General features: G+C 40.2%; 3 protein-coding genes across 6 annotated transcripts in view; 2 read left to right on the forward strand and 1 right to left on the reverse strand.

Moving 5' to 3' along the window:
- Positions 1-9,170, forward strand: part of PPP1R17 (protein phosphatase 1 regulatory subunit 17) — a 21,247-nt gene extending 12,077 nt beyond the window's left edge. Inside the window, exon 5 of the mRNA XM_009203144.4 lies at positions 7,943-9,170. Within this exon, the coding sequence (XP_009201408.1) occupies positions 7,943-8,022 (80 nt within the window). The 3' untranslated portion in view covers positions 8,023-9,170. The remainder of the gene's footprint in view (positions 1-7,942) is intronic.
- Positions 9,171-53,996: 44,826 nt separating this feature from the next.
- On the reverse strand, positions 53,997-113,228 carry LOC116274526 (calcium/calmodulin-dependent 3',5'-cyclic nucleotide phosphodiesterase 1C-like). Of its 3 annotated transcripts, none has more exons than XM_031665348.1 (3): positions 111,122-113,228; positions 78,764-78,832; positions 53,997-54,707 (listed from the first exon to the last, which is right to left on the reverse strand). In XM_031665348.1, exons 1-3 carry the CDS (start codon positions 111,258-111,260, stop codon positions 54,538-54,540), a joined length of 378 nt encoding a protein of 125 aa, XP_031521208.1. In that variant the 5' UTR covers positions 111,261-113,228; the 3' UTR covers positions 53,997-54,537. The 3 variants fall into 3 exon arrangements, 1 of the variants encoding a protein (XP_031521208.1); XR_004183246.1 differs by lacking the exon at positions 53,997-54,707 and adding an exon at positions 68,005-68,216; XR_004183245.1 differs by lacking the exons at positions 53,997-54,707; positions 78,764-78,832 and adding an exon at positions 86,428-93,183.
- Positions 113,229-122,202: 8,974 nt separating this feature from the next.
- Positions 122,203-140,431, forward strand: LOC116274525 (calcium/calmodulin-dependent 3',5'-cyclic nucleotide phosphodiesterase 1C-like). Of its 2 annotated transcripts, XR_004183244.1 has the most exons (5): positions 122,203-124,071; positions 127,376-127,496; positions 129,135-129,310; positions 131,748-131,861; positions 138,821-139,052. XR_004183244.1 is itself a non-coding variant. In XM_031665347.1 (4 exons), the coding sequence occupies exons 1-4, from the start codon at positions 124,050-124,052 to the stop codon at positions 139,054-139,056; spliced, it is 555 nt and encodes a 184-aa protein (XP_031521207.1). In that variant the 5' UTR covers positions 122,213-124,049; the 3' UTR covers positions 139,057-140,431. The 2 variants fall into 2 exon arrangements, 1 of the variants encoding a protein (XP_031521207.1); XM_031665347.1 differs by lacking the exon at positions 131,748-131,861 and having other exon boundaries at positions 122,213-124,071; positions 138,821-140,431.
- The last annotated feature ends 6 nt before the right edge of the window (positions 140,432-140,437 follow it).

Here is a 140,437-nt window from a genome sequence, read left to right on the forward strand (position 1 = left end):
TCAACACTGAGTCAACTGTGATGGCCCATCACAGCTCTCTTACCTCACTGGGACATGAAGGATAAAGCTGTTCCTGTTTTCTAACAGAGAGGGGAGCAAGCCAGCACGGTTTCCCAGTGAAAGGGCCTTCACAGATGATTTTTTGGCAGTATTCTGTCTTCTTTCAGAGCAGTTTTAATATGGGTCAAGGGGTCCAGAGATCTTGGAATAACTGATTTAAGAATAATACACAACAGTCACAGTTTGTTAAGTCTGACTGTTTCCCAAGGGGAGAAGGAATTGTTACAGGGTGATATTTCCATACTAGAGGTTTGCAGTGTTAATTAAATATAGGCCTACCTCATTCCATTTTTCTTCACTTTTTTGTGCTTTTCAGATTTTGATTTTTTTTTTTTTAACAAAATTGGATGTTTGTGGTAACCCTGTATCTAGCAGGTCTATTTTTCCAGCAGCAAGCACCATTTTTTCAATAGCACATGTTAACTTCATGTCTCTGTATTGCATTTTAGTAATTCTTGCACTGTTTAGAATTTTATTATTATTATTATTATTATTATTATATCTTTTAAGTTGATCTGTGATCAGTGATGCTTGATGTTACTATTGTAATTGTTCTGGGGTGCCACAAACCTTGCCTATATAAGACTGTGAACTTAATCTATAAGTGGTGTATGTATTCTGTCTGCTCCACTGACAAACCATTCCCCCATATCTCTCCCTCTCCCCTGGCTTCCCTATTCCATGAGACACAAAGATATTGAAATAAGGCAAATCAATAACCCTACAGGGGCCCTTAAGTGTTCAACTGAAAGGAAGAGTTGCACGTCTCTCACTTTAAATCAAAAGCTAGAAATGATTAAGCTTAGTGAGAAAGGCGTGTTGAAAGCCAAGGCAGGCTGAAAATTAGGTCTCCTGTACCAACCAGTTAGCCAAGAGCCAAGTTGTAAATGCAAAGGAAAAGTTCTTGAAGGAAATTAAAAGTTCTACTCCAGTGAACACAGGAACGATAAGAAAGTGAAACATCCTTATTGCTGATATGGGGAAAGTTTCAGTGGTTTGGATAGATCACACCAGCCACAACCCTTCCTTAAGCCAAAGCCTAATCCAGAACAAGGTCCTAACTCTCTTTAATTATATGAAGGTTGAGAGAGGGGAGGAAGCTAACAGAGAAGAAAAGTTGGAAAGTAGCAGAATTTGATTCGATATTTAAGGGAAGAAGCCATCTCCCATAAAAGTGCAAAGTGAAGCAACAAATGCTGATGTAGAAACTGCAGGAAGTGATACAGAAAATCTAGCTAAGATAATTGGTGAGAGTGGCTACACTAAACAATAGTTTCTTAATGTAGATGAAATAGCCTTCTATTGGAACAAGATGCCATCTAGGCCATTCTTAGCTGGAAAGGAGATGTCAATGCCTGGCTTCAAAGCTTCAAAGGACAGGCCAACTCTCTTGTTAGGGGATAATGCCCTGGTGACTTTAAGTTGCAGCCAATGCTCATTTACTATTCTGAAAATCCTAGGGCCCTTATGAATTATGTTAAATTGAGTCTGCCTGTGTTCTGTAAATGGAACTACAAAGCCTGGATAAAGGCATACATGTTTACAGCATAATTTACTGAATAATTTAAGCCTACTGTTGAGACCTACTGCTCCAAAAAAAGACCCCTTTCAAATTATTACTGCTCATTAACAATGTACGTCATCACCCAAGAGCTCTGATGGAGGCACACAAGGAGATTAATGTTGTTTTCATGCCTGCTAATGTAGCATCTATACTGGAGCCGTTGGATCGAGGAGTTACTTCAACTTGCAAGTCTTGTTATTTAAGAAACACATGTTTTGCAAATGTAGAGCTGCTATAGATAGTGATCCTTCTGATGGATCTGGACAAAGTAAATTGAAAACCTTCTGGAGACAATTTGGTATTCTAGATGCCATTAAGAACATTTGTGACTCAAGGGAGGAGGTCAAAATATCAAAATTATCAGGAATTTGGAAGAAGTTGATTTCAACCTTTATGAATGAGTTTGAGAGGTTCAAGACTTCAGTGGAGGAAGTAACTGCAAAAGAAATAGCAAGAGAATTAGAATTAGAAGTGGGGCCTGAAGATATGACTGAATTGCTGCAATCTAATGATAAAACTTGAATGGATGAGGAGTTGCTTCTGAGAGATGAGTAAAGAAAGTGGTTTCTTGAGATGAAATCTACTACTGGTGAAGATGCTATGAACATTGTTGAAATGACAACAAAGGGTTTAGAATATTATATAAACTTAGTTTATAAAGTAGCAGCAGGGTTTGAAAGGATTGACTCGATTTTGAAAAAAGTTCTGCTGTGAGTAAAATGCTCTCAAGCAGCATCACATACTAGAGCAGAATCTACTTTGAAAGGAAGAGTCCATCAATGCAGAAAACTTCACTGTCATCTTAAGAGATTGCCACAGCCACCTAACCTTCAGCAACCACCTCTCTGATCAGTCAGCAGCCGTCAACATTGAGGCAAGCCTCTCTAAGACTCAGTGAAGACTCAGATAATCATTAGCATTTTTTAGCAAAAAAGTATTTTTAAATTAAGCTACGTTCATTATTTTTAAAGACATAATGCTATTTCACAGTTAGTAGGCTACAGTATAGTGTAAGCCTAACTTTTATGTGCACTGGGAAACCAAAAAATTTGTATGGCTCTCTTTATTGTGATATTTGCTTCATTGCAGTGATCTGGAAGAACCTGCAACATCTCTGAGGTATGCCTGTAATAAAATTTTTTAGAAGTCCTGCAAAAGGAATCACTTTGACTTTGTATAACCCAGATCTGATCTATTTTTCATAGAACTTGTTTTGGTACTACCTATTAGTTTTACTAGTCTAGTCATTCCATAGATTATGCTATGATATGGGAAATTCTGCCTTAGAATTGTGATATGGCTTAAATCAACTTTTCACCTTTTTTTTTTTTTTGTCTCTACCAATAGATTGTTGTTTCCAAATAAGATGAGAAGAAAATAGAAGCATAGGCAGGGTCACATGTTTTCAGACTTGCTAGGAAGGAGCAGAGCTAGGCAGGGTGGTACAGAGCATGAGTAATGGAGAAATGGCCCAAGGACCAGGGGAAGCTCTGAACCTCCCTCATCTGTGTTTCTCATAGGTTAAGTGCATTCCTACCTAGGTGAATCCTCTAATCCATCACATGTTTTCCCTCAGGCTCTGCCTCTGTCCAGGTCCCAACTACCTTTCAATAGTCATCCAGCTCAAAGCCTCTGCTATCAGACTCCTTCAGGTCCAAAATGACTGTTTTCTATTCTTAACTAACTCTGTATTAGTCACGGCATGCAAATACACAAAACTTTGTCATCTCGTTTAGTATTGTCTTTATTCTTCTTGTTGCCTGTATTGTCGCTGCTGCTTAAATTGACTTACATCAACAATTTGCATGATGAATTCATGAGGACTGGCTGTGACTGCCTTATGTTTCTGGTATTGATCTTCATATCTAGTCCAATCACTTCTACATAGCAATACTCACTACATATATGCTGGTTTGATATTTTATCTGGTAATCACAATTTTGCAATACCTAATGGAGACTGATTATTTTCTGTTCATGCTTGTATCTGTTTTTATTGAAGACCTTCTAGGAGAAGACTTGGTAGAGAAACAAAAATATTTACGGGCAGGGAGTCATCCTAGTATACAAAATTGAACATGGGCTTTGGATTCACAAAGGTCTAGGTTTCATCCCTGGTTCTACTCCATACTAGCTTTGTGACCCTGGACAATTAACATAAACTGTAAAACTTTCTTCATTTTGCCCATAAATCTAAAAGGGGACCATAAATATGTCTCCCAGCATTGTTAACACAATTAAATAAAGTACATAAACCACTTGGCAGAGTTCTTGGCTATCAAAAACTCTCAACAAATGTTAGTTCCTTCCACTCTCTATTCAATCTTATATTCTGTGAGATAAATCAAACCATTTCTGAAGGTGAGAATTGTCTAAGCCACAGCATTTTACTTCTCTGTATAAACCTGCTGATTCAAGGAACTTCCTAATGGGTTGAGCTCATTTACCTGACATGAGAGCTGCCTACATCCCAATATCTACATCCTAAGAGAGTAGCTTCTCTATTGAATCAAAAATGTTTATCAAACAACACAGAGTAAACAAGAGTTGGGGGTGGGGACGGGGAGAGGCTGTATAGCCATAGCCTCTGTACACATTATGGAATTCCTTGAATCAGCAAATCTCTATATCATAAGTAAGTGCAATTACAGATATTGTGTGATTCTATATTTCATTAGCATATTAGCTGAAGTACTTTATTTTTGAAGCGCCTTTTAGTAGCTAAAGATTTGGCAGTAATCGAAATGGTAGTTAAGCTGATAAGGATAGAGCCTTCGGCAGATGTTCAGAAGGACTCACATTGGTTCTAATAAGGGTGTTGAGAGAAACTCACAGACAAATACACTCTGGAGACATCTCTCATTAGCCCTTGGCAAGTGAAAACTGGACAAGGATCCAGTCTCTCTTCTAAATCTCTTGCTAACTACCTTCACTCCCCTTAGTTAATGAGCTTACTTGACAGGTTCCAACTGCAAGCACAGCCCTTCAAAGGGGTCATCTCAAGCTTCTCTGCCAGACTCAGGCTTGCTCCCAGCTTGGCCTATGGTTGCCAGGGGCCCTCATCTCAGTGACTGCATGGCAGAGAGCATTGGTTCTGACTAGTCAGATCTGGGTAACCAAGGCCTGCTTCAGAGCGACAGAAGTGTTATTAGAGGTTTGTCGCAAATGGAACCATGAAAAAGGCATAATGAGGCTGGAAGCATTGAAGAGAATCCTCCTAGAAAATTGTCATGAGCTGTGGACATTTGGGCAGTTTGGGACATCAAAGATCAAAATCCTGCACTTCTACACGAGAAAGGGACCAGGATGTCCATTGAAAGTGATACGTCTTCTGTCTTGCTGGGAATAGAACATTCTGTCTAGTGTGACTTATCAGAGGAGATGGTGTCCTAGCCCTGGCTCCCTGAGACCATAATGTAATGTGCATGAACTATTTTAGCTGGTGCTCTGGGTGGGATTGTGCTCTAAAACAGCTTGCTGCAAAGCTGATTGGCCCTTGGAGACTTCGGACTGGCAGCCTTGGTCTTAAAACCCACTAAGCTCTTACAAGCAGCCAAGTTCCCTAAACTCTTCTGTATAGAGAGAGGATGAAGGGAAGGAAATGACATTTGCTAAATCCCTACTGTATTTTAAGTCTTGTGCCAGATGTTAGCATATCCTTAGAGAATCTCATGGTTCAATAGGGGAGAAGGATGTATTGTCCAGTGATTCCTACAATGTGAAATATGCTGTAACAGAGGTTCATGTATGATGTGACTACAGCCACAATGTGGGCCTAAGTCTATCTGGGGACATCACACATTGTGGAATATACAAATTACTTGTTCTCCAATTTTATGGGTGAATAAACTGAGGCTCAGATAGGTTAAGTGAGTGCTCAAGGCTTAATGATCACCAAAGGCAAAGCTTTCTGGTTTCAGGATCTGCATATTCCTTTAATGGTGCACCTCTGCTTCCCCTGAAAGCATGAGGGTCAGAAGGAGGTTAAACCAGACCAGTGCTTCCCAAACCCAGTCCATCTTCATGTCACCAAAGCATCAAGAACAAGAACGCAGTGGTGACATGTAGATACTCCTGATTTAAGGCTCATCCTAAGCAATGATATCTAAGAAATCAAGATTTCTATGAGCTACCATATATTTTTTCATTATAAGACATTAAAATTAATTCTTAACTATATTAATATAAAATGCTGGTTCACCCTCTACTTGAAATTATCTCCTGTGCTCCTGTGGACAGCCCAGCCTACTTTGGGAAGGGCTGGCTGTGATGATTTAACAGGCTTTTCTTATTCCTGAAATAGCAGGAACTTTTGGGGGAGTCAGCGAGGAGCAGATTCTCGTATGATTAAGTTTCCAGGGTACCAAAAGTAACCAAAAAGTTGATCTGCATTTGGGAACTTAAAGGCTCTTGCCCACTTTGAATCAACTCGATTTTGGCTTAATGTGAAGAGATATCAAAGAAGGAAGGATGGAAAAATTTGGGGCTCGGCATAGCTAACTCTATGTTCTCCTGCCATGCTAGCCTTAATTCCAAACAGAAATCCAAATCTCTGTGCAGCTGGTGTACGAGAAATATCTCCCACTGTGTTTCATAAGTGATTTATGCAAAAGCTGTGGTTTCAGCCAGACTCTTGAAATTGTTTTTCTCCTCCAATAAATACCAGCTAATTGGTAAAGAACCCATGTGAACAAACTAGGAACTGAAACAAATGAATAGTCATTAAGATCAACACATAGTTTTCATTAATTTGCTGCTGTTGAATGGAGTCCAGTGTGGTAGAAAGGCCTCTTGTGGTGCACAGCTTCTCCTTCTCAAGTGTAGATCTTTATAAAATGCTTCATGAACTGGAAGGCCTCTCATTATGAAAAGAAGGAAGGAGGCAGTGCGAGGCAGTGGTGGGGAAGCTGGCTGGAGTGGGATGATGGGGACCATGGAGGACTGGCCTTCCATCACAGCTTTTTGACCTTTCATTAAATGACCTTACTTTCTACTTCACAGGATGAGCAGAACCATGTGACCCTTATTGGCTGGTCCTTTCTGGGGTGATCAGTCCAGAAAATTGTGCTCAGACTTCCGAATTTCAGAGACCAGTAATTTTTTTTTTTTTTTTTTTTTTTTGAGACGGAGTCTTGCCCTGTTGCCCAGGCTAGAGTACAGTGGGTATAAGCTTGGCACACTGCAATCTCTGTCTCTGGGTTCAAGGGATTCTTCTGCCTCAGCCTCATGAGTAGCTGGGATTACAGGCACCCGCCACCATGCCTGGCTAATTTTTGTGTTTTTCCTAGAGATGGGGTTTCACCATGTTGACCAGGCTGCTGTCTAACTCCTGACCTCAGGTGATCCACCCACCTCGGCCTCTCAAAGTGCTGGGATTATAGGCATGAGCCACCATGCCTGGCCCAGTACATTTTTTAAACAAAATACTGTGGAGCCCAACATAGGAACAGCAACTTTTTATTTTGCTTTATAAGGCTGCATTTTAAAAACCTTCTAACATCTCTAAAATTTCATAAAACAAAGGATATTTTAATCCCCAAAAGAAGAAAAAATAATCTCAAAATAAAGAACAGCTTTTAAAAGTGTAGGCATACAGCCATATGAAAAGCTCAGTACACTTTCCTTATTTTCTCATTTTGCTCCAAACCATGTGAACATCATCACCTCCTGGTACAGTACTGACATTTGGAAATGGCATGTCCAGAGCCTGAGCTCAATATTTCCCTGGATGTAAAATGCTTTTAAGTTTGACTTCTTGAGGCTTACCAGTTCTTTTCGAAAGGTAAATAAACGAGCAAATATTAAAGGGAAAGGAAAAGCCGACATTTAGTTGCTCTATAAGATATTGTTTAGTCGCACAATAAGATATTGTGACATATATCTTATTTAATTGTCACAATAATCCTTTATAATAATTGTTACTGTCCTCATTTTATATTGAGAAGACTTAGATGTGAATGTGTTTTCTGGCCCGACACAGATTAAGTGAGTGATAGAACTGTGAGTGCAAAGCAATTGGTTACTTTCCATCCCTCCACGCTGCAAGCTTAGGAGCAGAACTTAGAGAAGAAGATGAAGGCTGCCTCTGACTTCCAGGTGGTGCATCCCTTTGTAACCAGAATAGTGTCCTCATTGAGCACCTCTGGGAAGGCCAGATAAAGCCACCCCGCTCCCTCTCTGGGTTGGCACTTTTAGCAGCTAGCCTTGTAGACACTAAGGTTTCTGGGTTGCCATGCTCCTTTGTACTGTGTCTATCAGCAAGGTTGCCTAATGTTTTAATTAGAGACACTTAATTGCAGGTCTGTGCTTTGTTTTGCAGGTGTGACATTGCTCAGGGACGAGAGACCCAAAGCAATCGTGGAAGATGATGAAAAGGATGGTGACAAGATAGCTATTTAAAGATAGTTCCCCTGAGACCACTTGTAAATAGGTTAGATTGGTTCCCTATGGTGACCTAGAGAAAAAATAGACTTGTTTCTGCTCTCGTTTTTGTCATCGTCTGACTTTAAGATTCAGACACCTTCTCCCAAGGAGATGTATGCCATCAAATTGCCAGTCACCTCTTTGTCTCTGTCTTCTTTCTGAGTATGGTTTCTATTCTGTGTTTTGAATTTTTATTTTCTAATGCAATGGAAAAGAAACAGATCATCCTAAATGAGGAGGTAACAGGGAAAGCACTGGGGTTCAGTTTCTGCATCTTCTGGATCAATTCACGGAGGAAAGATTGTGGATTACGTGGGCTCCTTCTTGGTTTTTGCTACTGAGCAGGACTTGACCAGTCCTGTGGGGTTCCCTGTTGCCAGTTAGATGAAAATGTTTGGACTCTAACTCACTGATTGCTTTGGAGAAAAAGCTCTTTTATTTCTCCTGTCCTATCTTAAGGGTCCAAATGTCTCTGGTGAAGTTCCTAAGACCCTTGTCCCAGATACTCTAAATATGACTGTATGAGCTGGGGGGGTCAACCCAGCCCACCATGCCTTGGCTGATGATCCCAGAGGCAGAGAGTGCTGGTCTGTCTGGGAAGCTTAGCAATGCATCTTCAAATTTATTTTTGTTTTTAAAAATATTTCTTAAACATGCTGTCCCAACATTTGTGAGTTGTGTCACAAGTAAGTAATTATCAATGGTAGATAAAATATCAATGATTGTGATGAATTTAGTTAAAAAAAATAAAGTCAGTAAAAGCCATTGTGTTATTTTTAGCATTCTCACTTATTTAGACTTCAATACACTTTCCTGGACGAGAGGGGAGAGTGTGGTGTTAGCTAGTGAGCGGAGGTCTGTATACTGTCCTTGCCCCAGCGTGCGATCTGTGGATGCCCACAGGAAGGCATACAGGTCTCATCCACCAGGCAATAGACAGGAGAGAGGTGAGAACTATTCTTAGAAGGAGGAAAAGTAGATACGCAAATTGTCACAACTAAGAGTGATAATTTGGTAGCTCTGTATGTATGCTGGTTCCAGCTGTTTAATCCCTTCCGTCTTTCTGTTCTCACAAAGATGGAAAAGATGCAGGAGCTTGCAGGAAATAAAGCTACATCTATCCACATCTCTGTCCTGGTGCATTTCTCCTAAAAATACCCAGTTTACTCACAGTTATAAAGAGCAGAGGTTGCAAAAGAGACTCACAAAGTTTTGCTTTTTTTTTTTTGGTCTGCAGCGATTTTAAAATGTTTGTATTTGCTGTTAATATTTAACGATCCAGTCAGGAAAAGTGATGCAAAATTCTGGATTTCCAGATTCTCTTGGAAAAATATCTCAAGACCTGTCAATTTTGGGCCTGATTAGAATCATGGCAGCATCAGTTGGAACTGATTACTGGATGCCAATTTTAGAAGGAGCGTGCATTCTTGTTTGCCATATGCCCCACCTGGAGTATATCATTCATTGACTCCAGTTTGGAGTCCCCTTAGTGAAGACGCATATTGTGATCCTAATGATCTCACCTTTTTTATTCCAGCACTCTATGCTTCACTCCCACTTCTGATGCCCCAACCCCAGCTTTGGGTAGAGGGGAATAAAATTGTGGCTGGGGTGTTGGTTGAAGCATAATTGGTGAAGGAGGGCACCATAAAGTGTTTACAAAACCAAAAGCAATTACAGGTCTATGGATAAGAGGATAGTATAATCACCAGCAGCAATGTTTACAAAGGGATCTTTACTCAGAAAACACAGTCTCACCTCATCCTTTCAGATTTGCTGTATGAACACAGTGTACATCTGTAGCCATGTCTACAGAGATGCTCGATAACCTCTGAGGCTACTCTGAAAATCTTCATCATTACTGACTCCCTGGGTTAAGGTGGAAGGTGGATCAGCTGTTGTGGAAATAAAAGCCTTGGGTCTAGCTTCAACTATGTGATGCCAAGCAAGCCCCTGGAACTGAGTCTGGTTCTTTATCTTGAAAGTGAGGATAATAATTCTTACTTTGCCTAGTTCATAATTTGAGAATTAAATAAGATAATGGATGGCAAAGAGCTCCATAAGTTAAAATGCCCTATCCAACTGTAACATACGATAATTTAAAGACACCTCCACAGTTTGCACAGTGTTTTTTCTATTGCCAAATCCCTATTGCCCGAGTATTGAATGGGCAGCAATTATGAGACTCAACTCACAGCATCTGAAAGACTTCAAGTAGGGGGATCCCATCGATTATATGGCCTTAACTGAAAGACCAGACTTTGTAATAGAGTCCCAATCTTAAAAGAGCATATACAGAATGGTGAGAGGCAAAGCCAGTCAAACCATAACCAACCCTGGATATCACTGGGTGACTTGGGTGGAAGCCAAACCTCCCTCACTTCCTTTGTCCCCTGAGGACTTTTTCTGGCCAGGTAAAGTAGAAGTTTCATGATTAGCATTATATTCCAATTAAAATACTTCTCAGAGCATTATGAACAACTTCCCTCCAAATGAATAATAGTTACATTAAGAAATTAAGGGAGCCAGGTGCAGTGGCTCATGCCTGTAATTCCAACACTTTGGAAAGTCGAGGGGGAGGATCACTTGAACCCAGGAGTTCCAGATCAGCCTGGGCAACACAGGGAGACCCTATCTCTACAAAAAAATTAAAAATAAGCTGGGCATGGTGGCGTGCACTGTGGTCTCAGCTACTCAGGAGGCTGAAGTCGGAGGATTTCATGATCCCAGGAGGTTGAGGCTGCAGTGAGCTATGATTGTGTCACTGAATTCCAGCCTGGGCGAAAGAGTAAGACTCTATTTCAAGGAAGAAGAAATAAAAGAAAAGAAATTAGAAGCGTTACAGGGTAGCCCATTCAGAAAGAAGGCTCAAACTAAAAAAGGCTTCTTTAGCAAAGCAGTTGGCCATTTGTTCATTCTGAAGGCATCTACCAGGAACCCAGGCTGGTATGAGGAGGCCCTAGATGTGCAAGACTTAGCGCTCTTTCAAAAGCTTCACACAAAGGCTTTCTTTAAATCCTGACACCCTTTAAAAGCAGTTGGCTGAGATCACACAGCCAACTTCTAATGCCTAATTATCACTTGGAAAGGCAGAGGCTGGTGCGGAAGGGTTGGGGAAGAACCATAAAGGACTCAAGCAGTGTTTCCTTTTAAATGCAATTAAGTGAATTTTCCCTGTGCTGTCCAGGTTGTTATCTTAAAACAAGGATAGACTGAGATCCCATGTGGTTGTGAAAATAAGTCAGTAAAGCAATTATTTTTGCTAGCTGAGAATAAGAGGCTGGTTACATGATGGATTTTGTAGAATCTCTGTCATCCTGTGTAAATGAGGCTCCCTTGCCACTTGTAATTTGTAAGTGTGAAAGTGTTACTCAAAAATCTCCCCAAGGCAGGGAGTGAATGCGCAGGAGATAGATGAACTGAGAATATGCTCTGCCAGTTTTCCTGGACATGCAATTGCCTTTGAACTTGCTATAATATATAATGTCTGCAGAGTTTCAGAACATTATAATGGCCTTCATTCTTGACCCAAAAATCAGGGCCGAAGACTCTCTACAAGTAAATGTATTTATGGGGAAAACAATGTGTTATTTGAAATCAGCTCTGCCTTGGACACTCCAAGCTATCAGCTTACTTTCCTGAAGAAGAAAAGGATAGGTGTATCCTTACCTTCAGTAGCAGTTCCTTCCAGCAAGACGAGACTCCTCCAAGGAAACCGCAGAAGACTTCCTGAGAAGGAAAAACAGAAAATAGAAGACAATTTTGCTTATCCTGGAAAATGTGGCTCTTTAATCGGATGTCAAATATGTATTTTGAGCGTGGAACAAAGAGTATAATACAGATCCTTGTGTTCTTATAATTACGTGTTAGGGTTTCGGAAGAACAATATATACTTTAATATCCATCAATCAAATCATATGTATTTTATTTAAAGGCACGACTTAAATAATGCCTTTCAGAAAAGGAAGACTGTGCTCTGAGCCCTTGCATTTGCTCAGTCTTTTTCCCATTTCATCTCATTTGATCCTCAAATTCAATCATGAAAAAACTAAGTACCCAGGGGAGCTGAGATGGAGAGGAAGCCAGGAAGAAACTCAGGTCTCTGAACTCTTAGCCCAGTGCTCTTTATATAGTGTGGAACTATTCTGAAAATAGGGTCCAAAATACACAGGAGATTAAAGAAGGAGATCATTCCATGATCCAGAAAAGAGTAAATTATACAAGTGCTTTCTGACGGTTTTCTCCAACCTCTCTCTCAGTTTTTGAATAAGTATATTAATAAATGTGTTCAGCTTTCCAGTACTCAAAATTTAATCCTTATTCTCAACCCTACGTTTTAAGGAGGTGATAAGGTTATTTTTTTCTCCCACCCGTCCCGCTCCATCCTCCGTATTATCCATTCTCTACATTGCAATTCAAGTTACCCTTTTCAAACAAATCTGAGCAGGTGGGAGCCCTCCTTAAGATCTTCTCCTTGCTTAGAATAAAGGTAGAGATCTCAAGCCTGGGCCCTGTTTCCCCCCACTCTCCTTTGGATTCCAGTGACATTGGCTTCTGTCATGGCTGGGGACCCTCCTCTCCCTTCTCTCCTACCCATCCCCTACCCTTTGCCCCTCACCACCCTGTGAAGATCTGCTCATCCTCTAAACCTCAGCAAAGTGCCACTTTCTCGAGGAGAAACTCTTCCTTGCCTTCTTAATCAGATCAGGAGAAACCTGATCACAAGTCACCCTATTCTTTTTCTCCATAGTTCTTACCTCTTCCTGTGAGCATCCATTTGTATAACTGGTTAATGTTTGTCTCCTCACTGTTGTATAAGGGCCATAAACACAGAGATTTCAACTGGATTTCTACCACTTGTTCTTTGTACCTGGCATAGTGTTTACCATGATATAGATGATTAAAAAAATCTACAGTGAGTGGGTGAGTGAATGAATGAATGAATGAATGAATGAATGAATAAAAAGACTTTGTAAGAAGCCAGGCCTAACAGCCTAAGGTTACCCTACCATTTGCCTAATTCCAGGAACACAAGGTTACTTACTCCTATAATAGACTAGATAGTCACTATGGAGTTGAACACAAATGTCAGCCACAGGAAGGTGGTCTGCTTCCTAGACCCCTTGTCTCCTCTGTGGCACGAGGGGTCCTCCCAATATGCAGCCCATCTCCCTAAAAACAGTTTCCTGTCCATCAAATCCTCCTACTCTCAGGAATCAGTAGAGGCAGAGAGAGCAGGGGTCAGCTGCTTGCCCACCTGAGGGCTCTGGTGTCATGGCTTCAGAATGCCATGGCCAACTGTGTTAGTCCCTTTTCATGCTGCTAATGAAGACATACCCAAGACTGGGGAGAAAAAAGAGGTTTAATGGACTTATAGTTCCACATGGCTGGGGAGGCCTCACAATCATTGTGGAAGGGGGAACAAGTCGCATTTTACATGGATGGCAGCAGGCAAAGAGAGAGAATTTGTGCAGGGGAGCTCCTCTTTTTAAAACCATCAGATCTCGTGAGACTTATTTGCTATCATGAGAACAGCACAGGAAAGACCTGTCCCCATGATTCAATTACCTCCCACCAAGTCCTTCCCACAAGATGTGGGAATTTGAGATGAGATTTGGGTGGGGACACAGCCAAATCATATCATTCCACCCAGACCCCTCCCAAATCTCATGTCCTTACATTTCAAAACCAATCATGTCTCTTCAACAGTCCACCAAAGTCTTAGCTCATTTCTGCATTAACTCAAAAGTCCACAGTCCAAAGTCTCATCTGAGACAAGACAAGTCCCTTCTGACTATGAGCCTTTAAACTCAAAAGCAAGCTAGTTACTTCCTGGATACAATGGGGGTACAGGTATTGGGTAAATACAGCCACTTCGAATGGGAGAAATTGGCCAAAACAAAGGTGCTACAGGGCCCGTGCAAGTCCCAAATCCAGCAGAGCAGTCAAATCTTAAAGCTCCAAAATAATCTCCTTTGACTCCATGTCTCACATTCAGGTCACGTTGATGCAAGAGGTGGGTTCCCACAGACTTGGGAAGCTCTGCCCTGTGACTTTGCAGGGTATAGTCCCCCATGGCTGCTTTCACAGGCTGGCATTGAGTGTCTGTGGCTTTTCCAGGTGGATGGTGGAAGCTGTCAGTGGATCTACCATTCTGGGGTCTGGAGGACAGTGACCCTCTTCCCACAACTCTACTAGGTGGTGCCCCAGTAGGGACTCTGTGTGGGGGCTCCAACCCCACATTTCCCTAGTGCACCACCCTAGCAGGGGTTCTCCATGAGGACTCCACCCCTGCCGCAACCTTCTGCCTGGGTATCCAGGCATTTCCATGTATCCTCTGAAATCTAGGTGGAGGTTCCCAAACCCCAATTCTTGACTTCTGTGCACTTGTAGGCTCAACACCATGTGGAAGCTGCCAAGGCTTGGGGCTTGCACCCTCTGAAGCCACAGCCTGAGCTGCACCTTGGCCCTTTTTAGTCATGGCTGGAGAGGCTGGGATGCAGAGCACCAAGTCCCTAGACTGCACACAGCAGAGGGACCCTGGGCCTTGCCCACAAAACCATCTTTTCTTCCTATGTCTCCAGACCTTTGAGATGAGGGGTGCTGCAAAGGTCTCTGACATGCCCTGGAGACATTTTCCCCATTGTTTTGGTGATTAACATTTGATTCCTCATTACTTGTGCAAATTTCTGCAGCCGGCTTGAATTTCTCCTCAGAAAATGGGATTTTCTATTGTCAGGCTGCAAATTTTCCAAACTTTTATGCTGTTTCGTTTTTAAAACTGAATGGTTTTAACAGCACCCAAGTCACCCCTTGAATGCTTTGCTGCTTAGAAATTTCTTCTGCCAGATACTGTAAATCATCTCTCTCAAGTTCAAGGTTTCACAAATCTCCAGGGCAGGGGTAAAATCCCACCAGTCTCTTTGCTAAAACATAAAAAGAGTCACCTTTCCTCCAGTTCTCAACTATTTCCTCATCTCCATTTCAGACCACCTCAGACTGGATTTCATTGTCCACATAATTATCAGCATTTTGTTCAGAGCCATTCAAAAGTCTCTAGGAAGTTCCAAACTTTCCCACATTTTCCTGTCTTCCTCTGAGCCCTCCAAACTGTTCCAACCCCTGCCTGTTACCTAGTTCCAAAGTCGCTTCCACGCTTTTGGGTATCTTTTCGGCAGCGCCCCACTCTACTGGTACCAATTTACTGTATTAGTCTGTTTTCATGCTACTGATAAAGACATACTCAAGACTGGGAAGAAAAATAAGTTTAATGGACTTGCAGTTCCACATGGCTGGGGAGGCCTCGCAATCATGGCAGAAGGCAAAGAGGAACAAGCCATGTCTTACATGGATGGCGGCAGGCAAAGAGAGTTTCTGCAGGGAAACTCCTCTTTATAAAACTATCAGACCTCATGAGACTTGTTCATGATCATGAGAACAGCATGGGAAAGACCTGCCCGCATGATTCAATTACCTCCCACCAGGTCCCTCCCACAACACGTTGGAATTCAGGATGAGATTTGGGTGGGGGCACAGCCAAACCATATCACTAGCCAAGATGAGGACCTCACAGATGCTGAAGTTGGGGAGTTTCACTATAAGACATATGGGTCAGGGAGTGCTGTCCTTTGGCATCTAAGGCATCTGCTTTATAAGATGCTGGATTATCACCATGTGTTCTCACCCAGTTGGTTATGTAGCATGAGGGAAAAAATGCCAATCATCACTGATATTTGAGAACTAACCTAATGACAAAGAAAAACTAATTTTGGGTTTGATCATGTAAAAATATTTCAACAATTATAGTCATTTGTGTAACTATTTATTAACAATATGCATTATTATTATTATTGCAGTAGCAATTAGGTTCCTCACTAACTATATGTAAAGCCCTTTTTTTTTTTTTTTTGAGAAAAAGTCTTGCTCTTTCACCCAGAGCAGAGTGCAGTAGCACACTCTCAGCTCACTGCAACCTCTGCCTCCCAGGTTCAAGCGATTCTCCTGCCTCAGCCTCCTGAGTAGCTGGAATTACAGGTGCCCAGTGCCATGCTTGACTAATTTTTGTATTTTTAGTAGAGATGGGGTTTCACCATATTGACCACGCTGGTCTCAAACTCCTGACCTCAAGAGATCTGCCTGCCTTGGCCTCCCAAAGTGCTGGGATTACAGGTGTGAGCCATGGCACCCAGCCTGTAAAGGCATCTTTGTCCAATTTCTTTTCTGATCATAGAATAACCCTCTCTGTATTTTGAGTCGGTCTTCTCCATGTGTTGACATTATAGCCCAGATGCTGACAACTTACGCTGGGCCGCCTTGAACTAGTAGATACAACTTTCATTCTTCTTGAGCTTGGGCCTACAGAGTTTTATTCCATCCCATTGGCTACAGCCCAAAGTCCTGTGCATCTTAGAGTTCTGAGAATAAGTGTCCCCTTGTGCACTAAATACCTTAACAAACTGAGATAAACAGGTCTGAGACTCATCAGTACCTAAATCATCCCTACTGTTCCATAGGATTTCTAAGAGAGTCTGGTGGTAGTGTGGCATTAAGGACTCTGTGAGCCCATGCCTACTTGTGCATAGGTCTTAGAAGAATTTGTATTTGCCATGAGTTTTGCTGGGACCTCCTGTTACAAAGATCCCTGATCGTTTGATGGTTTTGCTGGACAGCTAAGGACAAACTGCCTGCCTCAGTGCTGTTACCCTGGCAACCATCCTTTGTTCTTTGGTGTCTTTGTGGCTGGATCCAGGGCTGATTAAGGTGAGGCAAGAGAGGTACCTATGGTGCAAAGTGGAAGGAGGTGCTCACGTTCAGGGGCATGTAAGAGCTAGCCTTGTCTGACTCACATCTTCCTCTCTCCTAAAATTTTAGTATCTTCCTAGTCATCACCTTCCACAGCCTTATTTTTGTTCAGTTGCCCAAGTTATTACCTGCGGGGCCAGATCCTACCCACTATGAGTTCTCCAGGTAGAGAATACTGAGTTCTCACATTGCACAGTTCTAATATGCTCAAATATGCAGACAGAGGGAGGGTCAGCTATTACCATGATTTAGTTAAATAACACTAGACCCACAATCATATGGTTCATATTTCAGATACTATAGTATCTAATACTGACATACTGATAGTATATTAACTGTAATTACATAAAATATGAATTTTACTGATAGCTCTTCAGTCCATAAATTATTGTGCAATAATAGATGTGAACCATGATCATTGACCACATGTCACTTCTTCCAAAGTCTGAGGGTGAGTGGTCACTATGCATCTGTTATGTAGCTCCTGCACAGACAGCAAAGCAAGTAGTTATGTTACTATCTTGTCTCCTAGTGTTAAACCCATATGGCATTTTATAAATAATTAAAACAAGGGATTGGCCACAAAAAGGAAAGCCCAGGAAAGAAACAAGAAGTGATAATGCTGAAAGTGAAACTGAAGTAGAAGGTAATGGAATTATAGAAGACATGGCCACCTGTGGGCATGTTGACATTGCCACCATAGGAGAGACCCTCGCTGCAGAGCCAGAGGAACTTAATGAAGACCAACCTACCAAGATCAATGAGACTGAAAAAAATGAATTTGTCCAGAAGAAGCGACACCAACCAAAATTTCACATAAAAGAACTCTTGAAGATATTTCATGATGCTGAAAGAGCAAAGGATGAAATGTTGGAAGCTGATCCAAACTTGGAAACCTGACAATTTGCCAAGACACAGGAAAGATACTTGCTCTGTATTGTAAGTTATATGGCAAGAATAAGGTCAATGATGTTCAGGTTACTCTTGATTAGTTTTTGCAAAGAAATAAAACACTTTAATTCTCAATACCTCTAAAATTTTAAATTACAAGTTACAATGTACTAAATATAATTTTTACTATTTTGAATTTCTTTATACATTTATTTAAAAAGTTAATGAATGTTTAACATTTTCACAAAACTTTTTAAGGTCACAGAACAATGGTAATTTTTCCAACGGATTATTAAGATCACTTTGCACAGTTTCAGCTTGAACTGCCCTATTTAACAGTCCCAAATTACCATGCAAAGCAAAGGTTGCCTGCCTTTAGCCTTGGGAGCCAAGCCAGAGTACGTGAATGTTTGCCCTTGGGGTGGGGTGGCGGGGGGAGAAGGGAAGGTAGGCACAGATTGCATCTCATCAGTGGACAGAGAATCCAGAAAGTAGGAAGAAGTATTGATTAGAATCCAGAGAACAGTGCCCCAAGTTGGAAGCTAGGAAGTTAACTGATCAGGCTAGAGGACAAGGTAGAAAAACAAAAGAGAAAATAAATAAATACTAGTAACAAAAAGACCAAAAATTAATCAGGTTCTCAATGCATTAGCTATACCAGTTCTGGAGCTAGATATGCCTAAGGCTCTGCTTTTATTCACAGTAAGGAATACTTCTCTGCTACACAGACAGGCCCTTAAAGGATCTAGGGGTCTTTAGGAATGTATTTCTACATTTTATATCCCTTAATACAGAAGGAGAGAAGGTGATTTCTGCCCTGGGCCAGTGATCTAGGACCTGAAATGGACGTCAGAGTCTTCAAAACTGGCTGGTATCTACAGTGGACAGAGCAAATGGAGAAGCAAAGAGAAGAAATGTCACAACCAAATTGCTTTCAAAAATGATGATTTAATACAAGGATATGAGAGTAGGTGAAATAGCAGGTAGCATAGTCTTCTTACCTTTGTGGCTCCCTGAGGTTCCAGGACTTGGCTCCTCTAGAATATTAATGCAGTCCTGGACTGAAAGCATACTCTCACTGTGTGGGAGCTTGGTCCCAGAGCACCAGGTAGACTAAGGGTCATGGGCATGGTGGGACCAAAGGATTCCTTCCCCACCCAGCACCTAGCTCCACAAGCTGCATCTTTTTCTGGAACCTCTGGCAACAGGCAGAGGGATAGATAGCCCAGGGTTAAGACTGGGAGGAAGGCTTGGAAAATGGGCCCACCAGGAGATTAATGGGAGAGACAGAGAACCTCAGGATGCATGGAGAGCACATTGAGAACACTTGGCTCCTCTCTGCTACTCACAGGTCTGAAGACAGGAATGGAAACCACCACAGTGAATACAAAACCTGGCCCTCTCAGGACATAAAAATTAATTTTGTGACTCCCAGCTAAGTGAAAAACTAGGAAGGCTCCCATCACTGTCTTCCTGGAGTGTGGGGGTAACGGCTCAACTACATCCAAAGGGAAAGGAGGTCAGAGTCTCCAGGCTGCCGATGGTTTCTCTTTGGGGATATAAGGATCAGCACCAGAGTGCTGGGGCCTGGGCACATGGGGCCCCCATTCATATGTCCCTGTTGCAGGCAAGCACTGTGAAATGAAGAGGGGGAATCCCTGTGTAACAACCACCTCCCCATAGGAACTGGGAGCCAGAAGGTGGGAACTCATGGCACAGACCTGGCAGCTGGCCATGGGTGAATTATTATCATGCATGAGCCTCTGCAGCCCTGGCTGCTGCAGGCACCCAGAGTTGTTCCTGTGCTCGTCATAGGTCCTGGGATCACCTCGGGGGTAAGTGTCTGAAACACCCTCCAAAGTAAGTAGAGCCAAGGTTGCCTCTTCCCACATTCCGGAACCAGGATGTAAATACCAACCAGACCCTCAGTTACCAGCATGGGACTGCCATACTGCAGCAGTGATGCAGGCGAAGGCAGGCTGAGAGACAGCCAGGCAGTTTAAAAGAAGTATCTGAAGATGGAAAAATAGAAGGTAGGATAGAGGTAGGGGTTGGGCCCAGTGTTACATCCAGGTTCTGTAATCTTGATCGTTGAGATCCCTCCCAATATTTCTTTAACAACCTACCAGAAATGTTTTGACAAGGATGCTTCCTGAAGGTAGCCTGGCTTTCTCTCCTCTCTGGACACTCTATGGCTCCCAGCCATCCCTAGTACTCGAGAAGGACCACGCAAGTGAGGACTCCTTAAGTCCTGAAACTTAAGCTTCATTAACTTCCAGGAAAATCTGCCCCTAGCTGGGCCCAAGAGACAGGCAGTGGCCTGTCCCGTGAGGTGAAAGGGGCTGCTATGAACCTGAGCAAGTCGACACCTGTTTCCTTCGCTGTTTCGGGAAATTCAAAAAAGGAATTTTTCCACAGTTTTGCAGCAGTCTATGTTGTCCTTCAACACTGAGCAATTGAGTACAACTCTCATTACCCTGGTGTATGCTATTATAATTTCTTGGTGCAACGTTTTCACAAGTTCCAGGACACAAAGATCTTTCCTTGACATAATCCTTCCATGCTCTCCCCAGCCACATGATTCTCTCCCTATCTCCTTGCAATGCATGGTCACGTGGCTCTACATTTTGTCCAACAGACAGTAGCTGGAATAAAAATAAAATCCACACATTAATTTAAATGAGCCCATTAAGTAGACAAAGTACTTGGGCATACTGGTCAATATTCATTGCCTAAAGCTTCTACTCTGAAAGAAACCAGCATCATGGCCAACGCTGCTCTACCCCAGGCTCTTCTATCCCATAGGAAAGCATCTTCTTTCTATTGTCAAATGTTCAGGGGATTCTTTGTTCAAAGGAAATCATACTTAGAAGTCTAATGTGTAGAACACATAAAAGCAGAGGTGCAAAATTGGAATAGGGGAGGTAGCCCCAAGTCTGTACCCACCTTACTGGCCCCCTCAACCACTGCCTTCATCTAATGGCCTTTAAGGAAAGCCCTAGGGCCCTTCAGGGCAGGGTCAGAAAGCACCTCTCTAGGTACGTAGGCAGCTCTGAGCTTCCCTTCCACTGCCTACATCGTAAGTGTCTCGGCTCACACTCAGCCCCAAGCTGCCTGTGTCAAGTGGGATGAGGGTTTTCATTGTGTAGGTAATGTATGGGTTTTAATATACAAGTTTGCAGTCTCTGTCTTTGATACACCCTGTGCATTTCTGAATAGGAACAACGTCCCTGGCGACTCCTCACTCTGAGCAGCAGCCAAATCTGCAGCCGGTCTCCTATAGAGCAATGCAAAAAGCCAGCAATAAAAAAACTCAATAGCAAATCAACAGGGTGTCGTTCTTGAACAAATGCACATTCATAATTTGTAACTGTGTAGTTATAAATCCCCTCCTAGAGCTTTGCTCTAACGACCCAAAACAGAGAAAGCTTTTATTTTTTTCTCCATTTGGGTATTTGGTGAAGGAGCAATGTACATTTGCCAACAGTGCAAATATTGATACTTTTTAGTACCTTAACGCCTTGCCTCAGATGTTGTGGAGTTCCAAGGAATCAGTGCCTTGTTTTACCAAACACTACCTCTGAAATAAAGTTCTTCTTGGCCGCAGATACAATTTCAGAGAGAAAAAAAAAGAGTATGTTTGATTTGCCACAAGAGGTTTAAAGACATATGCCCCATCACCAAATCCTCAGTGGCATGATTGTATGTGTATATGACTGTATGCATGTAAATCTCAGTCCAAAATGTTCTTTCTAATCAATGTTAACTACATAATGCTTGGCAAAAGGGAGAACATTCCAGGGTCCATTGTATCTGAAGCTCAGCCCTTATTGAAAGTGGTAAGGGAAGAAGTCAGCAGGAAGAGAATTCTAGAACAGAGATTATGTTCACCATTCAAAAATGATTGACTCTCAGCAACAGAGCTCCCGTTATCTTAGTGCTTAAGTTAGCAAATGACATTCAATTATTTAGAGAAGCACTGATCAATAGAATTCCCTGCAATGACAGAAATGTTCTATATCTGTGTTGTCCAAGACGGTAGACAGTAGCTACCACATGGCTAATTGAGCACTTGAAATGTGGCTAGTGAGACCAAGGAACTCAAGGTTTAATTTTATTAATTTTAATTAATTTAACTAGCCACATATGGGTACTGGCTACTGTATTGGGCAGCACAGATTTGAAACATTAAGACACTAATTTGGGAGGCTGTGGTTGGATATAGAATCAACCATACAGGCAGTCAGTCTGACTGAGTATATAGAAACCAGAGATTTTAAGTTGCAAGATACCTTAGCATTCTCATGTATCAGAGACAGAAGGGTTTAGGAACTTCATGTTAAATGCTAATTACCATAATGGAATTTGATAGGAGTAACAGCAATACTTGGAAACACAGCTGTCAGGAAGCTCCAACCCATGTACAATCACCTGCCAAGATGATTTTGTCCCTGAAAGAGTCAGGCTAAATGTCCAGCCACTTCTGTGGTTGCCCAAAGAAGGCTGAACCGAGAGAGGCTGGAAGAAAAATAATATTCCCTGAATATCTACCCTGTACCCGGTGCTTTCACCAAGGGACTCTCATTTTATCTTCACAACAATCCCACTCCCAGAGAGCAGGAAGGAGAAAAAGTCTCAGAAAAGCAAATGCTCAAGACTTAAACAGAGATTACATATAACTCCCATGGCTCAAACTCTGGTCATATTTGCACCAGAACTCCTCAGAAGGCATTGTGTCTCTCTTTTGATAAGGGCTTTCTCCAGGGGACCAATTCCATGTTAGACTCTCTTCTCTCTCTTACTTTCTCCCTTCCATTTCACATTTCCTCCCAGATGTTCTTCTATCTCACCCCCTGGTGAGCTTAGCTACCCACCAGGTTCTCTCCAGCCCTCCTATAAGCTCCGGGCCCCCAATCTTTAGTTGCTATTGGAAGTACCTTGCTCCCACTTCATGCTCAAACGTGTTAGTTCTGTCAACCTGTTTTCATGGTCTTTAACTAAAAGTTCTATGTTCTCCTGATATACAATGTAATAGCAACATTTATTCAACAAATACTTATTGAACACTGGGCTAGACACAAAACAGACAAAGTGGTAAAAATGTAGACAAGGACCTTGCCTGCAGAGCTCACAGTTTACCTTTGGACAGCTGTCAAGAAGGAAAGAATTCAATTATGTCTTTATACACAATTATACTGGCTATACTGGGGCTCTGGGAGCTTTTAACAAGGGAACCTGACCTATCTGAGGGTGGATGGGGCTGTTAGGAAGATGTGCCTCCAAGGAATGATGTTCCACCTGAGATCTGAAGAATGCATGGGAGCTGAGCAGGTGAAGAAGCAGGAAGGTGGGAGGGGAGAGCTGTTCCAGGTGAGGGAAGGGCTGGTGTTAACCCCCTAGGAAGGAACAAGGCTTCTTAGAGGAACTCAGAGTAAGCCAGCATGATTGGAGTGCAGGAAGCAGGGGGATGGTGTGAGATGAGGCGGAGAGTCCTTTAAATTAGGAAAATTCTCAGTCTTTCCTGTTTATCCCTCCAGTTCGTTTTTAGTCTTTCCAGGGCTCCTATCACAGAGATGCTGACAGTTGTTCTCTCCTGTTTATCTTTCAGTGTGTCATATGTTTTCTCATATCTTCATCCTTTTCTTGTGTCTTCTGGAAAGGATTTCTGGGAGAATTTCTCCACTTGATCTTTTACTTAACTCATTTATTCTTTGCCTTTATTCATTCTGCCCTTCAACTCATCTGTGGAATTCTTCATGTCAACTATTCTATTTTTCTCACCCAATCCTTGTAATAACTGCTCGTTCCTGCTTCGTGCCACCAACATCCTCAATTTCCTTTCTATGATGCTTATGATCATTAAAGGAAGCATAGGATGATTCTTTTAAAATTGTGTTCTGCCAGGTCCATTAGATGCACTTCCTCTCTGTAAGTTTTGCTGCCTGAGATCTCTTGGTTGGTTGGTTTGTCCTCCTCAGGTACCTTCCACTTTTCCTGTATATGAGCTCATATTCCCTGGTGTGCAAGAGCTACCACAGCTGAGAATTTGTACCTAGGGAACAACTTTGGCCTAAGTCAGGATTGGTCCCCTCCTGATGTTTCAGGGAGTGGGTGGGGCCTGCCTGGTCCTCTGGCATCAACTCAGAGGCGCTGAGTTCCATGTGCTGGAACTCCCCAAGCCACTTCGTGCCTGTGAAAGTCCCTCTATTGCCAGCAGTGTTTTCCCCTGTCCTGTTTGTAATGAGCTGCTCTCAGGATGTATGGACACACCTGGGAGAGGAGGAGAAGTCAGGGTAGGCAGGTCCTTCCATACCTGTTGTCATCTGGGCCCCACTCCAGTCAGCCCTGCTCACAGCCTTCACACTTCCCCACCATGCCAGCGGATGCTGTTTTTATTCTGCTACAAAATGGTTATGAAGTAAAAAATTATCTACATCAGATAATAGGGCTGGGAGAAAAAGGAACATAAAACTTAAGAAGCTTTTCTTTAGTTAATTCTCATCTACAGCATCCTGGCCTCTCTGGCTGCTCCTTTCCACTCCTGACTCCCAAATACATACACGCAAATCCACATATGAAGCAAGCTCCTACCACCCTCAGTCTTTGTGAGCATTTCTCACTGTCTTTGCATTATTTTATCAGATTCTTCCCTCTTTCTTACTTCTATATCATCTTCAGGGTCAGGGTCAGGAAAAGAAGCTAAAACCCCATGCTAGCTTGCGATCTCACTATTTATTTTTTGTGCCTGAACTCAATGGTACAGATAGAAACAACTTTATATCTGCCCTACCTCTGCTTTCAAATATATTCTGCCTCAGTGCTGTTATCCTGGCAACCATCCTTTGTTCTTTGGTGTCTTTGCGGCTGAATGCAGGACTGATTAAGGTAAGGCAAATGAGGAGTCTACAGTGCAAAATGGAAGGAGGTGCTCATGCTCAGGGGCATGGAAGTGCCAGCCTTGTCTGACTCCCACCTTCCTTTCTCCTGAAATTTTAGCGTCTTCCTACCCATCACCTTCCACAACCTTTTGCCCTATGTCCCCTCACCTCTTGATGACAACTTGGAAAGATGCTGTGGCTCTCCAAGCACTTCTACTTACAAGAAGAGTCTCAATGTGGTCATTAAGACTGACTTTCAGGCACTAAAATATTTATCCAATATCATCCAAAATTCTGATCTGACAGCCAATCCAAAGCATCTCCCACCTGCTGTCAATCTTATGGGGGAAGAGCATTGATCATTCTTTCCCGATTCTTGCTTGTTCTTTCCTTAGCCCAGTGCCCCACAGCCCAGGCTCTGATTCTTCATAGAAATTATAATTGGAAGTTTCTAGTAGGAAAGACTGAGAAACCTGCTAAAGTGTCTTATGACAGGAAATAGCAGCTCTAAACATCTGTCACATCCAGAGAGCACAATATCCTCTTCAAAATCTTTTTCTTTTCCCAACAGCTTTCTCCAAAAAACTCTTCCTCTTGGCCTCTGGACTTCACCCTTTGATAGATCTATAAGGTGGGCTGTGTGCTAAGGGTTGCAAAACTGTTTTGGGACTGTCCTTTCTGAAAGTCTTATATCAGTGAATTAGCACTCTGGAATGCAAGGGTATGTGCCAAGTATTGTTTTTGCTTTCTTTGTGGAGCCTCAGCCCATACAGGGGCAGGAAAATACCATTTAAAAATCCTATGCCATGCATGGGCTGCTATATATAAAACACAGGGCATATGGTAGGCATTTAAGGGTTCCCTTCATTCCTTTGGACCTAGCACAGACTTGTCTGGGAAGAGTGCAAGCCTTACCACCCTCACTGCATCTCCCACTTGTGTTGCAGAGCATCCATCTCTCCAGGACCGCAGGGGTCTCTGTGGCCATCACAAAGATGACCCAGTCTCCTGGCCATCAGGAGGTATTGGTAGCTATGAAGGGAGTTCACTCTACATTGCTGCTTTCATCAGCCACAATACATGCAAACATCAGTGGCCTTGGCCCTACAAATGAGTCCTCACAACATGATTTATTGCAATTTCTGGTAAAAGTCCATCAAAAGGATGAGACCCAACCAACCTTTTTGGCATGAAAAACTTGTGGCATCTAAATGGGGCATTTCTCACCAAAAGGAGAGCTACAACTGAGAACTTCCTGAGCTCACCCCAAACATAGATCCTGGGATAGTGATGTCTATCTACCAAATTATGAAATGCCAGCAGATGAGTTTGTCCACTTGGTTCTAAGGACTGTCCATCAGGAGTGAGGGAACACTTGTCAACAGCCTTTGAATGTTGAAGTAAAAAGGGACTGGATTATTATCAATGCCAGGTCCCTAGTGTGATAAGGTACTACAGTTATGCAAGATGTTACCACTGGGGAAAACTGAGTGAAGGGTATATGGGATTTTCTCATATTACTTCTTACAGCTGCTTGTGTATCCACAATTATCTCAAAATTAAAAATTTTAAAAAGGAGGGGAGATAATCATGTGTAATGCCTTCTATTTATTGGTTTGTTTATTCTTACTGGATGTAGAGTTATATCTAACTACCCTTTACAGGTTACTTTTTCTTACAGAAGCAAAGTCTGATTTTAAAAAGACAGGGAAATATCCTGAAAAATAGGAAGAAAAACAAAGGTAAAACAAATTAGGTTTATTTCCACTTGATGAATTTGATGATGGTATACACTATGGTGAATTTCTTTTCACATGATTTTTACAGAGTTAAAAACAATGCTCTTTTTGTTTGTCTTTTATAGAAATAGGGTCTTACTCCATTGCCTTGGCTGGCTTCCACTGGAATGATCATAGCTGACTGGAGCCTCAAACTCTTGGGCCTAAGCGTGTCTCCCACTTCAATCTCCCAAGAAGGTAGGGCTGCAGGTGTGCACCGCCATGATCAGTTTATTTTGTTTTTGTTTTTTTGTTTTTTTTTTGTAATTTTGTAGAGATGGGGACTCAGTACATTACCCAAGCTTGTCTTGAACTCAAGAGATCATCCCACCTTGGCCTCCCAAAGTGCTGGGATTATAGGCGGGAGCCACCGCACCTAGCAAAATAATACTCTTAATATTGTACTTTGTATATTTAATTTTGTATTACGTTTTTAAAATGAACAATTGATAAAGAAAACAGCAGCCTCTTATATCAGGGAGCCGGCCAGGCATTCACAAGCAGGCCTTGGCATTCTCCTGCTGAACAGGAACAATTTCACAGAAAACCACCGTCAGACAAGGCCACTCTGTGACCATGATATGGACCTAAACAGAAGCAAGACCACTCGTAGTCATGTCTGATCACAGACAAAACACAATCATTCTCCAAACCACAAAATAACCAAAGAAAATATCCCTCATCTTGGCCAATATGAGTAACTGTTGCTCCTCTATCAATTACGGCTTTAGCTTCAGTCTAGTCTTCCCTCCTAGGTAAGATTTATTAAGATGCGGCTGGGCGCGGTGGCTCATGCCTATAATCCCTGCACTTTGGCAGGCCGAGACGGGTGGATCACCTGAGGTCAGGAGTTCGAGACCAAACGGGCCAACATGACGAAACCCTGTCTCTACTAAAAATACAGGAAATTAGCTGGGTGTGGTGGCAAGCACCTGTAATTCCAGCTACTCAGGAGGCCTGAGGCAGGAGAATCGCTTGAACCCGGGAGGTGGAGGTAGCAGTAAGCCAAGATCGTGCCATTGCACTCCAGACTGGGCAACAAGAGCAAAACTCTGTCTCAAAAAAGAAAAAAAAAAGATGCTCAGTCTTAGAATTCCCCTTATTTTCTGGCAGCATCCAATTCAGAACAAAGCCATAGTCCTCAAAGCCCTCTCCAAATAATTCATCAAAAGCCCAAATTCTGTAGGTCCTTTCTAACATCTTACTGAGACACCCCACAGTTCTCTGTGGTGCCCATTCTCCCTTGCTGCAATGAGCAATAAACTAAGCTTGTTCAACTACAGGTGTGTTTCTAGTGGCCTTTTGCTGGAGGCCATCGAAACAAGATTATAAACATTCAACTGAGCACATGCATCTTCATTCTCCTTTTTAATAGTTGCATTTCCTTCCATTCAACGAATGGACTATAGTTCATTTGACTCTAATGATAGATCTTCAGTTGTCCTTCAGGTTCTCCATTTTGTAAATACCACTGTGACATGCACCTTCTTACATAAATATTTCTGGTGATTTCCTCAGGTAAAATTAATGGAATTTCCAAGACAAATAGTTGGATATTTTTAAGGCCTTTGGTGCATATTCTCTCTCTCTTCATTTTACAGAGGAGGAAACTGAAGAACAGAGATGGAAAATGACTAGTCCAAAATCAATAACTATCTAATATCAGATTCAAGGCAAAGATTTCCTGACTCTAACACAGCTTTCTTTAAGTTTTTTAGACTACAATGGGAGATGTGTGCATATAAATCAATAAATTAAGAGTTTCAGCTGGGCACAGTGGCTCATGCCTATAATCACAGCACTTTGGGAGGCCGAGGCAGGAGGATCACTTGAGGTCAGGACTTCAAGACCAGCCTGGACAACATAGTGAAACTTTATCTCTACTAAAAATATAAAAAATTAGGCGGGTGTGGTGGCACGCACCTATAATCCCCATTACTCGGGAGGCTGAGGCAGGAGAATCGCTTGAACCTGGGAAGTAGAGGTTGCAGTGAGCTGAGATCGCACCACTCCACTCCAGCCTTCATGACAGAGCAAGACTCCTTCTCCAAACAAATAAATAAAAGTTTTATGTGATATCCATTTAAGGTTGATTTATGGTCACTGAGATTATAGGGACCCAACATGGGGCAAAGCTTTTGAGCAGTTCTCAGCCACGCTGAGGTTCTCTGAAACCATCTCACACTCAAGTCTCTCAGACCCCTGTGGACAAGGATCTTTTCTAAGTGCTTCGGGTGCGTAGGTCCTGTAGGTACTAATCCTAGAACCTGTGGGCCCAAGGGAGCCTAGAGCTGCCATTTGTCCTCTGAGAAAGAAAACAAGCCAGCATTTCTCTCTTGGGTGAAGACAACCAGGCCCCTAAGGTACAATCCATCAGTCCCAGGGAGACATGAACCTGTTTCTCCCACCGGCTAACAAGAGTCATTTCAGGCCAACCAAATCCCCAAAGTAAGATAAATGCAACATTTGTTTTATCCACCTCTGTTTTTACCTATGTTGTTTTGGAAACTATTTCATAGTATTTATAGCCAGTTTTCTATTCCTACGTTCTAGAACTTATATTCATTCATGTGTTTATTCCCTCATTCCTCAGGTGCTTGTGAATTGTTTTCTGATTACTGAGGGTGCAGAGATAAAATAAGACATGATTCCAGCCTTCCCTGAGTTCACACCATCCTGGAGGAGGCTGTCATGCAAATATTGATGGCCCACTCTGCCCAGAGTTAAATATATGTCAGTCCTGGAACCCCAAAAGCAGTGCTGCCAGGGGGGTCTTAGAGAAAATCACAGAGAAGGTGACATTTGAGCTTGGTTTTAATAACTTAGCAAAGAAAGAGAGGATGAAAAGAAGAAAGAGAACATTTTAGAGCTAAGGCTAACAGAGTAAGTGCAAAGAGGGGTGGAAGTGAAAAAATATATCTTGCACCCAGTGGGGCTAAATCTTTCCAGTCTAGAGCCTCGACTTCTTGCCTTGTAATCAGGTAGCCCTGGTTCAATTTCTGGCTCCCTAGTGCAGATGATATGGGACCTTAGGCAGCTGTCTTTACCTCTCTGGATCCTTGCCTCCCCATCAGAAAAATATAGGTGATAAATACAGACTGTGTTAGGTTATTGTCAGGACCAAATGTAAAAACAAATGTGTAAGTTTTTAGCACCAGGCCTGGCATTTTAAAAAGCATGAAATAAACAATAAAAGCTTTTCAGTAAAAGTTTTGTTTCTTCGTTCTTCCACATGGGCCTTTCTGGGAATACCCTGCTCAGAGAACCACAGTGAAGAGCCTTGTCTGAGGTTAGCTTAGCTGACATGAATTCCATCTGCTCTTTATCGAAGGCTCTGCTCTGGAAGTAATCACAAATCTCACAAAAACTCAACTGTTAGTACAACACAAGCCTGAAGAGGGGGCACTTACTGAGGACCCAGGGAGAGGAAAAAAGCAAAACGTCTTGCATTGTTTTAAACCTAGTTTCCCAGTTGCATTGCATTTTACCTTTTTAAATTTAACCATAGCAGTAAATTTAACTTCAGCATTACCTGCTGACTCTGAATCTAAAGTACCTAGTAGGTGACTCACCTGTTTCTCTCAAGGAAGAGCCACTCACATCAAGTGTACTGGAGAAAGGCAGGGCTACAACCTACCTGATTCATAGTGAAAACGTTGACTGAAGACCAGGCCCAAATTGTAAGCTTAGTCCAGTAAGGAATCAGGGTCAGGTAATGAAGTGGGCTTGGGGTTGCTGTAGAATCTTGAGAGATCTTCTCCCTTTAACCCATTATCTGTAACTACTCCGGGCAAGTTTTTCTGATTGAGTCCATTTGGGGAAGCAAAGCATTTTAAACCATTCTCAGGAGCCTTCTATAGACAAACCATGAAGACATAATTTGAGAAGCCAAATAAAATTCCAGGAAGGACACGAGGTATAACAGGGAACTTTGGAATGAGACTTATGGGGTACACGTATCAGCCCAGTCACTCACTAGCTATGCCTTCTGTGGCAAGTTACTCCACCTCTCTTAGTATCCATGTCTCCATCTATACAAGGATTTGATGCACCTTCCTCACCTGGTTGATCTGACGAGTAAGTGAGATTATACATTTAAAGCCTCTGGTTCCCCTAGACGTTAATTCAGTCTTAGTTTACCATCCTTTCCCATCATATTCTTCTTGGTAGCTGCAAACTTGTTTACACTAATCAGGTAGTTCACCCATAGATACTGTGTTGCACAAACCTACACAGCACAGACACACACATTCACATACACAGATGTCAGCCTTTCAGCTCAAAAGACATGTTTCAGGAATGCTGACCTCCATCTCAGTTCTCAGGTTCGCTTTCTGCTCTCTTCCCTCTGCCGTCTCCTCATTCCTGCACCAGACTTCCAGGGTCACCTCAGGGGCACTCGTGCTCTGCAGTGTCATCCTAGCCACCCTTCCACCCCGTCTCAGCCTCTCCAACCTCCTCACTGGAAACTAACCAGGGTGTTTGTCTCAGTCTGATCTGATTGCATCCATCTGGGAATTGCCCCTGTGCAGTATGGAAAAGAAAAGCGGGCCTCCAGGTTAACTCAGTTAAATAAATATTTACTAAATGCCTTTTTATTTTTCCAGTTGGAAAGTGAATCCTGCTCTGTGCCAAGTACTTTATTAGGTACTGCGGATATAGAGGTTGAGTCGTTTCTGTCCTTGATGAGCCAGGGAAGACAGTCATATCAATAAATAAGCACAAGCCTCTGTAATAAACACAACCGTGGCTATGCATCGGAGGAACAGAAGTCACACATGAGATAGTCGGGTTTCTTCTGCTTGGAATGAAGCAAGTGGATGGAAGAAATGTAAAGATAAGATGACAAGTCTGAAAAAAGGTTTGGAAGGATGAACAAAAGAGGAAAGCACACTGCAAAGGAAGCAACACAAAAATGGACCTAAAATATCCCAATAGGTCAGAAAAATCTAACTACTGGATCAGAAGACACAAGGAGAAAAGGGGAATCGAACTAGAAAATTACAGAAAGGCAAATCATGGCCGGGGGGGCCAGTGTTCCCAAACTACCTGCAGGGGGAAGCGACCTTCCTCGCCCCATCAAGAAGAACCTTTGAATGTATCATGAGAAGGAATGACGCTGCCTGACTTCTGTTGCAGAAGCTCACGGGAGCTGGAGGTGGGGGTGGCATGTTGGGATCAAGCCCTGAGGGAGGCGGGCAGGGAAAATAGGAAGAACACCTCACCAAGCTCACAGGAACCCACAGGACCCATGTATGTGCCAAAGCCGGGCTGAGGATCAACTGGCCCGTTCATTTAGCTCTTCAGGAGCCCCCGCCAATCACTGGCTAGGAACCACCTCCTAATATCACTAAGTACAACACTGGGGGTGAGAGACAGGGAATTGGCACTTTTTTTTTTTTTGAAACAAAGTCTCTCTCTGTCACCCAGACTGGAGTGCAGGGGCATGATCTCAGCTCACTGCAAACTCCGTCTCCTGGATTCAAGTGATTCTTCTGCCTCAGCCCCCTGAGTAGCTGGGATTACAAACACCTAATCCTAGCCCGGCTAATTTTTGTACTTTTAGTAGAAATGGAATTTCACCATGTTGGTCAGGCTGGTGTCAAACTCCTGAACTCGTGATCCACCTGCCTCGTCCTCCCAAAGTGCTGAGATTACAGGCGTGAGCCACCGCGACTGGTCAGAATTGGCATTTTTCAATCAGCAGGCAGATATTTCCAGAAGTTCCTTTTCACTTGCACCCAGGTCTGGTGCCAACCTTCCCCCAGGCTAACCTCTTGCCATCAGGCCAGTGTGGCCCATATTCTGGCAGAGGGAGGGGACAGAGCTGAGGAGCGAAGGTATTTCTTTCCCAGAGTCCTTGGGTGACCACTTCTGCATTGTTTACCTTTCCAGAGAGCTCCAGCACCTCCTCCAGTTCTGACCCTAATAAAGTGGGATGTTACGCAGCAGGACTTGCCCTGTTGGATGAGGAAATGCTGATGAGAAGGGTGTATCAACCCAGATGGATTGCTTCCCAGGGGACGCCTGCACGCAGATGCTCCCACACCCACTCAGATATTCCTGCTGGTTGTGCGGGGCTGCACAGCCCAGATGCGAGGTGTGGAAGGAGGGGCTTTAGTACTTCATTTTCCTGAGACATTCCCTGGGAAAGCTCTTCCTTCTTCCAATCTTTTCTGCCATTCGTTTGTACTCTTCTTATGGTGGTACCAGCTGAATCATGGTAAATAACTCATTTTAGGCTACTTTTGAGGGCTTCAGTCATTATTGGAACACCAACTGGACATCAATGTCCAGTCATTGTATGGGTCACTTTGGTTAGAATACAGTACCCAGTCGTTGGACTAGTCTAGGTGTTGCCGTGAAGACATTTTTTTTTTTTTAGAAATGAGTGATACTAAAATCAGTAGACACTGAGTAAAGCACAATGTGGGTGGACCTCATCCAATTAGTTGAAGGTCTTAAGAGTGAAGACTGAGGTTTCCTGAAGAAATTTGACCTCAAGACTGCAGCATAGAAACCTTGGCTGCATTTCCAGCATACTTGGCCTACCCTTTGGATTTCAGACTAGCCAGATTTTACAATCACGTAGGCCAATTCCTTAAAATCGTTCTCTCTCTCTCTCTCTCTCTCTCTCTCTGTGTGTGTGTGTGTGTGTGTGTGTGTGTGTGTGTGTGTGTGTGTGTGATTGGTCTGCTTCTCTGAAGAACCCTTACTAATACCCCAAGACACTTAAAGCTCTTAATTGCCACAATGTGTGTTTGGTCTGCTTTACATTTAACCGTTAATGTGAGGAAAATCAATAATAGTAAACTGTAACGCAAGGGGGACCTCGGGGATTTCTTGACAGATGTTCTTGGATCTAATTCTTCAAAAGATAGGGTTGGTAAAGCCCTGAGGCTCATCAGTTTGGGAGGGTAGGACTGACTGATGAATTAGGTGAATGAAAAAAGTGATTCATCTCCACATTAAGGTGGGATTGGAAGGTGGTCCTATCATTTTAGGGGGAAATGTCAGGCTGTGAGCTTAGAATTTCCTTTCCTAAGAGAAAGCCATTCCATAAGGTTGTACCAAGGAAAGAAAAATAGTAAGCATTCTTCCAATGTCTGTTTTCTTTTGTTTCCTGGACCAGGGTTAAAGGTTTTTCCCCCAAGGGCACATACACATTTATGAGCTAAATTGACTTACGGTGCCTAGGTTGTTACTTCTCCAATGGATAGAGACTGAGCATCTCCTTGCCTTCACCTAATAGCTCCTTTCCAATCACCTGGATAACATCTGCGCCCCGTGATTGAGATGGTGGCATTGGGCAGGGATCTCTACTCTTTGATTATGGCTTTGGGAGGCCAATGTCATTGCTGAGCATATTGCACAATCAACTTGTAGAGGGGATGGTGAGAAGACCAGGGTGGTGGGGTGGTGGTAATTGGGCTTCCTAACTCACAAAGCATTTTCACATTCAGTATTCTTCTGATGCTCCTAATTATCTCATAGGCAGAGAACAGCCACTACGGCTCCCATTAAGCAGATAACGAAGCTGACATGCAGAGAATCAGGTGACTTGCCCAAGTTCTCAGAGGCAGCAAGCAGTTATCCTGTCATCGGAATCCAGGCTTTTGCATCTCAATCCTCTCACATTGCCATTTATATTCCTCCTGCCTGGAATGCAGTGACACTACATACCCATACATACATACTCCATTACATGCCCTCATCTCTTATTAAAGTTATTACTAAAACACTGGCCATTAAAAATGCTTCTTTTGGCTGGGCATAGTGACTTATGCCTATAATGTCAGCACTCTGGGAGGCTGAGGACGGTGGGTCAACCTGAGGTCAGGAGTTCAACACCAGCCTGGCCAACATGGCGAAACCCTGTCTCTACTGAAAAAAAAAAAAAAAATACAAAAACATTAGCCAGGTGTGGTGGCAGGTGCCTGTAATCCCAGGTACTCGTGAGGTTGAGGCAAAAAAATTGCTTGAACCTGGGAGGCGGAGGTTGCAGTGAGCCAAGATCATGCCACCGCAATATAGCCTGGGCAACAGAGTGAGACTCTGTCTCAAAGAAAAAAAAAAAATGCTTCTTTCATGCATAAAAATGTTTTGGATATTAAAGTAATAAAACTACCCCTCTCCCACCACTGAAACGTTATTCATATGTTTTCAGACGGCATTTGTTCCACAGCTCTTTACTGAGCACCTGGTATGAGGAAGGCACCGTGTGGTGTGATGCCAAGTAACACACAGCCCCTGCCCTGGAAGAGCTGAATCTCACAGGGGAGCTGAGATGTGTGCATGGAATATTAGAACCACAGATTTTATATCTGAATGGTCCTAAAGGTTAAAGCAGCTCCAAGGTCCCCCTCTTTCATCAGAAAAGGGGCCCCAGGGCTTGGCAACCTGCAAAAGCTACATAGAATTCTAGCAAGAGTCTCTTGACTCCTCAGTCCACTTCTCTGCACTGCTGTTGGTTAATACAAGTGACAGTACATGAAAGCCTCTGCACCAAGGAGTCCTGGGGCACCACAGGATATTTTAAATTTATAAGGGAAATACAGCAGAGATTTCTGAGGGATATTTGTCAGACTCCATGTGAACTAGTAGTTCCAGTTAGCTTTCCATTTCAACATGCACAAAGTTCCTTTTGATGATGTCATGTCAAGCTGCGTCTTAAAGCTGTTTTGTGCCCAAGAGCAATTATCAAAAAAAATCAAAATGGAACAGGATATAAGGGCAGTGTTGTCCCATCTCATTTCAAGGCTTGAGAAGTTGTGAGGCCCTGGAGCACATGTATCCCATTAGTAAGTAATTGTGGTGATCTCACAAAAAACAATTATTTCTTATTTATATATGAATAAGTTTTTCAAATGGCTGCCAAGTTGTTAGAACATAAAGACTTTAGTTGTTTGTACCTAACAACTTAAAAGGTAGACTTGGAATATCTTTTGGCTTAGAGTTGCTGAGACAATTTTAAAAGTTTAGGGACCTCTGCAAATTGAAGCCTTGCTACTCTAAGTATGGTCCCCCAATCAGCATCTTTTGATGTCACCTGGGAACTCATTACAAATGCAGAACCTCCTGCCCCACCCAAATCAGAATTTCATTTTTACATGAGCCATAGGTGATTTGTAAGCACTTGATAAATGTTTGAAACGGATTGCATAGGCTGGGCGCAGTGGCTCATGCCTGTAATCCCAGCACTTTGGGAAGCTGACATGGGCGGATCACCTGAGGTTGGGAGTTCAGGACCAGCCTGACCAACATGGAGAAACCCCGTCTCTACTAAAAATACAAAATTAGCCGGGCGTGGTGGTGCATGCCTGTAATCCCAGCTACTTGGGAGGCTGAGGCAGGAGAATATCACTTGAACCTGGAAGGCGGAGGTTGCGGTGAGTCGAGATCATGCCATTGCACTCCAGCCTGGGCAACAAGAGTGAAACTCTGTCTAAAAAAAAAAAAAAAAAAGAAAAGAAAAGAAAAAGGAAAAGAAAAAAGCACTGCATTTAAGTGTCATGAGGGCAGTGTAAGCAAATGTCCCAGGCCTGCTATTGCCTCATCAAACCACACAGAAGGCATCTATCTGCTGGGGTCAGACTTCAGATCCTGCCCTGGACACTTAGTAGCTGTGGATCTTGGGTGACATTGTGAACTTTGAATTTCAGTTTCCTCATCTGTCAGGTGAGAATAATGGCTGCTTCTGTCACCTTGGGGTAGTCATAAATATTAAATGAAATAATGCTTACAAAATAGAATGTCTGCTCCAGAGTGGAAGGTGAAAAAGCAATCGTTTCTTTTTCCTTTTGGGTCTGTGGCTCTAGGGCAGGTTGGTTGTCTCCTTCTGTGCCTTTAATAGATTGTAATTGCAGAAGTGGCGAAATTGTATATACAGTCATCCCTCCGTATCTGTGGCAGATCGGTTTCAGGACCTCCTCCCCATACCCAAATCCAAGGATACTCAAGTCTGTTATATAAAATGGCGTAGTATTTGCACATCCTCCCATATACGTTACATCATCTCTAGAATACTTACAATACTTAATACAATGCCTACACATTCATGTGGATTCAATAGTGCTTTGGTGTGTGGCAAATTCAAATTCTGATTTTTGGAAATTTGTGGATGTTTTTCCCCCAAATATTCTCAATCTACAGTTGGGTGAATCCAAGGCTTTAGTACCCACAAATACAAAGGGCTGATTGATTGTAGAGTCAGTGGGGAGATGAATGCCCATGAGAACAGCCAAGCACATGCAAACATGCACTCTCGTTCCAGGTCTTGTACCAACAGGTACTCCCTGGAAATGTGAGCAGGCTTGCCTTAGGGATTTCTTTGTCCCTACAATGAGGCCTGTAGACAGAGAAAAACTGACTGTGGGCTTGATTTTTACGTTTTCCAAGGGCAGCCTGAATAATCCTGCCTAATAGACAAGGACACATTCTTCCCTAAGACTGTGAGTTCCCCAAACTGGAGACCCAGGCTCACTCCTACTGGATCCACCCCACACCTAAGGCAGTGCCTGGAGACTAGAACGGCTCAATATGTGTTTGCTGGCTTGAGTGGAATGTGCCAAGCCAGCCTCCATTCTCCTTTATCCTGGGGAACCTTGGTCCAACAGTGTAGCTTTTTCCCCTACACACCACCGCCACCTGCAGGACAAATTGTCACACTGCAGTTGCTTACTAATGCTAGAGCCTTTAATATTTGGGAAACACTGATTTGTTATCTGCATGTTCAATGTGTTATGATACTTCATGCAAGGTTGAGGTTTATTTCTGCCTGGCAAAATTTTTTTTCTCACAGATAAAAATGTTATAGAGTTAACATTATGGGTGCACAAAAAAAGAGACGTGATATTCCAAATTATGAGAATCCCTTGTGTGAAGGGAGGCTCAGGGTGACAGCGGTGTGACATGAGGTGGGGAGGCCGAATCAGGTTTCCTTCAGGCATCTGCAAAGTTAGCCACTTAATGCGGATGATGTTCTAATTACAAACTAGTTGTTCATTATAACAACTCTTCTAATTCTTTTCTTCCCCCTTAAAAAACAAACAAACAAACAAAAAACAAAAAAACAAGGGTCTCCCTCTGTTGCCCAGGCTGGAGTGCAGTGGTGCGACCATGGCTCACTGCAGCCTTGACTCCTGTGCTCAGGTGATTCTCCTGCCTCAGTGTCCCAAATAGCTGGGACTACAGGCATGCACCACCATGCTGGGCTAATTTTATTTTATCACTTTTTTTTTTTTGTAGAGATGGTATCTCACTTTGTTGAGCAAGCTGACCTTGAACTCCTGGCCTCAAACAATCCTCCCACCTCAGCTTCCCAAAGTGCTTGCATTACAGGTGTGAGCCACCATGCCCTGCCAATTCTTCTAATTCTTTTTTTTTTTTTTTTTGAGACAGAGTCTCGCTCTGTCACCCAAACTGGAGTGCAGTGGCTTGATCTCAGCTCACTGCAAGCTCCGCCTCCCGGGTTCATGCCATTCTCCTGCCTCAGCCTCCCGAGTAGCTGGGACTACAGGCGCCCACCACCTCGCCCGGCTAGTTTTTGTTTTTGTATTTTTTAGTAGAGACGGGATTTCACCGTGTTAGCCAGGATGGTCTCGATCTCCTGACCTCATGATCTGCCCGTCTCGGCCTCCCAAAGTGCTGGGATTACAGGCTTGAGCCACCGCGCCCGGCCCAACTCTTCTAATTCTAACCATAGCTATAGAAAAAAATATATAGATAAATGAATACCACCACCATTAACCTAGTTTGGTCTCTTTGCTTCATGTAAAATAAAACTGTTTCTCTTGAAACCTAGAATCAAAAATGTAGCTTTTCAGTAGTTCAGACTGACATGCCAACATAAGTCTGAATTCACTCTCAAATATAAAACATCGTCTCTACTCCAAGATATTGTAGTGTAGAAAAGCAAGGCCAGGCTGGGCACAGTGGCTCATGCCTGTAATGCCAGCACTTTGGGAAGCTGAGGTGGGCAGATCACCTGAGGTCAGGAGTTCGAGACCAGCCTGGCAAACATGGTGAAACCCCATCTCTACTAAAAATACAAAAATTAGCTGGGTGTGGTGGTGGAGGCCTGTAATCCCAGCTACTCAGGAGGCCCAGGCAGGAGAACTGCTTGAATCAGGAGGCAGAGGTTGCAGTGAGCCAAGATCGCACCATGGCACTCCAGCCTGGGCGACAGAGTGACACTCCATCTCAAAAAACAAAACAAAACAAAAACAAAACAACAACAACAAAAAACCAAACCAAAACAAAACAAAAACACAAGAAGTCCATTTCTTCTGCAATAACCATTCAAAAACACTCTGGTTTTGATCATCATAAATAAGGAGAGGAAAGAACCAGAGATTTAAACCCTGTTTGCCTCAAAGGACTGTTATATAGGTTAAATGACAGCATAGAAAACCTGAAAAATGGCCGGGCGTGGTGGCTCAAGCCTGTAATCCCAGGGGGAGGCCGAGACGGGCGGATCACGAGGTCAGGAGATCGAGACCATCCTGGCTAACACGGTGAAACCCCGTCTCTACTAAAAAATACAAAAAATCTAGCCGGGCGAGGTGGCGGGCACCTGTAGTCCCAACTACTCGGGAGGCTGAGGCAGGAGAATGGCGTGAACCAGGGAGGCGGAGCTTGCAGTGAGCCGAGATCGTGCCACTGCACTCCAGCCTGGGCGACAGAGCAGGACTCTGTCTCAAAAAAAAAAAAAAAAAAAAAAGAAAAGAAAAGAAAACCTGAAAAACCCTAGTAGATATTCACTGGGATTTGTCTCCTTCCCCTTTGGGCTGGAGTTCCTTTACCTATCCGTGCCCACCTTTCCGCCGCTATCACCCAGTCCTCTCCAGTGCCCCAGTGCTGGCGTCAGCTTTGGAGGATGCTCAGTGCACACCTCCCTCCAGCCAGGCAGTCTAGCAGGCCAGTGCGAGACCCAGGAAGAGTCGAGGGTGAGGTGAGAAGGGCTAAAGAGAGGATGCATGAGCCCAATCTCAATGGAATCAGGTTGTATTAGTCTGTTCTCACGCTGCTAATAAAGATATACCTGAGACTGGGTAATTATAAAGGAAAGAGGTTTAATGGACTCACAGTTCCGCATGGGTGGGGAGGCCTCACAATCATGGTGGCAGGTGATTGAGGAGCCAGTCACATCTTCATGGCGGCAGGCAAGAGAGCTTGTGCAGGGGAACTCCCACTTATAAACCATTAGATCTCCTGAGACTTATTCACTACCATAAGAACAGTATAGAGGAAACTGCCCCCAGGATTCAGTTATCTCCACCTGGTCCTGCCCTTGACAGGTGGGGATTATTACAATTCAAGGTGAGATTTGGGTAAGGACACCGCCAAACCATATCACAGGTGCTGCCTATAAAGCAGCCCAGCTAGGAGAGGCATTTCTGCAAGGCCATCCCAGGGAGAATAATTCCCATGGCACCAAGTACTTCAAAAAGAGGCCGCCATGGGCCAGGAGGGCAGCAAGCCCAGGGACTTCTTGGAGGTGGTGGCCAGCTGGTGAGGAAAAAGCAAAACTTGGGACTCCAGAAGACCTGGGGTGGAACAGAAGCATCCCCAGATGCCACCTGCATCACCTGAAGCAGGGCACAGAGCACTCTCAGCCTGCATGTTCTCCCGGGTAGACCAGGATGGTAATGGCTGCCTCAGGATATGGTGAGTATGTGATGAACTAGCACAGGAAGGCTTGTGCCATGGAGACCTTCTCACACGAAATGCTCAGTACAGGTTTGTTCTCTTTGGAGAATACCGGTTCCCCTCCTGACCTCATTTCCCTTCCCCCACACCTCTGCCCCCAACATATACATATACATGTACCTTATCCTATACCCCACCTGCCTGTTTCCATCCTCAAATCCCTGACTTCCTTCTGCTCATGCTGTCTGATTACCTATTGAGTTCTTCTTGCAGAACTCTGGAAGATTTCCTGTTCACTAAGACGTCAGTGATTGACGTCAGCAGTAACTTTTAGACACACACACACACACACATACACACACACGCCAGCTTTTCTCGAGCAAATTTTAGTGATGATCTCATCTTTAAATGAGTGGAATAAAGCCTCACTCAGGCATCAGCCAGTTCAAGGAAAATTTATAGAAAGGGTAGGGGGCAAGAGAGCCTTCCTGGGGCCCCTAGAACTCTACGCCATGGGTAAGAGAGAATGCGCTTGTTTTATGAAGGCTCCTGGAAGCATGGTGATCTTGATGGGAAAAATAATAATAATTCACTGAGCACTGACTATGTGTCAGGCACTGTGTTATGAGCTTTAGTGCATTTTCTAATGTAATCATTCCGGCTGCTAGGATGTGCACTTAATCCAAAGAAAGTGATTACTTGAAGGATTGGATCATTTGTCCAAGGTCACACAGCTAGCAAGCCCTGGAGCTATGGAATAAGTTCAATAATGGAGGTGTGCTCAGAAGCCCTGGGCAAGAGGGGAGGTCCTCCTTATGGGCACATAAGAGCACACTCTCAGGGCAGGAAAGGGTGAACACTCCGTCAACGTCACCCTCTCCCCCAGCTAAACAAAAATGTAAAACCCTAGAATTAGTGTCCTCACCCAAGGAGAACCAATCAGGCACCCAAAATGGTAGTCTCAAACAGCAGTCTGCAGTTGGAATTTGCCCACCAAGTGGATCATGAACTTCCTGAGGGCCACATTGACGTAGAATACTTTAAATAATTTAGTTTCCTAATTTTTGACTTTACTCTCTCTCTCTCTCTCTCCTAAAACCAATCTGCCTGAGAACTGGCCTACATCTTCACTCAGCCTATCATTTCCTATCTTACCTTGTCCCACTCTACAAAACGAAGGCCTGCCATGAAATACTGGCTGTGTAAGCCTCTCTAGCACTTGTCTCCCTGTGTCTTGCACCTTTTGCTCTGAAGGGCTAGAATGTGGCATTTCTGCTCTCTTTGAGTTGCCCTCATGGGATTCCTTTGGGTGGCAATGGGCTCTTTGCTGCTATTTAGGGAATTCTGCAAACAAAGTCACCCACTATCCCACCCTCCAACATGCCACAAGAAAAATAATAATATCGACAAAGGTGTGTTATAATTAATGTTTCTTTTTTTCCAAGCACTGAATGACTGACATACATATGCTATGTATACACATGCAGACAGGCATATATAGATATATAATTTATAATCATTTGATGAGTCTAGGTAAGATTTTTAGTGCACTTAAAAAAATTGAGAATGTACATGATTCAAACGCCTGAGTTATAAATCCTTCTCCAACTCAAGTAGTTTCCAATTCTTCACTTACAACAAAATTGAAATAGGATCTATTTAAGCTGTCAGAATGCTAGATTACCATGTGCTTATTTTTGACACATTACCCAAAGAGAGTTCAAAGATTTAAGGAACATTACTATAATAAAACTTCATCCATTTCCATATCCTTATTTATGTGAACTAGTTTTCTCAATGCTAAAAATGAAACATCATATCATTCTAGCAATAAATAATATATGGCAATGGATTCTTGAACTAATTGAGGAAAAATGCCTCACTATCTCATCAAGGATTGCATTTCCAGGCCAGGCACAGTGACTCACAGCTGTAATCTCAGTACTTTGGGAGGCTGAGGAAGAAGGATCATTTTAAGTCAGTAGTTTGAGACCAGCCTGGGAAATGTAGAAAGATCCTGTCTCTACAAAAAACTGAAAAATTAGCCAGGAGTGGTGGTACATGCCTGTAGTCCCAGCTATTCAGGAGGCTGAAGTGGGAGGACCTCTTGAGTCTAGGAGTTTGAGGCTGCAGTGATCATGCCACTGTACTCCAGCCTGGGCAATAGACCAAGACCCTGTCTCAAAAAAAAAAAAAAAAAAAAAAAAAAAGAATTGCATATTGTACATTTTATGTTTACTAATTTGTTTAACCATATTTATAGTATAATGTTGTTTTGATCTTTTAGCCTCAGCTTTGTGGTGCTGTGACTTTTCACCTTTTTAATTTCTATCTTTCTTTATATTTTGTCTTTCCTGGGTATTATCACTTATGGGAAATTTGGAAAGTCTACATGAGGTGATGGTAACTAGATTAACTGGTTTTAGCTGAATTTTACATCTTTCTAAAGTTTCATAATATATACCTTACCTTATTCAGCTTCAATCTTTTACCATATTTTAACTTCATATTTTAAAACTTTAACTGTTCTATTCTAAAATAAATTTATCCACTCAATTATATGCAGTATTATCAATTTTCTCATTCCTTACCTTAACTAATACAATCTCTCAAATTCTTACATTATTTCACTTTCTCTAAATTTTATTCTACTATGTTTTAACTGCTTCCTATCTTATTTTTCACGATAAGTTTCACGTGTATTTTCAGTTATTTTTATCCATTTTCATCTTCTTTAGACTTCTAATAAGGTTCTGGTGACTGGGTTTTATCCCAGCCTATATTTTACCTGCCTGTAGCCAGAAAGGTTTATCTTCCTTTTAGGCAGTTACAGACATATTCTCCTGGAATGTGGCTCACCATAGGGATCAGGAAGAAATGAGCTTACTTAGGGATGAAGGCAAGCTTTGGTATGACTGGCATGAAAGGCATAAGGCGCGGATAAATGGCTGCAGAAGATACTGGGGAGGGAGGCAGGGACCCGGTCCTATGTGCACCAATTCTCTTCCTGAAGCATCCCCAGAGTTAACAACTCCTTCTGTTTTCACAGCTCAGGCACAGCCCTCATCACGTTGTTGGCTAGCTATTTGCTCCTAAAGCTATCTGCCCACTGGATGAGAGCTCCTGGAGACCTAAGACTGTGTTTTAGTCGCTGCTGCATTCTTAGCACCTAAAACAGGAAAGGAATTTGACCAATATTATTGAATGAAGGAATGAATCAATGGTATTCTAGATCAGGAATAAAGGCATGAAGAAAGAGAATGAGACTGGTACACATTTGCGGACAATGAGTGCATGCATCCTGCACATTCCAGTAAGAAAACAATAAAGAACAGACGTCCCACTGGATTTCCACTTGCTCATGAAGACCCCGAGTTCTGTACTCTGCCGGCCCTAACCGGTTTGTAACATAAACTGAGAAGCCAACACTTTCCTAAAGACATTTGCTGATGGCTGTCTAGACTATGCAGTTTCTGTTTCTTTTAATAACTACAAGTTTCTTATGAATTAGAGCCTTGGGACTACATTTTAACCAAATTCAAGCAGCGCAAGCCAGGTGTGATGGTGCACACCTGAAGTCCCAGCTACTTAGGAGGCTGAGGCGGGAGGATCCCTTGAGCCCAGGTGTTCGAGGCCACCCTGGGCAGCACAAGGGGACCCTATCTCTAAAATTCTTTTCTAAAGCAGCACTTGCCAATCTTCCTTCACTGAAATCCCACACTGGTGTTACATTCTCCTCTAAGATCTTTGCATTCCACATTCTCGAGGGTTAAATTCACAGTACCCACCTAGGCCACCAAAAGTCATGATAAATATAGTTGAGGGGGAGGACAGGTGGACCAGGAACATTTGGAAATTACGTAGTGTGGTCCTTTGGAAGTTTCTAGTTCTCTTTCGAACCTTTATCTGAGCACCTGACCAGCAAATCAAACTGCTCAGTGTGTGTCTTACAAACTCTGCAAAAGGAAAACTGTTTTCTGTTGTCCCCAATGTGGACCCTCTTCACCTTCTCCAGCCTACCCCAGTGATCTCTCAGTAACCAGTGCCTACATTCGCCCTCTGTCTTCAACTCTCTATCTTCAACTGTCTTCAACTCTCTATCCAAATTCTGTTCATTCTATTTCCCAAGTTCATATCAAATCTACTACCTCTGTATTTCCAATGCCACCCCCTAGTCTGGCCTCAATTCCTCCTTATCTCTATGGTTTTGTTGTTGTTATTGACTTCTTAATTTTTTCTCCTACCCTCTACTAACCCATCTCTATTTGGCAGTCCCAGCAATCTTTGTGAAATATGACTTTTATCCTGCTGGGATCCTGCTAAGTTTTTGTAAAAACTATTTTCATTACATTTAATATCAAGTCTAATCCCCAACATGATGCAGCCCTTGCTTATCCTGAGAGGCTCATCTTATGCCAGCCTCCCAATTGTTCACTCTGCAACCATAACATGGGCCTTCCTCAGATCAAAAGTGTGTGATCTTTACTCCACTCTTCCCCCTCCTTGGAATGTGCTTATCTGTCATTCAGATGCCTGAGGCTGCAGTCCTGCCACAAGTAAGACAGGAGAGTCAACAGGAGTGTAAGAAAAAATGACAGTTCCAACTTCAGAGGAAGCTAGAACCATGCTGTCAATGACTGAAGTCATAAAATCACATCAGCATTGAGAAGTTCACTGGAGGATGCAGTGTGTGTGTGTGTGTGTGTGTGTGTGTGTGCCAATTCTGTTCTGCAAAAAAGTAAAATAAAACTAATGTGTAAGCATTTCACTCAAATTTCAGGGAAGCAGGGTTTTCTACTTAATTAGAAACTGGCTTCTGGAGTAACAACAGAAATACTAACTTAACAGCAACTTAAAGAAATAGGGGTTTATTTTTCTCACACAGTAGTAACTCCCAAGAAGTCAGCCAAGGCTGGCTTAGCAGTTGAGTAATCTAATCGGAGCCCAGGCACATTCAGTCTTTCTGCTCTGCCACATAGAGCATGTAAGATTTCATTTCCATGCTTGTCATGAACTCATGGGCTGCTTTATCTCCAGGCTCAAGTGGACACTCCAGGCAGGAAAAGGAGAACTGGAAGAGGCTGCCCCCAGATGTAGGACAACTGGGAAGTTGAGTGTTTAGTGTTTTCAGCTTCTCTAGAAGAGACAGGCGGGGGACAACCTTAGAAATGGAAGTTGGGTCAGCATTAGCATACTAAGATTAATAAATAGAAATTAATAGTGTCTTAGTCATTATTATTTGTTTCCATGTATAAAATATCATGGATATTGTCTTTTATTTAGAGTTCTGTCTTTATTATATTTACTATGATTTCTACAGTTCCTCTCACACTATTTCCCCCAGCTCTATTTTCTTCACAGATTAAGGTTTGTTTATGTAGACACACACACACACACACACACACACACACACACACACACCCCTAAACAATATGACTTTTCAAGAAGCTAATCCTTATGTTTGATGAAGGAACAAACCTATACGAAAATGTAATGAATGAAAATGGTATTCTTCACAACCTATTTGCCCTTTCGAAATCTAAGACTCAATATTCATCCGGCTAAAAACTACCATGGATTCCCTGAAACTCATGCCTCTATAGGACACCAGGTGGCAGTGCAGCCTAAGAAGTGACTGTGAGCAAGTCAGGTGTGCTCTGTTGCTTGAGTCCATCAAATTAAATAAACCAGTGTAATTTTTTGTGTGCCGACGGAAACCTTTGAGTCACTTAATCATCATGGCTTCAACCTCATTTCTAGAAATGATCAAGGCACAATGCCCTTTCAGTGACACCATTGTATGTGGCTTATTAACATTCAAATTCTTTTCAGATGGGAGGCTGTTCATAGAAAACACAACTGTGCTGTCTCACACAACATCTCCCAAGGCATTTTAGCCTAGTTTAGTAAATGGTGAGATCACACTCTGATATTTGTTTCCAAAATTCGGGAAACCACAGTACTTTCCGTGGTAGGATGTTTGAGGAAAAGAAAGGTTCAGACAAATTACCTACTTCTAAGGAAAGGTTCTAAGGGCTGGAGCTGTGTTCCTCTCTTCACTGGGGCTTTTGAGTCTTAAAAATATAGCAGAGATATATGAAGAGCAAAGTAGCTTTTTTTTAAAAAAAAATGACGTTTCAATCTTTAAACACAAATTTATCTGGATGAAGTGAGATTTTGGCACATAAAGAGATGTTTAATCAGCACAACAGAGCATTAAGATAAAGGCAAAACTATACTCTCTCTTCATCTATGGATACTAATTGATTTTAACAGAATGAAAACTCCAATGGATCGGAACCAATTGCCTGGAGCTCTGTGTTGACAAGGTTTCTGAGACTATTTCTGAGCCTCGTGAGAAAAGTTAGTGATGGTCTGCTGGAAGTGGGAGATGAAGAGTGGTAACGTTTTCCCTGAGTTTATACATTTTCTATCCCTATCTTAGTTCTATTTGGTACCACAGCCTCTCATTACATTTTTAAGGATCTGTTTTATATAAAGCACTATGTTGATCACTACAGAGGATACAGTATGAAAAAGAAATGGGATGGTCCCTGCTTTCTAGGAAATGATAATATAGTTGGAAAGCACTAAGATCTATGTAATTTGTGGTAGAATGATTTAAGTGTCTCAAATAAGTAAAATGAGTATTATGAGGACTAATCCCAGCAAAAGGCCACTTTTACTTGGGGAGATCAGGGACCAAGTCCCAGAGAAGGTGAAAGTTTATGCGGGGCCTAGGAAAACAACTAAGATTTCCAAAGGCAAGTAAAAGAAATTTCATGAAAATGAAGCCATATGAACAAAAATGAGAATAGACCTGGCTCAGTCAACAAGCAGCTCCATGTGAAGGTAGGTGGTGCAAAATAGTAATAAGTAATAGACATCACTTCATGAGAAACTTTGTCCTTTGAAAATTAGTATATTCCCCATGTATTTATTTATTGAACAGAATTGTCTGGTGATATTTTTGTCTTTTTGGCTTAGAATGTTTGAATTCAAATGCTTTGTACTCATTTGATCTCTTTATGCTGAGTATGGTAGGGGAGGAGGAGAAAAGAGAGACCTTTGTGCAAGGTGTCAGGAGTACCTAGATCTCTCTGTAAAGTGTTTGCTTCTCGTTGACAGGTACTGAGTCTTCTCAGCGACTGAGAGAAGCCCTCTGTGAGAAGCCCTCTGGATGAGACAGGAGTGGACACACTCCTCCAACAGGGGAGAATGCACATGTTGGAAAACTTGTTCTTCATGTTTCTCTTGATAAAGCCTCTGACACTGGTCACCGGAGGTGGGTTTTCTGGCTCCAGGGGGAGTCTGACATGAGAGGGGATATCTCTCTTGCAATGGAGGGCTATAATTCCTAAGGAAGGAACCTAGAGGTAGAAGCAGAATCCCAGAGAAGAATCAGTGACAAATGTGAAGATGGGTTTGGAGGAATATAAAAGATAAAGTCTTTGAGAATGAGTAACTAGGAAAATGGTAGTAGCAATAACAGAAATACAGACATCAGGGAGAAGACAGTATGAGAACTGCAGGAGAATATGGGAGTGACACTTTTAGCACTCCAAGACACTCCGATGAAGAAGTCCAGCAGGTCGTCGGGAGTGCAGGTACAGGACTGAGAGACTGACAAGGACAAATTGATAGATTCAGAAAGTTCAAGGGGAATGGGCCTGTGGAAACATCACTGTGCTCTGGCAGTTTGGATATCTATCCAAAATGGTTGGATTCCATTGTTGACTTTCTATAAAAAATCAAATATATTTCAGCAGTAGAAACAGGATATGGGTCAGTGGGGGAAACAGGTTTTAAACATGAGAATATAGCTTCCTCTGAGACTTCAGGGAAGAATAAGAGAATGGCGTAGAGTCAGATATCCACAGAAGTAAGAAACACAACAATTAGGGAATGTTTTTTTCCCACATGGACTGTGCTTTTGACATGTCCTAAATGAGAGGACAGGGAAAAAAGTCACAAGTTGGAGAAAGAGCCAACCATTTGGATTAACTGATGAGAGGTGGGGGAGACACATCCAGTGAGCAATGGTGCATGGAGGCCAGAGGTCCAGATGTGTAGGTAGTTATGTCAGCTCTTCTCCTGGAAAGGTATGTAAGTCTTCTTCATGCTTCATAACATGGGTTCAATAGAGGACACAATCAATCCTAGCCTAAGAGGGAGGGGGAAACTAACAATCCTGAGTATTGAGAAGAATCATACCATTGCCGCTGGTCCTGAATTCTATGTTGGATGACAGGAGCACGGCTGAGTATGAAAGACTCGTGATGCCAGTGAGCAGGTTCAACAAAGGTGTACACCAGGTTCAACATGGGTACACCATGTTGTTCTGTGAGAACCTCGTTTCTACCTTTCCTCACTAGTTCTGCAAACTTTCTGAAAAATTTAACCCATTGACTAATCAGCAATAAGGACAGTAAGTCTTCCCACAAAAGTTTATTATAAGAGTTAAAAAATATATTAGCATATCTTAAAGTGCCAGGGACCTGGTGGAGTCTCAAAAATTATTACCTGGATTTTGAAACTGACTATGCTAGAGCAGTGTTCTATCATTTCAAACTGTTGCCCATTATGATTGTAATTGCCTGATGAGTTCTTCCTGCCTGCTGCACAGAAAAAAGCAATCCACTGAGATCTCAGCATTGCAGTAGAGAAAGAGTTTAACTGACACAAGGGGGGCCTACACTGGAGAACTGGAGTTATCACTTACACCAGTCTCCCTGAAGGCTCCAGGGCTCTGAGGTCAGTAGATTTTATGGGCAAGTTGGTGGGTAGGGGCTAGGGAATGGGTGCTGCTGATTGGTTAGGGATGAGATCATAAGGGTATGAAAAATGGTCCTCATGCACTAAGTCTGCCCCCTGGGTGTGGCCACAGGATTAGTTGTGTTAGAAGTCACAAGTCCAGGTGGGGTCAGTCTGAAAAGCATCTAAAAAAAAAATCAGTCTTGGGTTCGACGATAGTGATGTTATCTATAGGAGCACTTGGGGAAGTCACAAATCTTGTGCCCTCTGGCCATATGACTCCTGAGCAGTAAAGGATTATAGAAACTGTGCCTACATTTTAGCAGAGTTCAGGCTCCTCCCATAATCCTGTCCTTGTGGCCTTTCTTCAGTCTTACAAAGGCAGTTTTTGGTCCCTGAGGAAGGAAGGGGTTAGTTTTAGGGAGGGACTATTATCATCCTCCCTTTCAAGTTAAACTATACACTAAATGTCTCCCAAAGTTAGCTTAGCCTGCACCCAGGAATGACTAAGGGCAGCTTGGAGATAAGAAGCAAGAGGGAGTCAACTATGTCAGATTTCTCTTACTGTCATAATTTTGCAAAGACAGTTTCACGATCACATATTTTTTTCTCTCCTGTTATATTTATTTAGTATCCTTTTACCTTTGTGTCTTACAAAAGTTTGGAATCTTCCTTTACCTAGTGAATCATGAGAGATGCTGCTAAAAGGGCAATGACCATAAATGAATTGTCTCCATAATGACTGAGATCCAGATGAAGTGGTTCTATATGCTTGGCTCAGCTGAATCTCTTATTCAGGTGTACAAAACAAAGCATGCCATTGAACATTCACAGAGAACCCAAGTTGAACACCATGAGTTAAAGATGCAGTTAAAATATGAACATGTGAAGTTAAAATATGCAGATGAGGAGAGTATTCCATAGTTATTATCACTTGTTATTCCCCAAAAGCAGCTTTTCATGTTCTGTGAATGTAACAAAAGTATAATGAATACTCATAAGTCTCCTAGATCAGTCTTAAAAATAAAACCACTAGCAAAGGCCTACTGTCACCATTTATGATGCAGGGCCTTCTCTTGCCTCAACTGGCCTTGCTGAGGGCACTTGAGGCTACATTAGGGCCACGCTTGGAAGCCAAGTCATGAAGCCTTCACTCACTCCCACCCTCAGTCCCAGGGCATCCCCAGTTCCAACCTAATTTGACAAACTCTCAATAAATCAGCATGTTGTTTCAACAGAGATTTCTTTTAAATTGAAAATGGATCAAAGAGAAGATAAATGATCATGTGAAGTTGCAGCCAATGCGAAAACAAACTGAAAGCTTGCTGATGTGTAAGTGGCCTTTCATCTAAGGAACAGAGATTTGGATGAAAATCCTAGACTTAAAAAATACTGGCTATCAACCATCTCTACCCTCCCCTTCTATCCTGCAGGGACAAGAAATCCTAACAGAGGGATGCTGGAGTGTCTGTTCTATTTCAAAAGCTTGGTGGATGTGCTCATGATAAGGCTTAACTGGCTTGCAGAAGGAAAAGGTAGGAAAACAAGAGAATTTCATTCTCTAAGCTCCTATAAATGAAAGTCACTGCCCTACCTTTGTGAGGCTGATATTATAACTGAACGGGAAAAAAAAATAAACAAGCAGAACTCCTGGGCAGGGTCAAGTGGGTTGGGCAGGAGAGGTGGTGGTGGAAGAGGAAAGGACATATTTGTAGGGTTCTTTTCTTACATGGATTGGTCTTGCCCTAAGGATTGGATTTTGTTTAAGCGAAAAACTGCCATTTCAAATCTGCTGTGGGTTTTTTGTGCTTATAGGAGTGAGACCCAGAGTCAGTGCCCATTGTTTGTCAGGGTGAGCTCACCTGTCTGGAAAATATGTGGTGCTGAAAACATGTGGTGAGTTTCTGTGCCTTGAAAACATGCGGTGTAGGGGATGAGAAGTGGACCATCCTGCACATTCAAGGAATTTGAATGCAACAGGGGAGGAGAAAGGTCTTGGTAGAAGGAGAAGGGCGAGAAGATGGAGACAAATCTGTGCCTCAGGAATCCACAGCCTGTGAGAAATCCTCCGCAAAGGGAGATTGGCTGATATTTTGTGGTCGCTGTTGTCTAATTTTTTTTTTTTTTTTTTTAGACTGAGTCTCACTCTGTCACCTAGGCTGGAGTGTAGTAGCGCCATCTCGGCTCACTGCAACCTCTGCCTCCCAGGTTCAACTGATTTTCCTGCCTCAGCCTCCTGAGTAGTTGGGGCTACAGGCACGTGCCACCACACCCGGCTATTTTTTTTGTATTTTTTAGTAGAGACGGGGTTTCACCATATTGGACAGGCTGGTCTTGAACTTCTGACCTCATGATCCACCCACCTCAGCCTCCCAAAGTGCTGGGATTACAGGCATGAGCCACCATGTCTGGCCCTAATTTTTAAATTTTTAAATAGTTGATTCTGCTGCGCTATCATCCTAAACCTTTAGGAAAAGTCTGCTCTCTGCAGTTGACTTGTGTCAGTGGAAATTTGGAAGAATAAAGCAATTGTGTGTGGAGAAGGAGATAGGGTAAATAGGAACAGAGTGAAGGGCAGTGGTTGCAGGAAGTAAGTCACAGGGAGGTGGTGGGAGACTCCTAGTCAGTCATGAGGGCAAGGGACAGCCACAGTAGATGGAGGCCCAAGGAGGCCAAAGGCATGGGGATATAGGTGGAGAAATTATTGGAGGTGGGGATGTCAGAAGTTGGTGCCTGTGGGAATAGCCAAATGGGAAATACATGGTGAAATTAACTCCTTCTTACTAAAGTTTAAGATTATGTACCTAATGTCATGGAATTAGTAACGGACATTACTCTTGAACTCAGGGCCTAACTTCTTTTTACCATACTCCACTGTGTCTCCAAGAAATAATAGCTAATATTTATTGAACCCTTGCTGTAAGGGCAGCCCTGTGCTATAATGAGTCAGGTATTATTATTCTCAATTTGCAGCTAAAGAAACTAAAGTTTAGAGATATTATGCAATTTAGTAAAGCTCCCAGAGCAAACAAAAGGCAGTGTTAGGATTTAATTGTAAGTTTTTCTAAACTCCAAAGTCCCAATTCTTTTTTTCTTTTTTTGAGACAGAGTCTCACTCTGTCACCCAGGCTAGAGTGCAGTGGCGAGATCTTGGCTCACTGCAAGCTCCGCCTCCCGGGTTCATGCCATTCTCCTGCCTCAGCCTACCAAGTAGCTGGACAAAGTCCCAATTCTTAACCACTAGCAAGACAGCTTAGTCTGGAATGATATAAACTGAGTTGATAACACAAGTGCTTACCTACTGACTAACCCCGATTATGGGTTATTTATATTAACACATTTATTTACTGGGTGTATAGGGAGGAAAAGGTTAAAAAATGAACTATCACCTATACAATAAGGAAGAAAATTGAAATGGATAAGTTATACTGTCCACCTTGACAAGATATTCAGGGCTGAACAGCAGCAAATTTAGCTAACATCTAACATCCCGGAATTTCAGAGAAGAAAATGGCTCACATACAAGAAAGCCTGTTAAAAGCATCTTTTTATTTGCTGTAAGAATATAATCTGTATTTCTATACAATCCATCATGCAAAAAATATGGTAGGCATTTTATAAGCAATGCAAAATCTCAACATCTGTACATTTGCTCCATTAAAATATTAGCAAAGGTTGAAAAAAACTCACATCTTAGGAGAAAGGAATACAGAAGGAGATTTCTTCCCTGGGAGCATGGCTTCCCAACATCAAGAAGCACAGCCAAGAAAACACAGCCTCATTAAATTCTCAGTACCTAAGATGGAAGGTATTGACAGACAGATGGGGAACATTATTTGAGGGGGTTACTACTCCCATGGGCCTCCTCATTGTGTAGCCAAATAACTTTGCGCAGCAAGCACTAAAGTACCTGTCTATAAACAGATAGGAATTACCTGTTGAGTTAACCTAATCCAGATGGAATAGACACTACCAGCCTGCAGAAGGGTCTTCTAACCCAGACACCAGTCAGGGAGTTAAGATTGCAATCACCTCCTTAACAAAAAGTCACAATGATTTTTCTTTTTGTATAGCAATTGCATTTCTCTGAAGTATCATCATAAAGCGTGTTATAAATAAACTGCTCAATAGCATGGTGGGCACTAAATTCTGGAACTTGCTCAACTTGAATAACTGAGGTTTATTGGAAATGAACTGCAGGGAATGAGAGAAGGAGACAACACTAAACTCTTTACAATCAAGCCTCGAAGGTCGAGGCCATCTGGGAACAAACAGCTTCTTCCTTGTAGGGCTGTCCTGGAGAGTTCATCCTGATTATGAAATGCTCTTAGCTACTTTGGTTGCGCACCTATTACTGGCCAGGCTCAGCCACAGCAACCAAAACCTACATTATCATTAATCTTCAATACAAAGTGCAGAGTGGGTATTATGAATCCTAGTTTCTAGTTAAGCAAATGGAGGCGTCAAAAAATTATGCCATCTGACCAGGGACCTGCAAGTAGTTATAGATAGAATAGGACGCAGATCAGACTGGCCTGAAAACAAACCTAGTTTTCTCACTGCACCAGGCTATTTCTGAAGAGATTGAAAGCTATGTCTAGTCTTGAGCCTTTCCTTGCTACTTCTGTGATTTTAGCCCCAAAGTAAAAATTCTAGGGAGAGACACAGAAGGGCTAAAAATGCCACCATGAAAAGAGGTGAGTTTTAAAGCCGTGGATTCCACCAACAACTGTGAGAGCAATCAGGATCCCAAGGGCTTTAGATATGTAGCATGCTGTGAAGAGGATCTGAAATGTAACTTAAAGGCATCTCTAGCCTACTTTAAATTCTTTATTTTCAGTCCAGAACAATCTGAAAATAAAGAATTTAAACTAGGCTCAGAATTTTACACCCTTTTGGCCTAGGACCACAAAATCAAACTGACATCTTTTGCATTGACTCTCAAACCTGAAGTCTTTAAGGCAAGATTTTTAGTATCATCTACTATGGGTAGAAGTAAAAGATTAGAGGAAAATGAAGCCAAATGCATCTCCTGAAAGTCTTCAAATTCTTAAAGGTACATGAGGTTATTGGGCACGAGGCACAATCTTCATGGGGCACAGAAGTCTTTTTTTTTTAACTTCGATTTGCTTTGTAAGCGTGAATTCTGAAATGTCCATGAATGTAACAATTCATCAGTCTTCTCTTCCTTTTAATATTTTTACATTCAGAAGCACAGCTTCTGTTTTGAATACATTTACTTTGATAGTTACATATTTACTTGAATTTTAAATAAGTGTATTTACATTTTAAATAGGTGTATTTAAAATTGGAAAATAAGTTTTTAGCAGTGCATTTCTTAAATATGATGATTATTAAACCAATATTCTTTTGGGGGCAAGTAACTTTTAGAGATGAAAAAAGTGGCAATGAGAGGAATTTTATTTTATTTTTTAAGTTTGTATCATTTTAATTTTGGTCCAATTTATACTTTTAGAGACCTATACCATAAACACACCCCTCTTGGTAGTTTGTTGCTAGAGTCTGGGCTGATCCCACATCCGGCAACTGATGAGTCTATACAAGAACAACAAAGAAGAAAATCACATACAACTTTCATTTCACCTTGGTAGAGTCAACCAGGATAGTACCTGCCCCAACAGCCTCCAAGGTCTTGGAGGTGTGTCCTGCTGTGGCCAGTGGGTGCTGAGAAGCAGATAGGTAGACCCTCCTTCACTCCCTCTCTTCTTCCCCTCGGCCTATTTTCTGTTCCAGTTATGTGAGATGTTCTGAATCTTTTTCATTTTGATCCTCTGATCCAGCATCTTATATCTTGCAGGATGCTCATCAGTTTTCTTTGTGACTGAAGGTGCATAGGAGCTAGATGCATAAGCAGGGCGTTTAAAATGACGCAAAGGAGGCTTGATGACTGGAGGCCATGGAAAGGAAGACAGACAATGGTTAACCTCACCCACAACATGCCACAACCTAAATATTGTGAGCAACTTCCTCTAAACCCATTTGGTTCCTCCAAAACCAGGAAACAAGCAGGTTGGATTCTCCCTGGAAACCTTATGGCAGATAGATGAATAAGCACGTTACCACCTTGGTCATTCAGTTAAAATAAACAAAGGAAAGAAATTTCTAGAGATACACAGTGAGGACTGCAGTACATAAAGGTCCTTTGACAATGAATGGATGGGGTTAAGGGAGTGAGAGGAAGCGTTGCGGTCATTTCTGGGAACAGCAAAGCAAACAGGGTGAACACAGGTAGATCATTAATAGCATTTAGCATTGTATGTAAGCTTTTAGTGTTGGAAAGTGGTACTCAATCCCCAAGTGCTAATTAAAAGTGCATCACTAAGAAAATATTTATAAAACACAGATAAAGATTTTGTATTCAAAATATAAAAAGAATTCTTAAAGCTCAAGAAAAAGAAACAACCCAATTTTAAAATGGGCAAAATACCTGAGCAGACTTCACGCCAAGGAAGATACATGTGCCAAATAAGCATAGGAAAATACACTCAACAACTTGTGTCATTAGAGAATTTCAAATTAAAACAACTATATGCTACTACACACTTATACAATGCTAAAATCTACAAAAATTGACAATACCAATTGCTGGCAAGGATGTAAAGCAATGGGAACTCTCATTCTTGCTGATTGGAATGCAAAATGGTACAGCCACTTTGGAAGACAGTTTGACTATTTCTTATGAAGTTAGACATAGTCTTACCATGTAATGCAGCAATTGTGTATCCTAGGTATTTACCAAATGGATGGAAAATGTATGTCCGCATAAAAACCCACACATGAATTTTTGTAGAAGCTTTATTCATAAGTGCCAAAAGCTGGAAGCAACCAAGATATCCTTCAATAGTTGAGTGGATAAACAAATTGTGATACATTTATACAATGGAATATTATTCATTGTGATAAAAAGCAAATTAACTCTCAAGCTATGCAAAGACATGAATGAATCTTAAATACATATTGCTAAGTGAAAGAAGTCAGTCTGTAAAGGCTGTATAGCATATGATTCCACTTATATGACATTCTTCAAAGGACACAACTATAGAGATGATAAAAAAGATCAGTGATTGTCAGGGGTTTGGAAAGAGGAGGGATGGTTAAATAGGTGAAGCACAGGGAATTTCTAGGGCAGTGAAACTCTTGCATACAATACTGTAGTGGTGTATATATGACACGACATATTTGTCATAACCCATAGAACTTTATAGCACATAGAATAATCCTTAATGTATGCAAATTAAAAAAAAAACTAAGAGGTCAGAGGAATCCTAGAATGAAATGCAAACTGTAACAAGACAATGTAAATGCATTGCCAATGTAGGAAACAACCTCACTGAAGAGTCGGGGACAAGATGGTCATCAAAGTAACCTTGTATATGAACAGAATCTGCAGACTAAAGGCCAAAGAAGCTGTACACAAGCACCCTATTCTAGTTCATAAAATTGTTTCCCATGGGGCTATTGGTTATCAATTCTCAGACCACTCTACCTGTATACTGGAATTCTACAATTATGTAAACAGAGGGTGGATGGTGAGAAATGTTGGAGGAGGTTAGAATGGTCCATGTGGTAATGAACTTGGAGATATCACTATGAATTAATATTTAGCTTAATAGAGATACAGGTGATTATATATAAAAATATTTATAGATATGTGTATGTACATGAGTTGGCATTCATACATATATTTTCTTGCTCTATCAGCTGAAGGGAAGGGGGTCTAGGACCGATGAAGTCACCACAAATCTAGAAGTCTCAGCAGCAATAAGCACATCTACTACCCTGATCTTCGTTTCCAAAGGCATTTGCTAATAGCAGAAACCAGGGCTTCTTGTAGAAATGACTGAGTGTAGAACTAGGACACAAAATATACAAGAAGCACCTGAAGCATCTTGTAGAGCCAGAACATTTGAAGTGTTCAAAAAACAAACAAACAAAAAAAAAAACAAATACCACAATAGACAAAGGAGCCCTGAATGAAAGATCTACTGAATGACCAAAATTGAATCAAATTGAGCAACAAAATAAATAAGGCAGTATTGCATTATAACCCAAAGTGTAAAATAAATATCCATGAGTCCACACTGATATAAATAAATGATTGAATAAATAAATAAATAATTGTGGGAGAATAGAAAAATATCTTATACATCTTATACAGGAGAATTACAAATAATTTGTATACACACACCTCCCTTAAGGAGAAGGAGCCCTTGGTATGGATTGGACAAAGTGACATCCTTCCAAAGAGTACAGACTAAAGTATGAGACAAGCTGAGTGCAGTGGCTCACGCCTGTAATCCCAGCACTTTGGGAGGCCAAGGCGGGCAGATCACTGGAGGCCAGGAGTTTGAGACCAGCCTGGCCAACATGGTGAAACCCCATCTCTACTAAAAATACAAAAATTAGCTGGGCATGGTGGTGCACACACCTGTAATCCCAGCTACTCGGGAGGCTCAGGCAGGAGAATTGCTTGAACCTGGGAAGTGGAGGTTGCAGTGAGCCAAGATGGCGCCATTGCACTCCAGTCTTGGTGACACAGCAAGACTCCTTCTCATAAATAAATAAGTAAATAAAAATATGAGATAAAAGAGTAATTTTATAGTAGGGAAATCTAGTAAACATGACTTCTTCCAGGAGCTCAAGGTTGACACCATTAGCATGTGATAAAAATTAATATTTTGTGATGAAAATAGAACTTTACCTCTGGAGTCTTCCTCCCAAAAAATATGTAACCCCATTCTAATAATGAAAAACATCCAATACATTCCAATTGACAGATATTCTACAAAATACCTAATAGGTATTCCTCAAAGCTGTCGAAGTCACCAAAAATTAGGGAAGTCTGAGGAACTGTCACATCCAAGAAAAGTCTAAGTAAAGCTGATGACTAAAAGTAATAGGTTATCCTGGATGGGATCCTGGGACAGAAAAATGACACCAGGTAACAACTAGGGAAATTTAAATAAAGCAGGAACTTCAGATAATAATAATAATTAATAATAATAAGGACAGCATCAAATCTGCAGATCTAGACACAGAAGGTAAAGTACTCATTGACTTGTCCTCCCCCTGCTCCCCTCTGCGCCAGCACCCCCTTCATCCCTTCTAGGTTCTGCTGGAAAGTGTTTGGTCAGTGAGATAATGTAAACATGAATAAAGGTGAAAACAAGCCAAATGATCATCAAAAACAGATGACATGTAATAACCACGCGAAAAGTGCGAGGAAACAGAGCCAGTTGAACCCTTGCTCACTGGCTCTCCCTGGAGGCTCCTAGACTGTCACTGAAAGAGCCAGTGCAGAAGCAGGACACATAGTGGATCTGCTGGAAGGGCCAAGGTCGGGGACACATCTGTCCAATGCCTGAGGCTTCCTTGTGAAAAACCAGCTCTACACATCTCTTCCAATAACAGGGACATGCATGGTGCTTGTGATCGAACAAAAGATGAGAAACAACTTAAATGAACAATCATAGGGAATTGGTTAATTCTGGTCCATTCTTAGAATATGCTACTGTGATACTATGGAAAGATGATACAAGTGACTACTAACAAAAATAGAGGTTCATGTAATAGTGTTAAGTGAAAAAGCAGGATATATTATCTAACCTCATTACTATTAGATATAAACATATGTGCATAGGCAAATCTGGAAGAACATACATTTAAATCATAGCAGTGGTTATCTCTGAGTAGCATAAACATGACTATTTTATCTCTGGTTGTTTATACTTTCTAATTTTTCATGATGATCAAGTTCTAGTCATGTAACTTTTTAAAAAAGAAACATACTAGTAAAAATTTTCTTCTATAGAATCATCTATCAGTTATTCTACAAAATCACACCTGAGAGAAATCAGTAAAACCAAGTTCACCTTGGACCTTTGTACTAGACATCTCAGACGAGCCATAGCTGAGTACACTTTTTTTTTTTTTTTTTTCCCTTGAGACGGAGTCTTGCTCTGTCACCCAGGCTGGAGTGCAGTGGCCAGATCTCAGCTCACTGCAAGCTCTGCCTCCCGGATTTATGCCATTCTCCTGCCTCAGCCTCCCAAGTAGCTGGGACTACAGGCGCCCACCACCTCGCCCGGTTTTGTATTTTTGTTAGTAGAGATGGGGTTTCACCGTGTTAGCCAGGATGGTCTCGATCTCCTGACCTCGTGATCCGCCTGTCTCAGCCTCCCAAAGTGCTGGGATTACAGGCTTGAGCCACCGCGCCCTGCCGGAGTACACTTTTCACAGCCTACAGATCAATAGTTATTCACCCACTTCTTAGAGTACCTATTGTGTGCTATTGATATAACAGTGAACAGAACAGACAGAAATCCCTGCCTTCATAGGGCTTCCATTCTAATAACATCCTCCGAAACTTTTGACTCACTCACAGAAGAAAAAAGTGTTCAGGTATAAATGATGCCATTGCCACAAGCTCCTTGATATCCATGCTAACTTTACCTATTGCAATATCCTAACATGAAGTAAAGAGTTGCAGCAAATGACTCTGTTGTGGCATAGTAATATATATTCTTCTATATTATTATAGGTTTGTTTATTCGATCTCAGAGTGCTTAATTCTGTTTCTTAGGGCAAACAAGAAATTATGGCATCAAATTCCCTAGAAACAAACATAAAAACAGTGCTGTTACCCTGGAGAATGGTGTAGAAAGGGGAGAGGGCTTCAGCTTAAAAGCGGATTGTTGCAATGTCTGGGCCGGCTGATTCACTACTCTTCAAGTCACAGTCCCTCTCCGCATTCATTCTATTTTCACTACTCAGCAGGAACTCAGCCAAAGTATTATTGAATTTCCCACTTCTCAGCATGAAGAAACATTTACTGTTTGCTGGAATTCTGACTGTCAGAACAAAACCTCTCCTTGCCACTGGAGTCACTGCAAATAGAGTTGAACCTGCTGATAGAGATCGGCTCCCCACTGAGTTTGTGGAAATACTTATATCGCTGCTGTCACCCTCACTCAAAATGTGGGATAAAGGAAAATTTCGTACATTGCTGTTTTGTATGGATTCATTACTTTTCCCCTCTGCAATGGATTGTGACTTGGTGACAGAGCAAAACACCAGAGCCAGGCATGAGGGCACCATCTTGCATTTAATGTGGACCATTCTTCTGGGGTGCTGGTGTGGCCTTCTGAGGGTGCCCTCATTCATTGCCTGGCTATATCTAAACTATTGGGAGGGTCTGACCCTCCTCCTTTTAATGACTAGGCACTTTCCACAGCTGAATCCAACCAGTCATACAGCTGAATCGAAGCAGTCATACAATCCCCCACCCCTAGTGGAGAAGAACCAAACCTGGATCCCCACCCCCACCACAAGTAAATGGTTGATTATCAGCAAGTTAGACACTTCTTCCCCTTGGGATACTTTTTTTTTTCCTCTTTTTTAAAATTATACTTTAAGTTCTAGGGTACATGTGCACAACGTGCAGGTGTGTTACATATGTATACATGTGCCATGTTGGTGTGCTGTACCCATTAACTCGTCATTTACATTAGGTATATCTCCTAATGCTATCCCAACCCCCTCCCCCCAACAGTAGGACCCGGTGTATGATGATCCCCTTCCTGTGTCCAAGTGATCTCATTGTTCAATTCCCACCTATGAGTGAGAACATGTGGTATTTGGTTTTCTGTTCTTGCGATAGTTTGCTGAGACTGATGGTTTCCAGCTGCATCCATGTCCCTACAAAGGACATGAATTCATCCTTTTTTATGGCTGCATAGTATTCCATGGTGTATATGTGCCACATTTTCTTAATCTAGTCTGTCACTGATGGACATTTGGGTTGATTCCAAGTCTTTGCTATTGTGAATAGTGCCGCAATAAACATACGTGTGCATGTGTCTTTATAGCAGCATGACTTATAATCCTTTGGGTATATCCCCAGTAATGGGATGGCTGGGTCAAATGGTGTTTCTAGTTCTAGATCCTTGAGGAATTGCCACACTGTTTTCCACAATGGTTGAACTAGTTTATAGTCCCACCAACAGTGTAAAAGTGTTCCTATTTCTCCACATCCTCTCCAGCACCTGTTGTTTCCTGATTTTTTAATGATTGCCATTCTAACTGGTGTGAGATGGTATCTCATTGTGGTTTTGATTTGAATTTCTCTGATGGCGAGTGATGATGAGCATTTTTTCATGTGTCTGTTGGCTGTATGAATGTCTTCTTTTGAGAAGTGTCTGTTCATATCCCCTTGGGATACTTTTAAAAAGCCTGGCCTCATCTCTTAGAACAATTTTCTTGGAGAAAATGATCCTATTAGTAAAAGAAAATTTTGACAAAGGCACATATCTCAGCACAGAGCCTGAACTTGGGAAAGTTATTATCTATATTACTTTTAAACATGCTTAGAAAAACAAACGTTCAAGCCAAAAATTGACACATCACCATCCTTTATTTTATAATTATGCTCCATGTTTGATTTTCATAAAAGCAATGCTCTTTTAGGAGTTTTAATTCTCAATTGTTTAATTCTTTTTCATAAACATAACAATTTCTCCCAAAAGTGTCTATGATTTTCTCCCCTTTCACTGCCACAACCAGTCTATCTTTTGTTCTCTCTCGCTCTCTCTCTCTCTCTCTCTCCATTCTCTCTTTCTCTCTCTCTCTGATCATTTTTCTTGGCGGCTACTTTTTTGTTTTGGTATAGGAAACAGTTGCACAGAATTATTTTTCTCCAGGAAAGAGGTTCAAATTTAGTAATATATCAAATACAGTTATTAGGATTATTTATATTAGTCTACTGGAAACCAAAGTGCCCTTCATCAAAGCTGTGTAATAGGTGTGGTTGGGGGGGAGAGCATTTCCTCAATGAAATTTAACTGAGTTAAAGTTAAACTAGTGTCTTCACACCAGGACTTACCAGTACCTTAAATAATGCTAACATCTCTTTAGAATCCCTGAGAACTGCCAATAGCATGTAGTTTTTCTCAAGTTTATTTGACTAAATAGCTCCTTTTTATCAAGGGCATCTTACAGAGTGAAAATGCTTTCAGAAAATGGAATTAATTTATTATCACATCATACTATATCAAGTCATTAACCCAGTATATCCTGTTATTTTCCACTAAGTGAGAGCAATCCAGAAAGAACAGTCATTAGCCCTCATCCACGCTTGGGTCTGGCCTCATTCCCTTGAGTTCAGTGTGATTTCCCATAGCACTGGCCCTGGTTCTTTCAATCCACTGTGACTTCAGTGTGACCTTCAGAACCCCACACTGCAGTGCAGCAGTATCTTCAGGTGGAGGTTTTCTGAACCTCTTCAGGTGAGCATCACCTCAAATGGCAATAATCTGGTCTACTCAGAGCTTTTGAGTAAATTCCAATATTGGCAGCTTTACTTTTAAACAAAAATAAGTGTTGGATATCTGTGTTTTTTCTCTTTCAAACATAATGCTATGATATGACCTTGGGAAAAAGCATTTCCTCCTATAGACACTTTCTATCTGCAATGTGTACACAGAAACACACACACACACACACACAAACACACACACACCCCAAACCACATATACTAAACTAACAAAATTAGAATAATCATTTATTGCCACTTAAATGCTATTTTACATGAAGGAAAAAATTCTACTATACATTCTGTTTCTAAAATCAGCATCTGTTTGTTGTAGAAAGCCCTTATAAAAATGCACAAAAAACATCCAGGAGTTTTGAACTGCAAGGGACTGGAATGTTAACGTGAGCTCTACTGAGGATGGGACAATATGAGATTTGAGCCTGTGATTTTCATTTCAGGAACCGCTGTGGTAAAATCATTATGATAGCTGATACTATGTACTGGGCACAATGATAAGAATTTAACTTTGAATCTTTACTACAATCCTATGAGGCAAGTACTATTATCACTCCCTCTTTGGGTGATAATAGTACTTTGGAAACTGAGGCTTAGAGAGCTAAAGTAACTGGCCAGAGTCACACAGTGAGCACAAAGGAGTCTTGATTCTGGATTTACACACATGCAATCTGAATTCAGACCCTTCCTCCTATCCTCCCGTATTGAAAATAATCTTGTACCAAAATGCGGAGTAAGTTTTAGTAACTACCAATAATAAATTAAAAGAGTCAAGTCAAAAATTGTATCTCACTTATGTTATTAAGATTTAGGTATATACCTGTGTCATATATGAGATTCTTAAATACCCTTGAATAATCAATAATTTTGAAGCAATAATCTTGCTTCCCTGTAAACAAAAGTAAGTCATCCCCTAACCCCACTTTAAAATAGTTTGTGACAATGGCTCAGGAAGTAACTACATTAAGGTCCTGATTTAAAAAGTTCTCTTAAATAACTGCTTTCATCTTTTCCCTCCCTTCTACCAGGATGGAATATTAACAAGTATTCCAAAACTTAAGGCCAGTGGAGTCTAGCGAGGCAAGCTCCAGGACGCTTTAACTTGGTGGTTCTCAATCCTGGCTGCATATGAGAACCACATAGATAGCTTTTAAAACTCCTAGTGCTCAATTTGTACCCCAGATCACTTAAAGCAGAATCGATAGGGTAGGACTAAGCCTTCAGGAATTGTTTAAGCTCTTCAGATAATTCTACTGTGCTGGAGTTTGAAAACTACTGTCTTCGTCTCTCCAGTCCTCTTGTTCTTCATCTTCCATGAGCTCATTTGCAACTCTTCACCGTCCTTGGAAGCTGGCCAGATTCAGTTCTGGCTCTGTCCCCACATGACTTGGACACTTTATTTCAGTTTTCCATTTTAAAAAATGGAAATAATAACACTCACTTCACAGGGCAATGGTAAGAATGAAAATAAATCATGCATGTGAAAGCAGCCAGCACAGTACTGGCACATAGTAGGTGCTCATTCAGTATCAATTTCCATCCTTTCCTCAGATGAAGACATTTAGGAACTATCTAGGAGATTTGCAAGTGCCAGGAAAATTTAGTAGCAGCATACCTTCCCAACTAGGGAATTTATTTGCTTCTCTAAGACACAAAAGCCTTATAGCGAGGCCACGTTGATAAGAGCCCTTCCTTTTGTAGAAATACAATTTGGCAACTTTAACCCAACCAAAAAATTACTTTCATGCCATGTGCATTAGATGTAGTATCATCTAAGGTGATAATCTATTCTTAAACTCTTCAAGGTATATTTCATATTAAGAACTAGAATGATTAAGCCCATTATCTACATTTTTTATTTTTTTGAGACGGAGTCTTGCTCCGTCACCCAGCCTGGAGTGCAGTGGCACCATCCCGGGTCACTGCAAACTCCACCTCCTGGGTTCAAGTGATCTCTCACCTCAGCCTCCTGAGTAGCTGAGATTACAGGTGCATCCCACCATACCTGGCTAATTTTTGTAATTTTAGTAGAAATGGGGTTTCACCATGGTGGCCAGGCTGGTCTTGAACTCCTGACCTCAAGTGCTCTGCCCATTTCGACCTTCTAAAGTGCTGGGATTACAGGTGTGAGCCACCAAGCCTGTCCCCGTTATCTACATTTTAAAGACCCAGATTCTCCAAGGACTTTACCTCAAGAAAGTGAGAATGCTGAATTATCTGTGGCTTCCATTTTTTCATCACACAGAGCAAAGAACACAGGGGACAGGAAGCTTGCAGTCTGAGAAGCTATTTAAAAGGAGCTGAGCTGATCCTGCCTGAACCAAACCACTACTAGCCTGGTAAGGAAAGACAACCCAACCAGCATTTCCAGATCCCCAGAGGGATATGCATCCATAGAAAACAGATAAACCATGTAGTTTTGCTACCTTCCATGCAACCTGAAGCTGTTTCTCCCACTGGTGGTTCTCAATCCTGGGCACACATCAGATTGCTTGGGGAGCTTTGAAAAGTACTGATCACCAAGCCTTACCCCCAGGAGTCTCTGAAGTAATTGATCACCCTGGAGTGGAGCCCAAACATCAGTATGTTTGTAATGCCATTATCCTAATGTATAGTCAGGCTTGAGAACCACTGGCTTTGGGACTGAGTTTGTTTTGAGGGCAATTTGGTTTATACTTAGCTTTAGAAGGATGCTGGGGCAGTCAACCTGCTCCCTGTTCTTGTTGTCTGGGAATGCCCAACCCTCAGCCATGTGCTAAGATTGTAGAAACACAATTTACCAACCTTAACCCATAGTATGAGAGAAAATTACTCTCATACCATGGGCATTAGATGTAGTGTTGTTAAGGTGATAATCTATTCTTAAACTAAGAATAGATCTAAGACAGGATCTTAGTGCTAAGGTCTGTGACAGGAAAACGAGCCCATGGACATCTACTTTTGGGAGAGGTGGGTGGTCTTATGAAAAAACCATGGGCTTGGGGCACGTCACTGGGCTAAGCTATTACTAGCTGTGAAATCCTGAGTAAGTAATCTGTTCTAGAACTCCGGGTTTGGTTTTCTTTCTTCCTTTTTTAAAATGAGAATAGTAACTGCCTTCCATGGTTGTGGTGAGGATTTTAAAGGAAATATAAATGAGAAAATGCATGTGCAGTACCCATGTGCCATTGCACAGTACACAATGCCCAGAATATTGTAGGTATTTGGTATATAGCCATCATTTTTACACAGCACAGGAAGACAAAAGGTCATCACTGCTGCCTCGTGATAGCGCCCTCCCTGGTGGATCTTCTTATTACAATATAGAAAAGTCATGTAATTCCCCACATGATGGGTTTTATTACATGAAAGATCTCACCACACCATGAAGAGATTAACTTAATGAATTTATTTGTGAATATTTGGCAGAGAATACACCACTTTGATTCACAAAAGACCAGTTATTTAAAATATGCATTTGTGAAAAAATATACATAAATATACTTAAATATCTTTCCATTCTGCTACCTGAGGAAACTGCTTTGCTCAAACTATGTGCTATTTTAACCAGAGAAAAAACAGCTAGCCCACATTCTAAACCATTTAGGCAATGCAAAAATATGGTGGTTCATTCAGTCATTTTGTTTTTGTTTTTGTTTTTAAGACAGAGTCTTGCTCTGTTGCCCAGGCTGGAGTACAGAGGCACGATCTCAGTTCACTGCAGCCTCTCAGGTCCAAGTGATTTTCCTGCCTCAGACTCCATAGTAGCTGGGATTACAGCTGTGCAACACCACACCCAACTAATTTTTTGTATTTTTAGTAGACACAGGCTTTCACCATGTTGGCCAGGCTGGTCTCAAACTCCTGACTTCGGTGATCCACCCACCTTGGCCTCCCAAAGTACTGGGATTACAGGCATGAGCCACACTGCCCGGCCCATCCAGTCACTTTGAGTAATGCCTAACCGCAAGAACAAAGAGTGCTGGAAATCCCAATGGGAAGTATGCCTTAGATAACCAACCAAGATGGAAGGAGTTCCAGTCCCTGAATTTTAATCTTGAAATAATTAGAAAACTGTCAAGGACATTTCTCATTCTTAAGACACTTTGCATTTATTATGCTGAGTCATGATAATTATTTGAGTCACTCATTGGAAACCATTCCTGAGCCAGTGATTCCCTGGACTTTCTGGAGCTTCTTTGTGCTTTATTCCATAAATAACTCAATCCTGTCTATCAGCTTCCTGAGGATAGGGATGGAGTATATGCACCCCCAGAACTTAATCACAGTATTAATTGGTGGTGAGAAATAGTTAATGAGTGAATAAACTACTCTACCTCACACTAAGTAACCTTCATAAATCTTCCATTTACTAAAGAATAAATGAATCACTTTGAATATACACAAGCTAGAAATGATGATTGGGATCTACAGATCTGAATATTTCTCTCTTTCTTCAGCAGTGTCTTGATATTTAGATTTGCTGCCCGTGTTTGCTTGAGAAGAACGTCAGCAATTTCCTTTCCTCTCAAGCTTTCAAGTTTGAGTCCTTTGTCTTACACAAATGCTAAAATCTTAGCTCATATCTACTAGTCTTATGATAATATGGGGAGGCACTGAGACATAGCTTGTGAGCCTTCCTTCCCTGAACAAATAGGTGAAAGGGGAGGAGTAATTTAAGTGAGGCTATAAAAATCGGCTCTTTTTCAAATGATGGCTTCCTATCAAATGCCCTGTGACCTCATGATCTAATGCTGAGGATACAAAAATAGACTAAAAATGAACTCCCTCAAGGTGATGATCATCTTTAATTTTCTCATTTATAATGTGGTTATAAACTTTTCCATCATTAATGTGGTTCTTTGTTTTCATTTTGTTTGTCTTGGCATGATTCTAGTTGTTTCAGTGGAGACATATTTTGGAGATAATGCAAGTTAAGTCTTTCGCTGGATTTTTCTCAACAACGTGTGCATTTTTCCACTTGTGAATGAGAAGATTGGAAATGTAAGGCTATTCAGAAGCTCCTATGTCCTTTGTTCACACTAACAGTGGCCAATTCCAGAAGAAGCCTATAAAGATACATTTCTTCAAGGTGACAGAGCTCCTGCATAACAAAGCTCGATCAAGTGGGATAGGTTTTGATCCAGTCCATAGTGAGTGACAACTGCCATCCTTCAATCAACTCATGTAAAAGACAGTTGCAGAGAGAACACTTACCAGAGTCTTCACTTAAAAGATAGTGCAGGATCCCTCCCACACCCCAACAATGTGCTTGATATTGGTACATGGGGTTTGATCTCACTCCCAGGCAGAATACAAGTGCAAAAGAAAAGTGGTTACAGTGAGGACTATTAGGCATCAGTCTTTAACCATTGGCAATGACTTTCACAGAAAAGAGCACAGGCCTGCCCCCTGCAAACTTTGGGTAAGTTATTCATCTTTTTGTGCCTCAGTTTCCTAATCTGTGAAACAGAAATAATGGTACCTCCCTTAGAGGGTTGTTGTGAGGATTCAATGACATAATACATGTTAAGGATCTAATGTTGTCCCTGGTATTTGTAGATATGCAATACATGTTAAACTATCTGTGGTTGGGCCGGGCGCGGTGACTCACGCCTATAATCCCAGCACTTTGGGAGGCTGACGTGGGTGGATCACAAGGTCAGGAGAGCAAGACCATCCTGACTAACACAGTGAAACCCCGTCTCTACTAAAAACACAAAAAATTAGCCCGGTGTGGTGGCGGGCACCTGTAGTCCCAGCTACTCAGGAGGCTGAGGCAGAAGAATGGCGTGAACCTGGGAGGCGGAACTTGCAGGGAGCCAAGATCACACCACTGCACTCCAGCCCAGGTGACAGAGTGAGACTCCGTCTCAAAAAAAAAAAAAAAAAAAAAAAAATCTGTTGTTAAAAGCCTGTATTAGGGAGATCATAAGTCATCATTTCTTGAAGTTAATTACTCAATAACTTACAATACATATAATATTTTGCTTTGGTAAAAGAATCATAAGCTTCCTAAAATGTCTTCAGACCTCAGAGTTGGTCCGGTCTCTTCTGAGGAATCCTCTGGATGGACATTTTATCCGTAGTCTCCTAAAACAGGACACACAACAATGTCATTGCAAGCCAGCTGGCATCTAAATACACAAACTGTTTCTACAGCAGGCAGTGGAGTTGAGAAGCAGAGTCACGTCTACAGAGCCAACACTACCGTGCACACTGGAGGAGCAATCAGCTATCTGCATGGAAGAATGACTATAGTGCTGTACCTTTCCATTCAGTGATCACTTCAGGAAAGTAAGGTGATGGAGATGCCCTGGGGAATCTCCTCAGAAGTAAGTCACTGACTAGTCACTATCATTAGCAGTCATGGCTGTTAGCGGTGCCGAAGCTCTGGACCACTCCTCTGGTGAGAGCCAACATTTCCCTAGCTTCCATCATGGATGGCCCACCCACGAAGCTTGACTGGGTTCCCAAATTCCCTTGGGGCAATAAATAAAGTCGGCTCTAGGAAAAAAAAATGGCTGCAGGTGCAAGAGTCACTTTGCTATAGATGTGCAAGAAATCAAGGTAAGATCCCCAGAGCAGTTTTCTGGTGCTGGAGCTCCAGGACATCCCCTTAGATAATTCCTGAAACCACACATGCAGTTCTTCAATGAAGTGGTTGTTGGTGGTTTCTGGATTGAGATATGTTACTTGCAGAACTTCCTAAATACTCAGATCCCCATATCCCAACACCCATCTCACCCAATAGGTTAGAAAAGGAAATCATTAAATTTCTTGGCCATATCTATGAAATCATGTCTACCTTAATAAAACTAAACAAAAGTGTTTTGCCAAACAGCCACAGATTTTCCACTAAAAATTCTTTAATATGGCCGGGCATGGTGGCTCACGCCTGTAATCCCAGCACTTTGGGAAGCTGAGGCAGGCGGATCACGAGGTCAGGAGATCGAGACCATCCTGGCTAACACAGAGAAACCCCGTCTCTACTAAAAATACAAAAAGATTATCCGGGCGTGGTGGCAGGCACCTGTAGTCCCAGCTACTCGGGAGGCTGAGGCAGGAGAATGGTGTGAACCCAGGAGGCGGAGCTTGCAGCGAGCCAAGATCACGCCATTGCACTAGAGCCGGGGAGAGAGCGAGTCTCTGTCAAAAAAAAAAAAAAAAAAGAAAAAGAAAAAGAAAAAATCTTTAAAATCATTAAGCATTCAGAAATGTATAAACAATGATATAACAAATACCTATCCTCTCAATACAGTTTAATAAAATCTTAATAATTTTTACATTTGCTCAAACATTTTTTGAAAGAAATTAACACAGATAGAATTAAGTTACCCAGTAGATCCCCTCTATGATACTTCCCTCTCTTCCCTCTGGAAAAGCCATCCTCCAGAATTTGGTATTTATCATTGCTGTGCATATATGTATGAAATTATTGCATTTGCATCCACAAAATATCTAATATTTCTGCATGTTTTAAAACAATATAAATTGCATTAGAAAGCATGTATCTTTTTAATTATTTTATTTATTTATTATTATTGTTATACTTTAAGTTCTATGGTACATGTGCACAACATGCAGGTTTGTTACGTATGTATACATGTGCCATGTTGGTGTGCTGCACCCATTAACTCGTCATTTACATTAGGTATATCTCCCAATGCTACCCCTCCCCCCCCCCACCCCACGACAGGCCCCAGTGTGTGATGTTCCCCACCCTGTGTCCAAGTGTTCTCATTGTTCAATTCCCATGTATGAGTGAGAACATAGAAAGCATATATCTTATTGCAACTTGCTTCACTTGCTCAACATTATGCTCAACATTGTTTGTAATAGCAAAAAGTGGAAGACAACCATCAATAGGAGATGATTATATGTCTTTGGAATATTTGCATTATAAAATGCTATACAAATGTTAAAATGGATGAATGTTTTCAAAGAACTAGCGTTATATTTTGCATGCAATTTCTTTTGCCGTACATTAGCAAACCTAATGTATGGCAAAAGTTTTTTTAAGGCATCTCTTAAAAGCAAGATAGACCTGGATTTTTTCTTTCTAATCTAATCAAATAACCTCTATATTTGAAAAGTAAGTTGAAGCCACTTGCAATTATTGTTATTCCTGATATTTTTGGACTCATTTCTACTGTTAAATCTTGTTTTGTGTTTATCATTCTTTATTCTTTGTTTCTATCTTCCTTTCTGCCTTCTATTAAGTTGATACATTCTCTTTGTTTATTGTTATTCATTTGTTGATTTAGGTGCCTGCTGATATGGTTTGGATCTGTGTCCCATCCCACATCTCATGTCCAATTGTAATCTCCAATGTTGGAGGTGGGGCTTGGTGGTAGATGATTTGATCATGGGGGTGGATTTCCCCCTTGGTACTGTTCTCATGATAGTGAGTGATTCCTCATGAGATCTGGTCATTTAAAAGTGTGTGGCACCTCCTCCTGTTTCCCGCTGCTCTGGCCATGTGAAGTGCTGGCTCCCCCTTCACCTTCTGCCATGACTGCAACTTTCCCAAGGCCTCCTCAGAAGAAGCCACTATGCTTCCTGTACAGCCTGAAGAACTGTAGGCCAATTAAACTTCTTTTCTTTATAAATTACTCAGTCTCAGATAGTTCTTTATAGCAATGCAAGAACTGACTAATACACTTGGCTTAGTCAGCTTGGGCTGCTGTAACAAAGTACTGTGACTGAGTGGGTTACAAACAACGGAAATTTATTTCTTGCAGTTCTAGAGGATGGAAGTCCAAGATTACGTTTCCAGCACAGTTGGCTTCTAGGGAGGGCCGTCTTCCTCTTCCAGGTTGCAGACTGCTGACTTCTTGTTGTGCCCTCATATGGTAAAAACAGAGCAAGCTAGCTCTCTGGGGTCTCTTTTATAAGGTCACTAATCCCATCATGACCTGATTACCTCCCAAAGCCTCCACCTCCAAACATCATCACATTATGTAGGGGTTCAGTCAGGATGTTGAGAAAAATTGTTAAATAAACCTTCTTGGAAGGCCAGAAGGTTTTAGCAAAAGCCACAGGATAGAGTTACGGCTGAAGGCAACCTAATCCTCTTTGAGCTATAGCAAGGGTAATTAACATAGGGATGTAGAGGAGTCTATCTAAATAGCTTGTTTACTCATGTGGTCCTAAGACTAACCTTTGCCATCAGCAGGTGCATGATTGCTCTCTACTTGGGGGGTTGGCAATGGTAATTACCTTCTAGTGGTGTTTACTTGAGACTTTTGTCATTTAATGTGTGCTGAATAAATGCCGAGAAGGCCAGTGAGTGTGGGCCGGGCTGCAGTTGTCACTGTTTACAGCATTCTCCTTGGGGTCTGTAAGCGACCCGGACTCTCAGCTGGACTGAGAAGCATAGTATCTGTGTCAGTGTATGTTATTCATCTGTTGTTGGGTCGGGGTCTGTGGGACGGGCCCCTGCAACACTGGGGATTGGATTTTAACATATGAATTTGATAGGAACACAAATATTCAGTGAATAACAATGCTATTATGTTTCTATTATTCTACTGATGATCCTTTGTGTTAAAAAGTTACAAAATTACAAAGTTCTGACCAAAGACAAGATAGATCTTAGCACTCTTTAGGTCCATATTGAAATATCCCTCCTTCCGTCTATAGCTTCTCTTTCCTATTTTAACACAAAAATTAGATGTTATTTTATGGTGATTAGTCACTCAAATTTACCAACATGTTTTATTTACTGATGTGCTCACCACTAATTCCTGTGTCTCACACCTTCCTTGTGGGTTCACTTTTCTTCTTGTTGACATACTTCCCTTAACATGTTTGTTGTTGTTTTTTTTTTTTTGAGATGGAGTCTTGATCTGTGGCCCAGGCTGGAGTGCGGTGGTATAATCTCAGCTCACTGCAACCTCCGCCTCCCGTGTTCAAGCAATTCTCGTGCCTCAGCCTCCTGAGTAGCTGGGACTGCAGGCACATGCCACCACACCTGGCTAATTTTTGTATTTTTAATAGAGATGGGGTTTTGTCACATTGGCCAGGCTGGTCTTGAACTCCTGACCTCAGGTGATCTGCCCACCTCAGCCTCCCAAAGTGCTGGGATTACAGGTGTGAGCCATCGTGCCCACCCTTAACACATTTTTTAATGAAAGTCTGTCTGTGAGTGGTAAATTATCATTGTATACCTGAAAATGTTTTAATGTGTCTTCACTCATAAGCAATAATTTAGCTATTTTAACTATTATATACTGCTCTATTTTCCCTCAGCATATGGAAGATATATTCTTCATTGTCTTCTGGCTTCTACTGTTACCAATGCAAATTTTGCTGTCAGTTGATTACTTGCATCTTTCCTGCACATAATCAGCCTCTCATAGCATTTAAAGTTTTCTCACCCTTGATGTAGCTTTGGGCAATGTCATACAATGTCTTCAGGTATGAATTTGTTTTTGTTTAGTTATGGCACTGGAGATGCACTTTCCATCTAAGAATTTGAGTCTTTCTTTACTTCTGGGAAATTATTACCTCTTTGTTGAAATATTGCTTTCCCACCACTTTCTCCATACTCTACTAAAATTTCTGAGAGAAGTAGTTTACAGCAATTTGTCTATCTTCCATGCTCTTAAATTTTTTATTGAGATATAATTCATAAACCGTAAATTTTGTGCTTTTGAGGTGTACATTTCAAGGATTTTTACTGTATTCATAATGTTTCACAACCATCACTGTTTAATTCCAGAATATTTTCATCACCCCTAAAAAGAACCCCATATCCATGAGAAGTCACTCTCTGCTCTCTTCTCTCCCCAGCCCCTGACAACCAGTAGTCTACTTTCTGTCTCTATGGATTAGCCCATTCTGGGTATTTTGTGTAAATGGAATAATACAATATGTGACCTTTTGTGTCTGGCTTCTTTTACTTAGCAAAATGTTCTCTAGGTTCATCCACGTTGTAAAATGTGTCAGTACTTCATTTAAGTCACTCTATGATTAACTTTTCGAAAAACAGCCAAACTGTGTTCTAAAGTGGCTGCACCATTTTACATTCCCACCAGCAACATATGAGGGTGCTAATTTCACCACATCTTCACCATCACTTGTTATTTCAGTATTTTTAAAATATTATTATTATAGCATCCTAGTGCATGTGAAGTGGTGTATCACTGTGGTTTTGATGTGTATTCCTTAATGATTAATAATGTTGAACATCTTTTTCATATGTCTTTTGTATATCTTCTTTGGAGAAATGTTTGTTCAAATCCTTTGCCACTTTTTAACTGGGTTGTCTTTTTATTGTTGAGTTGTAAGAGTTCTTTACATATTCCGGATAGAAAATCCTCATCAGATATGTAATTCACAAATATTTTCTCTCTGTGAATTGTCTTTCCACTTTCTTGATAGTTTTTCCAAAGCACAAAAGTTTCTTATTTTAATGAAGTCCAATTACCTAATTTTTTCTTGGTTGTTTATATGTTGTTATATCTAAGAAACCACTGCCAAATCCAAGGTCATGAGGATTTACCTCTATGTTTTCTTCTAAGATTTTTTTTTTTTTTTTTTGAGATGGAGTTTTGCTCTGTCACCCAGGTTGGAGTGCAGTGGCATGATCTTGGCTCACTGCAACCTCCACCCCCTTTGTTTAAGTGTTTCTCCTGCCTCAGCATCCCAAGTAGTTGGGATTACATGCATCCACCACCATGCCTGGCTAATTTTTGTATTTTAGTAGAGACAGGGTTTCGCTATGTAGGTCAAGCTGGTCTCGAACTCCTGACCTCAAATGATCCGCCTGCCTTGGCCTCCAAAAGTGCTGGGATTACAGGCGTGAACCACCGCGCCCAGCTGTTTCCTTTTAAGAATTTTATGGTTCACAATCCTTCATTTTTTAATATGGTTCCCTCTCTATGCTATATTTGGTGTAAAGTCCTCAGGACTATCCTCCAACATTAATTATCTTTTCCACGGTGTTCTACCTTGAATTTATACTATCAACTGATAGTTTTTTTCTTTTTTAAAATTGTAATGACTATATGTTTGCTTCCTTTTTTAAAATTTCAGATTTTGAATCACTTCTTTTACATGATCTCTGCTCTTCCTGGTTTCTGTACAATTTTTCTTTATTGTTTTTAGGATAATTTTTCCTCCATTTGGCTCTTTGAGTATCCTAATTACATTTTAAAGTGTTTAACAGCCTGCACCAAAAATTAACTCCTTCTGGAAGAAATTCATGTTCCAGTTGCCAATTTCTGCGGTACACTCTGCTACTGGCACCAATTCTTCCTCTTGTACCTGTGCCCCTTGCTTTCTAACCTGTACTGCTCCTCCCCCTGGCAAGCCACACTTCCCTGCTTCTTGACTTTGCCTTTGGCCAGACCATTTTTCACAGCAGCTGTGTCATTTTCTGTTCCTAGAAGCAATATACCAGGGTTCCCATTTCTCCACACCCTCACGAATACCTGCTGTTTTCTGTTTGTGTTTTATGGTAGCCATCCTAATGGGTGTGAAGTGGCATCTCATTGTGGCTTTGATCTGCATTTCCCTAATGACTGGCATCTTTCTATGTGCTTATTGGCCCATTTGTAGATCTTCTCTGGAGAAATGTCTATTCCAGTCCCTTGGCCATTTTTTAATTGGGTTTTGCTTTTTTTGTTGTTGTTGCTGCTGCTGTTGAGCTGCCAGAGTTCTTTATATCTTTTCTATATCTGGATATTAACCCCTTATCAAATATATAATTTGAAAATATTTTCTCATATTCAGTTGCCTTTTCACTGTATTAATGTATCTTTTGATGTACAAAAAGTTTTTAATTTTAATGAAGTCCGATTTATCTATTGCTTCTTTTGTTGCCTGTGACATTTTGGCTAATTTCAAGTAGAAGATATTTGGGTTTTGTGTTCTTTCTCTCTCTCTTGCCTGTCTAGAGTTTTGTAGTTACTTCCACCTCATCTCTTAAACTTCCACTACAGAGCCTTATAATGGCACTTTATGACTAATGCTCTATAATCATATTGGGATATTGCAGATCCAATTCCAAAGCTAGCTCAGTCTGGCAGAAAAGCTGTCCCAATATCCATCCATCTCTCTAGGCCAACAGCTTCCTGTTAATATTATTAAGCTGTAGCTTGGAAGAAACAGGTTGGCAGCAATTGTTTCAGCCTGTCCACCCCATGCCCTGTATTCAGGTTATAGCCCAGGCTCTGATTACCAGTGTCCTCTGGAGCACTTATAGTCCCTTTTGCTCCACAGGATTCAAGCTCCTTCCTACCACTCCTTACTCAGGACATGGATCACAGCTGTCCCAGGGCTTCTGTAGTTTTCTTTTTTTCTGGCACTAGCTTTTAAAAATACATTTTTTGTTATAATTTTACCTACCTTTTTGTGTGTTTGAGCAGAAGAGTGTTTGTCAAAAAATGAACTTACTCGACCATCTTGACTGGAATTAACAGCAAATGTTTTCATCTCCTAATGACTGAATTTGATCAGCCTACAGCAGATTGATTTGACTGCACTGAATCTAGTCATGTAGGTGGTGTTGTGGAAATATAAAACCCTAAAATTCCAACTAAATCCATTCACTGGCTATAAAATCAAAGGTTTTTAAAAGTTTCTATTGGTGGTCATTCAGAAGAGTCATCTCTTCTACAGCTGTGAGATGGTAAGATGGAGCTGTGAGCAGGAGTCAGCATGCATGGGGAGGGGACCCCATGGCACACAAGCCAGAGGGAGGCATCTGTGATGCTCCTGAGGCAAGAAGGGAAGCAGAGAGCTGGGTATTGCAATGAGGTGGTGAGCACATCTGCTAGCGAAAGCATGATTCCAGCTCCTTCCCTACACCCCTCAGGATGTGGAGCACAGCTGCCCTGCAGCTTCTGTCCTATGGTGTCAATCTGCACACTGTGTAGTAGCAGTTACACAGGTTAATTATGTCTGGTGTTTTGAGAACTACCCACTTCCACCTCTGACCATCCCTCAAGTCCTGTAGGGCAGAGGAGTGTGTTTTACCACCCTGTAGGCTTTGGAGATGCTCAGAACTCAGAGCCTAAGACACTCCTTTTGGGACCATTTTGCATGGCTAAAGACAAGGTAGCTGTGATTCTGAGTCAGAGGCCTTGGGAACCCAGTGGCCATCCCTGAGTCCCCAGCAGAGCAAGTGGGTCCCAGGACAGCTCTGCATATTCTTGGAGGTGACAAGGATGCCCTCAGAAGTCCCACCTGACCTAGCAAGGCTATGACCTTGTCAGAGCAAAACACCACCACACCTACTCATCATTTAAAGCTGAGTTCTGCTGGATGCGTGGGTCACTGAAATCTCTGTTACCAGAGCTGATGCATCACGCAGGCCCAGAGACTGACACCACCCGGCCAGCCTACGGTGAAACCCCTGCCTCTACCCCAAAATAAAAATTACCCAGGTGTGGTGGTGGGCCGTAGTCCCTAGCTTCTGGTGGCTGAGGCAGGAGAATGCCTGAACCCAGGAGTGAGCCAGGGTGAGCCGGAGATCACGCCACTGCACTCCAGCCTGGGCAACAGAGCGAGACTCCATCTCAAAAAAAAAGCTGATTTCCTCCTGATGCTCTGTAGTCCCAAGAGCATAATAAGATGTGAGGGGACAAGAGACAAGATGTGAGGGCTCAGAGACTATATTAACGGCCTCTACTTACTTAAAAGCAAGTTAGTAGAGTTGAGCAAACCCAAACTTTAAGATGAGCCTTTTTTATGAGGATGATTCCCTTCTGTGTAGTCATAAACTAAATGGGAGGCTGCTCACTCATGCACCATGTACCCAGTTTAGAAACATTAATGCACACCCAATAAGTGCCTGCCACCTTGGCAGCACTGGCGGCAGAAAGGAATAACACAGTCCTCATCATGGAAAAAGCCACCTATCAATAGACAACAGGATTTATAAGCAAACCATTGTAGTGCCCTGTTAATTCCACCTACATGATTTTGACAGGACTGCAAAGAGAAATTAATAAAGGGAAGATGAGAATAAGGAGAACTGCACGCCAGAGGTAAGAAAAGTTCAAGGGTTATTCAGCGGATGCAGAGTCCACTTATTTACCCTGGGTATGGTTTGAAACAGTACAAAAGGACAGACATGTCAGATCACGAAAATGCCACTAACTGTAAAATGAACTATTTTTTCATGTACAACCAAGAAAAAAAAATGCTGGTAATTGAATTATCACACACCATTGACTGCAAGTCCGTAATCTAAATGGGTAAGATGCAAGGCAACAGTCGCAGAATGAATGTTCGCAAAATAAGAAATGTAGAGGTGAATTAATACCAAAAAAGTATTTTTAATAAGACAAATTCCAAACCAAACGTCGAGCATCATTTTTCCATCGGAACCAGGCATTGAAAATACCGCTTTGAGTACCAGCGGATCGTGGAAATGGACAAACTCATGCTGAAACCATACATTAATACCATCTTTCTGAAAATCACTTTGGTAATAATGTGTCAGGAACCTAAATATGTATGTATTCTTTGAGCCAGTAACCTTACCTAGAGGAACCTATGGTAAATCCATACTTACAGACTCAGAAGATTTATGTACAAGAATGTAAGGTCACTTATAAAATGCATGTTATATAAATGCTAAATTATCAATAGATGTATAAATAAACTGTGGCATAGTCATAGAAATGTTAGTCAATTACTGAAATACTTGTTAAAGTACTTAATAACATGAGGAAAATCTCATAATGTAGTGGTAAGCTTTAAAAGGAAGGAAACAAAACTCTACATAAAGTATTACTCTAATTCAAATCTAGAGAAAAAGTATTTAATAAAGACTGGAAGGAGAGGTAATCTTGGTTAACTCTGAGTGGTAGCATTATTGGAGACATTTTTCCTTCTTAAATTTATTATTTTTAAAATTTTCTTCATTGATGGTATTTATCTTTTATAACCTTTCCTTACCCCAAACAGATGTGCTTTTCCAAATTCTGCTTGTTAAAATTAAATAAAAATTAAATTGTAGTTGAGAATGTAAGCACATGCATGGAGATAGAATGATCAATAGGTGCCCCTTACATTAAACAATACTCATACTCGATCCTCATGAATACTTATGATTTGCCAGTACATGTTAGATTGGGTCAAACAGAGGTCATACATGCCTTCCATATTTCTCAATGGTAGAGATTATTGTGAGCACTCTGTCAATACTAGGCTAAATTTACAAGCATTGTTTCTAATTCTTATGTTTTCCCAGACAGATGAGAAAACAGAAGTTCCAAGAAGCTGAAGAAGCACGTGTGAGGGAGCACACAATTTGAACACAGCAAAGCCGAGATTTAAACCTGGGTCTCAATCTCACCACAGGCTCACACTACTTCCTTTGCACTATCTGCCTCTAAAAGGCAGATCCTTCCGTAACATGTCCAGATGAACATCAAAGAGGACCAAAATTCTATTTTTTCCACAGGCGAGTGGGGGAGATTGTGAACCAACTATAGAAATATTTATGCCTATTCCTAGAGGGACCTCACAAATTTGGGTGACAGAGACAAAGCTCTCTGATAATGTGAGTAGACTGGATAACTATGGGGCCAGGTTCTCAGTTTATCAACTCAATTCCCGAGAAACTAGTCCTTTCCGTTGTCTGTGGTCACTAAGATAATGGTGCAATGCTGTTTACCCACCTGGCAATGTAAGACGACTCGTGGAGCTGGTGCTTGGGGCTGGTGAGCTGTGAGAACGCCGTTTTATGCCTGTGAAGAGGAAAAAGAGGATAAGGAAAAGTAGGATCGTGGAAAGACCTGTTGGACAAGTAAATGGTCATCTGAAATGTTATCAAATTGGGGTCTGAAAACGTTTAGAAGCAGGTTAGGTGAGGTTGCAGGGTGGTGCATATTCTGTGGTCCAGAAAAGCTGGGAGCATCGCCTTTGCCTTTGTGTGTGTGGGACAGTACTCAATTCCTCTGGCTGGAAGGTTGATATGCTGGAACCAATGTGCCGCTGAGCAATGCTACATTTTAGGATCACAGGGGAAGCTTTCTAAATATGCAGTTGCCTGGGCATCACCCCCACAGTACAAGGGTGGAGGCCCAGCACTGATGTTTTTAAAGCCCCTCATTTTAATGTGCATCCAGGATGGAGGACTATCTGAAGAAGGGGAAGTTCTGATTTAGAATGAGGGAATCAGGGATTTTGTCCCTGCTTTGTCCTTATAGGGTTTACTCGCTATTGGAGCTCAAGCAATGAACTGGATCTCTCTGAAGCTCAGGTCTTCATCTACAAAATGAGGAGAATAACAATTGCGTCGAAGTGTTCCAGTGAGGATTAAAGGAAACAAAGTGTGTCCAGTGCTCAGGAACAATGGGAGACTCCACAAATGCTAGGTTAGTGGGGTTTCTGAGTTTTCCGGCAACTGGCAACAGAATTCCTATGAGGAAGGGGATTATCTTTGTTCTAATAAACCCTTTAGTGGGTCATGAGGCAATGAAAAGTCAAACCCCAGGATGGGATCAATAAGGAGAGAGCAGAACAAAGGGACAAAGGGAGAACTGAGTGGTTCTGCCAAAATTTTTACTTTTTTATATATATGTATGTGAGTGTGTACATATATACACACGCATATATTTACATATAAATATAAACACCAAGACACATATATGCACACATATCTTACATATAAATGTGAATATTTATTCATTCATTCATTCATTTATTTTGTCATCCAGAGTGGGAAGAAAGAGGCCTGGAAGCCAGATTCTAGCAACATGGCAGATGCCTGCAGTCTGAGCTGGCAGAAATGCAGAGAGAATTCCTCAGCAGAGGATATCCATGAGTCAGTGTTAGGTTACTTCTGTTAGGAGTCCCCACAAACTTCCCAAACTTTTAGTTACGTCTACTTTATATGCAGAGGCCTGGTGTAAGTGGAAGCTGTGCTGATGGAGAAGATGCTGTGTGTCAATACAGTCACCGGTAAAGATAACTAGATAATCTGAAGACTGGGCAGTGTCAGAGGAAGCAGAGACTTGGGGTTGGAGGTAAGTGGGAGAGTGGTAAGCTTTCCCTACCCCAGAATCCCTGGGGAAGAGTGAAGACACGCACTTTGGATGATGTTTGAGATCATTCCTTATTTTATTTTATTTTATTTTATTTTATTTTATTTTTTTATTTTATTTTATTTTATTTTATTTTTAATTTATTTTTTTGAGACGGAGTCTTGCTCTGTTGCCCAGGCTGGAGTGCAGTGATGTGATCTTGGCTCACTGCAAGCTCCACCTCCCAGGTTCAAGCAATTCCCCTGCCTCAGCCTCCTGAGTAGCTGGGACTACAGGCGTGCACCACCATGCCTGGCTAATTTTTGTGATTTTAGTAGAGACGGGGTTTCACCATGTTGGCCAGGCTGGTCTCAAACTCCTGACCAGGTGATCCACACACTTCGGCCTCTTAAAGTGCTGGGATTACAGACATGAGCCACTGCACCCAGCCCCATTTTAATCTTAAACACCAGGGTGTCAATCCTGACATTCTGTGACAAACACCCTCCAGACAATAACACATGTTACTGTTAATTATTATTATTGTTTATTTCTTTTCTGGCAGCAGTAGTAGTAAAAATAGAAAACATAAAATTAATCCAAACAGCTCAGACCTACAAAAACTGTGAATTTGTATGAGGTGAAGGGCACTGTATCTGGCGGGACTTTATTTCTCCATTTTCCAGGTCTCACAGATGCCCTGAAGGTCAGAGTTGGTGGAGAACATAGAGGGCCCGACCCTGGCTGTAGCTGTGCTTCAGTTCTTGAACCTCAGTTGAGTAACTCAGTTACTCCTGAGGTGATTTTTATAAATATGACTTCCAAGGTCCTTGATTGGACCCTGAAGCAGAATCTCCAGGGAATGGAGCCAGAAATTTGAATTTTAACAATTTCACCAGGTGAGTCCAGTGATGATCTTGTAATCTGGCACTTCCCTGGTCTAATGAAGTGTCTTGGAGACTCCGGGGTGGAAGATTCACACAAAGTGATACTCTGTGTCAAAGCCAGTGCTGCCACACTGCACAACCCCAGCGGATGCTGGTTGCATTGTATCCTACACAAAGAATGGTGGACCCCGGGTGTGCAAAAAATAGGCCCTGTTAGGAGGCACTACCAGAGGGCACATCTGTGTCTTTCACCTTGTGATCCAGAGCCATTCCTTCTCTGCCCAAAATGCCTCTGTGTCCCACAAGATTTTTTTACTTGTCTCATTGGACCTTTGGGATAGGTTTTCTCAGCAGTGACACTGTGACATTTGAGCTGTACAGTTCTTTGTGGTGGGGGCTGTCCTGTGAACTGGAAGATGTTTAGCAGTGTCCCTGGCCTCTACCCATGAGATGTCAGTAGCCCCTCCCTAGTCATGACGATCATAAGCGTCCTCCAGATGGTGACAAATATCCTCTAGAAGCAAATCCCCCCACATTGAGAATCGCTATTTTAGGTTGGAGACGGGGCTTCAAGTTTTTATTTACAGATGTGGTTCCCAATTTGGCTGCTTGGTCATTGCTAATAGTCACTCCCACACATTAAGCAGTTACTGTGGCCCTGGCGCCATATTAGGTAGGCACCGTGAAATATAGATTTGTTGTTGTTTCTGATGCTAACATTCTGACAACAGAATTATCCTATTTTACAGGATTTTGAGACTATTTTTGTCTCCAAATATTTTAAGTAACTTGCCTAATGTTACTGAATGTTGGGGGAGGAGGGAAAAACTTAAGTCAAGATCATTCAAAGTTCAAACTTAAGGAAATGTTTCCCCTGACACTTGCTGCTTCTTAACCAACCCATTATCTGGGTTTCCTTCAAGCACAGTCTCCCAAAGTCATCTAAGAGGAAGAAAAGCCTGGGACGATTATTTTAACAAAAAGAAGAAACAAAGCCAGATTCCCAGGCCTCACTAAGCTCTCGGAGTCAGCATTTCTGGAGGTGAGGCTTAGGGACCTGAGTATTTCACAAGTGGCTCAGGTGATTCCCATCGCCAAGCAGGCTTGGAACAACTTGTGTGGTAGAAATTTCCTTCTTTTTGTCTAACTAACGAAAAGTGTGGCATTCTGCTTTCTGTGGATACTCTTGTGAAGTTGAGAGAACAAATTTAATATTGCCTACATGAGTACCTGAAAAACTACAAAGCGCTCACTGACCACAAACTTTCCATGTTGCTAACTGTAGAAACATCTACTATTGCCAGGTTATTTCATAGAAATGCTTGGTGGAATTAAAAAAAAAAAAAAAACTGACTATAATCTTCCAAAAGGCTGCAGGTTGATAGCTTTTCGTAGAGGTAGTTTTTCATCCCCTTAGTATCTTCTTTGCAAACACTGAGTAGGGGAGTTCTGGGAACCTTGAGTCAGTGAAAAAGCAGAACTGCAAGCCCTTCTGGAAATGCTGTTATTTTCTCTGTTTGCTTGGTGAGATGCCCAATATATCAGGAAAGGGATGAAGCCATCCCACCTCTCATAATCATGAGTCATAAACAGGTAGCAGGCAGGGATGCATAAAATAAAACTGGTTTTGATTTTGCCACGGGCCACTGGGGGTGGTTAGGTTCTGAGTCAGCCTCCCACTGGCTTCCAGTTCACTGAGGTTGTGTTCTTGAAATCACTTTCCATACGGAAGCTACCAAATTACCTATCACTTTACTCCACTCATGGGAGTAATACCCAATATATCTAAGTTTCATTTTCTAAAGTCCTTTGCCCTTCACCCTTCCCTTGCTCCCTCCCACGTCCAGGAAGAACATCAGAAACCAGGTGGGAACAGCCAGTCCCGATCCAGCTTCTAAACTGTACTGTACGATGCACACAGAAGGCTTCAGACCACCCATCACATGGAACTGGTTCTTGGATTCATTGTAGAAATCTACTCTGTCAGTGGTTTTCAGTCCTGGCTACATGTTAGAATCACATGGGGAGTTCTTAAACAATATGCTGACACCTGGCCCTTCACCCCAAGATGCTGTTTAGTTGGTCTGGGTGGGACCTGGGCATGAGGACTTTTTAATGTTCCCAGGTGAGCCTGATCTGCAGCCATGAGATGCACCGCCTTCATGAATACCTAGAGAAGATGTTTCTTTCAGTTGTCAGGAGGGAAGCCTTCTTTCTTCTGAAACAACTGGTGTGCTCATCCTCACGGATGTGAATCTTGTAAATGGCTTCTTTCCATTTCAACTTACGATTCCAGAAAGCTTAGACCCAGTTTATGACATAATGCTAGGAATCAGGGGAGGTCGATTTAGACTGCACATCTGCATATTAACATTTGCCCTGGTTTGCTCTATCTATGCTAGCTCTACTTTATGACTCTGGTTTTATTCTTCTTTCTTAATCATTAAAAAAGCAATGTATTAAATTCATATAAGTTTAGAATTCTCAAATATTTTATAAATGAGGTAAAATAAAAACAAATGAACAACTATGTCAATGCTGCTATTGCTAAATTTCATTTTCCTCATCTATAAAATTGAGAAAACATCAATGTCAGGACAATAATTGTGAGTATCAAGTAAGAGTACACATATGACAGTGCTTAGCAAACAGTGTCATACAGTATAGTGTTTATTTGTTTTAGAAAGTCGTGTGTGAATGTGCATGTGCGCATGCGTGTGTGTGTACATGTGTGCGTGTGTGTGTCTAAGTAGGTAATCTGTCATCTTTGGGAAATAAACACTTCAAGGTCAGGAATTACATTGCCCTTGACTCACAGCATGTGGCTATTTAAGGAGTAAACAACCCAATCCGTCAGCTCGGGGCAGAAATGTCACCACTGCAGCTCGTGTGACTTGAGGTATCCTTTGACAAACGAATAGCTTTCAGATATTTCAAATTAATGTCCTTGTTTGGTTCAACTAAAGGGCAATGAATCCAATTCATCAAGAGTCTGGAGAAGAGGACAGTGATAGAAGTGACAACTAAGGCTGCCCACCTCAGGGTGACTGCACACCTAAGACTCGGGACTTCACAAAGTTAGTGCTGAAGCACAGTGATTTGCAGCTTAACCTCAAACAAATAATTTCCCTTCTGCAAAATGGGGTTAGCCTGGCCAAGCCTATGCCTGCTGGGGAAAGGGTGATTTAAGAGCCCTTGAGACCAAACATCATCATTATTAATGGTCTGGCAATAGCAATGTTATTATAGTACAACCAGATCCCACAGGGCAGAGGAGGATGCTGAAAAGCTGAGGTATGAACGTTTCTGTCAACTTATTGGCCATTTTCAATCTCTCTGTTTTCACATATTGTAAATGGCTGCCTTTCTGATACCCACAGACCTCTGATCATTGTTGCTGAGCATATCTGCCAACATCTTCTTTGTGTTCCATTTGGGCTGGGGCGAGGGCAACAAGCCATTGCCTGAAGCCTCAGAACAAATCATCACTTTTGCCCTTTACAGCTTTGAAGAGAGACCATCAATAAAAGTCCAAGTTTTGCTTCAGGCTATGGGATCACTGAAAGAGTCTGGAGGTCTTCAACACCTCCCCCCCACCACACCACACACACACCACCCTAAGAGTTATCAACCAAGAGTATATAAATTAGAGCTGCATACTCGGCGTATTTATTTTTTTTCCTCCACAATACAACCACCATGAATACTAGGTTTAGTTTTGTGTAATTTGAATATGCCTGTTCATCACAAAGAACAATGATTAAAAACAAGAGCTATTCAGAGATACAACACCACAAGCTATTTAAATGTGTCTTTCAAAGTATTTGAATATGCTTTGAACTTGAATTGGGCATATGAATGAGGAGTTCAAAAAAAATGTTCACAACCTGTGACCCAGATTTCTAGATATCTAGAAATCTGTCCAATGGAGATATTCAGAAATGTGACAAAGCCTTATGCACAAAGAGCTCCATTGCTGCTATTTACAACTGCAAAAAATAAAATAAAAGCATATAACTTAATTGCCCAACAGCAGAGGGGTGGTTAAGTAAATTGCACTAGAGCCACAGAATAAAATATTATGCTGCTATTGAAATTATATTGATGGAGAGGTTAAAAAAACACAAGAAAATGCTTACAATCCAATGTTGTGTGAACAAACCATAATTCAAAATTAACTATACTATACGGCCTTAACTGTGTAAAAATGCACAGCAAAAGATCATCAGAAAATAAAGTATCTACAATGATTAATTGTCGGATGGGGTATCACAAGTGATTTTAAGTTTCCTATTATACTGTCTACACTTTCCAAATTGAGTAAATTCTATTTTTACTTTAAGGAAAAAACATTAAAAATATGTTTCGGTGAATGGCAAGCATGGCTGCTTTGGAGGAACATCACACTCCCCTTCATCAGAGCAATACTACCAAGCAAAAATGATACACCAGGAGGCCCTGAAGAAGGGGTGGTATTTGTGTAATATGCAGTATCAACACTAGAGGGCTCTCTATCTGGGGCCGGTTTGAAGGCATCAGGCTGGATGCTATACAGGATGTAAACCCGTTATATCCCCACAAACAGGAGTAATGAATGACTACACAGGGTCCCTGAATCATGATGGCTCAACTTAAATTTTTGGACTTCATGATGATGCAAAAGTGATACACACTCAGAAGAAACTGTATATAACCATTCTGTTTTTCACTTTCAGAACAGTATTCAATAGATTACATAAGCTATTCAATACTTTATTATAAAATAGGCTTTGTGTTAGGTGATTTTGTCCAACTCTGGGATAATGTAAGTGTTCTGAGCATGTTTAAGGCAGGATAGCCTAAGCTATGATGCAAACATAGCTGGTAGGTTAGGCATATTAAATGCATTTTCGACTTACGATTTTTTCAACCTACAATGGGTTTATTGGGACGTGACCCCATGACAAGTTAAGGAACATCTGTATTCCCTAGTCAGACTCCTTATGTTCATGGCCGGAACAGGAAAATGTTGCCAAATATACCCCTTTCAAGAGTAGGAGAAAGAAAAAGTTTGCAATTCAGAAAGCTAGCATCACAGGGCTGTAAAACCATAATATCATTGTACCCTGAAGAAAATTAAACATATGGAAGCCAGCTTAATTCCACAAATGCTGAGATTTCTTATGCCTCTGACAAGCTTCTGATAACCCATTTGCTTTATCCCTCATAGTCAAAAAAGCTGAAATGAAACATGATATAGTCATACTCTGTGTATGTCTTACAGAGTGCAGGCAAAGGCACTTGGTGCCTGGGTATTATGAGGCGTTTCAGGGAATACAAAAGAGACAGATGGTTGACTGAGTTTGGACAGCCCTATATCTGAGACAGAACATGGACAACAATGGGAAACATTCAAAGGAAGAAAAAAAAACAGACTTTTCATTTATCCAATTCCAATCAAGAGGTTAACTCATTGTTTTTATTTGGTAATCAGAAGAACATACAAGTACTTATGCATTACTAGATGCTGGGAGAAAATTATACATTGAAGGACTGTCAGGCTCATCTGTGCAATAAAGGTTTACAATAAACACATCATACATTTTTCGGAGAACAGCTCAGTATACTCTTTTCTACATGAATCCTTATGATTTAATTTTGTATTTGGAGATATGATACTATGGCATTTGGATATGTTGTTTAAGCAGCATCTTAGGGAACGGAACACTCTTCCTTAGAATGGATGGCCATTCTTTTGCCCTGTGATGTACAAATGCAAATTACAACCTGCATTTTATCTGCCAGAAGTGTATTTCACATCACGGAACTACACTCTATCACTACCATGAAATCAAAACAAGTCCGTATTACCATCTTCCCTTTTGGAAGAGCATTCTCAGAACATATCCAGAAATCCCTTCCTTATTCCTCCAAAGAATTGTTTATTCAGCTAGATATTGGTTGAGGTTTGGGTTTTGGTTCTGCTTGCCTCTCTCTTTTGAGTCTTGCTAAATGTTCTTGATATTAATCCAGATATTTCTCACAAATCCAGCTGAACAGCAGCAATATCTAAGGCTGAAGAGATGAGTTGAGTTTTCCATTCACATATGGCCAGTGCCCTCATCAGGAGAGAGCCTACAGACTGATGGTGAGTGGGGTCTCTTTAGGATGGTATGCATTTAATGCATAGGGTGCTATGCATCCTAAAGAGAAAAACCCTGTGAGAGCAAAAGTTGTGCTCTACACTAAGGGAGGACAATAACAACATCATTTTCGCCTCTAAGTGACTCACCTTGCTTTGGGTAATTGATTTCCCATAAAGATTTCCTTTTTTCCTGCTTCCTTTTCCCAAGCTGTTTCTGTCTTCCCATCTATCCCCAGTGACCTTTACACCCAAAACTTTCCCATATGAATTACATGGAACAAGGTGCTTTTATTTTTCCCATTATTTTGTGTTTGTACGTGCTAAAATGATACTGCAAGCAGAATGGGTTACCTGGGCAGAAGCAAAAGAAGGAATTTGTGAAGGGTAGAAAAATGGGAGGAAAAAAAAGGAAAACATAAAGGAAAGAGTTTGAAAAAGGGAAGACATTTGAATTAGATGGGGGGAATCTGGTTGTACAGTGGGCACAAGAGCTGATAAAAACCTAACCAAGCTCTACAAATGAAAATAGCAAATATATTTTTGAAAATTTTACAGCATATAAAATTGTATAAAAATATCATCAAAGCAAGAAAAAAGGAAATGTATACTCTATAGTTCTACCTCTAGAATCAGTTATTGGACGATACCTATGGCTGTAGGTTTTTCCTATCCATCTGTATATATTAATATAATATGTGACTATATTTCTGTACCATAACACATATACCCACTCAAAGACAAGGACAGTAGTACACAAATTCTACTCCAAGATAGGTCATGAGAGGGAAGCAAAGACTATACAATGATGTGTCTCCAGGGCAATCTATTTAAAACTCATTCTATAGCCATTGGGTTTTAATGGGCTTTATTTTAAATGAATTACCCTGCACCATAAACTGACTGAGAAATGCTCCTGTAGGTTCAGAAGCCAGCACTCATGAAGAATACATGGGTGAGGTTCAGGAATCACGGCTGAAGCTGACCAAAGCTGAGAGGATGGGTCTCCAGTTGGCACTGCCTCTGGCCTGCAACAGCCAGCATTCACCCTTCAAGGGGGAGAAGGTCTCCTCAGGGGAGACTGAGTGAGTGCCCTGAACGAACTGAAAGGGCCCATACCCCACTCCCTGCTTCTCCTGGCTGAGCAGATGGCAGCCCAGGCTGGGTGCAAGTAGTTAGTGAAGCCAGCCATTGCCAGGGTTAATCCACTTCTGCTTGGGAACAGAAGCCAGAATAAACATGAATTCATGCCAAATATATCTGGCAATATTTTCAAAAAAAAAAAAAATGAGTAGGGTGAGGGTATTGAAGAAAACAATCAGGAATTAATAGGGTTTAAACTTGACCATCATACATCTTTCAGTCTAGGTCACCCACTGCACAATCGTTCCTTGTTCAATATAAAAACAAGACACTTTTTCAGTGGCGCAATTCTTGCTTAATTCAGACATTCCTGGAGAAGCAACCAGTCTTTTTACAAATGTCCAAGGAGAATCTTTAGAGGCCTGCTTCCCATTATTCTAATCTCCCTGGGAACATGTTCATGCTCAGATAAACTGTCTAATGTAAATGACTCTGGTAACATTCTAATTCTAGTGTCATCTCCATGCCCACCAGTGTCTTTGGTGAGAGAGAGGAAACCTTAAAAACTAAAATCTGGCCTTGGCAAGTAATATGTCTCTTGATTCCCAGAGGGAGGTTTCATAGGAATATTGTCACTGCTTATTACAATTTTTTTCATTAAGTTCATTTTCTCAGTGATGAGGCCTTTAATCATGGATCACAGTTGATAAATTGTAAGTATTACTTTCCATTTGTTCATGAATAAGATCCAATATAACATCGTTATTGCATCATTATGTTCTTTAACATCTAACTTTGCCACGGTGCGGTGCTGTACCAGATCACATTATTGGTGGAGCAGAACTATGCAGTGATTCCTCATGCTGTACGTAGAGAATCTCCTATTTGCTCTAGGTGGGTCTGTTTAAGGTTTTAAAGGTTTCCACTTGGATTCTCAGTAAATTCACTGATGTTTTATATAGATTGGTGTCATCTTCCCTTTTGGAAAGACATTCTCAGATAAATCCTGTTTTATTGTTTTGTTTTGTTTGTTTTGTTTTGTTTTTTCTTAAGTCAAGAGGCCACAGAGAAGTTTTATTTTAGTTTTTTCATAAATTTGGCTGACAATTTCTCCCAAATTACCTGCAATTTCCCATCTCTTGTAATAAGTTTTTTGTGTGAGTAGGGTATGCCTGCATATACTTAGAAGATAAGCCTTTAGCAGTGTACTTGGCATATAGGAGAAGTTGAATAAATTTTCAGGGAAATTTGAATTTTGTTTGCATTCACAAGTGGATAGTGGAATTCAGTTAGATGATTTCGAATGTGTTTCCTGAATGCTGACCATGTTCCAAGCACTGTGGTGGGCCAGCACTGCATCTCCTGTGGGGTGTGTGGGCATCTCAGAATCAGAACAAAGTTTCCAATTAGGAAAAACAAAATGTTGCCTGAATTCCCTAAATTCTCTTTATCTGGGATAGAACACTACATATACAGACTTCCAATCTTAGAATCTTCCCTATTTCACTATGAGAAAAAGATTTCATGCTTTGTTTCCTATTGTTTTTCCTAGGCTCCGTGGGGAATGTTACAAAGTAATTTCCATCATCAAAGTCTCTTCTTATAGGTTACAAAAGAAGAAAATGTATTATATTATATTTCTATCATCTATCTATCTATCTATCTATCTATCTATCTATCTATCAATCTATGTATGTATGTATGTATGTATGTATCTATCTATCTATCTATCTAAGGAAAAGTGACCCATGAGAGAAGTGATATTAAAATAAACAGTATCCATACTTCCAAAATATGGATAACAAAAATTGGTCTCCAACTTTTGGATTACTGTCTCACATCCCATGATAACGTTGCTTTTTACTTTACACTTTTGTATCCAAAGGCATGGTTCCAGGTGGAAAATATAATACAATGGCTTCAATTCTACAAATGAATGAACATGTGCTCTAGGTTATTCTTTGGCTTTCAGATGTTTAGATATCATTTTACTGTTTAAGTGTATCAGATCCACAATGGGATCCTGTCAAATGTTTTCAGTAGTTTTTAAAAGCTCCAAAAATGAAATGGACAGTGGAAGAAAGTCCATTTGAATTTAATGGGTTAGAAACGGGTCTCTTGCCAGCTGCCATGAACTAATAGGGCTCATAACCTAAGAAAGATTGGCACAAATAAAACATGGAACAAAGTCCTCCATAAGAATGGGTCATTATGCCATTGAAATGTACCATATTAACACAACTTAAATGTAGCGCTATTTGACGGCATGGGGACCCAAATTCAAGGGCTAACTCAATTTGTCACATTTTACCAAGGAACGTGTAGAGCGTGTGGTTTTGTCTGTGTTAGGTCTGTCCCTATTGCTGTCCCCACATACTGGTCATTCTTAATTCAGGTGTGTAAGTCCTTGCTCTGTGTGTGTAAACCAGAGTAAGATGCCATAATCTGTGCAATAGAATAATGTTTGTCCCAAATTGCTGCTCAACTTGAAGAAAGCTGTTTTAAGAGAATTAAAAGACCCCAGAAAATAAGCTAGAGCTTTGGAAATACTGCTCTTGCAGTCAGCACTGATGTAGAATAATTACTTTAATGCTTTATCAGCTCCAGTATCAATTCATAGCATCATATAATATAGCATTTTGTATTTTTAATAGATAACTTTGCATTTTTACTCAATATCCCTTCAAAACACTTTTTAAAGATTTAAAGCTAAGAGTGAGTTACATGGAGTTTTGTTTTACTTCACTGAGAGTTTTAGGTGAAGTTCTTTATGGAATGAAATTCTCTTTCCATTCTTTTTCAGCTGATTAATGACTTAAAGCAAATGAAAAACATTTCAATTTTTATTGGTGCTAGAAAAAATGGCTATATTCCTGTTTCTTTTTCAAATGTTGTTTCTTGTTGCTTGTTAGATTATAAAATGGAAGCTGTAGACTTTCTATTTTGACTGGCCAAAAAGCTCCACATACAAAAATACAGAATATAAATGAGGTAAAAGGTCCAGGTTCCAAGGTCAAAAATTGACATACTCTTTGTTATATTTAATTTCAATACAAAATCATACCACCTCTAAGCACATAGTTTGCAAACCGATTGAATGCAGCTCACAGGCAGGTTTCATTTGATTAGCACAGTGTAAGTTTTTGAGTTGTCAATATGTAAAAATTTGGAGAGAGCTTATATCAAATCCTAGGTATCTAGGACCCCCATCCCTACACAGCTCAAATTCAGTAGCTGCCTACCAACTACCCTGTTTTGGCAGCACCCACCCTCCCCAATTTTTCTCAGTCCCCATTGCTTCTTCTTCTCTTACTGATACAAAGGCCCTCCATGAATTGCCATTTACCACAATGACTGTGATATTACATGGCTTGCTTTATTCATTTACTTGACCTGCTAGACCCCTGAAGTCATTTGAATTTGTGTCCACGTTATGTGAAGAGGTCATTGTTATGAACACAGGGAGCACAACAGAAAAATCTAAGTGTTTCTCCAAGGCAAAATGTAAAGTTGACAGAAGAAATCTGTTCAAACATCAGCATGCTGTTGTGTATTCTCTACTACAAAGTTCTTCAAATCTTTCTGTTGGGGAACATTTTGGCAAGGCAAAGGTCCTGGAAGACCACATACAGTCTCTTTCTTTCTGCCTGAAAAAATGCCAATATTTTACCTTAGTAATAAAAGGATGTTTAAATGTCTGTTCTCGTGCTTTTTCATGTATAAATTAAATCTGTAGTGGGGAATACACTTAAACCTATTGCCTAGCTCTCTTTCTTTCTAGTACTAATCCCCACTTCATCACCAGCATATTCATGTGCTTTATTCTTGGGAAGGGCACAGAGATTCCTGTGTGACCAACAACCACATTTTAAGAATCACTTTTATCTAAATCACATCAGACTCATAAAGTCACACTTTACTGGCACTCCCTTAGATTCCACCTGTAATTTGATCTCAAGGGGGCTGCAATGTTATTCTCTTTCCATGCTACATCTACTATTCTTATTTTTGATTCATGCTATTAATCCACTTCTATCTTGTATTTTTAAAAACTCACTAAAATGCAAAGAATTATCTGCTATATCTCCCTGATACTAATTCCCTTAGCACTTTCCTGAATAAAAAGAAGAGTGATGAAGTGAAACCACAGATATCCAAAAGAAGATGGCCAGCCAGTGGTAAAAATTTCAGTAACCACTCAGTTATGGATGCTACCAGTGAAAACAATGGGTACCCACTCAACAGTATGGTCATCAGCTAAACATTCAGGTTTACACTAATGAATGAACAGACACAATAAATTAGCCATCAAATAAAGATTCCTATGGAATAATCTTTTTTAGAAAACAAACAGAATTCTGTATTATACAAATGGGAAAGAAAGCATAAGAACAATTTTAAGTCTGAAAGGAAATTGGAGAAAACACATGTTCCTGACAGGAAAGGAACCAGAGACTGGAATCATCATCTTTGCTGTGATGAATGTCAGCATGGCTGTATCGTCAGTAGCCAGTGCAAAAATGACAACATTTAAAGTAATGGCATTGACAGTCATAAAATGGCAATTACTGTGTGTGTGGCTTTTTTCAGGCCTCTCCCAGCATATCCAGGATGTCCATTCTCATCAGGCCAGACAGGTGCCTTGAAAGCCAGGTCATTAGCAAAGGATTCTGAGGATGTCCCTTCATGTTTTGTTTCTGTTTGAGTAAAAATCTCAAGTTGTTTGGTTTGCTCAGGGGAATATCCCCCAGAGTTCTAAGACCTCAAACCAACCCCCAAAGAGTCATCCCCTGGGAGGAGATGGTGTGAGAGAAGGCCAAGGGTCGGGGGTGGGGGCTTGTGTGTGAAAGTTGTACACCTTCTCCAGATATGAGTCTTTGTGGAAGAAGGAGAAGAAGGAGAATGAAGAAGCTCAGCTAGAATGATGCAAGACATTGGCAGCCTCTTTTATTGTCTATGAGGTCTTTTTTACTCTTCTGAATCTGAAAAAAAGAAAAAGAAAAAGAAAAGTGTCAATGCTGCCTTTCCCCCCCACCTCCACCCTCCAAGTCTGAGGAGAAGAAAATCTAGGGGACAAAATATGTGAGAACTAATTAAACATTTCCATACTGGTCATTGCGGTGTCCCTTGTAACAAGATTTGTTCTTTCCATAGGGGAAAATCTCAGTGCAAAACTGTAACATCAGTCCATTTGAAATCTTAATAGTTGCTATAAACTAGATTAGCAAACATTTGGTCATGCAATAGGGATAGTAAGCCACCTTCTTTTGCAATGGAGATGACGGTTTTGTTGCCAGATCTGGTCAATCTGTCTCAAGGGTCAGTGGGATTGGAAGAAATCAGATTCATCTAATCCCAACTGTTTTCACATCAAAAGCAATGCTCCTGTCTCAGAATTCTTGCCCCATCCTCAGAAGTTTCCCAGAGACATTTAATCAAGATATGTCCTAGCCCAAATCATTGTGCAGATGAATGAATCACCTGAGTTCTCCAGTGGACCCAGAGCAAGGGGGTGGAGGAAGACGACAAAGATGGAAACAGGACTAAATTAATGGAAAATAGATAATATTGCATTTTTTTTCAACTGATATGCTCTACCCCATGTAACCTCAAAGGTCTTAGGCAGAATTTAAAACAACAGCCACAACAAAACCACCATATTATTTCTTCCACTTGGTGTTGCATGCTCTGCAAGTCATCATGCCTTATAGTTAGAAAGTGTTTCCTCCTATGCAGGGCTCCAGTGGGCTTGGGCTTTAAGAAGGGTAACACCATTATCTACAGAGATGTTAGAAGCCTTTACAGGACAAGGAAAGTTTTCCATTCAACTTTAAAGACTAAGATACTCTCCTAAGATTTAGGTGAATTTAGCAGAAAACTCATTGGGAGATAGGAGAACTCCTTCTGATCTCTTGTAATTACAGTCAATTCTCAATTTTCCAGGGGCCATTGATCCAAGCTTCCTGCTGTTCCTCTAACTTTATTATGTTCTTGATTGTTCATTATGTTTACCCTCCATTAACACCTTCACCTATTTGAGAGAAATAACAGATAAAAGTGAGGCTTTAGACCAATCACTTTACTCCAATACAAGCACTGATAAACTTGCCAGTGAGAGAAGGAGATGAAACAAAAGCTGAAATCAAGGATGAGAAATTTTCCGTTGATGCTGATAATCCATGCACAGTTTGGTCCACATGGAAATTGCAATGGACTTTGTCCTTAGTATTCTGACCCTGCCATTATGAAGTTGGGATCATATGGTATGAGTCTTCTTTTAGAGAGTCATCATAATACTAACCACCTTCAGAGATGTTCCCTGACCCTCAAATGTAAAGCCCAATTTTGTTAGGATGACAGAAGGTTGGGTTTGATTTTTTAATAACAGACCCATTGGTTGGAAGGAAGCTAGAGACAGATAGCTGGGGATAGCTGATAAGGACCACTATTTAACTCAGTGAGCCCCACCTGGCCAACAAGGAGAGTGATGCACCTCCAGCAGACTGGGTTAGCAGAGACCCACGGTCTAGACTGCTGGGTCCCAGAGATGGAAAGAGGTCTATCTAGGGTTTTAATGAAATCCAAAGGCTGTTAAAAGGAGATATTCCTCCATTTCTAATCACTGGAAAAGGAGATATTCCTCCATTTCTAATCACTGCTTATGGGTGAGATGGTGGAGTGTTCCATCTGGCTGTGGATCTCCATCCTCCCCTCCAGCTTTGGGTCAAGGGGTGAAGGGAAAGGGTGAACAAAAGAAGTTTGTGTGTTTAAGCTGTGCCTGTGTTCATTGTCATTAAATACAACCAGCAATAAAAGAACAAGAAGCATATGTTCTATAGCTGGGTCTGTGACCTGCTGACCTGTGTGATCATTCCTGGCCTTCCCAAACATATGCCCTCTAAAAGTAACTTCTGTTTGTGAATTTCTTAAGGCACTTAAGAAATACCCTAAGGTCCTATGTCATAGCTATCTGCAAAATAATGTTCCAACCCAGACTGCTGACTCTTTGAGAACAGGGAAAATACCTGTTTATAACACTTCTTGCATGTAGTGCAATGCCTGACGCATAGTATATGCTCAACAATTTTTTTTTTTTTAATGAAAAAGAAGAGAATTGAATAAGCATGAAGAGGATGGGACTGATAAGGTTTGGTGATGAATAGGAGGTTTCCCTCCACCTGTTTTCTAATTTTGACTTTCACAGCATGAAACGAAAATTTAAAAGAAAATAATAAACACCCTAATTATATATTTTATTCAATAGTAAGGTATGATATATCAAAATATTTACATTCCCTATGAAGAAGCCCAACTATGGATGGCTTTCTATGGAGCTAATCTCACAGAGAAGGAACACCTGCTATCCAGGCAGCTTTGGCATGGTTTGTAAATCAGGCCTGGTCCTCTTTTCACTCCACATCCTGTCTTTCATTGTGTTTTGGTTTTATGTATTTGTTTTCAATATCAACTGAAATTAAGTAAGCATCAGCAAGACTACAACGTATATGAAAATGAGGACCCTGAAGACAAAGTGTTAATAGGCCACTCTGTGTGTAACTGGGATGCATGACTTTTTGAAGGCCACAAAAAGTAGTTAAATCCTTCCACTTTTTTAAGAGTGACTGATGAATTGAAATGGAAACTTTCTTGCCACATCTTGGAATAATTCAGGAAAATATATTTAAGTGCCTGTCCCTTTACCCAAGACTTTTTATATCTCACAAGGTAAAGCTGTGAGGACTTTAAATCCTGAAGTGGAAATACATGGTATATGAATTCACGGAAAGGTATTTAGTCTATGGGAGCATACAATCATGTTTCAGCAACTTCATTTAGAAAATTGGGAGATGGACTTAAAACAATGTGGCCTTATTTATGGTACCATGCTACTCCCACAGGTAAGTGCAGATGCTGGATATAGGTCTTAAAACCATGTGATTTAAAGATAATTGGTTTTAGAAGAAGATTGAAGTTCAAGTTAACATGACTTGATTCTAAAAATGTGTTTATCCATTATAATGTTTATTCCTGGATCACAAATGGAGTGTCAATGAGGCAGCCCTCATAATAATTTGTCACTGGGCTTAAAAAATATTTTAAATGCATTTCTCTTCCATTATTCTTGGATTTGATGTTTCTACAGCCTGATTCAACTATAACCTAAACTCAAAAAAGTAAGCTGACTTGGCTGAAGAGAGAGCTGGGATTCAAAACCAGATTTTCAGGTCCTAGGAACTCTGTACCATAGCTGCCTCCCTATGGAGTCGACTTTCTACGAAAACAGCAAAGTGGTACGGCACACACCTGACAAGTTATAAAACTCTAAATAGAAAAAAAAAAAATGAAGAATAAGCGTAGAGAAACCAAAACCAACTTTAAATGTCATGTAAGACTTCTATTGGGCATATGAATGGGTCCTTTTTTTTTTTTTTTTTTTTTTTTTAATAAGAAGAAAACACTAAGAAATAACAATTTTAGAGTTATCTGTTAGGCTTTATCCAGGTATGGATTTAATTGTCCTAGGTCACAAGTACATGACAGCTATTTTAAAGGGTTATTTTCAACATGTGCCTGCTTTCTCCTTGCCCTAAACAATAGAGCATATGATTATAATAGGATTATTCTAAATGAATTTTCACCACAAATAATATCCATGCTACAGTTCTGCTAAGACAAAATCCTCTCATCATGTATTATTCCAGCACAGAAAAATAAAACAGAAGGACAGATAGACAGACACATAGATAGATAAACCAGATAGATAGATAGATAGATAGATAGATAGATAGATAGATAGATAGATAGATAGATACATACATACATACATACATACATACATACATACATACATAGACAGACAGATGACATTTGTGGGAATGTAACTTCTTAAAACCTTGCCTATGTCATTAATTCCTAAAATTTACCCACTTGATCCAAACACACAGAATGAGAACAGTACAAGAAGGGAACGGTTAGGTTAGTGCAAAAGTAATTGCGGTCTTTACCATTACTTTCAATGGCAAAAACCACATCTACTTTGCAGCAACCTAACAGTTCTTAAGTCTAACCCTTTCCCTCTTTGCCTTTCCTTTTGCTCCAATGCATCTGTGCTACCACTGAAAATAACAATGATGTTAAACTCTTCCTCTCTACCCTTGTTGAACACTCTTTTGAGCAGACATGGGTGCTTACCTGTACCCTCACCTGCACCTCTGTGAATCAGGGATGTTGACTTACCATCAGAGGAGTTGTAGGAGTTACTGATGCCTGACTTTTACTTGTCTGCTAAAAGTGGGCAACTGTCTCTGTTCTTCTGTCCCACACTGCCCAAGGTATCTTACTGCCTTCATGCTCTGTTTTAAGAATGTAGCACGTTAACACAAAGAAAACAATTAAAACACTGAACTCTCTAAATGCCCCCAAGGCCTGGCCCACTTTTAGCAGACAAGTAAAAGTCAGGCATCAGTAACTCCTATAACTCCTCTGATGGTAAGTCAACATCCCTGATTCTAGAGGGTGCAGGTGAGGGCACGTTACCAAGCACCCATGTCTGTAAAGGTTCGTTTCTGATCAGTCTTTGAATCTGTGAAGTCAGGAAGAAGTCGAGGACCATAAAGAAAGTCCTTCAGATCAAGTAAGTGAGGCTTGGATTTTAGATCTGAAACATTCTGACTACTCTTCATGTTTTTCTCAATTTTATCAGTTCAGGAAAAGCAGAAAAGACTCTAAATGAATGAGAAAAACAAACAAACAAACAAACATTTTCTGATGTTTTCAGTATGGCTCCAGGGCATAGAATAAAAATAGCATATATTGTAGGGGGCTAATACTTAAGAAACGTAGATGTCGTCACTCAGAGAGCAGGGTGCCCATCAGTGGAGAATGCTAAGAAAAAATGCAAAGAGGGGAAGCTTGAATACTTGCTGAATATTGCATTTTAATAGCTTTTTTGAGCATGTGGGTGTCTAGACAAGAAATGACATTACCAATGTAGACAGTGTTAGGTTCTGCCTTTGGCACATATTTACTTCAAAGGTACCAGTTATTTTAAATACTTTTTATAATGTTAATAGAGTTTCTTTTGGCAAACGTATTGTTACTTGTGTTTCTCAAATTCCTCGCACAGAATCTGACAGAATATCATTTTTCTAGGAGAAAATATTTATTTCATGATTACTAAGTTTTATTTTAAACATCCTGAACATCAGTATTAAGGAAAAAAGAAAAATCACACCTTGCCCAGTAGTTACAAAATTCTAATTCCCTCTGTCAAACCAGATTCCTTTACAAATACAGTGGTACATTAATAGTTCCACAGAGAATCTAGAAGACAGAGTGAAACAATGAAACTTACGTAGCAATAACTACAAGGGAAAAGTTGTTCAGAAAGTCTAATTTTATCATTAACAAAGAGTTCACTATATACTTTTATTTGACATTTCTAATATGTAGTTATTTGGTAAGAGACTGGGATCTAAACACCTATATAAAAAATAAGAATTGATGTTAGAAGTTTCCCTTAGTACAACACAATTTATTTAAACCCATCAATCTCATATATCATATAATATATAATATTAATATAATCCACATATTATGGATTTGTTAATATATTTTCCCTCAGTCCATAAAAAAAAAAAAAACCAATTATGTTGGATTTAAGCACCGCTGAATTCATAATAACTCTTGTTGTTGGTTCAACCTACAGCACAGCTTCCAAAATTAAGTAGAAAATGACAGTGAAGTATCTAGATCAAAATGTTTAACCAAAAAACCTTTTAGAGTTTAATTAGTGAAGTTTTAACTAGATACATGAGAATGACAGACATCAAAAAATAATATTACAATTCTCTCCTCTATGGATTTTTTGTTGTTTTCCTTGGACTGGAACACATGCGTATATGTATATATGATTTAAGATATATGTAATATAGTTTATCATATAGGTTATATATTATATAGGGTATAATATATAGGGTATATATTGTATATATGATATATATTAATATATTTTACATGTTCTATGTCATATATGCATCATATATCAGATATATCATATATGATTCATATACCATATGTATCACGTTTGTATACTACAAACGTGAATTTCAAGATACAAAAATCTACAAGAGGACAATGGTAGTCACCTGCCATCTTGTTCCTGTATAATTCCTTTATATTCATTATCTACCATCCTTGAAAAGCACAAGGACATTCACTGAACCTGAAAGTATATAAAAAATGCATTGATTTGAAATGGATGTTTATAAGCAAAAGCGCTAACTGTTCTGATTCACTATGACTCAGATGAAATGCTAGAACCATGAGTAAGTAATAGGCTTTGTACTTCCATGCTCCCAAGAGCACAAGTCCATAGCAAAAAATGAACAAGGTGCTTTTTCAGGCTAACCCCGTTTGGCCACTTCCCACTCACATATTATGGATTGGTTCATAGATTTTCCCAAATCTATTAAAAAACCCAATTATGTTGGGTGTAAGCATCACTGAATTCACAATGGCTCTTGTTGTTCGGTCAACCTACAGCACAGCTTCCAAAATTAAGTAGAAAATGAGAGTGAAGTATCTAAATCAAAATGTTTAATCAACAAAATCTTTTAGAGTTTAATTAGTGAAGTTTTAACCAGATTCATGAGAATAACGGACACCTAAAATAATATTACAATTCTCTCCTCCATTTATTGACTCCTTGTTGTCTTCCTTGGACAGGGACATTGGAGTGGAGAGTTGAGATATTTGTCAAACTACTTGAGAAAATAAGGTTGTAAATGCTTTAAAAAACATGCTAAACCACAGCATTTCCTTACTATTGATGTTCCACATGACATAAATATGTGAAGTAAATGGCCCACAGGAGTTTTCATGGACAAATGGCTAAGGGAAATGGGATATTAGTCAGAATTTGTGTTCTTATGATGACTTAATTGGAACCCAAAGCACTCCAGACATTTGGTCCCTCTTTGCTCATGAAAAATAACCTACACGGATGCTGGATTCTCATGTTGAAAGCAATTCCTTCATTAAAGAAATGTCTACTTTTCGTCAATATACAGAAGGCTGCAGGATACCTTCCCAGAACTAAGAAATATTATCCTTTGAGACAGAAACAAGTTTAAAACCTAAAGGATGGGATTAACTATATGTAGAAACTGCCGCAAATTAGCAGATTTTGACTTCAGTGGCATGACCACTAGTGAAGTATATTACAAATGATTCATTTCTAAAAACAGTTAAGCACTGGAGTTACAAAGGGTTAATTTTTAAGGTAAGGAGAAGAGATTCAAAGTTACTGCTATGGCAACACTGTCTTGGGTGTGAGAGAAAAGGACAGGGTAACAGCTTGTCTTCCCAGTTCACATTCCTTGGCCTATTTCACACATCACATTATCTGGGCACACCTTCAGAGGGGTGTAGAGCCAGTGAAAATCTGGTAGTCTAAAGTGGACAAAAAATAATGAGAAAAAAAAATCGAGAACATCTACCTTAAAAACAATGAAGTATTGTCAAGATTAAGGCCCAGAAAAGCAATCAAAGATGACTGAAAGTGAACAAGAATAATAATCTACTCCAAGATATTAACACATCTGATGACTGAATTAATGTGTGGCTGAAAAACAGGCAAGAAAAGGGGTGCCATAGCGGGGTGCCTCTTGCACTGTCAGGATATAGACCATGCAAGATGACCCATATTCACTCTTCGTGGCAGGTCTGTCCCAATGATAGAAACAGATTTCAAGATATTCTATGTTAAGATCACAATTCATCAACAAAGTCCCCTTACATGTTCAGTTCAGCAGCAACCTTCTGATACAATTTGACTTTTCAAGTAGGTTTTCCTTCAAGAAGAAACACCAACTGGCCAGTTGATATGAGGATTCCAGCGTATGTAGAGTATATATTTCACATTGTACATCAGTAAACTGTCAGTCAAAACTATGCACTGGTCACAAGTATTCATTTCAGTGTCAACAAATCCTCTCTAGCATAATCAACTCTTCCTTTACTGTCAATATGGAATTCCTTGTTCTGCCATTGTGTAGAGCTCTTCTGGCTAATCAGCAAGCCTCTTTTTCTAATCATCACATATCCCCTAAGCTTCCAGATGAAAGAATTTTGTGTTTCCCAAATGAGACCATTCTTACATAAATAATAAAATGATGAATGGCAAAGTAAATTTCACTAAAAAGTCCTATGTCAAGAATTCTCAAAATGCCAAACATTTTCTATTACGTGTAGTGACGCAACATAAACTAGGGTAGAAGTTTGAACAAAAATGGTCACTAAGACCACCATCCTCTAAGAATGGTAAATCCATTAGAATTTTGTCAAAAATCACATCAACAGTTCCTTAGAAATAGATCTTTCAGCAATTGGGAAAAATATTAAAGGAATTACAAAATTCTCCATAACCTCTTCTACATCTAGCGGGTATAAGATTAATTCAAATATGAGTGTGCTGAAGACAAGTAAGTGTGTTCAAGTGTTGCTATGGCTCTGCATGGACCAATGCATAGCCAGTGTCAACAAGTGATAACACGAAGCCCTATAAGAAGAAATAGCAGAGATTGGAAAACTAAGGTGATAAAATGAAACATCAACCAAAAGGAAAGTTTTGAGGTATCTAAAATAGGGCAGTTCTTTATTCTGGCATATAAAGACAGTCCAAAACCATCATCCTAAGTAGTATGGGGACATTGTTTTTGGAAAAAAGAATAATGTGAGTATGATTCCTTGAGATGAGAAAACTGAAACACAGGTGTCCATGTCAATAAGAAAACTGACGATGCCCTCAGGGTCCGTATAACCAGTGAATGCACACCTCCTGAATAATGGTCATGTGACAAAGCATTTATTGTTTCTCAAATCTCTGGAAATGAACCTAAGACAGAAACAATCTCTAGTAAAGACATACATGTGTCTCAGTTCTACCCACAGCCTGCTGTCTGACTCTTTTCTCCCCAGATCTGCAAAGCAGGGCACACCTCCACATCTGTACAGGCCCCCTCTATCTTTCACCACCAGCTTCATTGAAGAGCAGGTCATGATGCCTCACCCTATAGGCAACTAACAAACATTTTAAAAAATATGAACATGATGAAAATTAAGTACAACTCAAGTGTAAAGTTGCACCCTTCTGCTGTTTTTATTAATGGCTTGGCAAACCAATTCAAACAGAACAAAAGATATCTTAAAAGCTCAGAGTCCTCTATTCCAAATTTATTTATGTACTCTATTTCAAACTAACTTGTTAGGAATCATCTATTTTTTAAAAATTAGGAAAAAAAAAACAGAAAAAACACATACATTTCTTCAGGTGACCCCTCTGAGCCATGTAGCAAGTCAAGGTCATGAGACAACAGCCTTGTGAAGAATTATATAATTTAGATATGATTAGAGGCAAATTCCTATAATGTACACAACAACCCTTTTGATCACAGTTATTTGTTCTAGCAAACTAACAAGAATACTGGCTACATTGCCTCCTCCATTGTTTCTGTACTAAGATCCTAAATAGGAGAATATGAGTATCTTGAGAAATATTCAGAAAGAATGGTTGTAAGAAATACAATTTCCTTACTGAGAAAACAAACTGACAAAGCTGTGTCCTGACAGCCACAGTGAAATGCAAAGCTAAGAAATTATTATGTGGACGTAATATACATATCCTCTCATATAAGCTTTATTTTAATAGGTTTTAAATTTGGCTTTTAATTTTCACATCCCTAATGATGTCAAGGATCTTTTAATGTGCTTATTTGCTACTTGTATATCTTCTCTAGTGAAATGTTTGTTCAATTTTTTTGTATGTTTTTAATTGGGTTGTTTTCTTATTATTTAATACTGAGTATCTATATTTAATGAATCAGTTGTTTAACAAATATATGCTTTGCAAATATCCTCCCAGAATGTGAATTGCCTTTTTACTCTCCAAATAGAGGCTTTTGAAGAAAAGAAGTTTAAAATTTTGATAAAGCATAATTTATCAATTTGTTTCTTATGGTTTGTACTTTTGTGGTCATGCCTAAGAAATCTTTGCTTAACCCAAGATCAAAAAGAGTTTCTCTTACATTTTCTTAACTAGAAACTGATAGTTTTACAATTTACATTTAGGTTTATGGTAAATTTTGAGATGATGCTTGTATATGATGTAAAGTATAGTTAGAAATTCATTATTTTGCATACAATATTCAAGCATTTCATCACCAGTTGTTGATGACTATCATTTTCCTTTGGAATTTTCTTTGCCCTTTATTAAAAATAAATTGTCCATACACATGTAGATATATTTTTGGACTATCTAAGCTATTCTGTTGACTTCTTTGTCTGTGTTGATGCCAATACCATGCTGCCTTAATTACCGTAGCTTTATAATAAGTCTTGTAATCAAACCTTCTGTGTAGTCCTCCAACTTTTTCCTTTTTCAAAGTTGCCTTGCCTATTCTGGATGCTTTGTATTTCTATATGAATTTTAGAATCATCTTGTCAATTTCTACCAAAAAAAAGCATACTAGGATTTTAATTGAGATTGTAATGAACCTATAGATCAACATGGGAAGAACTTACATGTCACCTGTCTCTGGAAAATCCCCAAATATTTGGAAATTAAACATTACACTTCTAAATAACTCTTAGGTCAATGTAGATTCCAAGTGGAAATTAGAAAGTATTTTGAGCTGAATGTGAATGAAAATGCAGCGTATCAGAGTTTGGATCATGATGCTAACACAGTACTTAAGAAAATCTATATCACAAAATGCCTATATCAAAAAAAGAAAAAAAATCTCAAATCAGTAACCATGACTTTCACCTTAAGAAACTATAAGAATAAGACAAAGTAAACCCACTAGCAAGTAGAAGAAAGGAAATAATAAAGATTGATATTAACAATATAGAAAACAGAAAAACAATAGAAAATATCAATGGTGATGATTGATAAAATATATTAACCTCTAGCCATACAGATCAGGGAAAAAGAGAGAAAACACAAACTACACATATCAAAAATGAGAGTGATAACATTATTAAAACTTCTAAAGATATTAAAAGAATAATAACATAATACGAACATCCTTTCAATTTAATTCTATTGTGGTCCGTGAACATATTTGTTTGCCTTGAATCCTTTTGAATTTATTGGGACAAATTTATTCTTCCAGAATATAGTCTATCTTTCTAAATATTCTGTATGCGCTTGAAAAGGATGCGTATTCCTCTATGGTTGGGCATTCTAGGAATGTCAATTATGTCAAGTTGATTGACAGTGTTGTACAAGTCTTTGTTTCCTTGCTGATTTTCATATCTATTTAGTCTATTAATTATTGAGAAAGACATATTAATGTCTCCAAATAAATTGTGAATTAAAAATGTTTTTGCAGTTTGTTTCAAGTATTTGGTGTAGAAATGTAAAAAATGATTATATTATCTTGATAAATGGACAACATTATCATTATAAAATGAACTTCTTTATTGTTGAAACTTATTTATTCCTGTCTTTGTTCTAATATCTACTTTGTCATATATTAATATAGCCACTCGGGCTTTCTTTTGATTAGTGTTAAGACAGTATCCCAATTTACAACCTTTTACTTTTGTGCTATTTGTGTCCTTTTTTGATTGTTTTTGTTTTTATTTGTATATGTTTATGTGGTATACGTGTAATTTTGTTGCATTAATATATTTGATAGTGGTGAAGTCAGGAATTTTATATTTGTGTCTTTTTGTATAAAGGCATAATATATTTGAATATTACAATCTCACAAATCTCTGCCTTTTAATTAAGGTGTTTAAGTCATTTATATTTAATGTGATAACTGATTTGCTTTGTTTTAATTCTATAGTCTTCCTATTTGTTTTCTATTTGTCTCACCTGTTCTTTGTTCCCTTCTTACTGTTTTTCTACCTTGTTTTGGATTAATTATTTTAGGATTCCATTTTATCTGTTGTTGGCTAATCAGCTATATATCTTTCTTTTGTTGTTTTAGTGATTGCATTAGAGTTTATAATATATATTCTCTTAATTTACCTCAATCTATCTTCCAGTGATTTTTATAACACCTCATGCATGATACTGAACCTTACAATAGATATCCCATTTCTGTCCTACTGGACTTTTTGCTACTGTAGTCATACATTTTATTTTTGTATATGTTATAAACTAAACAGTACATTTATATTATTTTGTTTGCCTAGTCAATTATCATTAAGATAAATTAGAAAAATCATATATATTTATCCATGTAGTTGCCATTTTTAATGCTCTTCATTCTTTTGTACAGATCCATATTTTCATATAGCATAATTATCCTTCTGCCTTTCCTTAAAATTTCTTGCATGGTGGGTCTACTGGTGATGAATTCATTAAGCTTTTGTATGTCTAATGAAAACTTCTTAATTACATCTTGGTTTCTGAAAAACATTTTTTGCTAGGCACAGAATTCTTTGTTGACTTTTTTTCCTTTCATTAATTTAAAAATTTAGCTCTGTTGTCTTCTCATTTGCATTGTTCCTCACAAGAAATCTACTGTCATCCTTACGTTTGTTTATCTGTACATATGTGTAATTTTTCTCTGGCAGTTTTTAAATTTTTCTCTTCATCACTGGTTTTGAGCAATCTGATTATAGTATGCTTATGTATAATTTTCCTTATATTCCCTGTGCTTGAAATGTGTTGAGCTTCTTGAATCTGTGGATTTATAGTTTTCATCATCTGGCAAAATTATAGCCCCTGGTTTTTCAAATATTTTTCCTCCTCTCTCCTCTACCTGGGGATTCCAAATACACATTTATTAGGCTACTTGAAGGTGTCCTACAATTCTGTTTTTATTCTTTTTTTCTATTTCCTTTTGGGTAGTTTCTATTGCTATCGTTTTGCTACTCTTTTCCTCTCCAAAGTCTAATTCCACCCACTTTATTTACCATTAATCTCATCTAATGTTATTCTGTCAATACCATCTATTGCATTTCTCATATCAGATATTGTAGTTTTCATATTTAGAAGTTTGATTTTAGTCTTTAAAAAAAATCTTCCATATCTCTACTTCTGAACATATGGGCTACACTTATAGGAACTGCTTTTATGTATTTGTCTGCTAATTCTAACATCTGCTTCAGTTCTGGGTTGGTTTCAATTGGTTGGGCTTTTTCTTTATTGTGGGTAGTGTTGCTTTGCATGCCTGGTAATTTTTTATTGGATGCCAAACATTGTGAATTTCACCTTGTTGGGTGCTCGATATTTTTGTACTCTCTATATATATCCTTGAGTTTTATTCTGGGATGCAGTTAAATTACTTGGAGACACTTTGATCCCTTTTATGTCTTGCTTTTAAGATTGATAGATAGAACCAGAGCAGCATATAGGCTACAGCTAATTATTCCCCATGACTAAAGCAAGACAAATATGAGTCTTTTACCTAATTTTCTTTAAATAATGAATATTTAAATCTGGCTAGTGGGAACAGACACTTTTCCCTGACTTCTGTGAACATCAGGACTATTCCCTCTAATCCTCTTGGATGGTTCTGTTCTGGCCTCAGGTAGTTTCCTCATTGCATGGTTGCTCAGTGTAGTAGTTTCCCTTTACACACAGAGGATATTTTCTAAGACTCCCAGTGGATACCTAAAACCTCAGATAGTACTGAACCCTATATGTATTACATATACATTTCTTTTTTCTTCTTCACAATTTCACTGATAGAATATTTCATTCTTAGTATAGATCTTAACAGCCTCAGCATAAATTTTTTTTTCTTTCCTTATTAAGTCAAGAACTTTCATCTTTTTACTTAAAGGAAGTACTTTGTGGTTTCTCTTTGGCATATCTGAATTGCCAAAATCTCCATTTTTATGCTTTGGAGCCATTGTTAAGTAATATAAAGGTACTTAATTGCAAGCACTGTGATACTTCAACAGTCAATCTGATAAACAAGACAGCTACTAAGTGACAGCAGGGTGACAAGTACAGCCAGTAGAGTGTGGATAATGCTGGCCAAAGAGATTATTCACATCGTAGGTGGAATAGAGCAGTGATATGGTTGCCTGTGTTCCCACCCAAATCTCATTTTGAATCAGAGCTCCCATAACTCCCACGTGTCATGGGAGGGACCCGTTGGGAGGCAATTGCATTATAGGGGTGAGTTTTTCTCATGATAGTAAATAAGTCTTACGAGATATAATGATTTTATAACGGGCAGTTCCCCTGCACACGCTTTCTTGTCTGCCACCATGTAAGATGTGTCTTTGCTCCTCCTTTGCCTTCCACCATGACTGTGAGGCCTCCTCAACCATGTGGAACCACGTGAGTCCATTAAACTTCTCTTTCCTTTATAAATTGCCTGCTTTGGGGTATGTCTTTATTAGCAGCCTGAGAATGGACTAATACAAGCAGGATGGCATGAGATTTCACCACATTCTCAAAATGGTGTGCAATTTAAAACTTATAATTGTTGATTTCTGGAATTTTCCACTTAATATTTTCAGACCACAGTTGGCTATGGGTAATTGAAACCACAGAAAGTGAAACTTTAGTAGTACTGTACTCTTACATTTTTCAGATCTCTGGAGTTTAACTCTCTGTAATCCTCTTCTCTCCAGTATTTTATTCTGTTAACTAAAGCCATCTTGGTCTCCCTGGATTTTTATCCAAATTCTCAACTCAGAGAGTCAATGAGATGTGCTTATGTCACTCCTCTCTATGCTGCCTGGAAGTCCTCTCAAGGCAGTAAGCTGAGACACTTGTAGGGCTCATTTCATTTATTTCCTGGCTCTCAAAGATCACTGTTCTCCATTTCCTGATGTCTGTTATCTTAAAAAGCACTCTTCCACATATGTTGTCTGGGGTTTTAGGTTGTTTCAGGTGGAAGGGTAAATCCAGTTCTTGTTACTTCTCTGGCAAAAGCAGACATTCATAGACTGTCTTTTGACGACCCTTTCCACTCTTCATAACTCACTTTTCAGTTTCATGAGACCATCCATAAACATTCCAGTTTCCAGAATATTCAATGAAGGAGAAACTCCTGCTGAATTCCCTCCCTAAGACCTGGTTCATAACCATGCAGGGCCTAATCATTATCTGTTATTTGAGAGGCACAAAAGATGGCTATCTCTTATTTCTCTGTTAATGTGATCAAGTAAAGTTAAGGGCAAGTTTGTATTTCAGTATAGCTATACTAAATTATAGCAACTCCATGAGGTTACGCTATTACAAACATGGCTAAAAATGCACTGAAAAGAATACATTTGTGTGGCACCCCATCAGTCTTCCAATGCCAATGGAAAAGTTTAAGCATGATTAGAATCTTGGCTCAGAGACCTAGATCTTTTTATGTCAATACATTTCTCCCTAGGGGTAAGTAAGGTACTTTCAAAGGACATCCATTCTTTGAAGTCAGTTAGAAAATTACTGCTGCAAGGTACTAAATAGTACTGCAGTAGACTTACAGAGATAATGTACAGCTGCAATGTGTTCATTATGCCAGGATGTAATTTACCTTTCAGCACATACTGCTTCCCTCTGTGCACGCCCTGGCTCATGGGAGTTTGGGAATAACCAATTGTGATCCAGTTTCCACTGGGTTTCTCTCTCAATGTTCACACTGGGCATGAATTGTACCCAGATACTCCCTCTCAAATATTAAAGAGAACTAGTCACCAGTGGTTCCCACGGATTGGTCTAGGGGTAGGGACATTAAAAATTGTTAAATTGACTCCCACTCATTATCAGACATCATAGGATCCAAAAAGAAATGTTCAAAAATGTATCTGGTTATTTCCACATAGTTTAAAAAACAATCAATATATTTACTGATCTACATATTTCCTTTTTAAATTTTTCTGAGGTAGAGAGCTTTAATGACCAAAAAGAAAAGGGTAGGTGGGACTCATCAACTGTTTTCTACTTCCTGCCAGCAAGAATTAGCTTTAGTCCTGTTAAAGGTTTTGGACTAAAATAGTGCAACTCAGTGAAACTCAGTGCTCTAAGTTCTATTGATACCAAAGCAGTAATTATGTCATATTAGTCCATCAATCAATATAAAATGCAAAGTTGTTCATGATTATGTTTGTGTGCAAACTTCCAAGTATACAGACATACCAGGACCTACTTGAGGAAGTGGAAGAACAGGCTATGGAGGAAACAGAGATAGACATTAAAAAATGTCTCTTTTATTTATTGCAGTCTGCTTACTGCCCCATGAGATCAAGAATCCTGCTCATTAAACAGTCAAACTTTACACTTATTTGCACAATAGAACATAAAATATATTTTATCACTCCCCCCCTTCCCCCCCAAAAAAACAGTTTAATTCTTTTAAATACTTGGGTATGATTCAGTTAAAAAGGGCACAGTTAAAAAGGCTTTATGAAGATGATAAAATGTAATCCACAACGCCCATATGACATCATTATAGTAGATGTTTGTACCACAATGTATAAATGTAACAAGATTCAAAATTGCATATGAAAAATTTGGGACTTGATTTATTCTGGGCTTTTATGCTATAGAAATTTAACAGGAAGCTGTGGGCCAATAGTTGGATACAGGATGGAGAAAGTGTCTGGGTTCTGGGTTTGAAGTTGATACCGTTCCTCCACCGTACATTTTCTGGCTTTGGATGCCTTGATTTACTATTGATGGCTGGCAAAGAGCTTCTGGTATTTAAACAAATAGAGTCTGTACTTACCTATAATAGAGTCTGGCTCAAAGACTGCCATTCTAAATTCTATTTTATTCTGTGTAATTTACTTCTTAGTCACAATTATTCAAGAAGGGTACACTCATTAGATAAGTGATTTCCATTTGCATAAGCACATTGGTTAAAAAAAAATTGCAAGTATGTGTTCCCAGGTATTATGTAATAAGACACCTGGAGTTAATTATTTGCATTGTCTTTTTAGAAAAAGTTTGAGAACTGTTTTCATGCATGCAAGCAAAAACAGCATGTCATAATGGCTTAGGGCAGAAAGCTAAAGGGGCTGCTTCCTTTATAATAGATGTGCAAAGAGTTATGCTCCAATTTCTTCTTACTCTTCCACCTGGTTACCCAGCATTTGTTCTTCAAAGGTATTCTAACCAAATGATTCACAGAAGAGTTTAGCATCAAATAGGATGTCTCCAGGGAGGTAAGATTTAGAGAGTCTGGGATGCTATCAAAAACCACTCTGTGGAAACTTTCATTTTTTGCTTAATATAATGTCTGTGTATGAGGGGATAAATAGTAATGAACCTGTGTGATAGCTGAAACAATGAAGTTTATGTAAAAGGCCAGGGCAGGTGTCTCAATCTTACAGTTCAAAGTGTGAAAGGTAATATAATTTGAACTTTAAGGTTTTAGAAAGAGTGAAATGTTATTTATGCTTGCGTTTTGCATTGTCATTGCCTTTAGGACTTGTTCTTGCTGGCAAAACTGTCTTTTACAACCATATATACTGCCTCCCAACATTAGCACTATACAGACCCGTTTTTGTTTTTGTTTTAAGTAAAAATAAGAACTAGTTCAAGGGAAAAAAGTGAAAACATAAAACATGAAACATTTCTTATTTATGCTGCATAATTCCCCATCAAAAACGTATAAATACATTAACAGTATATGATACTCCATTCTAGCTGTCTGATCAGCAAGTCCAAAATAAACTTTTTATAATGTTTAAGATGAAAAATGGCAAGTAGGAAAAGAAAGAGTATAGAAAACATTTGTGATGGAGGAAGTGTGGTGAAGGGGAAGATATACAGCAATAATTTATAAATTATTGATAAAGGTATAATAGTACCCTTTAAATATAGTGAAGGGTTTTTTCAGGATATAAGAATACATTCACAACCACTATTTCAATTTTGGGTATGATTCTAACAAGCTTACATTAAACTGCACATTTTATGGAAAGATGTAATGAGAATAATACGCTTACCATCTGTTTTCTTTGAATCATTTCCGATGTTAGAGTGATCCTTCTTGTCTGTCTTATTTTTACCATCTTTCAAGTCACCTGAAAGTAATAAACATGACAAACAGTACATGTATACAGCTGAGGGGGGTGTTATAAGCATCTTTAAACCTGTCAAGGTTTTAAAAAGTACAGCATAATTTTATAGTCACGAGAGTGTATGTGTCTGAGTGTAAATATCTTTTGTAATCACGTTAGGTCCTGGAAATTGGATTGTGATGCAGAAATTGAGACTGAAAGTTCTTGTTAAACAGAGTTGTAGTTATGTGTTTATCTTCTAACAGAAGCAGTTAAAATGTACTGTTAGGCTGTGGAGTGAGGAGAAACCCGAGCTAACTGTAAGTTCTACCAATTAATAGCTATTTAACTTCTCTGTGCTTCAGTTTTCTTATCTGCAAAATGGGTATGTTAACACCTATCTTATAGGCATATTGGATAAATTAGAAGGCATATCACTCAATACAGTTGTTATTATTCTACAACAGAGCTACAAATGGTATTTTAATAAAAGATCTTGTCAAAGTGTATGTTTGTAAAAGTTGTAAAACGCTATCCTTAGAAAGAACATGTGTCAGAAATGTATTTAACCCACTTATGAGGGAATAGTAAGAAGGTTCCAAGAATACTGGAGCTGGGTATTGATGAGTATTTTAGAAACATGTGAAAATACATTTGCTAGGTTAGAGACAAAACTGGTTATATCCTACAGGGCAATAAAACCATAACTTTTGGGGTTATCTTCTCTCTCAGTCAAAAATCTATAAATTAGCATATAACTTCACAGTACCTAGGCTTGAATCAAATAGTAAATAAAGTTAAACACAGTCATGTTCTTCAAGAGCATCAGTCAGCAAATTAAGGCCCCTGGGTCAATGATGCCCACCACCGATTATGGCAAATAAAGTTTTCTTGAAACATGGCCACACTTATTCATTTACATATTGTCTTTGGCTGCTCTCATGCTGCAATAGCTGAACTGAATAGTTGCCAAGAGACAGGCAAAGCCAGAAATATTTTCTATTTGGTCCTTTACACTAAAACAGTGCTGTACCCCTATCTAAAATAATTTAATAATCCCTGGGCATGTGTGTTCAACAATATGCTAGTATGACATGGAAAGGTCGGGGACCTCTTCCCCCAGCCTCATTTTCAAGTGTTGGATATCTTCGTACCAGTCTTAATAATGGAAGCTTTCTTTTTAGCCTGGATAAAACCAAGAATACATTCTCACTCAAATACTGGTACTTACTGAAGTCAAAAGATCCTAATAATAATTGGAGTGAGCTGGGCCTCCAAGGAGTGTGTATGAGGGACAGGATTTACTCTTGTTTACTTTATTTGTGCCAGGCAGTGTGCTAAATGCTTTGCATGCATCATTTTATTAAATCTTCTAATAGCTCCATTATGAAGGTACTATCATTGAAAGTAGACAGCTTCATCAAAGATTCATTCGCTAAATGTCCTATTTGTTAAATTTGCTGAATAAACCACTTACCAAATGATTGAGGATGTTTTCCAAATTTGAGTTTTTTTCTTGAGGTTCCTGCAGCCAGTTGCACAGACACAGGCCATTCCATCTATGTCAAGGGGTATGGACTGCTGACTCACACGTTTCGTACCCCACCCTGAACTCACATCTGCCCCAACTTTGCACCTGGATCTCCCTCTTGCAGCAAAACTACCAGGCCCTCAGCTATAGTATTTGCAACTTCTCTATGAAGCTCAAGTTTTAGATTTCAGACTTCTGTTTACTGTTTCCATTTCTAAATGCCTTTGGCCTATGAATTTATAAAGAAATGATTATCTAATGATAGATTCAGGACCATTTGGGGCTGTGATATATTCTACAAACCACATACTTTCAATGGAATTTGACAAATACTAAGCTAAGCTAGAAGTCAATAAATTTTCCAGGTTCCCTCTCATTCTTAATTCTGAAATGGGATGGACTGTGATATGGTTTGGCTGTGGCCCCACCAAAATCTAATCTTTAATTGTACCTCCCATAATTCCCATGTGTTGTGGGAAGAACCCAGTGGAAGATACTTGAATCATGGGGGCAGTTTCCCCCATACTGTTCTTGTGGTAATGAATAAGTCTCACGAGATCTGATGGCTTTATAGGGGAAAACCCCTTTTGCTTGGTTCTCATTCTTTCTTGCCACCACCATGTAAGACGTGCCTTTCACTTTCCACCATGATTGTGAAGCCTCCCCAGCCACATGGACCTGTGAGTCCATTAAGCCTCTTTTTCTTTATAAATGACCCAGTCTTGGGTATGTCTTTATCAGCACTGTGAAAACAGACTAATACAGACTGGCTGGAAGAATTGAGGAGCAGGGGAGTCTACTCTGGCCAGGATCCAAACCGGAGGATTTTAAGTAGAGGAGATGGTCATCACCTCTTCCACCACCAAAAGAGAAGAAATCCTTTAGAGGTCCCACGAAACCGTCCAAATACTGGCTTTTCCCTATTTTAAGGAAGCCAGAGATGTACTCAAGCATCTTGAGCCCTGTAGTCAAACTAGTTCCTTCTAGTTCTTTCTTCCCTCAGCGAGCCTCCACACTCTTAATGCATGCTTTTTAAGCCTTCTGGGTTGCTCTGAACTGGAGCTTTACCCACAGCTACAGCAACACCAGGATGTCTTCTGGAAGTCATGGAGACGGTTACCTTTGCTGGTTGCTAACCAGCAGCCCATGATGGTCCCTGTTCTCATCCAGGGATGGGGAGGCTGTGGGAGGAAGTCACCTCAACAAGAACAAAGATTAGAAGATTCTGTCACTGCCAATGGGTGTCCAAACCTTGAGAACCTCCTCCCTCACCAACATCCTTCAGCTCTAACTTGGAAGATATCCTGGGCACCCCACAAAGAAGGGGGCTGGTACAGTGACACATGCTTGTTTGATGATGTTGCCTGAGCAAAACCCATTAGGTAATTTCCCATGGGTTGTATCTGGAGCAATGACTGATGTGAGTTGTTACTCAATAAACAAGGGGAAGTGAAAAGACTTTCTGTGCAGTTATAAATCATTTTAATTAGGCTGCTGTAATACAGTCCTGAACCACCATTAGCCTTTCTTATTATTGCTCTAAACTGATTTCTTTTCCCACCTCTCATTTACAGCTTACTTTTTAAGGGAAATGGTAGACTATTGCTTATTTCAGGAAATACGCACACTTGTGAAATCAAGCCAGCCTCGTTGACTCAGGTTCCTGTTTTGTTTCTTTCAGGCTTTCCCCTTAACCAACTTCAAAATGAATTATTATTTCCACATCTGCCCTCTCTGGGTCTTTGTTTCCCTATGGTAGAATTCATATTTTTCCTTGTGACTGGCTTATTTGCATTTATTGGTTTCTCCCACTGACTAGACCTGGGGTTGGCAAACTATGGCCCATGGGTCAAACCTGGTCCCGCTGCCTGGTTTTTTATGACCCACAAACTAAGAATGGCTTTTACATTTTTAAGTGGTTAAAACAAGACAAAAATTTTATAACATATGATATTACATAGAATTCAAACTTTAATTTCTATAAAGTTTTATTGGAAAACAGGCTAACTCATTTGTTTGCATATTATTTGTGGCTGCTTTAAAATGGCAATGTTGAGTAGTCGCAATAGAGACCTTACCTCCTGCAAAGCCTAAAATACTTACTATCTTGTCCCTTATAGAAAAAGCATGCCATTCCCTGGAATAAGTATATTGTAAATCTCTTATAAACAGCAGTTAAGTTTCCACATTTCTCTGATTGTCCCTCTCCCTGAAGGCACCAAACTACAGGTACATGCTGCTTACAGAACAGAGCATTGGGACTCACGCAGATCAGAGTTTAACCTGAGATCTCTACTTAATGGTTGCTTGACTTTACACAAGTGATTTCACTTATCTGAGTCTCAATGTTCCCACCCACAACGTGGGAATGAGTGTTTCTACCTCACAGAGTTGTTAGAACTTTTACATGATTTAATGTAGATAGAATCTCAAGTAAAATGTCTGACACATGTTAAGCATTCAATAAAATGGTAGTATCATTGTTATTGCTTTTACTAAGGGAAAGACATTTCTTTTTTTTTTTTTTTTATACTTTAAGTTCTAGGATACATGTGCATAATGTGCAGGTTTGTTACATATGTATACTTGTGCCATGTTGGTGTGCTGCACCCATCAACTCGTCATTTACATCAGGTATAACTCCCAATGCAATCCCTCCCCCCTCCCCCCTCCCCATGATAGGCCCCGGTGTGTGATGTTCCCCTTCCTGAGTCCAGGTGATCTCATTGTTCAGTTCCCACCTATGAGTGAGAACATGCGGTGTTTGGTTTTCTGTTCTTGCAATAGTTTGCTGAGAATTATGGTTTCCAGCTGCATCCATGTCCCTACAAAGGACACAATCTCATCCTTTTTTATGGCTGCATAGTATTCCATGGTGTATATGTGCCACATTTTCTTAATCCAGTCTGTTACTGATGGACATTTGGGTTGATTCTAAGTCTTTGCTATTGTGAATAGTGCCGCAATGAACATACGTGTGCATGTGTCTTTATAGCAGCATGATTTATAATCCTTTGGGTATATACCCAGTAATGGGATGGCTGGGTCATATGGTATTTCTAGTTCTAGATCCTTGAGGAATTGCCATACTGTTTTCCATAATGGTTTAACTAGTTTAGAGTCCCACCAACAGTGTAAAAGTGTTCCTATTTCTCCACATCCTCTCCAGCACCTGTTGTTTCCTGACTTTTTAATGATTGCCATTCTAACTGGTGTGAGATGGTATCTCACTGTGGTTTTGATTTGCATTTCTCTGATGGCCAGTGATGATGAGCATTTTTTCATGTGTCTGTTGGCTGTACGCATGTCTTCTTTTGAGAAATGTCTGTTCATATCCCTTGCCCACTTTTCGATAGGGTTGTTTGTTTTTTTCTTGTAAATTTGTTTGAGTTCTTTGTAGGTTCTGGATATTAGCCCTTTGTCAGATGAGTAGATTGCAAAAATTTTCTCCCATTCTGCAGGTTGCCTGTTCACTCTGATGGTAGTTTCTTTTGCTGTGCAGAAGCTCTTTAGTTTAAATAAATCTCATTTGTCAATTTTAGCTTTTGCTGCCGTTGCTTTTGGTGTTTTAGACATGAAGTCCTTGCCCATGCCTATGTCCTGAATGGTATTTCCTAGGTTTTCTTCTAGGGTTTTTATGGTATTAGGTCTAACATTTAAGTCTGTAACCCATCTTGAATTAATTTTCATATAAGGAGTAAGGAAAGGATCCAGTTTCAGCTTTCTACTTATGGCTAGCCAATGAACTTCCATTCACAATTGCTTCAAAGAGAATAAAATGCCTAGGAATCCAACTTACAAGGGATATAAAGGACCTCTTCAAGGAGAACTACAAACCACTGCTCAGTGAAATAAAAGAGGACACATACAAATGGAAAAACATACCATGCTCATGGATAGGAAGAATCAATATCGTGAAAATGGCCATACTGCCCAAGGTAATTTATAGATTCAATGCCATCCCCATCAAGCTACCAATGAGTTTCTTCACAGAATTGGAAAAAACTGCTTTAAAGTTCATATGGAACCAAAAAAGAGCCTGCATTGCCAAGACAATCCTAAGTCAAAAGAACAAAGCTGGAGGCATCACGCTACCTGACTTCAAACTATACTACAAGGCTACAGTAACCAAAACAGCCTGGTACTGGTACCAAAACAGAGATATAGACCAATGGAACAGAACAGAGTCCTCAGAAATAATACCACACATCTACAGCCATCTGATCTTTGACAAACCTCAGAAAAACGAGAAATGGGGAAAGGATTCCCTATTTAATAAATGGTGCTGGGAAAATTGGCTAGTCATAAGTAGGAAGCAGAAACTGGATCCTTTCCTTACTCCTTATACAAAAATTAATTCAAGATGGATTAGAGACTTAAATGTTAGACCTAATACCATAAAAACCCTAGAAGAAAAGCTTATTTTTAAAACAGAGGTAATTGAATTCCCTTTGGAAAGCAGATATGCTTATGAATTGGAAAAAAAACAGTGCTAATAATAATGTAGAGGAATAAACTTCTACTGATGAATCCAACTTGAGTGATAACACCATACTGTATGACTCTATAGCTATAGCTTAAAATTATTCATACACTTTCCTCTTTATTGAAGAGGTCAACATTTTCAAAAGAGGGCAAAATTCTCTATTTACACAAAGGATTTTAAAAAATCACTCATTTTTTTCTTCCAGGACAGTTCAGAAAATTAAATATCATTCCTGCAGTAGGGGTTAAGATAACTCCAACTGATAAAGTCATGTAGTTGGCATGCAGAAGGAAGATAATGAATATCTGTTGAATAAATGAGAAGACTAATTTGGTTAGAAACACTCAAGTTCCTTTGGTCACTCAGACATTTATGACAGACAAACTAAAGAGAGCAATTAGGCAAGTAGCTGTTCACCAAACCCCTATTCTTCTCCTCCTACATTTCCTGTCTACACAGCTAGACTCCACTGCCTAGAATCACTGCCAGTTAGTGCTCAATAACAGAAGAAGAGAAGGATGCATTTTTACCACAGTTCAACAGTTCAGGCCTACAACACCTCTTATGCCTACTTCTCCATGTTTTCCCCGGTTTAGTGGTTTGATGTAGATAAGCACTTTGGAAGCCAGGTAGATGGCAGAGTGTGGTCTAAAGTCATTGCTTATCATAGAACCACCTGACAATCAAGAAACATGCGTCCTACACTTTACGTGAGTGAGTTCAAAACTTGCATTTATGTGTGTTGTTATACATTTGGGGGTAGCTATATGTAGGCAGCAAACCAGTCAAAAGAAACAAGGGCTCCATCTGTATTGGAAGTTCACAGAGAAGATGGCACTTGTCAATGCAAAAGCTTCCAAAGACATTTAGGTAATTTCTCAAGTGAGTCTTCTCAGAAAGAAAAAGGAAATGTTTGGGAAAGCAACAGAAGGATCAGGTTGAACAAAGTACAGCAATGTATATTCTTCTTTCCCAGAGGAGGAAGACACAAATATAACATATGAGAAAGGCATTGTGATGTTGGATTTAAGATAGCATAGTAAAGTTTTAGCTCTTTCAGAAATTATCACCTCAAAATGAGGAGGGTAAGAAAAAGAAATGCAATCACACATCCAAGTGAAAATCTGTAATCTCAAATCAAAACTATATGAGAAAGGGCTGCCAAATGCTGTAAATATCAAAGAGGAATGAGGCAAGATGCCAAGAGGCTAGGTAGAGAATAGACATTGAATTGCAAGAGGCCCTACAAAAGTAAGGAAAAAGTCAAGGCGCACACACACACACACCACTTCATAGGACCCTCATAATAAACCAAGGACAATTCTAGGTAGCTTGGAATACTACTGCTCTGATTGCCCTGTGGTACAAATCTGCAAATAGTTGGCCTGAAAAGAATACATTTCACTCAAAGATGGTAAATAATAATAATAAAGTGAAGAAGAAAAGACAGGAGGAAGAGAAGGGGCAGAAGGAAGAGTGCAAGGAGGAGGAGGACAAAGAGATGATGGAGAAGATGGAGGGGAAGAGGAAAAAGGTGAAGAAGAAGAGGAAGGAAGAGATTTAAAAAAAAAGAGAGCAAAGGGAAGAAAAGGAAGTATTATACCATCAGCAGCAAAAGCAGGAATAGAGAACTTCAAACAGCAGATGGAGAACACTCATCAGAAAAATGGTGCCACTATTAACAGAAAGAAGTTCCTGAAATTATCAAGAACAAGGGCTCAGGGGAATGAGACCTAGCAGAGCACAGGCAAGATATTGAAAAGAGAAGAAAACTAGAACTATCACATTAATGTAGATTGTGCTGGAAGCAGCTCAAAGGAGAACTGAATTACTAAAAATAAAAAGACCAGTGAAGGCACTATAAACAAAAAGAGATACAATAAAACAATCTGATAATTTCATAGAGAAAAAAGGAAAAACTCACCAACACGTGTAATAAATAAAAATGGGAAAAATACCATAGACACATTAAAAGAATTGTAAGAGATGTTTGCAAAATATAATATTGTACAGCAATACAAAGAAAATGAACCTCACAGTTTTTACAACATGATGTATTTACCAACGAGGTGAACTTGTACTTCTTTAAAGTCAATATTTCATCAAAAATACCCTGAGGCAGTGGCTTGGATTTTGTAAATTATGGTTATAAAATTGAAGACGTAACTTACTCTCTTAGCAAACCATGGAATGTGTGGTCCATCAGCACTGAGACTATGCCCTTATTTTAAAATGTAACCCAACTTTCCAAATGTAATTTTTAAAAACACTCTATAGTGCCACTGAGATTTCCCATTTGAATTGTCCAATTTAAAATCTATAGTTAAGAGTTGAGGCAACATTTCTCTTACATGTGCTACTTACTATAGCTTATGGCATCAAGGTTAAAATATTAAGTCAATGAAAATAATTTACTGAATTATAATTACAAAAAAATAGTTCCAGTGCAATGAGTTAACAGTTCCTTCCCAACAGGCAAGAAATTCAATATGGTTATTTTCATATTGCCTCCAGCACATTTTTATTTGAGTATGTATATGTGCAAACAAGGTTTCCTTTATGAGGAAAAAAATGTTCACATGTTTAAGTAATTCATTTTTACTTCCTCATAATTAGAAAAAGAATCACTGTAATACCTCAAACTTATATGAGTTAGCTATTATCTATCCTTTAGCCATGGACCAAATACTCCTAGCTGTAGAGGGTATGACATGGTTTGGCTGTGTTCCCCCACAAATCTCATCTTAAATTGTAGCTCCCATAATTCCCATGTGTTGTGGGAGGGAGCCGGTGGGAGATAATTGAATAATTGGGGGCAGTTTCCTCCATACTGTTTTCATGATAGTGAATAATTCTCATGAGATCTGATGGTTTTACAATGTGAAACCCCTTTCACTTGGTTCTCATTCTCTCTCTTTGCTGGCTGCCATGTAAGACATCCCTTTGTTTTTCCTTTGTCTTCCACCACAGTTGTGATGCTTCCCCAGCCATGTGGAACTGTGAGTCAATTAAACTTCTTTCCTTTATAAATTACCCAGTCTTGGGTATTCTTTATCAGCAGCATGAAAATGGACTAATACAGTAAATTGGTACTGGTAGAGTGTGGTGCTGCTGTAAAGATACCTGATATGTGAAAGCGACTTTGGAACTGGGTAACAGGTAGAGGTTGGAACAGTTTGGAAACTCAGAAGAAGATAAGAAAATGTGGGAACATTTGGAACTTCCTAGAGACTTGTTGAATGACTTTGAACAAAATGCTGATAATATGGACAATGACATCCAGGCTGAGGTGGTCTCAGGTGGAGATGAGGAACTAGTTGGGAACTGGAGTAAAGATGACTCTTGCTGTGTTTTAGCAAAGAGACTGGCAACATTTTACCCCTGCCCTACAGGTCTGTGGAACTTTGAACTTGAGGGAAATAACTTAGGATATCTGGCAGACCCAATTTCTAAGCAGCAAAACATTCAAGAGGTGACTTGGGTGCTGTTAAAAGCATTTGCTTTTATATAAGGAGTAAGGAAAGGATCCAGTTTCAGCTTTCTACTTACGGCTAGCCAATTTTTCCAGCACCATTTATTAAATAGGGAATCCTTTCCCCATTTCTTGTTTTTGTCAGGTTTGTCAAAGATCAGATGACTGTAGATGTGTGGTACTATTTCTGAGGGGTCTGTTCTGTTCCATTGGTCTATATCTCCATTTTGGTACCAGTACCATGCTGTTTTGGTTACTGTACCCTTGTAGTATAGTTTGAAGTCAGGTAGCGTGATGCCTCTAGCTTTGTTCTTTTGGCTTGGATCCTTTCCTTACTCCTTATACGAAAATTAATTCAAGATGGATTAGAGACTTAAATGTTAGACCTAAAACCATAAAAACCCTAGAAGAAAACCTAGGGAATACCATTCAGGACATAGGCATGGGCAAGGACTTCATGTCTAAAACACCAAAAGCAATGGCAACAAAAGCCAAAATTGACAAATGGGATCTAATTAAACTAAAGAGCTTCTGCACAGCAAAAGAAACTACCATCAGAGTGAACAGGCAACCTACAGAATGGGAGAAAATTTTTGCAATCTTCTCATCTGACAAAGGGCTAATAACCAGAACCTATAAAGAACTCAAACAAATTTACAAGAAAAAAACAAACAACCCCATCAAAAAGTGGGCAAAGGATATGAACAGACACTTCTCAAAAGAAGACATGCATACAGCCAACAGACACATGAAAAAATGCTCATCATCACTCACCATCAGAGAAATGCAAATCAAAACCACAATGAGATACCATCTCACACCAGTTAGAATGGCGATCATTAAAAAGTCAGGAAACAACAGGTACTAGAGAGGATGTGGAGAAATAGGAACACTTTTACACTGTTGGTGGGATTGTAAACTAGCTCAACCATTGTGGAAAACAGTATGGAGATTCCTCAAGGATCTAGAACTAGAAGTACCATATGACCCAGTCATCCCATTACTGGGTATATACCCAAAGGATTATAAATCATGCTGCTATAAAGACACATGCATACGTATGTTTATTGTGGCACTATTCACAATAGCAAAGACTTGGAATCAGCCCAAATGTCCATCGGTGACAGACTGGATTAAGAAAATGTGGCACATACACACCATGGAATACTATGCAGCCATAAAAAAGGATGAGTTTGTGTCCTTTGTAGGGACATGGATGCAGTTAGAAACCATCATTCTCAGCAAACTATCGCAAGAACAGAAAACCAAACACCTCATGTTCTCACTCATAGGTGGGAACTGAACAATGAGATCACTTGGACTCGGGAAAGGGAACATCATACACCAGGTCCTATCATGGGGAGGGGGAAGGGGGGAGGGATTGCATCGGGAGTTATACCTGATGTAAATGACGAGTTGATGGGTGCTGATGAGTTGATGGGTGCAGCACGCCAACATGGCACAAGTATACATATGTAATAAACCTGCACATTATGCACATGTACCCTAGAACCTAAAGTATAAAAAAAAATAAAAAAAATAAAATAAGCTTTTATTAGTTGAGTCTACACAGCTCAATTAAATACAAAGCATGTAAATTATGTGTATATTTGGGTATGGACAAGTTCATGGAATTAGAGTTATTTATTATCAGGTGATTGTTCCGTAATGAAATCCAAATTGGTGTTTATACTTTAATAGTCAAATGGAGAGTGTTCACACCCTCCCCATTAAAATGTACTGACAGAACAATTTGTATCCCTGCTACATGGGAATAAAAAGGGTTTTATTTGTTTTAGCTGAACTATCCCACCAAACCATCTACATCACTAGAATTTATGTTATAAATACACTTCCTTTTCTACATATCACCTAGGTAGAAATCACTCAGGAGGAAATAATTTTTATCATGCCACTTGAGAGAGTAGTTTTCGGTAGAGCGTACTTAAATAAAGAAGCCATTTGTCCCCTGGGGTGTCGATATAGGAAGAGGGTGCAGAAGGAACTGAGCCACTTAGGGACTATTCCTGAAACCCTTGGATGTCCCCAGGTCCCATTGTGACCCCACTGTTGAACTTCCTTAGACACACACTCCTTTTCCATCCTTTCAGTTAATGCTGCATTGAGCCAACATCTGTTCTCTTCGGTAGCATGCCTTAGAAGGAAGAATCATCCAGTTTTGAACCAGGCCTGGTTGCAGGTTGTTACTATCCTTTATTTGCTATTAAATTAATTTATTGACAGTACTTACAGTACTTATTACAATCAGAATGTATTAGGTGAACAAATTCACTAAAAGTTTCTCAAATCTTGACCTTAAATATTAGAGCCACCTGTTGGGAAACAACAGTTCATTTTATTTATTTACATGCATTTTTCTCTTTCATCCTTATAACCCTATGAGGTAGAGATTACTATCCCACATTTAACAAGTGATAAAAACTGAAATGCGTGGAAAGAAAATAACTTACCTATGATCTATCTCACATCTAGTAGGAGAAAGAGATTCAAGCACAAGTCAGTAGCTATTATCCTGAGCCAGTAAAATGAATTAGCACAGCTTCACTACTATAAGAAGGGTGACATATTTTTTTTTCCTTTCCTCTGGGGGTATGACAAGTATTAAGCCTCAGGCCCAAGTTATTAGAAAACATCTCCATCATTATTTAGACTTTTCATAGTACTTATTATGGTGATGCTTTTTGGCAAGATTGAGAATATATTGGTCAGACAATTATGTTTTATTGTTGTCTAACTTCATAGACACAAGCAATTATTTATTCTGACTCTTTTTGGTCCACTTTTCATTATGGACTGACCTCTGAGGTTAAGAACCGAGAAGCACTTGCTCCAAGTGTGTGTGACTTTAAGTAGCACTAGGGGGATCAGTCTGAATCAGTCCAGTTTGAATTTTAGTTTCAAACACTGCCCACATCTAGGAGGAGTTCACTAGCTAGACAAAGACCACAGGTTGACCCAGGATGACTTAGGAAAACACAGAAATTCTGCCTGCAGTGCTGGCTGCAGGCCACAAGACATATTTCTTGTTGCCTTATTTTCCATGGAGGTCATAGTACTACCCAATGAGGCTTTCTTTATAGCAGCATGAGCTTTGTAGTTGGATGGAACTATTGGATCCCAGAGTGCTTCAGCCTTTTCTTGTCTTTTATGTAGAGAAGAAGTCTCCATAAAGACTTATTATGTAATGTAATTGTAATAATTAAAATAAAGACCAGTGGCCTCCGTGGCAGCAGAAGTCTCTAAATGAAATCTGGGTGACCCAGCCTACTGTTCCTTAATTTACTATGACCTTTTATTTTTCCAGGGTGACAGAGAAGCAGAACTGGGGCTACCTTTTTCTCCTCTGTGTGACCGAAAGTCCACTATGGTTGCTCAGTCACAAGTAGGTACGTGTTTGCCAGCTCTTTGGTTAGAAGGAAGCACCAAAGCAGGAAGCCTGTAGAAGTAAGCACAGATGCTCTGAGCAGTTCTTTGACTGGGAAACTGGCTCCATTCTGCCGTGTTGTGCTCATGGCTCTGCCTGATTGGATTTATGGAACCACTCTGTCCATTCTTCTCCCTGGAATGTGGCTGTTCATGGGAGAATTGGACAATGATACTGTTGGTGTCTCTGTCATTCCCTGTCAAGAGAAAGAGGGGGTCCCAACTCTCCAAGGAGATAACAAATGTCATTGGCAGGAAGCCCATTCTACTCCATCCCTCCATTCTGCGTGTAGCACTGTAAGCTGCCAAGGCATTTCTACTCACTGATGCTGCTTCTAGCCCCATTTTCAGGACAGCCCCGTTTCCTGGTTGAATCTACTTCCATGAATGGATCTTTCAAAATGTTTTCTTCCTTCTTTCCTGTCTTCCTTCCTTTCTTTTCTTTAAAGCACTTTTTTTTTTAGGTAAGGATAACTTTTGAATTGCTGATAACCATAATATATGCATTTAAAAAATCTTCCTCTATGGGAGAGGGCACCAGTGCCCTATCTGAATTAAACGTTGTCAGTGATCTCCACCTTTGAAAAGTCTGAAATCATTTAAGAAAATTCAATAAGAATTATGGATTTTTCTACTTTTGTTTTGAGTGCTTATGCTTTTTAAATAATATATATTGAGTCTTCATATATTGGGCACTGCTAGACATGGTAATAGATGTTATAGGAACAAAGACAAATTATACATGGTACTTGCTCTCAAACACATTAAACCAGTATTGAGTGATGGGCAAAATGTTACAAAAACAAAAATCTATTAGAATGTTATAACGCTAAGGTAGACTTTTGTACATAGTACAATAAGGTACACAACAGAGTGTGTGAGCCATTAGGTTTATTAAGGGGTAATATTTGAGTTGAGTCCCAAGAAGTGCGTAGGCATTGTTTGGGCAAATGGTGATCTGTGTTGGAGGTGAGCTAGGGGTGGGTAGAAGGTCATTCCAGGCAGAGAATGTAGCATATACAAAGCAGGGAAACTTAAAACTGCCTGGTATGGTCAGCAAATTCTAAACATTTCCATATGGCAAGAACATTGGGTAGGGAGTAGGATGTAGTGAGGGACGTATCAAGCCCAGATTTTATGTAGTGTTAATAATAGCATGTGTTTATACTTTCTTGTAGGAAATGAGGGCATATCTAAAGAATTTTAAGTGAGGTTAAAAATATATAAATTTATGTTTTAGCCTGTGGGCTTAATCTGGCCCACCACCTGTTCTTGTAAATAAAGTTTTATTACAACACAGCTAAGTGCATTCATTTACATATTGTCTATGACTGCTTTTGCACTTCAGTGGCACAGTTAAGTGGTTTTGATAGAGATGATATGGCCTGCAAAGTCTAAAATAACTATCTGGTCCTTTACAGATAAAGTTTGCCAACCCTGTTTTTAGAAGATTTCTTTGCCAGTAGCATGGAGGATTAATTGCAGGATTTTCAGTAAGATTAGAGGCAAGGAAACCAGTTGGGTGCCTCCTACAGGATTACAAAGAAGAGATGATGAATATCAGAACTAAGGTAGTAACAGAGCCTCTCCAGAAGAGAGGTGGCACATAAGGTGTCAAGGATTTGACTGAATGCAAAGCTGAGATAAAGGCAGAACTCTAGATTAAGTGGTTGGACTATGGTTCCATTTACAAAGGTTGTGGGGAATCTTATGAGTTAGTTCTGGTTTGGACATGTTGAGCTTAGTTTGTCAGGGAAAAAAAAAGGCAAAAGTAGTGTCATCAAATACTTTAGTTTCAGCTTAAAACTACACTATAATTAATCGTAATACACAATACATACTACACATATACAATTACAACACTATATTAGCCATAATACACATTTGGCTATCACTGTTTCCTTGTCAGTCAGGACACTATTGATATTTGGTTGAGACAGTTCTTGTTTTGTCAATTACATTGTAGGACTTTTAACATCCTTTATGCTCAGCATTAATGCCAGCTTTACTTCTACCTGGGCCATTGTAAAAACTAAATATGCATTCATACATTTCCAGATACGACCTTCAAAGGAGAATGGGCATTTCCTCTGGTTGATATTTAGTTTCCTTCCAGTTTTCATGTGGCTGTGTAGGGAATTACCACCGTCCCCACTAGCTTCAGCTCCTAGTTTTTCTCCTGATTGTCACAGAATATTTGGGTGTCTGAGCTGTTAGGACAATCTCTGTAGCCCAACTTCAGCCATCTCTCTAGCATGGTGATCTCACAAAGGTATAGTTCTAGGTCTGAGCTCTCTTTCACTTTCCAATTCTGTTTCTTCCAACTCTGTTTGCCCCCTCCCATCTAGATGCGCCCCCTGTACCTCAAAGTCCAGCATATATGAACCAAAGCCCATTGTCATTTCTTGGCCACATTCTCTTTCCATTTTCTGTTTTCCCTGCTTTGTTGTTGGAGTGTCTTTGGCAGATCCCATACAGAGGCAGTACCACCTCCTGCTGTACGGGTATCTGTGCCTGCTTTGCATTTCCACTTTATAGTGGCACTGGTTCCAGCCTTCTTTATCTTTTTTTTTGAGCAATTGCAATAGCTTCTAAATGATTTTCTCATCCTTCTCCCTTCCTGCTTTCTTCATTATTATCTTGCCAGATTAACTTTCCAAAGAACATTTAAAAACTCTTATGACAATGCTGCTCAAACATCTCCAGGAGCCTCCCGTGTCCACTTAAGTCCCAACCCTCTATCTGAATACTTAGAAGCCTCCCTTCCTAGAGCTGTCAATAACTTGCCTTCCCAAGTTTTCCTTCCACAAATCCAAAAGAATCCCTACTCCCTAGTCAGTCCCCAGACACATCTTACACCCTCCCATCTCTGTCACTTGGCTTTTTCCATTCCCACTGCCCAGAGTGAATAGCCACATCTTCCTCTCCACCCATTCTTAAGGGCTCAGCTCAAGTGTCACAACTTCAGGCAGGTCGTGTTGTTCGGTCTTAGTCTTTTACAGAGTTCCTATCACAGTGCTTGTTCTGTAGTGGGTGTTGAGTATTTCATAGGTACTTTATTGAACTGTATCCTGAAAAGTCATAGGAAGTTATGTAGGAGAAATGAAACCGACATGTAATATTCAAATCAAGGAATATATAAAGTGAATAAGATCAACCCATTCTCTTGTAATCTGATCTGGAGCTTCTAGATCAGTTTCTTCTGGAAAGTATGGAAAGGCCCAAGGTAATATGTGGTTCCTCTGAAGCATTGCCGTTTCCCTTCAGGTTTCATTGATTTCATCGTGGAACCCACCTTCACTGTGCTTACGGACATGACCGAGAAGATTGTGAGTCCATTAATTGATGAAACCTCTCAAACTGGTGGGACAGGACAGAGACGTTCAAGGTCAGTGAGGAAGCCTGAGGGCTGGGGGTGAGGTTGGCCTGTCCTTGAGGATAGAATTCTTCTTTTGCTGGGAATGGGGATGGTATGTCATAATGACATTTGCCTTAGCTCCTTCTCATAAAAATTTGTCTGCCTCTTTCCTTTTCTCAGAGGAGTTGACATTGTATTATCCGTACTCTCTAAGCTAAACTGTTAAGAGGTGCCCAAGGTCTAAATCATGACCAGCAGGAACCTGGTGCTGCCCCTCCACCACCCCATTTGGTGCATGTTTACCTGCTGTGCCCAGACAATCCTTGCTCATGTAATACTCCACAAAGACATTACCACTCCTCGAGAGTACTTACAAAGAAATGAAACTGACATTCATTTCAAGGTTTGCACAAAGAATGAAGTGGAGAAAAAGAATCGAAAGCTTGAAATCACCTTCTACCACCGCATCATTATATCAAGGGTAGATCAGTAAAGAGTACAGGCTCTAGAGTTAGAATGCCAGAGTTAAAAACTCCTGACCTCATCACTTACTAGCTGTGCAATCGCAGGCAAATTGTCCCACTTCCCCCATCTGAGAAAACGTGGATTATAATACTCAGAGGTGGCTGGGAAGATTAAATAAGATATTTAATCTATGTTAAACCTTACAACAGGGTCTAGAACAGAGGAAGTGCTAGCTACAATAAAGTCTTTATTAGATATACTACTACTATTACTACTACTATTAATCTCCTTGTTCATGTAAAACATTGGGCTTTGTCATAAAGGAGGAAGAAGAGAAATGGAATGAATAGGAAAAGGAGAAGCAAAGAGCAGGGAAAGAAGTAAAGAAAGACAGGGGGACCCCAGGGATGCTCCAGATGGATAGACCCTCTTAAGTTTGCTAACAAGGAGGACAGAGCCCCTGGCAGAGTCCCCATGGCCCCACAGCTCTTCAGGCAGTGACTGAAATATATTCTGCTTATCTAGTCCATCATGAATTTGTGTTCCTACCAGTCATTGCTTTAACCACTTGGTAGCAGTATTACTTCTTTGAGATTTTCCAGAAAGATGGTACTTTCTAATATTTACAAAGTTACCCATAAGGTCTTTTGCATGACCTAGTCTCTCACTATCTCCATGCTGTCCACATTTCCATCTTCTTCCGGCGATTTAAGGAAATTATCACTTCCCCTGGATTTTGGTATACTGGGATCAGAAAGACCCTTGCAGGGGAATGGTAGAGCTGGAAAGAAAGAGGAGCAAGTTGCTAGGTAACTTGGAAAAGTGGTCAGTGTGGAAGCAGATGGGTGAACTGCAGAATTAAGTGGATGTCCCAGTTCAAATTAGTCAGTTTCAGAGAATAGAGCAGAGAAAATTCACATGAGGGGGTTCTGGTTATTGGGGAAAGAGAAGAGGCCAAATAGCAAGGAAGAAATATGAAGAATATAGAGACTCTTGAGACTGCAATGTTGATATTTTTCCTGCTGAAAATTCAGAATTTTCCACCTGTCATATGTGGAAAATAGAATAATTATAAACCTCAGGACCCAGAAATTTCACAGCAATAACTTGATGAGTGCTAACCACTCCTCCCTGGGCTAGTTCATTGGCAGACATTTTCCAAACACTAACTCTCTTCTTTGGTATGATTTTTTTGTTTTCCAGTTTGAATAGCATCAGCTCATCAGATGCCAAGCGATCAGGTGTCAAGAGCTCTGGTTCGGAGGGAAGTGCCCCAATCAACAGTTCTGTCATTCCCATTGACTATAAGAGCTTTAAAGCTACTTGGACCGAGGTGGTGCACATCAATCGGGAGAGATGGAGGGCCAAGGTACCCAAAGGTAACATGCCACAGACCTGTCCAAGCCAATTCAGCACCCAGTTGTAAAACAAGGTTGTCTTCCCTGAGTTTTGTGTGCTACAAATAAAGCACAGTTGCTCAGGATGCAGATTCAAATTGCTGAATGTTAGAATCTACCATCTTTTGATCTTCATAATATCTACCAATCAATGCATGATAAAATGCAGCAGACCTGCAAGCCTCCTGACATGATGCCCTTTATGCTGTGGCACTAAACTCCTTTTTCTGGTATGAAGACTCTACAGGAGATGGGTGTTATTATTTCTTGATTTCTGCTAAACCATCTTGTCGTTTTCACTTGATATCATGTGGCACAACTGTGAGGCTTTTATTTCTTCTTTTACCTAAGTAAAGACCTGCTAATAGCCACCTTGCCTTGGCCATTATGTTGGGATATAAGGAGCTTTAATTTTCTTACATGCATTTCTATATTCCTTTCATATTCTCAGTTTCCCTTCACTCATTGCTCAAACCATATATATGATCTTCTAAGATGATGGTAAATTGTTGATAAACAGAAATTCCCTGAAGTAGACATCATCAAAACTAAAAATTGTGGCCCTTGGTACTGTCAGCAGAAAAGGGTGGAAATTTGTATGATGTGGGAAGCTTAAATTCCTTTGTTCATGTGTGCATTTATGACTACTGAGCATGTCCTCCATGATGGGTACATTCTACATGATCATATTAGGGAGAGAGGCCCTCGTGCACAGGTAGCACAAACCTGAGATAAGGGGTCTGACACTGTGATGCCTGATTTAAGGTAAGGACAAATACATGGGTGGCTCTGGGAGCCCAGTGAGGGAACTGAGCTTCCTGGAGGTGAGCCCTCAACAAGAGTCAGTTTTTGCTAACATCTATTGCATGCCTACTGTGTGCCAGGCTGTGCCGGGTACCCAGGGTACAGAGATGAGTAACAGACATCCTTGCCCTCAAAGCTCACAGTCTTGTGACAGGGTAGGGAAAGAGACATTACTATATAGTTTCATTCAAAGGAAGAATGGAAGTTCGGTCAAAGCCCTAAAGTTGCCACCAGCACCACCAGCCTAAGCCCTAGGCCTTCACATCAGACAAAAACACATCGTCCTCTCCCCAAACACAACATCTCACATTTTTACCCTCCCATTGTCAGTATACTGGGTGAGAAGGGTAGGGACAGTGGGTAAGAACATGTTCTAGCAGTGTTGGTTCCTGTACATCAGGGTGGGAGGTGGGGGTTCCTTTTCTAGTGTAGGAAAGAAGCAGCCTCACTGTTGGAGTTATTCAAAGGCTTGTCCACAAAATTCTGTCCAATTTTGTGACTTGTCCATAAAATTCCATTCAAGTGGCTGCTCATTTCAGGTGAGGCAAAGGGTTTATATTTATGGCACTTTTAGGGCATAATTGAACCCTTATCATTTCAGGACAGATGTTGCACCCTGAACTGTGGAGGGAGCCAACACCTCTTCCATATTTTAAGTGCATCCTCTCCTAGTCCATTCAAATGCTTTAAACATTCGAATCCTCCCTGTTGGCAGGTATTGCAAACAGCGATGGCAGCTACTGCATCATCTGCAAAGAAACACTCTCTTATAATCAATTACATTCATTACACTTGAAAATTCAATTTCTGACAACATGCAATTTAAAGAGGTACTTCAAAATAATTTGTTTGCAATTATCTGGCTTACTAAAATTACCTTCAGAAACTAATCACCTAGGGAAGCATTTGACAGTTTCAGGAGAAAACTGGCCCTTTAAAAAGAACAGATAAACAAACAGCTAATAATTTTTAAATGCATTAGGTATGGGGTTAGAGATACTGTATGTTTGAACTATTTTGGAAGCACAAAGAATTTGTCTGTAGCCCTGCTTGGGCGTTTGGGAAGACATCATGTGGCAGGACTTCTGGGATTAAGACCTGAATGAGGTTGTATTTAGAAATGGGAACAAGAAGAAAGGACTTGGGCAAAGGCACAGAGCCTGGTGTTATGGATATTTTGTGGGAGAATAATTTGGTTGTCAGGGCACATTTCAATTAGCAGGGAAGGGGAAAGAGAATTGAGTCTTGACTTGCAAGGGTTTTTGTTGTTGTTGTTGGCAAATTCAGATAGGTTCTTTGAGGCTCACTTTGGGGATGATAATGTACATCACAGAATTGAGGTGAATAGAAATAATACCTATAAATCACTGAGAAAGGAGCCTGCAAGGTTGGTACCTAAGTAGTAGCTGTTATTTATGCAAATTGGAAAAGAAGATTAGAGATTTCAATACAAAGTTAAGGTGGTGGTGAAAATACCAACTTATAACTAATATTTTATAACATTCTTAGCAGCTCAGTAATGCTGTTGACTGGTTGACTGGTGCTAATAAGAAATCTAGTTTGCATCTGTTTTCTGTTGGTGGTGGCTGTTTTGTTTGTTGCTCTTTTTTTCCAGATGACCCTGATTTCAAGAAAGGCTGTCCTCCATGGGGCACTTGAACATGTATTGTTAATAAATGCACTGGAAATGGGTCTTGGTTTTGTTAACCAACCTGATTTACAAAACTAGGTAGGCAAGAACTGATAATTATTAGGAAAGATTAAATAAATATTTTTATAGCCCTTAGAGTTAAAAATCACTATTCCCAACCAAAGATGTATGGACATAACAATTTTCAAGTCTGATCAGTATTGATTAATTTCCATTCAGTATTTAGTACTTTTTTTAACACTTATTTTCTGGTGTAACACTAATGTGTTTAGGTTACAAATGCTGAAATATAAAATACATATATAAAAGAAAATGAAAATTGCTCATTACTTCTCTAGACACATATAACTATTATTAAAATTCTGATGTAATTCTTTTTAATTTGCTTTTCTGTAAATATGTATAAGTAAAAATTTTGCCCATAAATTGGGATCATAATATAATATTGTCTTGTATTTGGCCTTTCTCTTTCTGTTTTGAGTATTTTATTCTGATACTGAATATTGTGATTTACAATATATAAAGAATTATTCATTTACATATTTTTCTCATTTTTGAGTTTTTAATGTTGAATGAAGTTTTCTGTCAGCTGGAGCACTTCTTTCACTAAAATTTCCAGGAAGCAGGAACACCTTCTAAGTTCTTAAATGTCTAGAAGCACCTTTCTTTTATTCTTGTATAGAACTGAGGTTTGAACTAGTCAAAATTCATATAGTATTTTGGGTTTTCTGGTCAGTTTCTCTCTCTTTTCTGTTTTTTTCTCTCTCCTTCTCTGGTTGTAGGCATTTCAGAAAATTATATCAAGGGATAATCAGCCCAATGTGATTTTTAACTGAGACCCTATAGTATCATTATTCAGGAAGACAAATAAAGAAATCAGTGTATTTCCCCAAAACTGTGCAGACATGCATTGTGGGTAGAACTGGCTCTCCACTGGGAGGAAGCAAATGTATGGATCTTGAGGGTTCTGCTCTGCCTTAACTCTTAACTGCTTACTCTTGGTTGTTTTTTATCACAAGTCCCAACACTGCAGACAGTCTGACATGGGAAGCCAAAGGAAACAGAATTGAACCTCACACCTCTTGCTTTCGACTAGTCAAGAAGCCTAGCAGATGCTAAATCTAAGACCTGAAAAGCGAATTCTCTGTGTACATCCTGTGATTGGAATCTATGAGTGTGTACAAAATAGCTGTTCTCAGCTCCTTTTTAATGTATATATATAAACCAGCTTCTGGATCCATTGATTTTTTCTTTCTTTCTTTCTTTTTTTTTTTTTTTTTTGAGACGGAGTCTTGCTCTGTCACCCAGGCTGCAGTGCAGTGGCCCCATCTCGGCTCACTGCAAGCTCTGCATCCCGGGTTCACACCGTTCTCCGGTATACCTCAGCTTCCCAAATAGCTGGGACTACAGGCACCCGCCACCACGCCCAGCTAACTTTTTTTGTATTTTTGGTAGAGACAGGGTTTCACCGTGTTAGCCAGGATGGTCTCGATCTCCTGACCTCGTGATCCGCCTGCCATGGCCTCCCAAAGTGCTGGGATTACAGGCGTGAGCCACGGCGCCCGGCCGATTCACTGATTTTTTTGAAGGGTTTTTTTGTGTCTCTATCTTCTTCAGTTCTGGTCTTATCTTAGTTATTTCTTGCCTTCTGTTAGCTTTTGAATGTGTTTGCTCTTGCTTCTCTAGTTCTTTTAATTGTGATGTTAGCGTGTCAATTTTAGATCTTTCCTGCTTTCTCTTGTGGGCATTTAGTGCTATAAGTTTCCCTTTACACACTGCTTTAAATGTGTCCCAGAGATTCTGGTATGTTGTATCTTTGTTCTCATTGGTTTCAAAAAACATCTTTGTTTCTGCCTTCATTTCGTTACATACCCAGTAGTCATTCAGGAGCAGGTTGTTCAGTTTCCATGTAGTTGAGTGGTTTTGAGTGAGTTTCTTAATCCTGAGTTCTAGTTTGATTGCACTGTGGTCTGAGAGACAGTTTGTTATAATTTCTGTTCTTTTACATTTGCTGAGGAGTGCTTTACTTCCAACTATGTGGCCAATTTTGGAATAAGTGCGATGTGGTGCTGAGAAGAATGTATATTCTGTTGATTTGGGGTGGAGAGTTCTGTAGATGTCTATTAGGTCCACTTGGTGCAGAGCTGAGTTCAATTCCTGGATATCCTTGTTAACTTTCTGTCTCATTGATCTGTCTAATATTGACAGTGGGGTGTTAAAGTCTCCCATTATTATTGTGTGGGAGTCTAAGTCTCTTTGTAGGTCTCTAAGGACTTGCTTTATGAATCTGGGTGCTCCTGTATTGGGTGCATATATATTTAGTATAGTTAACTCTTCCTGTTGAATTGATCCCTTTACCATTACGTAATGGCCTTCTTTGTCTCTTTTGATCTTTGTTGGTTTAAAGTCTGTTTTATCAGGGACTAGGATTGCAACCCCTGCTCTTTTTTGTTTTCCATTTGCTTGGTAGATCTTCCTCCATCCCTTTATTTTGACCTATGTGTGTCTCTGCACATGAGATGGGTCTCCTGAATACAACACATTGATGGGTCTTGACTCTTTATCCAGTTTACCAGTCTGTGTCTTTTAATTGGAGCATTTATCCTATTTACATTTAAGGTTAATATTTTTATGTGTGAATTTGATCCTGTCATTATGATGTTAGCTGGTTATTTTGCTCGTTAGTTGATGCAGTTTCTTCCTAGCATTGATGGTCTTTATAATTTGGCATGTTTTTGCAGTGGCTGGTACTGGTTGTTCCTTTCCATGTTTAGTGGTTCCTTCAGGAGCTCTTTTAAGGCAGGTCTGGTGGTAACAAAATCTCTAAGCATTTGCTTGTCTGTAAAGGATTTTATTTCTCCTTCACTTATGAAGCTTAGTTTGGCTGGATATGAAATTCTGGGTTGAAAATTGTTTTCTTTAAGAATGTTGAATATTGGCCCCACTCTCTTCCAGCTTGTAAAGTTTCTGCCAAGAGATCCGCTGTTAGTCTAATGGGCTTCCCTTTGTGGGTAACCCAATCTTTCTCTCTGGCTGCCCTTAACATTTTTTCCTTCATTTCAACTTTGGTGAATCTGACAATTATGTGTCTTGAGGTTGCTCTTCTCGAAGAGTATCTTTATGGCGTTCTCTGTATTTCCTGAATTTGAATGTCGGCCTACCTCGCTAGGTTGGGGAAGTTCTCCTGGATAATATACTGAATAGTGTTTTCCAATTTGGTTCCATTCTCCCCATCACTTTCAAGTACACCAAGCAGACGTAGATTTGGTCTTTTCACATAGTCCCATATTTCTTGGAAGCTTTGCTCGTTTCTTTTTAGTCTTTTTTCTCTAAATTTCTCTTCTCACTTAATTTCATTCATTTGATCTTCAATCACTGATACCCTTTCTTCCACTTGATCAAATCAGCTACTGAAGCTTGTTCTCAGTAGCCATATTTTTCACATAGTTCTCATGCCATATTTTTCAGCTCCATCAGGTCATTTAAGGACTTCTCTACACTGTTTATTCTAGTTAGCCATTTGTTTAATCTTTTTTTTAAGGTTTTTAGCTTCTTTGCAATGGGTTCGAACATCCTCCTTTAGCTCGAAGAAGTTTGTTATTACTGATCGTCTGAAGCCTTCTTCTCTCAAATCGTCAAAGTCATTCTCCGTCCAGCTTTGTTCTGTTGCTGGCAAGGAGCTGCTTTCCTTTGAAGGAGAAGAGGCGCTCTAATTTTTAGAATTTTCATCTTTTCTTCTCTGGTTTCTATCCATCTTTGTGGTTTTATCTACCTTTGGTCTTTGATAATGGGGATGTACAGATGGGGTTTTGGTGTCAATGTCCTTTCTGTTTGTTAGTTTTCCTTCTAACAGTCAGGACCCTCAGCTGCAGGTCTGTTGGAGTTTGCAGAAGGTCCACTCCAGACCCTGTTTGCTGGGTATCACCAGCGGAGGCTGCAGAACAGCAACTATTGCAGAAGAGCAAATGTTGCTGCCTGATCCTTCCTCTGGAAGCTTCATCTCAGAGGGACACCAGCCATATGAGGTGTCAGTCGGCCCCTGTGGGGGATGTCTCCCAGTTAGGCTACTCAGGGGCCAGGGACCCACCTGAGGAGGCAGTCTGTCCGTTCTCAGGTCTCAAACTCCATGCAGAAGAGAACCATTGCTCTCTTCAAAGCTGTCAGACAGAAACGTTTAAGTCTGCAGAAGTTTCTGCTGCCTTTTATTCAGCTATGCCCTGCCCCCGCAGGTGGAGTCTACAAAGGCAGGCAGGCCTCCTTGAGCTGTGGTGGGCTCCACCCAATTCGAGCTTCCTGGTTGCTTTGTTTACCTACTCAAGCCTCAGCAATGGCGGACACCCCTCCCCCAGCCTCACTCTGCCTTGCAGTTTGATCTCAGACTGCTGTGCTACAGTGAGCGAAGTTCCATGGGTGTGGGACCCACTGAGCCAGGCAAGGGATATAATCTCCTGGTGTGCCGTTTGCTAAGGCAGTTGGAAAAGTGCAGTATTAGGGTGGGAGTGACCCCATTTTCCAGGTACCGTCTGTTACGGCTTCCCTTTGCTGGGAAAGGGAATTCCCCAACCCCTTGTGCTTCCTGGGTGTGGCAATGCCCTGCCCTGCTCTGTGGACTGCACCCACTGTCTGACAAGCCCCAGTGAGATGAACCTGGTACCTCAGTTGGAAATGTAGAAATCACCCATCTTCTGCATTGCTCACACTGGGAGCTGCAGACTGGAGCTGTTCCTATTGGCCATCTTGGAACCTGCAAAGATGACATTTAAACCCCATCCTCAGTCACTGAAGAAGGATGAGATAAAGCCTGAGTGAATATTCCAGGAGACCTTCTGTGGTCCTGCATCCTACTGAGAATGCCATCTCACCATCTTCTTCTGCAAGAGCATTTTCACTCTGTAGTTGTACCTTTCTATAAAGGCCAGAAGACATACTTTACATGTACATAATTAAGTTATTTGTGAAATCTTTCCTTACCTTTTCAATGTAAATTACAAATATATTCTTTTGGGGAGTAGAATGTCATGAAATACTGAATGGCAAACATTTAACATTTAAATCAGTGCTTCTCAATTCTGCATGTTTAAATCACCTGGAAAACATTCAAACTATCCTATTATTGCCCTTCCTTCTCCAGAATCTTATTTAATTTGTTTGGGGATGAGGCTAGGGCATTGGTTTGGATGGATGGGTGGATGGATGGATGGATGAATGGATGGATGGATGGATGGATGGATCAATGAATGAAAACATGATATATTAAGGAAGACATCTTAGGTAAGCAAATATAAAGGCAGGAGAAATAGACTAAACCAGATATCATAGACTTCCACAAAACACATGTCATAAAGCCTCATGATCATGTGAACCTGGACCAAATTTGGACTTTGAGCTCTTTAGCAGCTAAAACAAAGGGAAACATGATAGATGCATAGTCACTCTGGTGTCCATTAGATTAAAAACAAATAGATTATTTATGAGCATTAGCTTTTTTCCAGGACCAAGGCTAACACAAAGGAAATAAAGAAAACACCTGATAATGATGTGTGGAGCATTTTAAAACACATCTGGAGAAAAATGTAATAATGATTTTCCCAATGAAAGTTTATGGCACAGGCTGGAAGACCTTTGGAGTGAATTAAGTGCTACAGGGGATGAGTCTCTAGAACCTTGGGAGAATTGGGCTCTGTTAAGTGTCTTCTGTGTAGGATATTCTCTACAATGCAATGCCACCTCATTGCCTGCAAAGCCCTGCATGATCTGAACCCTGCTTGTCCTTGGTCATTTGACCACACCATCTGTCACTAAGCCCTTGTCAAATTTACTTTAACCATACTCAATGTTCTTTGAGCATACCAAGCTCATTTCTACCTCATGGCCTTTGCATTTTCTAGTTCCTCTGGCTGAGATACTGTTTGTCCAGATTATTGCACGGCCAGCTCTTCAACATTTAGGACTTGGTTAAATGTCACCTTGTCAAGGAGGCCTTCCTTCTCCACCTCCTTGTCTAATGCAATCTCCCTCCCCTATGCTGATTGTATTCCAGCATATTACTCTGCTTTGGTTTTCTGCAAAGCACTTTTTACAACATGCAAGTATCTTAGTCATTTGTTTACTTAATTATGATCTCTTATTTATAAATTGACTTTCTTGCTGCTGTATTCCTCATACCTAAAACAGTGCTTAACACTACAACTGCTCAATAAATATGAGTTGGATGGGTGAACCAATATTTTCATAAATACTTAACCTATGCAATTCTGCTGTAGTTTTGAGTAAGCACAGGGCCAAGCCCTTTTATAATCAACTGGATTGGAAGTAATGCTAGCATTTTTTCATTAAAAGGAAAGACACAGACCAGGTACCTGGCCAAACTAAAGGCTACCTCTCACCTTGTGGACAGTTTGAAGACCGTGATTTTTTCATAAGGCTCAATTTCCTTGTTTTAAATTCACAGTGTCCTCAGTGTGTTTGTCTTCAATTGCTGTAGTGTCAGATATTTTCCCATTTTGTTTTGTTTTGTAATCAATTGTTTGTATTTAAACTCTAGGTCTTAAGCAAGCCCATAGGAAGCTGCAGTTTTTACTGTGGCTGTGGGAAAGTTTTATGATGTCTCTCAGCCTTGATTTCCACATTTGTCAAATTGAGTCACAGTAATAGTAGCTGCTGTAAGGTTGTTTTGAGTATGAAAGTAAATAATCCCCAAAAAACACTCAGCATAATACCTGGCAGAGAGAACACATTCAATAGGAGCTATTAATAATGGTGATATTAATAATATCATTACAATATTGGTTTATTAATTATTATCCTTATTATTTTCTCCCCAACCCCTCCTCTAACTGACTATTTTCAGAATGACATCATCATGAACCTATTTTACTGGTTTCCTAAGTATACATGCCAATCTGATGAATTAAGCAAAAATGTGCCCACTCAGTAAACACCTTAGATCCTCTTTGCGTATTAAAACAGGTCATTCTCCTAATGGCATTACCTCCTTTTCTCTTTTCTGTGCCTTTCCCAACTTGCCATGGATGCAGAGGAGAAGGCCAAGAAGGAAGCAGAGGAAAAGGCTCGCCTGGCCGCAGAGGAGCAGCAAAAGGAAATGGAAGCCAGAAGCCAGGCTGAAGAAGGCGCATCTGGCAAATCTGAGAAAAAGATGTCTGGAGAAGCTGAGAATCAAGTCAGTGGAACACGGATGAACAAAAGTGACATCCCTCGTGGGAAAAATTCCAAAGCTGAGAAGTCGTTAGAACAGCAACAGAATGGTGAGTAGAATTGCACTGGTGAAGGGCTGTTTTCGAGGAGTTAATGACATGATGAATGGAAACTGGCAAACGACCCCACTGGTGGGGACAGCTCACAGGGCAAGGCTTTCCTGCTCATCCAGTTCCTGCTGATCTCACCTCACTGGGCCGCAGAATCCCAGCAGAAGCAGCCACCAGCTCACCTGTGCCATCCTCTTCAGGGAGATTTATACCTTTCTGGCCGTTTCTAGCTGCCCTGGAGACTCTAGCCAGTGCCTGCCTGCCTGCCTGCCTGCCTGCCAGGGGGAAATTACCATTAACAACCCCAGCATAGTCCTGAGTGCAAAGTGGGTGAATGGAAAGTCATTTTCCCATATGAACCATCCCCCTATGAGGGTCAGGCCTCAGGTTTGCCTGAGCCTATTCCTGTAATAGGTATCTGTGTATCTATATGTGTACAAGTGTATACTTTAGGGGAACAAGCTGTTCCAGTTCACCTAGGACTAGGAGACACAGAGCTTTCTGTTTTAAAAACAGAAAAGCTCCAGGCAAACTGGGGTAAGCTGGTCACCATATTGTGCATATAGTTATTGATTTCTTATATTTAATGAAACAAATATCGATTAACAACTATGTGCCAAGCACCATGCTTAGCACCAGGGATTTAGAAATGGAAAGGCCACAAGAAACCCAAAATATCAAAGGGGATAGAGACATCCTCACAAATATTTCTAGTGAAATGTGAGCAAAAGAAAGTAGTGGCATGGCAGATAAAATGCCCAGGAAACATGTGGAGAGAAAGACATTAGCTTTTTGGGGACTGGGGATTATAAAATGGGATAAATGTCAGAGTAGGCTTCAAGATGGGGTTTTGAATGCTGAAGTTGGCTGGTCAGATGGGCAAAAGAGACTTCTGAGTGTAGAGAACAAGATGAGCATGTACACAGGGCTTTGACTTGGTTCCCTTGATTAGGGGTGGGCAGGAAGTTCTGAGTCTCCAGAGCTTGCAATTGCCAGGTTGTGGCTGAATAGCAAGGTAATATAGCAGTCAACAGACCTAGACTCAAGTCAAGCTGTGCTTCTCCCTTTTCAGTGTCCTTGGCCAGGCTACTTAACCTTCTACTGTTTCTACACGATGTATATAGTAATACCTGTTCACAGCACAGGCCTCATGGAACCTTCAGTAATACTCATGATGGTAAAAACAATGAAGAGAATAACAACAAATAGCATGTATCGACTGCACACTAGATGCTGTTTTAAGTTCTCTTTTTACATATTCATTCTCTTGCCTGCTTGGTGGGGCCAGGTAATCTACTCAGAACTGTGTTCTAGCTATTATGCTACAGGGCCATGGTCAATGATTTCTATATGTAGAAAGTGCTTAGCATGATGTTCTCCAATTATTTT

The sequence above is a fragment of the Papio anubis genome, chromosome 4, assembly GCF_008728515.1.
Source record: "Papio anubis isolate 15944 chromosome 4, Panubis1.0, whole genome shotgun sequence".
NCBI classification, from domain to species: Eukaryota; Metazoa; Chordata; class Mammalia; order Primates; family Cercopithecidae; genus Papio; species Papio anubis.

Coding starts and splice junctions, on each gene's coding strand:
- LOC116274526 (XM_031665348.1), bottom strand. CDS start 111,260: ATGCTTATAACACCCCCCTCAGCTGTATACATGTACTGTTTGTCATGT. Junction 78,833..111,121: donor TGATTCAAAGAAAACAGATG/GTAAGCGTATTA, acceptor TCCTCTTCACAG/GCATAAAACGGCGTTCTCAC. Junction 54,708..78,763: donor GAGTCGTCTTACATTGCCAG/GTGGGTAAACAG, acceptor CATGGCCTCCAG/TCATCAAGCCTCCTTTGCGT.
- LOC116274525 (XM_031665347.1), top strand. CDS start 124,050: ATGGTTGCTCAGTCACAAGTAG. Junction 124,072..127,375: donor GGTTGCTCAGTCACAAGTAG/GTACGTGTTTGC, acceptor GTTTCCCTTCAG/GTTTCATTGATTTCATCGTG. Junction 127,497..129,134: donor ACAGGACAGAGACGTTCAAG/GTCAGTGAGGAA, acceptor TTTGTTTTCCAG/TTTGAATAGCATCAGCTCAT.